General features: G+C 47.4%; 1 protein-coding gene across 2 annotated transcripts; it reads left to right on the forward strand.

The window, feature by feature from the left end:
- Nucleotides 1-10,648: 10,648 nt before the first annotated feature.
- On the forward strand, nt 10,649-100,583 carry PASD1 (PAS domain containing repressor 1). 2 transcript variants are annotated; one of them, XM_044427365.1, is made up of 19 exons: nt 10,649-10,745; nt 10,923-11,020; nt 52,197-52,292; nt 55,872-55,928; nt 56,690-56,844; nt 58,998-59,089; nt 61,074-61,163; nt 63,426-63,546; nt 65,417-65,530; nt 67,845-67,963; nt 69,229-69,311; nt 77,122-77,228; nt 79,580-79,727; nt 81,161-81,242; nt 83,478-83,601; nt 86,487-86,596; nt 88,083-88,169; nt 89,975-90,088; nt 100,532-100,583. In XM_044427365.1, the coding sequence occupies exons 4-19, from the start codon at nt 55,897-55,899 to the stop codon at nt 100,532-100,534; spliced, it is 1,581 nt and encodes a 526-aa protein (XP_044283300.1). In that variant the 5' UTR covers nt 10,649-10,745; nt 10,923-11,020; nt 52,197-52,292; nt 55,872-55,896; the 3' UTR covers nt 100,535-100,583. The 2 variants fall into 2 exon arrangements, with proteins under 2 accessions (XP_044283300.1, XP_044283301.1); XM_044427366.1 differs by lacking the exons at nt 86,487-86,596; nt 88,083-88,169; nt 100,532-100,583 and adding an exon at nt 90,991-91,110 and having other exon boundaries at nt 89,975-90,133.
- The last annotated feature ends 6,950 nt before the right edge of the window (nt 100,584-107,533 follow it).

Genomic DNA, 107,533 nt, shown 5'->3' on the forward strand with positions numbered 1-107,533 from the left:
GAAGAACCTTGGAAACCTACATGCATGAAAATAACAAAACAGAAGCAAGCCTTTCAACTTGCGTGTGCATCGGAAGCTGAAAAAATATACCGCGGGTCTGTTTACCTTGTGGTTTTTGTGTGTACAGAGAGGTTATAAGAGCATGTAATTATAGTGATGAAAATGAAACATGATCATTTTTCAACCTCAGCCCTGCCTTAATTAGCTCTGACCAACATTGCTGATCTTGAAATTCCTGTCTAGGTGGGGATACGCATAGAAAACCTTCTCAGAAATTCCCTGCAAGGTTAGGAAAGTTCATAAAAGTGTAAGACCTCGTTGTTTGCACGTCACAAAATGCACTAATTGTGGAAACGTTTTGGTGTGAATCTGCTAATTCATGTGAAAACAGTCACTTGTTGACATTAGCAGGGAAATAAATGCCGTCTGAGCATGGCAGAGAATTCCTCTGCATTCATAAATGGTTTACAACACCTTCTTTGATCACATGGCAATGGAATGCATTTTAGTGTTTGGAATGACTGCACAATCTTAACTTGTTCTCCTCCAGCTGCTCCCCCACAAAAGCCACATTTAAATATTTCAAAGTTTAAACAAAGGAGGCAAAACAGTGAATAAACTCTGTTTGCGGGGGGCAAATCAGTGGCAGAAACAATTGTTGGGAGTGCAATGCAACCCGGAGGATTTCTAGGATTTCTATAAAAAAATCCATCATGCTTCTGTTGCTGTATTTTCCAAGTGGAAGCCCATAATGCTATGTTTCTTGGGACTAAGTAGCACTTTCATTAGAGAATGTCTGCATTCACAGGACACAACAACCCACCCATTGTGGGGGGGGGGGAAGCCATGTGAACCTGGGTTGTTTCCTGCAGATTCTGCTTTCTCTTGACAGCCTGCCTTTTGACAGCTCTCAGGACAAACCAACATGGAAAACACCCCGCCCCCCCGGCAACCTCTCTGGGTCAATGCCCACAATGGCGGGTTAGTGCTGCACTGGGATGGCCCCCCACCCGCTCCCCCGACATGGCCCAGGCAAGGCATGCCAGTTCAGCCTGCGCAGCGGTGCGTGCCTGACGCATGCGTGCGTGCATGAAAAGGGGCACAGTGGGGGCCACTAACTGGTTTTAGTAGGTGTAAGAGTGGCGATGGGCAAGCGGCGAGCGGGGGGTTTGCGCAACAGCCAGCCCGTTGTGGCTTCCTGCCAGGCTGCACTGCTGCTATATGCAGATGCTCCCGAAAGCGTGAGACTGCACTGGGGCAGGTATCCCTCTCTATGCCAGGTGCCGGGGCATCTGGGCAGGAGAGTGCTTATGCACTTATGCCCTGCTAGGAGGCATCTCCCACGTGGGAGAGCCCACCACCTCTCTGGGCAGCTGGCTCCTCTGTCGCATTGCTCTGACCGTGAGGAAGCGTTTCCTGATGTCCAGCCTGAGTCCGGGTTGTTGCCGCTTGAGCTGATTACTCTGTGTCCTGCACTCCGGCATCAGCGGACCTTCCTCTTTGTGACAGCCTTTTAGAGGGATACCATGTCCCCCCTCAGTCTTCTCTTCTCAAGGCTGAACATGCCCATTTCTCTCAGCCTCTCCTCATAGGGCAGTGTTTCCAAACCATGGCTCATTTTTGTTGCCCTGCTCTGCACCCTTTCTAAGGTTTCTGCATCCTTCTTAGATCTTGGTGCTCAAAACTGGACACAGTACTCCAGGTGGCATCTCACTAGTGAGGAATATACAGGAACCGCTACTTCTTGTGATTTGGAAGTAATATTTGTGTTAATGCATCCCAGAATAGCATTTGCCCTTTTGGCAGCTGCATGGCATTGCTGGCTCATCTTTAGCCTCTTGTCTACAATAACTCCAAAACCTTTTCAGTTCTGTTGAGCCACGTATTCCCCATCTTGTATCGATGCATTTGGTTTCTTTTTCCTAGGTGGGGGAGTTGGAGCACTTGTCCCTATTGAGTCTTATTCTCTTGCTTTCAGCCCAGTGTTCAAGTTTGTCAAGATCACCCTGGAGTTTTATTCTGTCTTCTAGGGAACTTGCTATTCCACCCAGTTTTGCACCATCTGCAAATTTGATTATCTTTCCTTGTACTTCCTCATCCAAATCATTAATAAAGATGCTGAAGAGCACTGGGCCCAGGACTGAACCCTGTGGCACCCCGCTAGTTACCTCCCTCCAGACTGAGAAGGTGCCATTGATGAGCACTCATTCTGACCGATTTAGCTGCCAGCCTAATAGTTTTTCCATCTGGTCCAGTTTTTGCTAATTTGCTTATCAGAATGTTGTGTGGCACTATGTAGATTATGTCCACAGTGTTCCCTTTGTCCATTTGGGAGGTTACACAATCAAAAAGTGAGAGGAAATATACATCCATGTTGGCTTGTATTAAGCACTGCATTTTCTTCATGATGTTTGCCAACAGATTTTTTAATGATTTGTGCCATCATTTTTCCAAGGATTGATGTCTGTAGCTCCTGGGTTCATCTTTTTTTCCTGTTTTGGAAGATAGGGACATTAGTCCTTCTCCAGTTGTCTGGCATTTCTCCTGCTTTCCAAGATTTATTGAAGATAATAGCCAGCGGTACTTGTTCCATTACTTGTATATCTCACCCTTTTTTCTCATGTGAGGTACCCAAGGCAGCTTATATGGCTTTTCTCCACTCCATTTTGTCCTCACAACAACCACCCTGTGAGGGAAGTTAGACGGAGGGTACGTGACTGGTCCAAAGTCACCCAGGCGGCTGCTTTGCCAAATGGGAACTAGAACTCAGATCTCCTGCATCCCAAGTCCAGCTCTCTTACCGCCATACCCCAATGGCCCTTTGATTTTATGCTAATGGTGGTAATAGGGATACCAAGATTTTCTTTGAACAAATGGGTAAAACAAGGTATGAATTGCCATTAAAATGCTGCATAACATGCTTATGTGTCTCTCCACATTTGTGACCTACTAACAAGAAAGAAGATGACACTGCATTAAAAGGACATCTGCTAAAACGCTGTTGCACTGAAAGTATATATAGCCCCAGTCAAGCCCATTATCCAAAAACTGCACATACCAAGAAAAAGGATGGCAAGAAGATGCACATTAAGGTGTCCACAATGAAGCAAAGAAGAGAGTTTTACAAAACCAGGAAAACTTCTCTTTACCAGGCACAGAGATGGAGGGGGAGAGAGAAACAGTGATACGGAAACACCTTTAGAGACCTTACGTGGTAGGATGTCCCGGCTCAGCTGTTTTGCTTCTGCAGTGATGATGCGCTTGGTGTCAGCCAGCTTCCCCAGATCCCACCTGACAGAGATGGTCTAGCATGCAGGCTGTAGCAGCTCTGTTGCAGATTCCCTTAAATGAGCGTGCACACTTGAGCTGTGCATTAGCGGTTATTCTGAGGGCCTTCACTGAGAAGTACAATCAAAGGCACCTTTTCTTGTTGCTTCGTGTAATAAACCCCCTCCTGCTCTTGTTTATCAGTGCATAAGCTCAATTACCTGCATAGATAACACTGTACAAACAAAGCTGCTTCATAAGAAGTCAGTTGAAGCTTGAAAGCTGGACATTGAAGAGCGCAGGCAGGAAGAAAATGGATGTGTTTGAAACACGCCGCTGGAGGAAGAGCCCCTGAACCCACAGAGAGTCAGGCAAGGGGGCCCTAGATCCCGTCAATCCAGGGCTTTCCCTAGAAGCAAAAATGACACAACTGAGGCCGTCATACTTTGGGGAACTTCATGAGGGAGGCCAGGCTCCCTGGAGAAGACCATCCTGCTAGGAAACTCAAAGTCAGAAGAAGAGGAGAAGGACTAAATACAAAGCGGATGGGTTCTACAGAGGAAGCCACAGCCTAGAACGTGGGGGAGCTGGATGGCGCTGTCTCACACAGGTCACTGTGGGGGGCTTGCATGCACACGGTGGCCATAAACTGGAGAAGACTTGACGGCACGTGACAGCCTGACAACATCAGTCGCCTGGTCCATCTGTCTCCTCCAGCTGGCAGGACCAAAGTCCCTTTCCATTTGCTGCCTGAGTCTGTTGACTGGAACGCTGAGGACTCAGCCTGTTCATGCATGCAGTGCATATGCTGAACCCCTTTGCTACTGGCCCTCCTGGTCTCCTGCAAATTTCAGCTTCACTTATAATTAGAACAGGCCTACGGTGCAACTCCAGTCAGTGTTGGGCGTGTTATAACTCCCACCTCCTGTTTTCAGAACGCTTGGCAGGCGGGACACTGTGACTCTGTGTGTCTGTTGGGGAGTTAGAAACCTCCTACACTTGTTCCATAAATGGTTCGATAGTATCCCTTCGGGACTGAGCTTCCTGGAAAGGCTGCTACTGGGATAGGAAACGGCTTGCATTTGAACGTATCAGCTGAATCTGTCATTATGTATAAAACTTTTCTTCCTGAGTCCTGGTGAATCTAAGTGGCACTTCAAACTGGAACTGACTCACTGCAAGGAAGGAAAATGATTGATTTTTTCAAGGCTAGGGTTCTGCTCATTGAAGAAAAAGAAAGATTTTTGCCCCTGGAACAGAAAGAAATAAGAATTCAGTCAAGAGGATGCAGGAACAGTATTCGCCAGGTTAAATATCCCTGTGCAACATATTAAATAATTGAGAAATATTCTCTATTATGGTTGCTAACCATGTGATTAATGTGGCGCATAGTTTAACTCTTCATCAATATGCTGAATTGACTCATCCTGTAGAGGTTGACTTTTTTAGCCTAAAGGATGGGGCTCAATTAAACAAGTAAACCTTCTTTGTTTACAGTGCACAGATTTAATGTGATCTTTTCAGGGCATTGTCTCTTATTAATTGAAGGGGTGGGAGAGCAGTCATCTTCCATTTCCCTTACTTTTTATAGGCAAGATTACTCCACCGCTCCCTGCCTCTTTATTTCACCTGTCTCCCTCATTTACCTGTGAAGCAGAGTTCTTTCAGCAACAAAGGTGAGTTGTATACATGGCTCATTGCAAAGCAGAAATATGTCAGGAAGCAACTGTGTGCTTGCGGGGGAAATTATGACAGTAGGAAAAAGGAAAGAATAAACTAGGGCCCTGTGAAGAAGGAAGGAGAAAACATTAGGTTAGTGATTCATAACACTCCATGACTAATCACCTAGAACAACTTGTTTCAAGGGGTGGAATTTGTGCTGAACGTCTCGCGGACCAAGCGGAGAAGGTTATGTGACTGATGTGTGGGCTCAGCTTGGGCAAACTGGTGCCCGAGTGCCGTCAACCAGAAAAGATGCAGTTTTCCTGTTCTGGGCTGGAATAGGCCTAGGAAATCTGAGCAGGTTTTTCAGTGACAGCATGATGCAACTTGGAAAGAAACTTTCCGACCTGCAACTTTACTGCCAGAAGGGAAACAGAAAGGCTTGGAGTGTTAATGGATGGGCAATATCACCCTGTCCATGTTTACTTGGAAGTAATTCCCACTGCTTCCGTGGGGTAGGATCTACTCCGTGTGTTTGGGTGTACAGCCCAAGACTGCCATCTTTAGGTGCCCCTGCTGTGAAAAAGCTCTCTCCAAACTAGAAAGACGATGCTAGCTGTGAAATACCCTTTGCAAAACAATCCACATGATCCCTTGCAGCTTTGCTTACACATGAGCATACTATCCAGTCAAACACTGGTTTTTAACCATCCAGCTTGCCTCTCTCCCATGCTTGGGTTGGGCTGTCCACATTACAGATGTATGTTTAAAGACATCTGCAAAGTTGTGGTTAACAAATGATTCCCCTTTCCTTGCATTCCGCAACGGAGGCCTTTCACTTTCATTGGGCTTTTTGATTTCCACTCTACACAACTTCTCTGGCTGGCAGATACATCTCCATTATGGTTTGCTTAGTATGAGTGAAGGAACCTGACGGGCTTCCTTTCTTCATTGCTAGCCTGCCCCTGCTTGAAGATCCGCACTGGCGGCCCTGTGTGTGTGCCCACCAGTCCAAGCCATTAGCCTGGGGAGGTTGGAAGGACTGGGTTTTCTCTGCAGTGGCCCCCTCCATGGCTTCTGCGACTCTATCGCAGCTAAAGTCTGTGGGACTTTAGTGCTATTTGGTTTCAATTGTTATTTTTTATTTGTATATTATGTTTTTATTGCGCCTGGTGATTTTAAATCTTGCTTTAAGCTGTGGTGCTAAAAGCTTTACCCTGAAAGATGGGTTCTAAATCTAGAACTTAGTATTGATAGTTTAAATAAACAGATATGTACTCATTTCTTATCCAGGCAAAACAATGCACAAAAACAGGTTCCAAATTGCTCCAAGGTGTTGGGATGTCACAGATGCTAATTGGTACTCTCTACACAGCTGCCTTTCTCCAGATTAAAAGTGAACCGTGCTACAGAAGAGCAGAACTGGTATTATAGCTTCACCCAGGATGGGAAAAGAAGTGCTATTTCCAACCCAGTGTGGCAAAGCAGCTTTATGACCAATGCCACTTCTTTTACCATTTTACAACTGTCATCCACACCCTAAAATCAGAATTATTTCCAGCTCAAATTCAACTGGGTTGTGCCCATCAACAGCAATTCATCACACATAATCCTAATTATCCTTGCAAATGCTAGAGAGTTCAAATGGAGATTGGTTTTATTACTTTATTGTCCATTAATGGTGTAGTCCTTTTGTATCCTTACCTGGGGTAGTGAGTCATCAAATTCAATAGGCTGCTTTGCTTGTTTTCAAATAAAAAACAGCAAGATGAGAACTATTTTTCTCACTGAAGTTACCCTCTTTGGAATACATACCATATTTTTTGCTCTATAAGACACACTTTTTCCCCCTCAAAAGGGGAAATGTCTGTGCATCTTATAGAGCGAATGTGTGTGCGCCCAATGCCTGGGACGCTGCCGGCCCGCCTGCACCACGTGGCACCACCTGGCCGGCACGCGCTCGGCATGCCCTGCTCTGCCCCCCCCCCCCCGCTCCGGCGCAGGTGAGAGCTGTGCCACTCGGGGAGGCATGTGGAGGAGGAGGAGCCGTGGGCTTGAACCCGCCGGCCGCACGGAGAGACGGACTGCTCACCCCCACCGCCGAGGAAGACCACTGCCGGCACGCTGCCAGCCCGGCTGCACCACACCTGGCTGGCACGCACTTGGCGCACCTGCTCCGCCCCCCTCCTCCGGTGCAGGTGAGCGCTGTTAATCACAGGTCGGTGTGAGTTTTCAAATGGCAACCCGTCTTTTAATGAAGCCCATGGGGAAGTGATGGGGAATGTGCCTGTGATTATCAGGAAGCTTTCCATGGATCCCTCCTCTAAAAACTAGGTGCGTCTTATGGTCAAGTGCATCTTATAGAGCGAAAAATACGGTAATTACGACATTGTTATCAATGTAGCAGTTAAGTGACTGAGCATGAATCCAGGAAATTCCTTGTTCAGACCTTGCCTCTGAGAAAAGCACAGCCAGGTGGGTGACGTTTCTGGCTGTACACAGGAATGTGCATCGGTGGTGCTTTCCTGCTGAAATTGCCTGTTCTACGCGACTGCTAAAGAGGAAGCCGCCCTGTCCCATTTTGGGTCTGGCCACACTCATTTAAAATCAACCCATCATACTTAATTAATCTCACCATGTTTCCAGGGGAAAGAAGCTAGCATCTGGGAAGGTGTGAATTATGAGTTACTTTGTGCAAGGGAACAGCTCTGCCTATTAGGCATTCTTTTATGGAGCAATCCAAGAACACACTCCAGCGCTGCCTCCTTGCTTACACCACATGAAATGTTTCATTAGGGAACCTGTATGTGATTGGCATTGCACTAGCGCAGACCTGGGCATCGTACAGCCCGCGGGCCACATCCGGCCCGATGGCTGACCCCAACTGGCCCGCAGGAGGTCACTGGCAAATTAAAAGTCAATGCAAATATATATCGTAATATAGATGCTTACTATGTTAAGCGCTGGGAGATTACATATGTTGTAAATTTGCGCTATATAAGTAAAATTGAATTGAATTTATTGCTTTTCATGTAATGTTAATGTTTTGTGACTATTCATTAAATAGTGTTGTTCTGCGCTCCACATTTTCATTGTATCATTGTAATCTTTCATTTACTGTTTTTATAGAGGTATATATTGAGCAGAGCTGTAAGTGTATTGGTCCGGCCCTTAACAACTGTCAAAGTTTCTCATGTGGCCCCATAGGAAGATTAATTGCCCACCCCTGCACGAGAGTGTGCTTGCACTAATCCTACATCAATGGCATAAGTGGAGCAGAAGAGTTAAATACCTGCCCTCTGTCTTATTCCCGGGGGTAAGCCCAGTTCAGTTCAGTCAGAATTACTTTTGAGTATATATGTACAGAACTGCACTATTAAAATTACAGAAACATTGCCAGGAGTGGTGGTGGAGTCAAGGAGCAAAGAAGAATTTGTGTTTTGCCAGAACCAGCATTAAGAACAAATCTTTCAACATTTTTGTTACAAAAGGGAAAAGGTTCCACATATTATCCTAGCAGACAAAGTACCAGAAATGAACCTTTAAGTTAAGAAGAGGGGAAAGGAAAGGGAGCATTCTGAGAAGATACTTGTGTGTGCCAACTTGGACGAGAAAACATTCTCAGGTGCCTGAAAGAACTTTATTATGCTCAATGTGTTCCAGAAAGGGCTTTCCTTCTTCAGGGGCTGCTTATTTTACTCCAGATATGTTAGAAAGAAACTTTCTAATTATTTTCCTCTCTTAAAATACTCCAAAGGCAATAATTTTCTTTCTTAAAATACTCCAGATGCAAAAAGGGGCCATGCCTGGATGAAAGAGCAATTGGTTTAGAACTGGAATGTCAACACAAGAAGTTTTGGGAAAACAGATTTTTCTGTACAGTATTAAACTTCCTCTGTGTGACCTCTTTTTCCATTTTTGTTGTATTATTTGTTCTTTTTAAAGTCTTGACTGCATTGCATGCTTGCCCATGTTTTTGTTTCCAGTGTGTTTTAACTTCTGCACTTTGCAAGCCTAACATATTCTTTAAACAATAAAAATATGCTTTGGAAACACACACACACACACACAAAGCTAGAAATAATCCTGGTGCATTTGGAACTCTGTTCGCCGGCAGAGGGATTGCTCCTTGGCAGGGATGCCTGGCCACAGCTCGGGTGAAGCAGCAGCGGGCCCTCGTGCAGTGTGGCATAAGGTGCCAGGTCTGCCTCCCGCATCGCCAGGTAGGCCTGGGAAAGCCCCCTGCTCTCCACGGGCCCTTCCTGGAATGCACCCGCAGGGCCCCGAATGATCTCTGGCGCCAAGAGCCCGGGCTGTTTGGCCACAGGGGATTCGCCTCCTGCGGCTGCCCCCCGAATCTCTCCGCCTGTTTTTCCCCCTTCTGGAATCCTGTGCCCTCCTTTCCCCCGTGCACACGAGCAGGCTCCTCTACAGGCATCCACATGCACGCACGCACGCGCACGCTTCGGAACATATGCAAATCAGCGTTAGCACATTTGGGACTCGTGCGTGTGCGCCCGTCGGTGGACTGAGCTCCGGCTCCTCTCGGGACTCCGCACCGGTCCCGCAGAGCGTGTGCAGCACTAGGGGGAGTCGGGGGTCGTGGGGCAGGGGGGGGGAGGCGCCGCTTCCGCGGGACCCGAGCCGCTGGGAAAGGAGCAACCTGTGCGCTCCCCCAGGCGCGCGCGCAGGCTGCGCCGCAGCCTTGGAGCGCGCGCGCTCGCCCTCTCTCGCCTCTCCCCCCCCCCGCCCCCCGGCAGCTGCAGCCGCCGCTCGGCTCTCAGGCTGACCTACTTTCCTCGCCAGGTTCCCGGCGCGCCAACCCCAAGAGCGCGCGGCAGCGCAGGCGAAGGAGCGGAGAGCCGCGGGGCCGCACATCGCGCGCCCCCGCCTCGCTGCTTTCTCGCTCGCAGCAGCCCGCCCGCCAGGAAGGAGCCCTGCGCCCCGGCTGGCAGGTCCCCGAAAGGAAAGGCAGGGCAGGGCAGCACCACGGCGCTCCTCCTCGGCGGCCCGGATGGCTCTCCGCCTCCGCGCCCGCTGGGCAGATGGAGAGGGCCTTGGCGGCGCCTGTCCTGCCCCGTTGGTCCTCCCCAGCCCAGCCAGCACGGCGGTTTCGTTTTCCTTCAAAAGGGTCGCCACCCCCTGTTTTCCTGGGGGGGGGGTGTCTGGAGCCCCGTTGCCCCGTTTCGCCTTGGCTGGCGCCTGACAGCAGCCCTTGGAGGCGCGCCCGCCGTGGCACCCTTCTCCGGCAGCGCACCGGTCTCCCGTCCGTGAGGGCCGTCGTCCCCTCTCGCCTGGCATGGGAGCTCTCGGCGCCACGCCGCCTTCTGCTCGCCGCCTGCCATCCGTTGTATGCATCCGCCCATCCTCAGGAGCTCGCTCCCAGTTCCCCCTTGGAAATTCCCTCATCGCCGAAGGGAGCCTCGCTAGGCGCGCTCCTCCTGCTCGGGGCGCGTGCGCAGAGGCGCGGGGCCGCCTTCCCGCACGCCCCCCTACCATCGCTTCGTGCGCGCCCCCGCGGGTGTTGCCGAAGCGCGCGCCCGGCACCGTTCCCCGCCCTCCCACCGTCGCCTTTCTTTTGGATAGGAAGTCTCCGGCTGGGCAAGGCAGCCCGAGGCGCGCGCGATCCCGAGCCCCACTGACCCAGGAGGAGCGCCGCGGGCGCGTTCCCGGCGCGGGCAGGCAGGCAGGCGCGAGCACGCGGCCGGGCGATGCTGGTGATGATGCCAGGGGAGGACGGGCTAACCCCGGCCGTGTGTTGGGGAGTTACACAACCAGTCAGGGCAGATTGCGCGCCGCAAATGTGAGTTTCTCAAGTAAGCCAAAGCTCCCGTCTCTTTCTCTTCTCCCTCCCTCTTTCTAGCCAGCCCGTTCTCCTCTCTATTTTTGCCCCCCACCCGCAACGCTCCCAGAAATGCCCCCTCTTTGGCACTTTCTGGAAGCGGCTTTCCTTAATTCCTGAATTGTTATGTTTTGCTTGCATGGCTGGCAAGGCGAGGATCCAAAGATGATATGGTTCATTCTCCAGGAACCTGGCACGGAACTGAGCGCAGTGGCGGCTGGCCACGCATCGCCTTAGAAGAGAAGCCGGGTAAGTTCTTGCGCTGGGCGCTTCGGGCAGCCTTTCTTTCTTTTGCTGGTCCGCTTTGAAAAATTATTACTACTACTACTATTATTATTGGGGTTAATTTTGCTAAGGGTGCTTGTGCAGTTTTGGCAGCCAGTGGGGAAAAAAATGCTACTAGAAGAGGAGAGCAGCTTTGCCTTGTGTTTGCTGAGTGTGGACCGAAAAGTTTGGGTGGTTGTTTTGAGCCCCTGTGTGTACCTGGATCCTTGCCGCTTCTCTTGTGCATTGCTGCAGCTGCTTTCCCTTGAATAACGATTGAAGAGGGTCCTTCCGAATAGGGAGTGGAGGTGTTTGCCGTTCCTGGGTGCAAGCATCAGGTTGTTTCCTCATTACCCAAACCAAGCTCAAGGCCTCTTGGAAAACCCTTTCAGACTTCCAGTGATGTGTCTTAGCCTCAGCCTGGCTCCAAAAGGAATTTTGTTTCTTCAAGAAACAACCAAAACCAACAGCAAATGGCACTGTTAAGGCATCCAGGAGAGGTTTAGTTAAACTGGAGCAGACTAGAGATGTTTCACCAGGTGTGTGGGGTGACTGTCAGATCAGGCCTGTGGACATGAATGAAGAACCATCTTTCAGATAAAGGCATCAGGGCTCATCTGGATGTGCCGGAGTAAACTTTGCTAGGCAAAGGGCATTATTAATTCTAAATGCTGTGCAAAGTTGGAGTTGCACAGTGTCAGCAGTTGTAATGAAGTTGCTGGGGAGACTTCACCTAAGGAAGGGGCTTGTCCTCTGCCTGTCTGGGGGAAGAGGGAGTAATTTAGCTTCGGTTTGGAAGGAACACAGATATGGTTGATCTTTTCCTGATGGAAATTGGTTGCATCTGATGGGAAAGGCAAGTCATGTTCCTATGGACACGAGTTAGAAACTAGGTTAAAAAGTTACTCCTCCCAGTCTGCCTTGGCAAACTGTTTACAAACAGTTGTGGAAACATTCTGTGTTTCAAGTAAGGTCCCCCAAACTGGTTCGCAAGACCATTACACTGCCAAGACCTCGTGTTCATTGACTGAACTTGATAGATAACTGGTTTATCAACAAGCTCTTTGGGGTGTTTCATGTTAGATGTGTTTGGCTGAGCTGTGTCCAGGTGACTCAGAGGGTGTCATCACAGTCTGCTAGAATGCTTGCCTTTGTAAAATTCCATCTTTCTGACCCACCAGATTTCCAGTTTTGTGAGTCCAAGGCAGATCCATCATAAGTAGATTTAGAACAGCCGCCCTAAAGTGGATTGGAGGAGGAAGAGGAAAGGGGAATCTGAAGTTGGCATGGTTATCAGTGGGATAGTGCTCCTCAAAACATACTTAGGAATAGTGCTGCTAACCTCGGCTGAGGCTATTCAAGAACAAGCAGACAGAGTGCTGTGCCTTTAAATTAAACAAAAAAAAGGGATATTTTGTGGCAGAGGTTGTATTTTGGGGATCATGAATGAACCTCCGTAGCAAAGCTTGAAATTAGAAATTGGCATGCTCAGGTATACCGAAAAAGGCTGTAGTAGATTTATCCTAAGAATAAAGAGTTATTTTTTACACGGAGTTTATTTTGCCTTGCCCAGCGAAAGCAGTGTTGATCCAATTAATGAGACAAGATGTTCCATTTGTTCAGACTCTGAAATGTCAGGAGTCATTCTGTTTCTTAACAGTACAAACAACCACCTTTCTTCTGATTTAAGCTTTTTTTTTTTTTTTTTGCTACTAACAGGGATTTGGGACAGGGTCTGTCGCCTAATTAAATATATCTTGGTTATTAACCATATGAATTGTCCAGTCAATTAAAACTAACTGAATCTGCATGAATTTGCATATGAAGAGATTGATAATACCTGGGCAAAAGTAAGCTTTAGATGTTTTAGGTGATGCATACATGTATCCCCACAGACACTATCTTAGAAGAGATATTCTACCCTAAATGAGATAGCCAGAAGAATGCCTGTTTTACAGCAAGCTTTTAAAATGCATACATATTTTAATACAAAAATGTTCAAAATCCTTCTTTTGGGTGCCTTCCAATGAAAAGTCTTTGTATCCTAACTTTGCTGTCTAATTATTTGGGGCATATTTTGGATCAACCAAACTAAGTTTTTAAGTGTTCAATCGATTGCACCTGACATTGCAATCCTGTGCAGAATTACTCACAGGTGAGTGCCTTCCCGAGAGTAAACTCCATTGACTTAACTTTAGATCCAATGGCATGCTGCAACCCAAGCTTTGGAAGAGTACAAAACAGTTTTTTAAAAGTGCAATATTAAATTTGTTTAAAAAACATGTTTATCACAAAAAATACTAATGGGAACAAACTTCCTCTTGTGTAGAAAAGGGCGTTCATTTTATTTATCACATACACAAGCAAGAAATTGGGTGGAATAGCTAATATTCTGGAGGGCGGAAATTCAAAGTTATCTTACTAGGCTGGAGTGCTAGGCTGAAAGCAACAGAACGGAATTCATTAGGGACGAGGGCAAGGTTCTACACCTACAAAAAGAGAACCAGATGCACAGCTACAAGACTGAGTGATGGACATGGTACCACTTCACAAGTACTTGGCGGGCTGCCACAAAGAGGAAGGCAAGGAGCTTTTCTCTGTCATCCCAGAGTGTAGGGCATGGAATTACAGGCTCAAGTTGCAGAAGGCAGATTCTGGAAGAATGTCCCGACTGCTAGAGCACTATGACAGTGGAACCAATTGCCCAGGGAGCCATGGGCTCTCCCACACTGGAGTCATTTAAGAGGCATTTGGATGACCATCTGTCAGGAATGCCTTAACCTGGGGTCCTGCATCGAGCAGGGGCTCAGTGCCTGATAGCCCCCTCCAGCATTATTGTCCCATGCTTCTGTGTAGCCTCTTGACTCATTTCTGTTAAAATACCAAGGAAGAGCTTTACTGATCTATACAAGCAAGATTTCATTTCAAGGCAATGGTGTCCTGGTAGTGCCTGGTATTTACCCATGTTGAGCTATCAGCATGCAGGGGGACATTACTGCATAAGCAAACAATATATCAGGTGCCTGCCTGAAAGAGTATACAGTTGAGGAGAGGAAGGAAGGAAGGAAGGTCAAACAACCTGTATCATTTGCATTTTGCTGTAGTTGCTCATTGATGCCAGAATGCCAACTTCTGTGGTCCACAGACAAGACTCCTTAACTTGGTTGGAGAAATTCTATGACATCAGAGCAAGTTGACCAATGGCAGACAGAGCAGTACAGTTGGATGGAGGTTGAGGAGGAACTCAAAGAAGGAAAAAGGGTAACCAAGTGCCTTTGCAGACACTTTCTGCAGTTTGGCATTCAATGTAAATGGATTTGTGGCCTATCTATGAGGAAGAAAAACAAATGGCATCCATTCCATGGGGTATGGACATCCTAGTAAATTTGGATTTGCAATATGTGGCGCTGTGAAGGCTTACGGCATTACCTTTATAAGCGGAAAGCTTGCATAATGTCAGGAACTTTGCTATTAGTGGGTTGGATCCAAGATCTGGCTTATGCAAGAGGGAAGGCTCTGCTCCCAAAGGGTACTTCTGCCTGATTTTGGGGAATACTCCCAGTAATAACTGACCAAATTCAACAGGCTCTCCTAACTCGCTGTGCCGTTTTCTCAGAGAGCCAGAGGCTCTGCCATGGAAGGAAGAGGGGGCAATGCAGTTGGAGCATTGCAGTTGATCCAGTGGGAATCTGGATCCAATCCTTGATGTGCAGAGTCTTGCATGCCTTACTCCTGCCAGGAAATGGGCTGCATTGTTCATCAGAGGCTGCAGTCTCGAAATAAGCTAGACTAACCCCCCTTAAAGCACATGCCGTCCCTTTGTCGCAAAGATGATCAGAATCAGAAAGGGAGCTGTTGGGGTGGAGTTGGTGTCAGCGCCATCTTGGATCAGACTGAGGCTGGTAGGATGCAGAGGCATGGTTGGGCATCTGCCGAGGACAGGAGGCAAGCAGCCAGGTGGTAGCCATGATGAGACAGGGCAGCGGGAGGAGCAGGGGCAGCCAGTGGCCATGGCAGTGTGTGGGTAGATTTGCTGAGGGAGGGGATCCAAGGAGGGTGCTTTGCCCAAGGATCCTCAACCTCTTGGAGCCAGCATGGGATCTGATAGCAACTATGGCTGCAGAGTTCCCAGCGCCATGAGCTCCTCCATCCATTTTGACTCTCCCTGCTGAGTCATGTGTTCCTGGCAAGAGGAGGAAAGGTAGAGTAAAATGCCTAGACACAGCTTCTGATTAGCTTGTCCTTGTCCGTTCTAGTCATGGATGAAAGATACCAAGATCCCAGCTTGGGAGCAGATGCAAAAGAAGAGATACATTTGCCTAGTTTGGAATTCAGTTCTTTGTTTGTTTATATTACTCTTCATCACATAGATTTCAGGTGGTGAGCATAACATATATGATAAAGGTGTACAATAATAATAAAATGGGGCAGCAACTAAAAACATGCAGCAGGCCAGAGCATTTCTCAATTTAAAATACCTGGGATGATGTTGATCCTCATTATTATTGCACAGTCTTAAACTGGTACTGAACAGAAAGTAATATTGGTTCCAGGTTTTAGGAGGAGTATTCCAGAACCAGGGCATCACCACTGGAAAAAATAGTACATTTCCAGTGAAGAGGCACTTGGAGAAATGCTTTTGCAGCAGATATCAAAACACAGGCAAGCTGGTATGGAAAGAAATGTGCCTTCAGGTATTCAAAGGTGTTAGGGGCTTTGGGGGTAAGTAGCAGCATCTGTAACTGAGCACAGATGTGAACAGGCAGCCAGTGCAGTTCTTTGAAAAACCATGTAATATGAACAAACTACAGAATATGACATTCTGGCCCCGTATTCTGATCTAGTCGATGCTTCTAACCACTCTGAGGTTACCTGGGCATTGATTTGCCTGTGAAGAAGCAGCAGCAGCTACGTAGTGAACCAGCCAAAGCTGCCGAAAGACACTTTATGTCCCTGAAGCCACCAAGGCTTCCATTGACAAAGCTGGACCAAGGAGCAGCCCCAAAGCTGCATGCGTCAGCCTCGCTCCAAGTCTTGGAAGAATTTTACCCAGTCATTTTCTTGAAGGGGAAGTAAGGGCAGTGAGGAGGAATCCTACATGTCTGGCCCATCATATGCAAAATACACCTTTTCAAAATTTAGCAGAGAAGGTAGCAATTTTGCCATAACAACCTTAAGTCTGGACCACCTGAGGTCATTTTTCTCTTTGTAACATTCTGAGGCAAATTGATTTGAATATTTTGGGGTACAGGTGGGATTCTAGTGCATATGGAGAAGAAATGTGGAATGCTACACACAGATTTCTCTCATCTTCCCAATAGTTTTCAAGAGATGGTGGAGAGGAGTGGATGGAAATGGTTTGACCAGTTCTGTGCTAAAATGTTCTGTTTTTTCTGTGTGTAAGATTCTAATAATTTGCAGTACGGGATGCAAAACAAAGTGATTGGGAATGGTGATGTTCCTTCGCATCAGTGGTGGCATGATTATCAGCAAGTAGTATCGGTTGGCCTCTTCCTCTGCCTTGGTTGCATGTTCTGTGGAGGTGGATTGTTGCTTAGAGACAAAATGCATGCTTTGCATGCAAAAGGTTCTAGTTCACATCCCAGAATCGCTTACTAAATGGATCAGGTAGCAGGTAAGGGGACCCCAGAGAGGCTCAGCTGGTCAGGGACATTCTGGGCAGGATGCACAAAGCAGCGTTGTAAGTTCCTGCAAGTGACAGAAACACGTTGTTGGTGTAGCTGCGAATGGTTGTGCTGCGGGGAATTCCTGAAGGGTCTGGAATGCATCGCATTGTTGACCCTCTTTCTGTATGAGGGCTGGTCTTAGTTTTGGAGCAGTTCTTGGGGCTTCGTTCCAGGAATGGGCAGAGCCATGTGCAAAAGTGCGGAAGCCAAAAGCAAAAATCGGGCACTGACTGGTGGGGCAGGGAAAGTGGGGCAGGGACAGAGCACGTAGGCGCATGGACTGGGATCGCGCGTGGGCTGGGTTTGGCCTGCCTAGGGCTGCACGGCCCAGTGTGGATTACCCTCCTCCCCAACATGCTGGGATTCGATGCTGAAGTGTTTTTTCTTACGAGAAATGCAGTCTGAGATGTTAAAGTCCAGGCAGGGTTTACTCCTCCTCTATTGTGTAATGATGATAAAGCCTATCTTTTTTTCCACCTTCTCCTCTCATTTTGAGCACCACCTGACAGATGTAGGCGAATATCAAAGTGCCCTTGGACTAAAATCTTCCCCGTTTCTTACCCTACGTGTCAGTGTAATCCAGCTCCTCTGTTTTAGGTTGGCCTGTTACATCCCAGTTGCACGGCCTTTTGGGCTCCAGCACGCTGCTCGTTCACTTTGTCTAGGTGCTTCAGGGAGGAGCAGAAAGCTTGTTGACCTTCACAAAAGTTTCTGTCTCATTGATGTAAGCAACGTATGAGTTCATTCATAAGGGAGCGGATGTGCGCAGGATTCTCTCCTGGGTTCAGGGCTTGGAACTGGATTGCCTTTAGCTCTCTTCTGTCTCTAGAGCTGCACTGAAGGCGGCGCCGTTCACTTTGACAAGGTGTGCATGGGCTCGGTGCATTGGGAATGCAGGAGGCAGCCACATCTGCTTGTCCATCTGGCCTAGTTTTCTCTGCTCTGACTGTGAGTGGCTCTTCAGGGTGTCAGGAGGCGGACTTTCTTGTCACCTCTGACTGATCTCCCTGGTGGGAGATGCCAGGGACTCAAGCAAGAAAGAACACTGCATGCCAAGCACGCTCTCCAAACTCGAGCGATGGTTTCTCTGCTGTCGGTTGACTTCTTCTACCTCCACTGCACCCTTCTGATTCTCTTCAGAACTGGACTGGCATTCAGGTTGATCTCAGCGGCTTCATTTTTGGTTGGTGCAATGGCTAGTCGTTGTGTGCATGTATGTGCAGTACTGAATTGCCAGCGCAGCCTTGTGACCACAAAGATAGTAAACTCCCAAAACGTAAGATTGCTTATTAACTTACCTGCCTATATATATTTATTGCAGCATATCAGTAGCCAAGTAGATTATGGAGAGCCAGCTTTGTTCCAGTTCAGACACTCTGGGTCATTCATTCTTTTGGAGGAGATGGCTTACAAGCTGAATTCAATGAATCAACTAATTCGTTATTTTAAAGCAGTCCTACTGTGCCATTAAATTCAAAGATTTTCAAGACTCACTGAAAACCACAATTTTTCAGTTTTCTCACTGAAACCACAATTAGTAACAGAAACAAGGAGCAAATGCATTGCAGAAAGACATCCCGTAAACTAGCATCAGCAACAGCATCATTCATTAAAGGCTTAGCCTAATGAAACAGTTTTGACCCGGTGCCTACACATCAACAGAGCTGGTGATTATTTCCAAGGAGGCAATTTTGCAATCAGGGTGTCACCAAAGAAGAATCCCTGAGCTCCAGTTGCTGCCTATCTCATGTCTGACGTAAGGGACAGTCAAAGAAGAGCTTCTAAAGAACAGCTTAAGAAAAAGGCAGGCACATGAAAGCAGGGGATCCTTTGGCTGTCTGACCCTCACATAGGTCTTTGTAGGCAGCTTCTTGCGTCGTGCCTGGAACCTCTCAGGAAGCCAACAAAGAGGTCCCCATGCTCCTTGGTCATCTGAACCTCATCTGAACCCCTGGTGGACCTCTTCTGAACCCATTGCAATTTCTGTTTGCTCTTCAAAGGCATGCTAAGCCCTCCACGCCAACCCATTGCAGTAATTTTAGAGTGAGGCATTGATAACAGTGTTGATGCTGCTGCTCTCTAGGTTGAAATTGGAGTTATAATGTGCCACTTGCATTATATTCTAGTGCTATGTTGTTCTTAAAGGGGCTAGAGCTAGGGTTAGGGTTTGGGCCTGATCCATTTCGCTCCTCTTAATTTTCTTTCTGTGTGATGTGGGGAGGGCAGTCTGGGGTGCAAATGTGCCCCCAGACCTCCAGCAGTTGCCCAGCCCTGCCTTGTGCTAAAGGCCAAGTATGGTTGTGTAATGTCATATGAATGTGTATGATTTAAAAATGCTAATTGCATCATGAAGGGGTGGGGCAGCTGATAATTAATGGGATCAGAGCCTACACAGGGAAAGGGTTTTACAGTTTCCTCCTCTGCTCTGCTCAGCAAATTCACTCCTTGGAAACCAGTGTTTCCGCTGGGAAGAAACTCAGTATTGGAGCCAACCTCACAGGGCATGGAGCTTGGTGCTCTGTTTCCTGCAGACTGGCCCCGCTCCACTTATGGAGCATGAAGGATTCAAGTATGAAGCCTGTGCTAGGCTTCTTTCTGCTTTTATGCAAGAGCGATATTTAGCACCTCACTCCTTCCATCCCAGTGAATCAGTGCATATTTTCAGCCTCCCATACTGAGGCTCTAGAGGTATTTGCAGAAGTGAAAGTTGTTTCATGTGCAAACAGTTTGGGTTTGCTGAGCCTCTGGGTGTGATGCTTCCATTAGACCGAGAGGTGAACTTGTTTCTCCCTTTGCCCCCAGCATAGATTGTGTCCTAAAAGGAAAGGGCAAGGGGCAGGGCATGTAAAATATGTAAGGCATCTTGGTGTGAAGTAACAGGGAACTCTCTGCAGAGGAACAGTTTGCTTTCAGGAATTCTGCATGTTGATGATGTGCTGCCAGCTCTTTTCTGCTTAAAAAAACCCCAAGAACTACTTGTGATGGTTAGCCTGGAGCACAGATTTGACACCTGATAAACAGTCCTGGGGGAAATAGCAATGCATGCTCAGAAAGTAATAAACGATCACAGCTCATTTACTTACCTCCAGTAAGTTATCTGATATCTGGTGATCTTAGCTGATTTTGCTTCTGTTACCTGTGCAAACCGTGGGCATAGATTTCCATGTTATACCTCTCTCAGGAAGTACGATGTATGTGAGCCGCCCAGATAAACGAATGGCTGGTACGTCAGTGTTTACTCATTTGTCCAAAACATGGTAGTACAACCCTATTTATGTTTCCTCAGAATTAAGGCCTGTAGAGTTCAATGGGACCCCCCCCCCCACCGAGATACGTGAGGATATGATTGCAACCATATTTGAAGTAGGCCTTTCCCTCTTCCTGCTTTGTTTTTGGGCTGTGGGAATGTAACTGAAGCAGAGTAACCAAAAATAGCATGCATCTGTCCTCTGAGGACGGATGACTGTGTCGAACAAGGCCTGCTAAGCAAAACAGTGCTTGCTGGGAGGACCTCTCAGTTTGAGTTCTGCCGCATGCCAGCGCCACAGCATCTTATTTTGAAATATCCCATGGTTACTACCACCACCACCACCAGTACTACTGTTAGTACTGCTGTTTGCTTGTTTTGTAGGACTAGATTTATGGAAGGGGCATGTGCGCCTGTGTGCATGCTTGTGCGGACTGTCAGCTTCAAGTGTGCAAAGGGTTGCCTTTGTGGATTGCCAGAAAGGATGTGCATCATCAGGGGAGGGGTCACAAAGCACATGAATCTGAAGGAAAGTTGCATGTGCTAATCTATGCATGCTGATTGAGGGTGGAAGACTGGGCGGCCTGTGCATTTAGTCTTTTCTCCGGATCCTGCTGATGGACAGCTTCAGGGCCTGGCTCTTCTTCCTGGTGGTACTTGAGCTTTAGACCCTCAGATGGAGGAAGCCTTCAAAATAGAGGACTGCCCCCTGACAGTCCTTCAGATAATTTAGTTTTAATTTAATTTAATTAAGCATTTATATGCCGTCCTTTGCAGCACTGTGGGGCAGCTGTCGCTTGCTGCACATCCTCCAACACGATCGCAAGTCCTGTTCACTGGCCAGTGCATTCCTGCCCCTGTAATATTTTTTTTGTTGTTTCCCCCCAGAGAGCGTGCTTTCTAGTATGACAGCCACTTTTTGCAGTCTCTCAAGTAGCACATTGGAGGGACTGTCAGTATTTACTGATTTTTGTTGCTGCCACTGTTCTTTTTTGTGCTCACAGTGTGTGGAAATGTTTTCATACTTTTTATTTTTATTGTTATTTTAGTTCCGTGGGTGAGAAAATTGGAAACCATATGTCCCTGTCAAACCTCCATTTGAAAAGGGGATCTGGTTTTTGACAGCTTTCCTTTGCTAACAAAGAACCCCCGTGGCTTTGCTTTATTTTGACAGCTGTCGAGAGAAAGGGAACTAAAGAAAACTCAGAAACTGCTCTGGGTCAGATTGGTACCTGCTGCATTTTGACAGTGGCTGTTTCCCAGCCAAGTGTTCAGTCCAGCCTTCCCAGTTTGTATCTGTAGAATTGCAGAGTTCCACTGTTGCAAATAAATAAAAGCATGAAACACTTGCTCCAAAATTCACCTGAGGAAAAGAAAAGAAGAAAGGGAGGTGAAGAGAAGCTGCAACCAGTGAAATGAAGTGTATGATTAAGATCAGGCACTTTGTAGGATGTTTAGGCAAAAGCCCAACTGTTGTGGCTTATTCTGAGTAAACTGGCGTGTTGATTGCACTGCATGTTTAATTTTAGACAGTGGTATATTGTGAGGCCTGAGCTCTATAGTGCGTACAGTCAAAGAATTTGAATTAATCAATTCAAGCTAAAACCCCAAATCAGCATCGCCTTGGCATCTTTGTGTGTGGGTGTGTTGCTCTCCTGTGTGCAATACTGTAGACTAGCAGATGCAATAATGATTAGAAGGTAGAAATAAATTTGTGGAACTTTAACTGGGAAATGTATCAGAGGCAAGAATTAATTAGAATACTTTAAATTGGAATACTCTACATTGTTAGCAGATTAAATTGACAAATACATACATAATATTTTAAGCTTCACGTTCTTCCAATTTCTCTCCCGCGTATTGTTATTCTGTGAATAAAAAACAGATTTTGTTTATTAGGGGGCAAAAACATCTGCTCAAGGGATGGCTTGCTATGCTGGCATCTAATTAGAGAAGTAAAAGCTCACACCCCATGTTTAGTAATGTACAGCCAAACCTGCTGAGCTTGCCTCCCGGTATTATTGCAGTATACAAAAGATTAAAGCTGCAATCCTAAATCCAAACTAATTTGGGAGTAAGACCCATCGAATTCAATGGGATCTTTCCACCTAAACATGCATGGGGTTATCATGCAATTATCTTAGTGAGAGTTAGCATGTTTTTTCCATTATTTCCATGTGGCTTGGGAAATGCTGATGACTGGGACTTCCCAATGCACAGTGAATCACTCATCCCTATAATTTGTCACCACATTCTTCTTTAAGTGATACTGCTTCATTTCACAAAGATCATCTCGTTTTAGACATGATTGCACCTATAGTATACAGAATGCTTTAATTTTCCCCAGTTCTTCTAATGACAACTTTCCTTCTTTCCTTCCTTCCTTCCTTATATCCCACCTTTTTTCCTTGCAAGGAAATCAAGGTGACTTAAATTATTCTCTTCCTCCTCTTGATCTTATTTCCACAGCAACAACCCAGTGAGGTAGCTTGTGCTGAGAGTTTATGACTTGTCCAAAGTTTCCCACTGGCTCCATGGCTGAGTGGGGACTGGAACCAGATCTCCTGAGTCCCAGGCCCATGCTCTTCACCACTGCACCGCACTGGCTCTCACAATTTTGCCTTTCCTATCCTGGGAGATGAACCTAGGCTGCCTGGGTGAAAGCCAGGCATCCCCTTTCAGAAATAAGACAGCTCCGACATGTCATTAATTTCCGCAGGTCTAATCTGGCAGCTCGCTCACTCTGATTTGGCAATGGAAGAACAGGGGAGCTGTTGAATCTTGATCCGTATATCTGGAATGAGTGTATTTAATAGGTTATATACCATTCTCTGGTGGGGCTCCTCACTCACTCCTGCAGTTTCTTCCAATCCAAGGGAAGAAAGGGAGAAGAAAGGTTGGAAAGAGGGCTGATCTAAAGAGACAGTGCACAGTTAATTCACACTGTCCACTACCTACAACGGAGTATTCTTTAGAGAATGAGATATGACTCACAAATCCAAAAGGCAGGGTATAAATATAATAAACATAAACAAACAATCAATTGCTCACTCCTTTGCTCTATAAGATGGTTTGAGTGTACAATGTATTTCAGTTTCCACTCTTGTTGGCATTAAGCTTTTTTTAAAACTTACCATAAGATCTTGATATGTGGTGTGCAAATGTCTAAGTAAAGGGCTTTTTAAAATTCTGCATGCTAAGATAGGAAAACTTTTTCAGAAGTATGGCGCGTACGGGGAACCAGTCAGAAAATATTGTGTCACAGGTAATTTATATCTTCTGTTCTGTTCTGCTCCACCGAGTTAATTAATTCCCATTATGTAGTTTCTTGGCAGTAGGTGATAGGAGTAATTAACCTTCCCTGATATTGTATATAGAACTTCTAGGTATAAAATAACCCGCCGGTGCAGCTTCAGTCACGGCGCATTCATGTAACAGATTTTTCTTAACGGCATCAATCTATCACTAGTGTGGTTTTTCTTCAACAATGTGGAGATCCTGAAACATTAGAAGCAGATGCCAGCAACTTGTTGGGGAAACTGGGGGCTGTTTCCATGTCTGCTCCATTCTGACAACACGTGTTCACAAATAATCTGAACATGGGATGTGGCACAGACAAGCTTTGCTTCTCAGGTGCCCCTGCCTGGCTCAGCCACAAGAGCGAGTGAGCGAGTGAGCTGCCAGATCGGACCTTCAGAAATTAATGACATGTCGGAGCTGTCTTATTTCTGAAAGAGGATGCCTGGCTTTCACCCATCATCTCCTAAAGCTGCTGTTGGTTTTCCTGGAGGTGAAGTCTTTCCGTGGCTGCTGCCCTGATGGGTATCGGCAACCACCAGTCTCAGTTTTTATGCCTCTATATACCAATTTCCAGGAAACACGAGTGGGAGGTTCAGAGTGTGCTCATGACCTCCTTGTGGATTTTCTGCAGGCAACTCATCGGGGGCGTGTAAAGAGCAGGGTGGGCCAGGTAGGCCTGTGGCCGGATCGGAAGTGGGACCATGGGTGGCGCTAGCTCTGGTCCCCAAGCCTGTGGTTGGGCGCTTGCTTGTAGATAGCCGTGCTGGGTGGCACATGCTGACTCCGCCGGCGGCACCGCCTTGTGCTCACGCGAGGATGGGTCGGATGCCTTTCGGGATCGGGCATTCAGTGTCCTGCATCTTCCGTTATGCCAGCCACACGGACAGGAATGGGAGTGGTGCAAGAGCGTTGGTAGAAGGACGATGATCGCGATCTCTCAGGCTGAGTCGTGCTTGTCATTCTTTGTACAGGTTGGTGCAGTATGAGATGCATGTGGTAGTTTGAGCATCTCGAGCAGTTTCCGTCACACAGCAGGATCCATGATACACCTGCCTCTTCCTTGTTCCTGGATTCACATTTCTCTGCCGACCAGTAGCTGGTGCTCTCTGAGGGCCTTTTTACACGATCATTTGGTTGCCAGGTCTTTAGGATGCCTTGCGATGCCACGCCATCCCACACTGTAGGTGAGAAAAGCCCTTGCCATCCCTCCGTCTATTTTCGAATGTGGGAAAGGACATGCCGCCTTTGCTACTGAACACCCATCATAAGCTGAGGCTTTGCACAACTTTTCATGGCTTTGGGCAACCCCTGGCTAACTGGGGCCATCCACACAACCAGAATTCCTGCCAAAATATAGAAACATCGAAACATAGAAACAGAGCGAGTCAGAAGGGGTCTCCCGGGCCATCTAGTCTGACCTCCGGCACCAGCCGGCTCCGCTCACGACATGCCCACCATGTGGACGTCCAGTCTATCCTTGAACACCCACACTGATGGGGCCTCAACGATCTCTCGTGGAAGCCCATTCCACACCCTCGGGGTCCTGACTGTCAGGAAGTGCTTCCAGGCATCCAAATGGAACCTTGGCTCCCTGAGCTTTGCTCCATTGGAGTGTGTCCTGCCTTCCTCTGCAGGGGAGAACAGGTCTCTACCCATCTCCATGTGACATCCCCTCACATACCTGCATGTTGCCAACAGATCCCCTCTGAGTCTCCTCCAGGCTGAAGAGACCCAGTTCCCTCAGTCTCGACTCATATGGCATCCCCTGCAAACCGGCCACCAACCTTGTGGCCCTATGCTGCACTGACTCCAACCTGGCTATATCCTTTCTGTAATGAGGGGCCCAAAACTGAACACAATACTCCAATTGCGGGTGCACCAGAGTCGTGTAGAGTGGTAGTAATACCGCTCTTGATCTAAAAGCCACACTTCTGGCTATGCAACCAAGGGTGGCGTTCGCCCTCTTGACCACCGCATCACACTGCTGACTCATGGTTAGCCTGCAGTCAACCAGCACCCCGAGGTCCCTTTCACAAGTGCTGCTCTCCAGCCACTTGCCACCTAACCTGTACTTATGACAGCTATTCCTATGCCCCAAGTGCAAGACCTTGCACTTATCCACATTGAACGCCATCCTGTTGTCTCCTGCCCAATTCCATAGTCTGTCCGGATCCTTTTGGATCTGGAGTACCTGCTCCTCAGTTGTGGCCACTGCTCCAATTTTAGTGTCATCTGCGAATTTGATCAACAAACTGTTCACCCCTTCTTCCATGTTGTTAATGAAAAGATTAAACAGGATTGGCCCAGGACAGAGCCCTGGGGGACCCCGCTTGTTATTGGCCGCCATCCCGATGATTCCCTGCCAATGGTTACCTTCTGTTATATGTATGTATGTTAGCCTGCACAGAATTCTGTGTACCTGTAACCTGAACTCTTTGCCACAAGGTCAGGTTACTTTTGTGCCATGTCAACTCCCTTTATAAAAGCCTTCTGGTGACTAGGGAAATTCTGTGGCTCAGTGGTAGAGCATGAATTCTTGCATGCAAAAGCTTCCAGGCTCTCCTAGTAGGGCTAGGAAATATTTATATTACATAGACAGCTGCTTCCAGTTAGTGCAGCCAATACTAACTTAGTTGGACTGGCCAATTTTGAGAGCTCTGGGAGCCATTTTTGCCCCCTGGTGGGAGGCTGTGTTGACCATATACAGCCTGTGCTTTTGCACCAGGCCAACAGTTAGTGACTCTGCATGTACCAGTTGCTGGGGAACATGGGCGGGAGGGTGCCGTTTCACCCCTGTCCCGCTTGAGGGATCCTGTGGGTAGCTGGGTGGCCATTGTGTGAACAGAACGCTGGACTGGCTGGACTCCAGATCTGATCCAGTGGGGCTCTGCTTATGCTCTCAATTAGGGTCCTGTGAAGCACGGACTCTCCGTTTGTGAGCACGCTGAATGAAATTCTCACCATCCTTTCACTACAGCAGAGTTTTCACCAGCCCCCAAAGATCCTACTGTGAGCTGCCTTCTCGCTGGTCAGTGGCATGCACTGAAACCTTCAGGAATCTGTGGCTGCACATAGAAGTGTTGGAAATGAATTCAATTTCTGAATACTCTTGCCATTCTTCCTTAGCCCCCAGCTAGGTTGTGAAGGTTATAAGTATTTTGAGAGTAATGTATGTCTGCTCAGTTTCCATGATAAAGGCAATGCATTAATACTTAACACTATCTTGCAAAGCACACCGCTCTGAACTTTACACAGTTGTTATCCAGTGAAGGCCATAAACAAACACATACAATTTTGCGTGTGATGTTCAAAAATTAGAGCGGAGGGAGAAGAGGAGGTGCAAGTTCTAAATTAAATAGCCTTCCCTGATGCTGTGAAATCTTGCAGGAATCCGAACTCTGTACGGAAAGGTCACAGGCATTTTTAACGACTGCTTCTGGCTCTTTGCTCTGCCTATGATTGTCCGGTGTCTCACTGACCTTGACAGTCCTCTGCAGCCGTATTTTCACACAAATGAACTCTTTCCAAACCATTCCCCGGGAGAAAGCTCGAACTACAGGGAAAGGGCCATATCTCGTTGGTGGAATGTATGCGGAAGAGCAGTTTCCAGCAGCTCCGGGCAGAAGGGCTGAGAAGAACCCCAGGCTGAGTTCTTAGAGCTCCATGCCCGTATGGATTGTAAAGAAAGACCCACAAGTGGGTCCAAGGTCAAATCGAGCCTGAGCTTTCCCTGGAAGCAAAATAGTCAGCACTGAGGCTGTCATGCTTTGGACACATCACATCACTCCCTGGAGAAGACAGGGAGTTGTAGTCCAAAATATTCGGAGCACCGGAACCTACTCTCCTGTTCTAAACAGATAGTGGGAGTGATGCTGTGCTTCTCTTGTAACGTCTTGTGGGCTCTGATTCATCTGTTCAAGACCAGGAGCTTCACTAGGCTGTGATGTTATTACTGCTATATTTATATTTGTTAAATTAATACTACTTATTTTATTATGTAATTGCTGTTTTATAATCCACTTGTAACCCACTCTGAGAGGCATTCTGGCTAAGGGAGCAGGATAGCAATCCAATAAATAAATTGGGAAACTCAAAGGAAGAAGACAGAAGGGAAGGCCAAATACGAGATCAGTCGACTCCATAAAGGAAGCCACGGCATTGATTTGATTCTACAAGAGCTGATCAAGGCTGATTTCAGAGGACTTTCATTCAGGGTCACCATGAGTTGGAGATGACTTGATGGCGTATCACAACATCAATCAGCTATGGTACAAATATGCTTACAGCAGCTTTTATCCTTCCTGCAACCCTTTCATCTTTCCTACAGCCATTCCTCTTCTGCCTCCGTTCCTTGACAGCCTCAAAAGCCACTTACTTGGCTGAGCAACTTGTAGTCCTCCAGATCTTGGACTGATGGCTTCCATCAGCCCTAAGTATAGACAGTGGCAAAGGATCATAGAGCTCATAGGGCAAAACACCTGTATATTGTCCACCCCTGCCCTTGATGGATCAATGATAGGACTCACCCTAAGCCAGCCTCATTATCAGAATGATACTTTTCTTCATCATCTGTCTGGAATACACAAACACCTTCAAATGAAAGGAGCATGTGGGTGCAGGAATCCCAAGAGCTATTTTGGATCGCACAAAGATTATGATCAATCATCGTTGGCATGATTTGCCACCATCCTCCTTCCCACCCTTCCACTACCTTGTTAAGGAAATGCTGAAATATAAAAAAATGACTTGCTGCCAAAATGATGCTTAATATGCACAATTTTCTTCTCAATGGCAAGAGAGGCTGCTTTGATCTAGGGTTGCTGAGGGCTTGCAGGGCAGCCCATGGCATCCAGTGGTGGTCGGATCGAGGCAGGTAAATATCCATCTTTCAAGCACGGTCAAGTACAAGAAGGTAGGTCAAGGCACAGAAGGCAGGATCAAGGCAAAAGGAAGTCTAAGATAGCTGTAACTCGGTCCCGCTGGCTGGAGTACGTCGCCTCAGCGTGGCGTGAAAGCCAGCTGAAGCCTTGTACAGGCTAAGACCTGTGCAGCAAATCGTGTCTCTTGGAGGCTCTTACGGGATTGTTAGACGTCCCTCACCTGTTTTGGTAGGCTGAGAGTTCTGCATAGCTGGGAATGTGGCAGTTCTGCCTGCAACTCATCCTCTGACTCAGTATGATAGCAGGGCTGTGTCCTGTAGCTGAGAGGGCCCTCCGTACGGCACTGACTGGCTTCTTCCCAAGAAAGCTGCTACGTCAGGATCCTGTTGTGAACACTGGAAGGACTGAGGACCAAGGGGCATGACAGGGGTGGCAAGTGAGAGGTCCTGGCGCTGGCAGTGAAGTGCCGTACTTCTCTGTGTATTGTTTCCTTGTCGATAGCTGCAGGTTTGTATTACGAGCACACGGGTCTTCCATCTGACATCATCAATGCACAAAGATTATGCTTTAAAAATCACCTTATAAAAAAGTTAAAAGTTCTCCCCATGCTGAATCATTCTCAGTGTTAATTCTCTGGACTTATTTGACCATCTGGCCATGCAAAGCAGCCGTGGGAAGAAAGACGTGTAATTTGAATGAGACACAGCCAAGCCTGAGGTCTTTTGCTATGTTGCATTTACAACAACAGTTAGCCGTAATGAGTGGCCTTGACCATCTTTACTTTCCAAAAGGTTCACTCAAGTCAAGTTTGCAGGTAACATTAAGAAGATATTTATATATATTTGCTTGCCAGATTGCTGCTGAAAGATGAGCAGCCCATTAGAAAAAGAGGTGGCTATGGTGATCCTGCAACAAGGACTCAACGCCCTGAGCCTGTTTGGAAGAATCCGGTTGTTTTTCTCACAATCCTTTTCAGTGTTTTTTTGAGTTGCCAATTCTTTCTTTCCCATTGATGAAAACATTTGCAAGTTTTGGTACATTCTTATAAAAAGTCCCAAACTGAGCAAGATACTCATTCCTCGCATCATCATCATCACCAGTATCATCATCATCATCATCATCCCAGTTTTGTACTACCCCACAGCAAAAGGTCTCTGAGCAGTTGACAACAATCCATCAGACAGACCATAAAAAACCAGAGAAAACATTAAAAAAATTAGACCAGCAAATGCAGACAATGGCAAAGAATGTCTCTCCAAAACACCTGGGATGGGTAATTCCCACAAGTCCCTCCTTGGGCATTTTAAGTCTCTAAAGGCCCCAGGGAAGAGGGCCATTTTAATCTGGTGCTGAAATGGTGGCAAATTTGGCACCAGTTGGGCCACAGTGGGGAGGATGTTCCATAGACGGGGCCACCACAGAGAATGTCCTCCCTGTGACAAACATTGGTTCGGAAAAAGGTGTTATTACCCAGGTTTGGATGAGCACGGGGGGAAAGAAGTCATGATGACTCCTTTTCCCCACCCTGTCTGCCGGCCACAAATGGTGCCTTTGCCCTAGTGAACCTCCCAGGGCCTGTTTTCCCATGTTGTCTGAACCCAGCAAGGAGCTGGTGAGGGATGGCTCTGCAGCCAGTCCAGAACTCCGCAACAAGCCACGTGGTTTCCAAGCCACACCTGCCATGATCTTCTCCAGGCCTGGATAGCACAGGAAGTGGTATACTGAGATGGTGATTAAGGAAATCTCACAGCTCATTGTCTCTGAGACCCACAATCGTTCGTTCGTTCGTTCGTTCATTCATTCATTTCCTGCTTTTCCCACCAGATTGCATAGACAATTGCATTTCGGTAAATGCAGTCATTCAAAACATATCATTACAATGATAAATACAATCATTCAGAATATAACATGCAATATCACAAATGGCAAAGTGTTGCACAACTCTGTCATAATGACCAGGATCAATAACTGAGGGTCACAAAAAATCGTAAATCCAAAAAGTGGGCGTCCCCTCTCCACGTTCTCCAGGACTTAATCCACCTCCTTTCTGCTGGTGAAGCTGCTTCTGGCAGCCTCCTTTATTTCTTGCCTGGCGAAGACTAGCAGGCCTTGGGAATTGGCCCCACAGACAACCACTTCCGTGGCTTCAGAGAAGTTCTGGGTTTTTATCCTTCCAGGAACACCTGGCAGCTGAACTCCATTGACTGCCAGGTGAACAAGCAGATTCCAGAGGTGATGTGGAGCAAATCCAGACAGCTCTGCTGGAATTCGGCCCTTGGCAGGTGCCCAACTATCTCCCTTTGATGCCAACCCTGCCTGTATACTAAGATGTGCATTTGCTGCCGTGTTGCATCCGAGTCCCCCATAGGACAACACACACATCCAGACTTGGTGTGTGGTTTGTGGGCGGGGAAAGTTGGCTCCTTCTGGGGATGTTAGATTGTTTGGTTTGAGGCGGGCTTTGTGGGGGGTTTCTGGGTAATGCTGCATAATTTGTGGTTCCTCTGAGTATGTACTTGTTCTTGACTGCAGGTGGAATTGTTGTAGCAACAGTGTTGTAGTATGCACCACTTGAGTCCAACATTCGAAGGAGTGATATCTTTCACAAATCAATAAATAATGATGCACACAAATGGATAATCTAATCCAATTGCTTACAACCAGTCAGCAGAGAGAATAAAGCTTAATACAGAAATGAAACATAGCAGAAAAAGGCCAGACAGATCCTTATTCCTGTGCAGGCTCTTCCTGGACTGTGGGGAATCCTGAGAAAAACTCCATCTCATTTCTGCACATGCAGGTTCTGTTCAGATCTTACTGCTGAATGTGCGAAGGTTCGGAGCTGAGGCGTCGCCACTTCAGTGCAATCGTATCCCTCTTTTCCCCACATGCAGGCATGTGGAAAGAGCAGCCTCCTCTCAGGCTGTTCTCAACTTTGTAGGAGCTCTTTTCCCAGGAAGCTGAAGAACCATCATGGATGTGTTTGCACACATTCCCGCATGGGAAGCCTGGATTTGTTTCCTCCGGGATGCTCAGCAGGGAGCCGTAGCTAACCCTGGGGGTGCAACAAGTGAACCTGCAAACACAAATGCTTGTTTCGTGTTATTCCCATCTCTTTAAAAGCACCTTGCCTCTGAAAAATAAATAAGCTCATGTGTGAATCATGCTGCAGAAGACTGATTCACACGTGCATGCGCTTCAGTTGACTAGCAGTCTGAGTATCTGCCTTCATTGCACACCTTGTATCTGGGCCAGTATCAGCATTGAGAGAGCTTTCTTTAGGTAGGATGCTATCCTCAATCCTTGGTAACAGTGTTTTTATGTAGGGTGCACGCCACTGTGTGCTTTGTAATAGTGGCCTGCAATTCTTGTTGGCTCCGGGTCTTTAAGGGCTCTTGGGTGAGACAGCTCCCATGGGCCGCTTCAGTCAGTCAGCCGAACATCTCAATACCTCCAGGGGTCTTCTTCAGCTATGGCCAGATGCAGTGGTACCAGTGGAAAGAAAGGGTGCCAGTGACAGTTGGACTCTGCCATGGAGTTAGAAGGGTTTCAGCATCCTCACCTCTCCTTTGCACCATTTTGGGGCGGGTGGGCAGGAAGAGCTGCTGCTGTGAAGGTACATGGTGACTGGCGTGCAGTGCTGGTTTCACATAGCAGGCTGTTGGTTCATCTAGCCCAGTTGTGCCCACACTGACTGGCAGTGGCTCCCCAGGGTTTCTTGCCCCACCTTGAGATGCCAGGGATTGAACCTGTGACCCTCTGCATGCCAGACAGGTGTTCTGCCATGGAGCTACAATGGAAGCTTTGTCACTGAATAATTGAGGTGCACGGGCAAAATGTGCGAGAGACTACGAAAACCATTTTTGGAAAGGCAGGCTTCTGTTTTCTTGCTCCTTCAGATGGGAAGTTGCCACACCACCAGAATGTGTCCCATGCTTTCTGAGCACTGAGTTTTCCAATAATAGTGCTCCCCACTGGTCTGTAATCATGGCACTAGAAACCCACAACCCCAAAATGTTTGGGAGCTGTGGGGATGGGAGAGGGGGGAAATTGCTCATTGAGATTTAAATCGTAAGCCAAGAGGCGGCTTGATCAGATTAGTCGGGGCTGAATAAAAATAGCACTAAGCAGAATCAAGTAAATGTGCTCAGCATATTCCAGGCTGGAGCTACAGGACTTGCATCTTTGATGGGCAGCAACGCATCTGCTATTCTGGAGAGAGCCCAGCTATCACTGGGGGCCATTCATCTTCTGCCCTGCCCTTCCCTGGAATATAGGCTTCCATGAAACCATGGAACCTTTCCAGCAGCTGGATGTGATAATTCTGTCTTAGCTTGCAAAACTTGTGAATCTGTCCCATTCAAAGTTCTAAGCATGAGTTGGTCTGAGCACAGAATTGTAGAATAGTAGAGCTGGAAGGGGCCATCGGGTCCAACCCCCTGCAGTTGCGGGAAACCAAGTTACACCAACCCCCTCAGATGGCCGTCCAGTTTCTTTTTGAATGTCTCTAGTGTGGGAGAGCCCACTGCTTCTCCAGGCAGCTGGTCCCACTGCCGTATTGCTCTGACAGTGAGGAAGCTTTTCCTGATATCTAGCCTGAATCTGGGTTGTCACAACTTGAATTGATCGTTCCATGTCCTACACTCTGGTATGAATGAGAAGAGTTCTTGACCTCCTTCTTTGTGACTGCCTTTGAGGTACTTCTATAAGGATGTCATGTCCCCAGTGATATCATCTTGCTCTAAATATGCCTTGTGAATGGTGGAACATGTGTGTGCATTTTTCCAATCTGAAAGGCACAAGTCCCTATTGACTAATTTGTGCAAATTTCCTCTGAATCAGCCCTGTGTTAATCTATGTGCAAATCTCATTGATCTGTGCAAATCTCATTGATTGCTGCTTCATTGGCACAAGTTTCCGTCCATGCAGAATGATCAGTGCATGTTCTTCCATTCCAGCTGCTAATTATTTTTGCCCGGTTCTGCCTAGTCTGCTTGGCAATTTCCTGCCAGTGCCTCTGGTGCCACCGTGCCTCCACTTTCCTTGCTCTCCTTCTGCTCATTGTACACCTGAAGAGTCATTTCCCCTGCTGTGGCTGAGCAAATATGCCAAGAAAAGAGTTGGAAATAAAGCTTTGCTTCTCATGCTAAATCACTGCAGGCTTCTTCACGGAACCCAAAGCGACATGTATGGGTATGAGTGACTCCCTGGGGATGAGGGTGTTCCAACATCTGACTAAGATGTTTGAAAACTGTGCTGGAAGCAGGCAGTTAGGAGTGTTGGGGCATCTCTGCATGGCTGCCTGCTTTCACCCGGGGACTGCTTGGGCAAGACACCTGCAACTGGCCCTCTTCTCTCAGTGGGTCTGCCTTCTCACCACCACCAGTCCTTTCTCTCCTCATCCTCCCCTGCCTGTTCATGGCTGCCACTTGCTTGCTTGAGGGGCAGAGAGCTGGCGTGTAGGTAAACCTTGTTATCTCCTCCTTTGCATCACAGCCATGGTCCTCATGGGGGAGGCTGCGGTGGCGACCCTTCAGCTCCTGTGTGATCCTCTGGAGGGAGCTGTGACAACTGAACCGGCGTGAAATCAACAGCGATTTGTAGTATGGCTCAATCCCGGTTGCCTTCCATGCTTATCCTTCCTTTAGATACTGGTTCTTCCCACAGTCAGCGCTCAAGGCCATGTGCCACTATTTCTTCAGGCACATAATTGCAGAAGCACGTGGGAATGGCTTCAGAGGCTGAGGCCGCACAGAATGGAGAGCTGGTGTGCTGGCACTGTCAGGTTATCCACTCCCTTGCTCCCTCTCCCTGCCCCTTCCCTTCCCCTCCACTTCCCCGCCAGCTTTAAAATAATATTCAAGGCATCAGTGAGGTCACTGTGCCATGAATGGAAGATCAGCTGTAGAACAGATGTGAACCGGATAATTTCAGGATCCCAGAGCCAAATGAGGTTAACAAAGAATCATGAGCTGAAAGGCTCTGACTTTAACTTCTTCTGGAATGCGAAGCTCACGTCTTGTACCTGGGAGCAGAAAATACAGTGCCGGCTGCTTTTATGTCAGAGAATTGAGTGATGCAGAGCTTAAAAGGGTTGGTTGCTGTATCCCATCTTTGAGTCCTTTTGATCTTGTTTTTAACAGGCAAGCTGATAAAAATGTATGAGGGGGAGCCAAGCTTTTATGGCTTTATCACAGCTCTTTCTCAAAAGGGAAAGAGTTTGGTACACTGCCTTCTGTTTGACTTCACTTATATGGAGAGCCAGTTGTGTGCCTGCACCGAGTTGTTATTTGTGCTTATTTGCCGGACTTCCCATATGTTTTCAGATAAGCCTGAAAGTGGTGAATGACTTCCTGGTTATTAAAAATTCTAAGTATTTGAGCTGTCAGTGGGGCCTGCTTCTCAGTACCTAGGAAGCTTTGGCCATGGAGGTCAGATAACAGTAAGGAACTGGTGCTTTAGGCTTTAATCCCACACATGCTTACCCTGGAGTAAATCCTTTTGTATTCAATGGGATTTGCCCTTGAGTAGGCCTGCATGGGCTCCTGTTGTCAGTTATTCACATTTCAGAGATTACTAAGGTTTCAGAGTTTGCTTCGAAACAGGCAAACAGAATTGCATCTAGTCTTGCCCATAAAATGTAGCAAAATCAGAGGCATAAATAAAAGCTATGCTACCAAGTTACACAGAATGCTGTTTGTTTTAGTCCGGCTGTTGTTGGTTTCTGTTTGTTTTGTTTTAATGCTGTGTGTTTCTTGTTTGACGTGGCTTTAATTTTTTGTTGATGCTGTGTTTCCCTTCATACCCAGTCATATCCTCATAGCTACACTTTCAAGACAAAAAATGGGCTATTAATTGTACTCTTTGTAAATAAAGGCCATTTAACACCGATTTAAGCATATTGTTGTGAAAGAATACACAACTTTTTTTTAGTTATCTTGTTACAGTTCGTGGTTTTCATGCAGTTTTCATTTCACCTTTTACTCCAGTGCTTTCAGCCATTAGAAGCTCTGCTTTCTATTGATTGGACTGCAGGTCAAACCAAAACAGGTTTTGTTGTTGATTCATTTTTAACCGTGCTATCCTTACCATGCACACAAGAGAGTAAACCCCATTGGATTCAGTGGGGCTGCTTCTGAGTATGTAGGAAGCTTTTGTTGTTTACTCAGTCAAACTCTTGGTTCCTCCAGCCCAAGCCAACCATTGCTGACTCTGACTGACAGCTGCTCTCCAAGATTTCCAGTACGGATGAGAGCCCTCCATTGGAAGACATCCGAAGTTAGAAGGCCTCTCCAGTCAAGTCCAGCTTAGAGAAAGAACCTCAGAAGGGTTCAGGCATGAGCATTCAGACTGCAGACCCCAGCTGATCGTGCTTCCGCCCCCATTGAATAGAGTGCATTGTACTGCTGTTCCAGTTAGGGCTGGTTTGAGAGCCCCGATCCGGTAGCCGCCCAGCTCCTTGGAAGCCTATCCCTAGCTCAGTTGCTCGTACTTCCCAGCTGGACATGGTGCAGCAGGCTGAGGACTGCAGGACCTCAGACTTGGCCTCTTCCCCTTTATCATGGAGGCTCCCTTCATGTGATTAACATGTGCAGGGGGCTGACTTGTTCTTCAAAGATGACACAGGGACACATCACTCATATGGATTAACTGGAAAACTTGAGCAAGGAACAATCGTGTTATGTCGCTATAGCACGATATAAATGAAGCCACTGAAACGCAATGGAGAAGTGATGTAGACCATTCCACCCTCCGAATGCTACAAGGAGGCCCCTTGACTAGCCAAGTTCAATGACTTTCTGGACAATTTGCTCCACAGCCAGTTCTTCAATGGTGAGATCCTCCAGCTTAGTACTATTTGAAACTTGGCCTCCTGTGCAGGGCTTCCCAGTCTGAGCACTGCTCTTTTCTCCATTAGCTTCAACAGCACCAGGACGAACTCTGAACTCATACTAGTGTCATCTCCAAGGAGGCATATATTATTTCCTGAGAATGTCATAACCTCACCTGTCCCACCCTTTCTGCACTCCCTCTTGTTTTCTTTTGCCAGCACCAGGGATAAGCAAAAGAACTTCACCACACCCACGCCAGTGCTACCTGTATTTAGATATCTATGCATTGTGCAACAGATCTGGCATTATTTACTTTCTGGGGATGATGGCAAGGTCAAAGAGACAGCAAAGCCCAGTTGTAACTGTACAATTCCATCCAGTAGTAGTGGCTGAGTACCCAGCACTTGGGAAAGGGAAACAGGCCACCCAAAAATGAGGTAGTGCTTTCTACAGACTTGCAGGACACCCTTGCCATGCAGAAGCTCATACATCCGTACATGTAAAAATGCCATTCAAAGAACCATGAAACTCCCAGAACTGCTGAGTGGTGTTGGCAGTTGCTCCTACCGGATCGGTGCAGAAGAGGAAAAGAAAGGCTCTAAACTGCAGGAGCCATAGAATCGTAGAATAGTGGAGTTGGAAGGGGCCAAGAAGACCATCAGGTCCAGCCCCCTGCTGGTGCAGGACACCATGGTACACCACCCCACTCAGATGGCTGTCCAGTTTCACCTTGAATGTCTCCTGTGTGGGTAAGCAACGTGTGGCCCTCCAGATGTATTAGTCCACAGCACCCATCTGTTCTAGCCAGCATAAGCAATGGGAGTTAAAGGCTAGCTCATCTTGAGGGCCATCAATTGCTTACCCCTCATCTGAAGAAACCAGAAGCTGGGAAGACTGTGGTCCCATTCAGGGATCCTGAAAGTTGTGAACATGGAGACAAGGGATGAGGGAGTGCTTCGTCCCTGCCTTGCTGAGGGCATCTGCTACCCTTGAGTCATGGAAGGCAACTTTGTGAAGAGGAGTGCTTGTGGAGGCTCTCCACAGGATTGGAAGGCTCTGGAAAACCAGTGTCTCCAACTGTATGGAGAACCTCCCCAGACAAAGGTGGCTCCCTGCTTCATATCCCTGCCCCTCTCTAGTAGGAGGAGGAGGTCATAGCCAGTGCATGCCCACTCCGCCTGTGTTGGTTCTGCTCCCTTTGGCATGCCTGCGTAGGACTCGTGTCAGTCCACCACGTGGCTGAGAGCAGCCGGAACACAAAATGGTTGTACGTCTGTTGAGAACAGCCCCCTTGGGACTAACATGGTGGGCAGAGTAAGAGGCAGAAATGGCCTATTCAGCCCCCAGACCACTTGTTTGGACTAGTGGTGGGCCATGTCTGGGCCAGAGCACCAGGAAGGGTCCTGCTCTCATGAGGCCTAGCCAGCATCGCCAGTGGAGAGGAGTGCGTGGGTGATTGGCCAGACCTCTGGAGCGTTCCGTGTTGCCTACCTCTGGGTTATACTACAGGGGGTATCCGAAAGGGAGTAGTTACACTTTGGAGGAGGATTTCTCCCTCAGCACAACTGCCTTCCCCCCACTATCTCGGTATAAAATTCTCAGGCCTGGGAGCGACATCCAGAATAAGGGAATCCCCTGGATTGCCACTGGGAAGATATTATGCTCTCCCTCCCCATGCTTCAAGCTCTCCTCCCTCCAACAGGCGCAGACACCACGACAAGGTTCCAGACTGTCAGGAAGGACAAACAAGCACATTGGCCTTATGGGGCGGGGTGCCCCATTTTGTTGCAAAGCCCGCTGATAATGAGCGAATCTAATTCCATTAGATTCTGTGATTTTAATGTGCAAAAACATGCAAGCTGTTGCACTTTACAAGGCACAATAACAAAATGATCGCCACACATTCGGGTTGATTCGTACATGCGTTTTTGTTGCACCCCCAGAATGACCTGGCGGGAGAATCAATTACATAAATATCTATCCTGTTTCTTCATAAATACTTGCTTCGAGGTAGTTGTGCTGAGCGTTTGCTGGCAACAAGTCAATTGCATGGGTATGAAGTGGGATTGCTAACCTCAGGCTCTTGGCCAAATCCGGCACATCTGTGGTGTTTCACCCACCCAGTGGCCTCAGCCCCTTCCCCCAGCTAACAGTCATTTGGCAGTTTCCTGGTTTTAGCATGTTCTGCTCTCATTCGGAAAGACTGAAGTACCATCGTCATGGATTGGTAAGAGACAGCAAGAGCTTTCAGCTGCGATATGTTTGCCATTTTTTAATCTCATCCTTTTACCTTTTGTCCCACCCATTAATGGAATGCAGATCTCAAGAGCTTCCCTGAAATTGAATACAGCCCTTGGGTTGAAAAGGGCTCCGTAACCCTGGCATGGAGAAAGGGTTGTGCAAGGACAGAAAAGGCTTTCTGTTTCTTGCAACAGCTCTTGGGCTGTTTGCGCAAGTGCCCCGCTGCTTGTCCTGGAAAGAGAGGCAGTGTTAGGGGAGGCCCTCTAGGGCTAAAGCCCCACACCTTGCATTTGGAGTCCAGATCTCCGGGGGGGGGGCATGTCTCCCACCTCACTGCTGCATGGGACACTTGCTGAAACGCAGGGACAGGATGATCTCTGCTGCACCGATCCCCCCCACCCCCTTTACCTGCATCTGTGTCCCCTCCTGCTCCTCCCCCCACTTTTTGTCCATTTTTCCCCTGAAAACAAATATTTGCCTCTCCTCTGCCCACGAATCCCTTTTTAGAAGACTAGGTCCTTGAAAGACACAGAGCGACTTTAGACCACACATACATTAGCATATGCAGGCTTGTGCATTTTTATTTTTGTCTGGTGGGCCCGTGTGTGCCCTGGTTCTTCTCTGAGCCTGGCAGCATCCCTGCCTGGCAGGAAAACGGGAAAGCTGGGCTGAATTGAACACGGTGAGATTCCTTGGCATGCGGTGCTGCACTTGCACTCAGCTGGATTGAGCCTGGTGTGTCTGTGCCTGTACTTTTATTTTCTCTAGAGTTCTGTCTCTGCATTTGCTTTGCCACAAAGTAGGGGGAAAGAATGATTTAGTCCCTGCACTGCTGCCTTCTTGGAGTTGCTCTCCTCCAAATGCACTTTCCATTCCTTTGATTGCCTGCCTTATATTTTGGTTACTTTTTAACTTTTCATCTTTTACTGTCAAAATGCATGCCATCAACAAGTTTTAGGGCGTAATCCTATGCATGTGTAGAACAAAACTGTATTACAACTCCCAGCATCCCCTATCCAGCACATAAACACACACAGGATTCTGTTGTTAAGGCTTTTAGGTCCTTGGTCCGCTTCAATCTACCGAAGTAGCTCTTGAGCTGTTATATTTTAGAACCGCCATCCTGGCTTGTTAGAGAAAGGAAGAGGCCATTAGAGTAGAAAAGTGTCTCTTTGGAAAGTCTGCCATCCGCTGTTGGATGTATCTAGGTTAGCAGAGTAGGGTGTGTGTGTGTGTCTCTCTGTGTGTGAAGAAATGTGTTACTGGGACAAGAGAATTACTATCTGCCACTTAGCCCCAGGGTGATGGAACAAATTGGTCAAAATCGTACCTCTTCATTGCTCTTTGACATAGAGAAGTGTCAGTTTTGCCCAACCCTCAAAAGAGAGAGAAAGGGAGGGAGGGAGGGAGGGAGGGAGGGAGGGAGAGTGTTACCTTGGTTAGCTAAATGTCAATTTGGATTTGCAGCATTCTGCCAGCAGCAGGAGACAGATTTTAATGCTGCACATATAGACTGTTTAATTACTGTTTCCCTTTTTTAATGCTAAACCAGGCATACGGAAAACGGAGAGCCTGCCTGCTGTTGAAATGTCATCTATAAAAAAGTGTCATAATTGAATCAGTAGCACTTTGCTGGAAAGGTTAAATTTGCAGTCTTAAAAAAACAAAAACCCTGCAATGGCATTGTGTGTTCCGATGTTGGAGACAAGCTGGTTTTGCCCATCACCTATAGATGTGTGTGGCTGGAACAGGATAAAGGAACTGCTTCCACCTGGTTGGTTGCAGGGATATTCCTTGTGAAGGAGTTGGGTCAAGTGTGTGCCTGCCATCTCTCAGAAACCCAGAAAAACCTGTGACCAGAAAGCAAATGCTAAAAATGGGTTGTTTGAAGTAGCTCTTGGAAAGAGCCCTCTCTATTACAAGCAAAACGTCGTAAAATGCTGCCAAAATTCTGTTGATAGCAAAGAGCCATCTTATTAAAAAGACCAACAGCTCTGATCTCAAAACAACCTTTGTCCAAAGGTGTCCTGTGTGCTTTCAAGAGGTGTGTGATGAGCACATACCTGGGTGTGCGAGCCTTTTCCAGTTTGATCACGTTTGTTTTATTGGCTAGGGCAAGGTTTAGTACCTCCTTGCTTACTCAACTCTGAAAACAGCGGCCTGCGTATCATTTCTCTCCTGATTTGCATCAGAAATTGGAATGTCTCATATATTATTACTATTATTATGTGCATTTCTATACCGCCCATAGCCGAAGCTCTCTGGGCAATTATGTACACACTTGTTGATTTAGAAGATGCTTGGCAATTTGCTCCAATTTAATTTGTCCTCACAATAATTCTGTGATCCGGTTTATCTTGCAGACAGGGTGACTAAGTCTAAGGGACAGTGCCCTTTAGGGCTAGGCCAGATTTAGCCGGACTTGCATTTTTTCATGAATGTTGGCTGCTCTGGGAGCCTGGGAATTTTCTGTGATTATATCCTGCATCCCAAGCAGGGGTTGAAATCACAACTGGTTGTGGAATAGGCAAACTGGTGTTTAGCAAGAGAAGGGGAGGGGTATGCTTGGGTTCTACACAGAACTCCCACTTTTGCTGTCATTGTTCAGTTGCAAAGTTGTGCCCGACCCATCGCGACCCTATGGACAACATCCTCCACGCTCTCCTATCCTCCACCATCCCCCAAAGTACACCCAAGCCCACACCCACCGCCCCAGCGACCCCATCCAACCGCCTCGTCCCCTTCTCCTCTTGCCTTCAATCGTTCCCAGCATCAGGGTCTTCTCCAGTGAGTCCTTCTTTCTCATTAAGTGGCCAGAGTATTTGAGCTTCAGCTTTAGTACCTGACTTTCTAAAGAGCAGTCCATCTCTGCTTAAATCCACCGCTACAACCACGTTAAAATGAGGTGGTGGCTAGAGCCATCCATTCTTCTGGCAAGAGGGGAATGAGTAAATCAAGATGGTAGTATTGCTGTTGTTCCCGAGGATGGTCAGGAGAGAAGAAGCCCCTTTTGATGGAGGACCCTTGGCTGGAGCAAGCTCTCCCAGTCAGATCTGCCAGGTGCACCTGTTGGCACCAGTTTGAGACGTCCTTTATTCCCAGGCATTTGACAACTCAAGAAGGGCTCTTTTATGCATGCATTGAAGGAGTTGTGGCTATTGAAGTCCTTTGCGTATTTATGGAGTTGTGGCATTTTATTGATAACTATTTTTAGCTGTTTTGAAGATAGGACTGCCTTTTGCATATTAAGTCCTCTTTGAAGCTATTTTTAAAATGTTAATTCCTCTATCAAAATGTTTTTGTGAAGGCACTCAGTAACTTATGAAGCAGACCCAAAGACTTCCGCAGAATCTAGAAACAAGCATTGCAAGGCCGACCTCACACTGGAATCTTTTCCTCCAATCTCTTTATTGCTGTCGAGTGTCCTGTTTTTCCTTTAACTGTTTATCAACCACAGTACCTAAAAACAGTTATTTACAGTAAATAACATGGCTACACCATAATAGTGGGACAGCATGAATCAAGGGTAGCACTGGACAAAAGCCAACCAGAATTAATCTATTTAAAATACTTCTTACTCTGTCCTGCATGAACCCAGAGTTTCCTAACTATCAAAGCAGTGCCAGTAAAACATAAAAGAAAAGTATTAGGACATATTCCAAGAAAACAACAAAATTAGATAATTAAAACTTAGCCAGCTAATGGACAGAGCATTCCTGTGAAATATCCAGCAAAGCATCTACCACATCCCTGGGCCTACAAGTTGCTGTGGCCATGGTGGGAGGCAGAAACAAGCACTTTCTGCTTCATTTCCTTCACCAATGTTTCCTTGGGTTTTGTTCCTCTCCTATTGACTGCAACGGGGAGGAAACCAACTATAACTATATGCTGGAAGACAATTTCTGCCAAACATGGCCCCTCCAAGAGATTCCTGGCATGTGATGCTGACAATTTCCTCCAACAGAAGGTAGAGGAAGGAGCGAGATGATCAGCTATCCTCAAACTGATACTAACAGGGATGACCTAGTGGACAGAATAGCAGCCATGGGAACTCTGGGGGAAAGTGACCATGTGATATTCTCTCTCTCTCTCTCTCTGACTGGGTTACCTCCCAAACAGACAGAGGGAACACTGTGGACATAATTTACCTAGGCATTAGCGAAGTTTTAAGCAAAAAAGTGAACTAGATGGAAAAACTGTTAGGTGGATCCAAAATTGGCTGTTAAATCAGACACAAAGATTGCTCATCAATGGCACCTTCTCAGTCTGGAGGGAGGTAACTAGCGGGGTGCCACAGGGTTCAGTCCTGGGCCCAGTGCTCTTCAGCATCTTTATTAATGATTTGGATGAGGAAGTGCAAGAAAGATAATCAGATTTGCAGGTGATACAAAACTGGGTGGAATAGCAAACACCCTGGAAGACAAAATGAAACTCCAGGGTGATCTTGATAAACTTGAACACTGGGCTGAAAGCAAGAGAATAAGACTCAATAGGGACAAGTGCTCCAACTCCCCCACCTAGGAAAAAGAAACCAAATGCATCGATACAAGATGGGGAATACGTGGCTCAACAGAACTGAAAAGGTTTTGGAGTTATTGTAGACAAGAGGCTAAAGATGAGCCAGCAATGCCATGCAGCTGCCAAAAGGGCAAATGCTATTCTGGGATGCATTAACACAAATATTACTTCCAAATCACAAGAAGTAGCGGTTCCTGTATATTCCTCACTAGTGAGATGCCACCTGGAGTACTGTGTCCAGTTTTGAGCACCAAGATCTAAGAAGGATGCAGAAACCTTAGAAAGGGTGCAGAGCAGGGCAACAAAAATGAGCCATGGTTTGGAAACACTGCCCTATGAGGAGAGGCTGAGAGAAATGGGCATGCTCAGCCTTGAGAAGAGAAGACTGAGGGGGGACATGGTATCCCTCTAAAAGGCTGTCACAAAGAGGAAGGTCCGCTGATGCCGGAGTGCAGGACACAGAGTAATCAGCTCAAGCGGCAACAACCCAGACTCAGGCTGGACATCAGGAAACGCTTCCTCATGGTCGGAGCAATGCGACAGAGGAGCCAGCTGCCCAGAGAGGTGGTGGGCTCTCCCACGTGGGAGATGCCTCCTAGCAGGGCATAAGTGCATAAGCACTCTCCTGCCCAGATGCCCCGGCACCTGGCAGAGAGAGGGATGCCTGCCCCAGTGCAGTCTCACGCTTTCGGGAGCATCTGCATATAGCAGCAGTGCAGCCTGGCAGGAAGCCACAACGGGCTGGCTGTTGCGCAAACCCCCCGCTCGCCGCTCGCCCATCGCCACTCTTACACCTACTAAAACCAGTTAGTGGCCCCCACTGTGCCCCTTTTCATGCACGCACGCATGCGTCAGGCACGCACCGCTGCGCAGGCTGAACTGGCATGCCTTGCCTGGGCCATGTTGGGGGAGCGGGTGGGGGGCCATCCCAGTGCAGCACTAACCCGCCATTGTGGGCATTGACCCAGAGAGGTTGCCGGGGGGCGGGGTGTTTTCCATGTTGGTTTTCCCTGAGAGCTGTCAAAAGGCAGGCTGTCAAGAGACAGGGTTCAGTCCTGGGCTCAGTGCTCTTCAACATCTTCATTAATGATTTGGTTGTGCAAGCACAAGGAAAGATAATCAAATTTGCAGATGGTACAAAACTGGGTGGAATAGCAAACACCCTAGAAGACAGAATGAAGATCCAGGACAATCTTGATGGACTTGAATGTTGGGCTGAAAGCAACAGAATGAGATTCCATAATGTCAAGTCTTCCACTTAAGAAGAAGAAACCAAATACATCAATACAAGATGGGGAATACGTGGCTCAAAAGAACTGAAAAAGTTTTGGAGTTGTGTTGGACAAGAGGCTATTGTGGACAAGAGACTTTGAGTCAACAGTGCAATGCAGCAGCAAAAAGGAAAATGCTATTTTGAGATGGATTAATAGAAATACTACTTCCAAATCAAAAGAAGTAGTAGTTCCCCTATGTTCCTCAGTATCAGACCTCATCGAGAATACTGTGTCCAGTTCTGGGCACCAAGACTGAAGAAAGGTACAGAAAACTTAGAAAGGGTCCAGAGGAGGGCAACAAAAACGATCCAGGGTTTGGAAATGCTGCCCTGTGAGGAGAGGCTGAGGGAGCTGGGCATGCTCAGCCCTGAGACGAGAGGACTGAGAGGGGACATGGTGTCCCCCTAGAAGTCCCTCAAAGGCTTTTAGGGCAGGCACAGTGACACAACACTTAGGCCTGGTCCCATCGACTCTCACTTGTTGCTAAATTTGTATGCTGATTTATACACAGAAGAGCAGTTTAGAGTACTGGATATACAGTTAAAACAACCAAAGCGGAAATCAGCAGGAAGGCAGGGCTGCTTCACCATCCCTCTGGGAAAACCCAAACGTTTCCTAAGTCAGATAAAAAAAACTGACTCTTTCCTGAAAGAAAGCAGAAAGGGAACTTTCCAACAAATGGAACTCCAGCGATTTGGAAGTGCTGCTGTTGAAAGCCCCGACTGCTGAACTGTTCCAGGGAAATCCATGTGCTTTGGAAATAATTCACTTTGGTTAGCTGGTGCCCAGTTTCTTTGGTGTGTGCTACCCAGACAAATCTTTGCTAAACTTTGGAAAAATATTGTGAAACACTCTCCTTCTATACCTGCAGCCAGCTCCCAGTGAAGTAGTATCAGTGCATTTTAGGGCAGCCTTCCCCAACCTGCTGATCTTCAGCGGCATTTGGACTGCAGCTCCCAGAATTCTCATCCAGCAGGGCCATTGACTGTGGATTCTGGGTGTTGCAGTCCAAACGTATCTGGAAGGCACGAGGTTGGGGAAGGCTAGTTTAGTGCATCTTCCTATGCATGTTTAGCCCCAAAAAATCATATATCTGTAGTGCTTGGGACATGCTGAGAATTGTAGAACATTTCTGCCTAAATATGCATAGAATTGCACTACTGCAGCTCTTGAACAGGTGTAGAAGAGACATACTGATCAAGATATGTTGGCTCAAAGATCAAGATGGATTGGTTCAAAGATGCTCTTAGTACTGCAAGATTTTATGCCTAAGGTAACTTTTATTAACGTCTAATTATAACACACAAACGCATTCAGTCAGACACTGCATTTTTAACCAACAGGTAATAAAAACAAAAGTAATTAAATATCAATTTTAATCACAGATTATTAAAATTTAAATAGCAGCACCAGGTGCTGAGTAGCTTGGGCGCAGGGAGGTCTTGCACCCATCCTGCCTGAGGGTGCTGTGGGCAGCTGGTTTGCCACCTGTAGGCAGAGTGCTGGACAGAATGGACTTTGGCCTGATCCAGCTGCATTTGCCTTATGTTCTTATGCTGAGTCAACATGCCAGTGGTTTGAGTTACAGGCTTGTCATTTATGAGAAGTCAAACTTAGCTCGCTTGTTAGACCCAATTCCAACAGAAGATAGAATTGCCCAATCAGCTGCTGTTTTGCTCCTATTTCTTCAGATGCAAAGATGCCCATAAATGGCATTAGATACAATAAAGATGAGGATAATTTCATAGGCAGAATTTTATAGGCAGAAATAATTGGACTATTGCAACTTTGAACACACATCTTATGAAACTTTTCTGACGTACCTTGAATCAATGCTATTTTAAGGTCCAGCTTAAACAAGATGGTGAGCACTCAGTGTAGCCCTAAACTGTTTAATCCAGTTAAGATTATTTTGACCTTATTTGTACCATGCAGGTTAGTTCTTTTTACAGCTTGGCATTCTGCTGCATCATGTTTAAAAGTCTGGACATATTCTAACAAGCATTTTTAATACACAAAGCCCTTGTTTTCATTCCTAGACCTGTTTTCCTCTTACACTCCTGGCCAGGTATATGTTATTTCCAACTTTCTAGCTTATCTGTCTCTCTAGCTCCAAATGCATAAGGCAACACTACTGCTAATGTAAATTACACTGTGCTTGCATAGATGATGTCTCACACAATGCCGGTACTGCTTGCCAGTATGCTGGGTTTCCCCAGAAAACAGGTTGCTCTGGGGAACATTGCCAGCATAATGTGAGAGGTCTTTTGCCCTTTCTCAAAGTTCGCCCTTGGCACTGGAGATTCCCTAAATGATAATAAATGATAATAAGTAAATCATAATAAAATGATCAGAACTCTTGAAATAGGCTGTAAATTAAATGAAAATTCTTAAGGGCACCATCCAGTGAGGCTGCCCATAACCCTACAAGGCTTGGAACCTCCACACCCAATGGAATGCCTGTCCCAGCCTCAGTCTAGCGTGATGCTTTGATCCGCATCAGGATCCTTCCTCCCACTGCCACCTGACCCAGAAAGAGGCCACGAGGAGGGCCTTTTCAGTGGTGGCCTCCCGATTGTGAGATGGTCACCCTGCTGAGGCCCACCTGGTGCCACCCTTGTCATCTTTTCAGCATCAGGTTAAAACTGCCCTCTGTTCTCAGGCATTTAAGGGCATTTAGCACAATATGATGGGCTATGTCTGCTGTTTAAATCTGGTCTGGTTTTTAGTGGATTTTTTTGTTAAGCTGTTTTATATCTTTGTGTATTGGAGCTTTTAGCTGTTTCGAACTTGCCCAGTGGAATGTTATACTGTGTTTTACTCTATTTGTAGTTTATTGCATCTTTTGTATTTGATTAATTGTTGCGAACCACCCAGAGAGCTTTGGCTATTGGACAGTACAGAAATGAAGTGACAAACCCGCTGGCCTCAGAGGATTGGAGGGAGCCAGTGAAGGGCAAAAGGGGCACAGAGGCAAGCATTGCCTCAGCGCCCCTCTTGTCCTCCAAAACACTTGCATGGCCCATTTCAGGCCTCTAAGTGTTTCCCAGGGGCTCATGGGCAAAGGGGCTTGAGGCGTCGCCAGGATCCCTTGCCGGGCCATGGTGCCTCCTTTCTCCCTTCCTCAACAGCCCACAGCACTGGCTCCGCAGTCAGTCTCCAGAGCCAGCATCAAAGGAGCAGGGCCAGATGTGAAACTGAGCGGAAGGTGCTCTGAAGTCGGATTCCCAACTCTGCTCTTAGAGTGCTTTGCTGAGGTTGGAACCAGGGCTCCAGCTTTTCCTATCTGGAGAATGTCTAGAAGGCACAGGATTGTGCCCTAGATGTATGAATGCCTGCCCAACTGCAATGGGAGTTTTTTTTAATTTGCACAGAAATGCTCAACAGAACTGGGAAAGAAAAAGACCTTGGAGTGATGGTGGGCAACGGGCTAAATACGAGCTAGCAATGTAATACAGCTGCAAAAAGGGCAACTCCTATTCTGGGATGCATTAATAGAAGTATTACTTCCAAATCATGAGAATAATAGTATACTCTTCAGTAGTCAGACCTCGTCTGGAATACTGTGTCCAGTAAGCAACCCCATTGTACATGCTTGAGGTTCTGAAAAAAGGGGGAGACCCAGGAGCAGCAGGAAGGGGTAGCGATCGGAACCAGGTGGAGGAGATAAGACAGGGAGAACAGCCCGCTTATTTTAAAAGGGAATGATGGAAGGAGGGACCTCGTGCAAAGCTGGGTGCGTGTTCACAGCAGCAAAACGGTTGTGGTGCAGCTTTGTGGCTTAGTCATGACAACTCAGCCAGGCCAAATATTCCACTTCAAGGACGGCAATCCTCTCAATGCAAACCAGTTTTTGTTTATAATTCAGGGATGGCAAAATACCCAGTGACTTGCTGTGTAACTTTTATCTCAAAAACATTTCCTTCTGCATGAAGCAGAAGCATAGAAACAGAGCGAGTCAGAAGGGGTCTCCCAGGCCATCTAGTCTGACCCCGGCTCCAGCCAGCTCCACTCATGACATGCCCACCACGTGCAGGCCTCCTCCCCTTGTGAGCAGGAGGCCTGCACTGCGATGCCAATTGCTCACCGTGCTTAAACAGTCGAGCTGTTCCTGGTTCAAAGCGCTCCTGCAGCCAGGAAGCTGACCTTGCAGGGTGTTGTGAGGAGCAAGTGGTTGGGGACAGGTCCACGCCCCAAAAGCAGGCTCCAAATGCAACGGATATATGCACAGCTAACTTTCTGGCAAGCTGTTGGAATGTGCACGTCGCCTTCCCTTCTTGCGCTCTCTCGGGCGCTGTCAAGCACCCACTGTAGGCACCCAAGTGTTCCTAGGCAGTTGTTCCTGAGTGGATGACTCGGGAGGGCTCTTTGCTGGCAAGAGCTTTCTGCAAGGCTGGGCTGGGTGGAGGTTTGGCCAAGTAGGAGGTGCTCGTATGATCTGGGCCGGGTGAGAAAGGAAGCGGGCAGCCTGCCCCAGCTCGTTGTGTTCACACATCCCCCTCCTTCCTGTGCCAAAACTTTTGGGGCTGCCCAGAAGTGGCTAATGTGGCTTGGTCTATAGGGCATGGCGAGCTTCAAGGTCTATTTATTTATACCACTTTTTTCCCCACCTGACAAATTATTTCCCTGGTGGGAACTGTGCTCGTGTTCTTTTCACATATCTCCCAAGCAGTTCATACATTTTCAGCAGGTCAATGTGTGTTTCTTCCTTTCCGATCGGGGGCCTTTCATTTCAGCTGCTCAGATCCAGCAGCAAACCTCCAAGACACCGAGCCGCAAAGCTCCAAGACAGGCTCTCTGGTGTAATGGGTAGAATATGGCCCAGGGCTCAGGAGAGCCAGGGCCTAGTTCTCACTTGGCTGGGAAGCTCAGTGGGGGACTCTCCAGCTAGTCCACCTCGCAGGGGTGTTGCGAAAGTAGAATGTGGAGGTGGAGGAAACTCATAAATGCTGCCTTGGACTCCTTAAAGGAAAGGTGGGATATGACGAACAAATAAGCAAAACTGAACACCAGTAGCGGATCCAGTTTTTATAGACATCTTTTATATACATTTCTATATACAACTTATAGGGACTGCAGGTGGCGCAGTGGTTTAAACTGCTGTGCTGCTGTGCTGGTTGATTGAAAAGTCGCCAGTTTGAATCTGCACAACAGGGTGAGTTCCCATTGCTCCGTCCCAGCTCCTGCCAACCTTGCTGTTCGAAAGCATGCAAATGCAAGTAGATAAAAAGGTACCACTTCAGTGGGCAGGTAACTGCGTTCCGTGAACTTTGGTGTTTAGTCATGCCAGCCACATGACCATGGAGACTGTCTGCGGACAAACGCTGGCTCCCTCGGCCAGGAAACGGAGATGAGCACCGCCCCCTAGAGTCAGGCATGACTGGACGTAACGTCAAGGGGAAACCTTTACCTATACATCTTATATATTTAAGATTTACGTTTAATATATTCAAATAGTATCAGATTTATAGACTGGATGGATTCTTGGTGATCATTTTGCTTGTTTCTTTGGAGTACAGCCTATTTTGAATATCAACTAAAGGGATAGAGAGATTTGAGGGTTGTGGTAGAATTGATGAAAATGTGGATCCATTGTACTGCAGAAAGGCAAATTCCATGGAGGGCATAACGGAGAAAGGAACGGAATCACCATACATGTGCACAAGTGGAACCAGTGTAGTTAAGAGTGTGGGATTCGGAGGATCCGGGTTCTGGTCCCCACTCAACCATGGAACCCACTGGGTGACTTCGGGTCCATTGCAGACTCTCAGCCCAACCTACCCCACAGGGCTGTTGTTGTGGCATAAGCCTGATGGCAGGTGAAGGGGACTTTTGAGCCATTTTTAGTTCTTTGTAAGAAAAAGGGTGGAATATAATTCTAATAAATAAATAGATTCATGGTGTGAGCATACTTGTGAATACTGGGTGCAGTTCTGGCCTCTAGCTAAAAATGGGGTGTTTTTGAGATGGAAAAAGAGCAGAGGAAAGGAACTAAAACAATCAAAAGGTTGGCGCACCCTGCAGAGGAGTGGCTGCTCTTTAGCTTAGGAAAGAGGCAAGAAAGCAGAAGCATAGCAGAGGTGTACAGACTCAGACATGATTTAGAGGAGTGGATAGGGAGACATTTAGGACCTTCTCCCATAATATTACTCTTGTGGTCCTCCCATGAAGCGGCTTGGTGGGAGATTCAGGACAGATGAAGGGAGATACTTCTTCACTCAGTGCAAGCTGAAACCGCGGCGTTCACTGCCACTCAGTGTAGTGACGGCTAGCAATGTGCATGAAGGAGCCTGGACAAATTCTGGAAGGCCATCAGCAGCTAGTCGTCCTGATGCCTCGGACAGTGTCACAGGCAGCGCCCCATGCACACGGCTGCAGGAGAACGTCGGTGGGAAAGTGCGGTTGCGCTCACGTTCTTCTTCCGGGTTTCTGTGGACAGCCGGCTGTCTGCTGGACTCAGTGGGCCCTTGGCCACAAGGGCTGTTCTTGCATTGTTATGGAATAATGTGCATGAAATCCAGTGGAGCTTCCTCCCAGGTAAGTTGCTAGAGGGCTGCAGCCCCAGTCGTACCGTGGTTCTCCTGCCTCCCACGTCTTTGACAGGAGAAGAAAAATGCCTGCACTTCATAATATTAATGCATTTCTGCCACTTCTGCTTGTGGGTGTTCCCGATACAGTGAATGTGACAAAATCAGCTAATTAAACAAGACTGATATGATGGTATGGACTCTAGATGAGCAATAAAATAATTTTGTACCCACAAAGGAACCTCAGGAACTGAAATAATTAAAACGTTGATGGAAGTTCTAAAGGATTATCATCAGCATAAAGAGCAATAGCAAACCAGCAGAGATAAATAGCTAATATTCTGTAATACTCTGACAGTGCAGTGCTATGCATGTGTATGCAGAAGGCTTGCATAGGGGGAGTGTGCGTGGGAATGCAGCCGCTGAACAAAATTCCATATAAACCCTGCTTGGAGTAGACTCTTCAATATGAGTAAGACTTCAGGTAGGCTGATTCCCCGAGAAGTATTGCAGTGCTGAGAGGGGCTTCTTCCCAGTTAAGTGTGAATTGGAGGCCAGCATTTATATGCATTTAGCTCTGTTTGAGAGATCGGTGCAGCACTTCAGTGTATATTGCCCAGTGGCTGAAAATCATGACAACTGAACAGATGTATCATAAAATAGATTTTGAGGATGCAAAAGGGAGAGAGCCTTTTTGGTGGCAGTCCCCACCCGCTGACTGTGAATGGCCATGCAGGGCAGGGATGATGTAAGTTGTAGTCCAGCACATCTGGAGAGGGCACCAGTTTGGAGAAGGCAAGCTTAGGACAGAGGTGTACAAAGATAAGTTTCCCTACATATGTACCCCCATATGCTTCGAGGTTCACCAAGAAAGATCCTGGTCTTCTGGTGATCATGGTCAGTGCTGCAGGGCCTTTTCCATGGTTGCTCCTTCACTGCGGCCTGGCCAGGCTTTTAGGAAGGAAGCCAGTTGCCTGGACTTTTCAAGCAGCTGCTCTGCATGTATACTTATTGGAATGAGCATCATTTGGAGAACTGGCTTCAACAAAATATGTTTATGCTTGTGCACTATTGTATTAGGATATACGTTCGAATATGCTTATCTCTATAATGGCTGGGGAAAATGGGTTATACATTTTTAAACAGATAAAATTTGAAAACCATAAAGATAGTGGGCTTGAATTTGGCTTTCTTTTAAGCCGTCTCAGACATTGCAGAACAACTGCGCACACAGACGGCGTGTTTGCAAGAGGAAAGCTCAGCCAGTCCCGCCCTTCGGATGAGGATCCCTTTGTGATGCACAGGCGTCCAGCTTTGGCACTTGTCCCTGGCATTTCTCATTCTGGTGCTGGGTTCACCTAAATACCTCCCCATCACCTGTGAAGGGCTGCCTCAAGAACACCCACGAATCACCTCTTGGTTTTGTTCTGCATCTGTAGAATCGCCCTTAGAGACAATTGCCTGCTTTGGAGAACATCTAAAGGAAATTGCCGGAAAAGTGGATGCTCTTCCCTGCATCCACATTATCCCATTTTAATGGGATGCTTTCCCACCTGCATGGGCGTTTGTCATTGCAGAGGCACCTCCTGACACTGTGGCTGTGACCTCTGAGTACCATAAGGGTCGTCTAAAACTTGACATTCTGTTTCTTTCAGGGTTCATTTCTTCTCCATCTTTATTTTCATGGTGTTAATAAGACGTGCTTATCACAGCCTGATATCCCGGACTGATGAATCTAAAGGATAGAACAGGTAATTCTTCATGTGAATATTATTGTTTTCACTGACTCAAGCAGCTTCCATGTAGCCTGAAGTGCATGATCCTGCCTACTCTTGGAAGCTAAGCAGGGTCAGGCGTGGGCAGAAGTGGGATGGGTGACCTGAGTGTATGATTCTATGAGTATTGCTGTCAACTGCCTAGAGAGCTTTGGCTATGGGCAGTATAAAAATGTAATAATAATAATAATCTGATGCCCTCCCTCTTCTCGTTCTCTTCGCTCTTCTCTCTCATTTGTTAAGCAGTTTTATCAGTAGAAATGGAAGGCGTTGCTTGTCCCCTTATGCATGCCCAGATTTTGTAGTTTGTTGTTTGCTTTGAATCCACAGAAGAAAGTTTTAGGACTATGTTTGCATGTAGCTTCTTAAGTCCTGGAACTAATACCCATTTTGGTTATTTTGACAGGGCTTTCCTTCATTGTCATGTTTTAACTATTTCATTTTTTGTTTAGTTTTGTTTTAAACTGTTAGTCATTTGAAGTGATCTTATGGTATCGTAAGGTATTTTACTGTCTTTTTAATGAACTATTGTGAAGCATCCAGAGAGTGTCAGCTCTTGAGTGGCACAGAAATGAATCAGCTACAGTAACGATAAGTGTACCAACAGCCAACTCAGTTTCCAGGTGCTGATTTTTATGTAGACAAGATGATCCAACCTATGCAGAATAGAGAAAGTATCAGCAAGACTGGAAAGTCTGCAGAACTGCTAGAACATATTGAGGGATGAAAGTGAACCTAAGTGAGGAGAAGGACCCCCAGCAGCTCAATACTACTGAGCATACGCAAGGGGCACAGAATGCCGGCTGAACCAGCAGTGGTGGTGACAGAAAACTGGGGAGGCAGGGGAATGGAATGGGAACAGGGAATGAACCCTGTTAGGGCTTGGCTGGCTAGAATCCCGAGCGGGGGCACTGTACAGCACAAGGTTTTGTTGCATGCCCCCGCTTGTCTTGCTGGGGGTACAGTTCCACTGGAACTTAACTTGTGCAAATTTTCAGAATCTGCATTAGTTTTTAGTAAAATTTCAAAGTCCATCATCTGAAGCCGGGCGCAACGCAGGGGCTTCCAAGGCCAAATGTACACTCAGTCTTTCTGAGGTATCCCTGAACAAGTACCGAGCCCATAAATATATTTCTGGTAAAAGGATTAAGCCAACAGCGACCTCTCGTTCACTCACTCATTCACTCACTCCTCACTCACAATACAGGCTCCTGGCTTTCCTTTAAACTTTCTGCTTCTACTTTGCCCAATTTTACTAGTTCTAAGCTCAGAATATCTTTAGAACGCAGAACTGGGAACATTTTAAAAGGAGCACTGTAGCTCATCTACATATTATGCTAGGAGTTTACACATCAGACCTCCGGTGAGCAAAGTATCTGTGCATAATGGCAGTTGGCAATCCAGGTCCTTGCACCAGGAGAGACTTAAGTGCGTGGTTGTGCAATGTGTTCTTTCCAGATTTGTTTTTATTTTAACACAGAAAACATGGAGGAAAATATGTATTTACACATGTCTTTACATACCCATTATATGCACCTATGGAAAATCATATTTTACTTGTCACTCTTGGCTTGAAAAAACGTGTGAGTTCCACCCATGCCTTTTTCTGCACTTGTAATGTGGAACACAGCCAAGGTGTGTTTTACATGGCAGTGCTTCTTTGTGGCTGAGAGCACAGTGTGATACGCAGCAGTTATGTCTGGGGTATCAAATGTGGCCTTGATCCAATGGATTAAAGAGCCGAAGTCTTTTGAAGCAGGGCTGGTGGCAATTTTCTAACTCCATTGCAAAGTCTTTGAAACGGCTCTGTACCCCCATGAAGAGGCTTATGATGGGTGCCTTTTTGGCCAAGAATGCTAAGTACACGGGCAAGGGTTTTGGAAGGGTGTTGATAGGTGCAATCTGGGAGCTATATGTATTTGGTGTTGTTCCATTCTGTGGCATACATGTAGCTCTTGCCGTGCAGTGAAAAATATTTGGTTACACCCACCTAATAAATGTTCCTGGGGCACAGGGTGCGGCGCTGTGGAAGCACCAGCAAAAGTGCTATTGAACTCATGGGATTCCGGTTGATTTGTGAGAGTCAACAGCAGAGGAGGTTTCCAATGGAAATGTTATGATTAGCCCTGGATTTTTCCCGTAGTGGGAGGGTCCTTCATAGCAACCTGGACACTGGTGAAATGCAGAGGGTGTGGGACCTCAGCGTGCCTTAGTTCTTGGGCCCAGCCCATCTGGCAAAGCTGGAACGTGATTTCACATCATTAATCTCATCTGGTGAACCTCACGTAAATCACCAGTGGAGAAATAATTTATTTTCTAGCCACGCCGAGTGTTTTTGATTAGCGCACTCCAGCTGAGGCTCTACCATGTTTCATCCTCCTTTCTCTGCTGCTTTGACACTGAGCACACAATCCTGTGCGTGTTTAGGCAGAAAAATGCCCCACGGCTCCCCAGGCCTTCTGCAGCAAGCCATTCCAGGAAGCGGCAGGACTCCTTCCTGTCTAAACTTGCATCAAATTGCACCTTTAAAGGCCATGTTAAGATTTTGTGATAGAAAAAGGGGGACCTCTTCTCATCTGACATTATGTCTTTCCAGACAATGTTCCAGTCAGGATTTTTATCCTGCCCTTAAAAAAAAAATGCTTCCTTTTCTCCAGGTCAGGTCCGTACATAATCCTTTGAATCCCAAGTTTCCGGCACCAACAGAAACCCATTTTGAAGCAATCCTTGCTGCTAATTTCTTTTATTTTTTGAAGTGGTGGGGGCATGGGCACCATGAACAATGCTGAGAGGAGCATCAAGGGGCACCATGCTGCCTGTCCATCTTCTAGATAGAGTCTCTTTCATTTACAACGCATCCTCGAGTTGCTGGTTTGCAAGTCTGGCTGCCTGAACTCTTTTCAGTCCTCCTGTGCAAAAGGTCTGGCACCAAAGCTCTCACGGAGAGGGGATGCTAAATAGCCCATCAGCTATGAAAAGCTCACTTCCTAAGGCTACTGAAAAATACGGGACAGCTGCATCTGAAGGCTCCAGAGCCTTTGCAAAAACACATAGATCTTCAAAGAGCACACTCTAGACTGTGAAACACCAGGCACCGTCCCCTCCTGGAGCTTTACCTGTGCCAAGAGACTAGCAGGCAGGGTAAGGATGATCATCCTGTTCTTGCCACTGCTTTAAAAGGATTTCCTACCCAGTGGGCAGCTTAGTCACCTACCTGCAGACACGACATTGGGACATATCCAATATTAGCACCACTGAGAATAGAGCCATTGGAATGCATTGGACTTCAGTTAAACTAACATTGGATATAACCAATAGTTAATGGACTAGTTATCAACAACTACAGTCCAACCATCTAAACAATTGGTTTCATTTTTTTAAGGGAACTGTTTTGCCTATTTTATGGATTTTTTAAACCCACCCTGAGCCAGGGACAGCTCAATAGACAGCCAACAAAACCACCAACGAGTATGTGATCAAGTGCTGGTTTCATAGTATGAAGCAGTGTTCTCGCATGTCTCCAACAATATAACCATTCATCTTCTTGCATCCCAGAACTCTGCATTGTGTAAACGAGCTGATGGAGGAAGATGAGAAGGACAGGGCAAAGAGGTATGAATAATGGGCTTGCAGCGTCCCAAGTAGAGCTAAGAGCCGTTATGTTAACGATCTGAAAACCCAGCACAGGTAACTGTGCATAAGCATGTCCTACAGGATTGCCATGTCCGGCCAACCAAAGTCAGAGCTACAAATGAAGAGACTTCTCTTTTCTTGTTTCCTGTGCTGCAGGAGAGCAGGTTTCAGAGCTCATAAAATTATGTTCATTTTTATCATGCATACAGCCTCTGATTCCCGGGGAACAGAAATTAAGGGCTGAAGAAGCAGATAAATTGTATAATTGAGGAACCCACACCTTTCACTAGAATTTGGGGTGGGGGTGTTTGTAGCAAGCCCTTCTGCCAAAAATGTTACTGTTTTGCTACATCAGGCCAAGTGGGATTGTCTGGCATTTTATTTGCTTTTTAAAGGTACAATGCATGTGAACAGGAGGAGTTGGGGTGCTCTCAGTTGCAGGTTTGATTGCAGCTCCTCTCTGCCTCATTTGCAGAAGCTTTATGGGCTTTTGCCTTCCTCTCCTAACCCCCCCCCCCATGTTTTCCTACCACTTCTTCCATGATTATACTTACTGCAGAAAACTCATTAAGGAAAAAACGGCACACCCATGCATTGCCTCCCAGCTCATGGCGCTACAGCCCCTGCATCTGGAAGTGCCCTTTATTTATCTGTCATGGATAAGTGGTCTGGACCTGTTCAACAGCTGGTCCACCTTCCCCTCCTTATTTTCAACACACTTCCGTATTTTGCTCGGCTAGGGCATCGCGCAACAAGTCAGAGAAGAAAAGGAGAGACCAGTTCAATGTCCTTATTAAGGAGCTCTGCACCATGCTCCAAGGCCACGGCCATCCGCTCAAGATGGACAAGTCCACGATACTGCAGAGGACCATCGACTTCCTACAGAAACAGAAAGGTATGTGAACCACATGCAGGCTCCATCATGCCGCATCCCTTCCCAGAGGGAGCATCATCATCATGTTTGCTGCTATGTATTGCTCTTGTATTGCAAGGGTGAAAAGAAACCCGCTAGTGTTCCCCTCCAGACCAGTTTGCTTCCTCTAAGAAAGGCAGGCAGGCAGGCAGGCAGATGGACATACTGTAATTCTGCAGCAGGATAGAATGTATGTATTTCAGAGAGAAAGATACCTTAAACTAAGAAGTAGTTCTTGAAATTGGTATAAGGGAAAAGATAGCCCAGTACTTTCCAAAGAACCCCTTTGAAAGGGCCACAGGACTATTTACGGGGAGGCATCAGGGCCACTTGCTGGCCCTTTGGAAGTGGGGCCTCCTGCCCTCGTGGCCCCACATCTTGTCCACATGGTCCTCAGGAGGGGCTCCTGCCTCCGGACTCTGCAGAAACGAGCATCCTCTGGCTTGCTCTGTGCTCCTCCCTGCTTCGTTGCCTCGAGGAAGCAAGAGCCTGCAGGAGACACTGCTGGTCCTTGCGTCGCCGGAGGCAGCATGAGGAGGGGCAGAGTTTCTGGAGGGACTCTCCTGGCCTGGCCCGGCCCGAGTAGCAAAGCCAGCCTGTGTCTCCCAGGCACTGTGGACTCTCTTGTCAGTTACCTAGCTGTAGGATCACTGACCAAGGTCCTGAAACTGAGCCACAGTTTCAGAGCGACCCTGCACTTCCTTGCCTGAGCCCTGGGACTGGATAGGTTTCTGGGCAAGCGTGGGCGGGGGCTCCACAGCCCCTCTGCAGCACCCAAAGAGTTTAATTCTGCTGGGGAGAGAGCCAGTGTGGGGCAGTGTTAATAGCCTGGGATTGGGGCTCAGGTGACCCGGGTTCTAGTACTCTCGCAGCCATGGAGCCAACTGGGATACTTGGGGCCAGCCCCAGACTCTCAGCCCAGCCTACCTTTCAGGGTTGTTGTTGTGAGGATAAGATGGAAGCAGCAGGAAGAGATTGGTGCAAGTTCCTTGGAAGTAAGGCAGGCAGGAAGCAAATGAATAAATGTGAGCCCCATCATGCTCTGTACTGCCAGGCTGCTGCCAAACTGTGAAGGCAAATGGGCGATTTTGGCTTTTGGGGTGCACCCCATGGGCTACTCCCTGCAGGGCAATGGCTCCTGTGCCTCTGAAAGTCTCCCACCTCTGCTTTGCCAACGGCCACCTGCTCTGACTGGCAGAGGCTCTGCTGAGTCCCCAGCAGAGGTCTTTGCTGTGACCACAGAGGCTGGACTGCCAGCAGGGCCTTCTGCATTATGCTCCTTTAGGAGTGCTTTGGAAAGCATTTGGACCTGGGGAAGGAAGCGGGAAAAGCCGCATCTCCAGCAATGGCTGTGCGGCAAAAGGGCTGCGCAGCCTTCCATGCTGGACTGGGAACTGTGCAAGCAGCAGGTTCCAGTCTGCATGGCTGGAAAAGGGGGCGCATTGAAATGCGCTCCCTTGCTGAAACTGTTTTGCGACCCAACGGCCCTTCATGTACTTGTCACCAGAACTGGACTCCTCTGCCACCTCCTGCTCCCTTCCCACACCTGTTAGTTTGGCAATTAATTCTGGTGGATTAACTTCATAAGAACATAAGAAGTGCTGTTCTGGATCAGGCCTTAAGGCCCATCTGGTCCAGCCTTCTGATTTCATTTCATTTCTATACCACCCAATTGGCAAAGGCCTCTGGGCAGGTCATGAAAACTCCAAAGCAGAAACAGTACACAGGAAGGTTCCAAAATGATTTAAAATGGCTACAAAAGCCAGGATCCGATAAAACAAAAATTTTAGACTCTAAAATCTCATTGTGTGTGATTTGATGCCTGGGAATAGGGGGCAGTCTTAGCCTGGCACCAAACATGGTAGGCAAAGTTCAGCAGGCAGTTCATTCTGCAGTCAGGGGCCACCCCTGAGAAGGCAGTGCTGTCTTTTCTGTGGTTGTGCTCACTGCCCAGGGAAAACTACTTATAAGTAGTGAGGTCTTCAGTTGCCAACGGCAGGCAAAACAGAGCAGTTGCCCCTTGCAGCAGTGCTCTCCTTGTCTGCATTTACATGCATGTGGTTGAATACGGACACACCATTCAGAGACAACCTGTGTTCATGGAGTGGTTCTCTGCTTGCTCTTTTCCCTTCCAGAAATCACAGCACAGACTGAGGCTTGCGAGATCAGGCAAGACTGGAAGCCTTCATTTCTTAGCAATGAGGAGTTCACCCAGTTGATGTTAGAGGTAACTTGTTCCCCTGGATTGCACAAACTCAAAAGGGAGGTGAGGGGATGACATGCCCAATGCTGTGTGGATGATGGACCCAGGATTTGGTCGGCCCTTGGGCAAGGCAGAATCAGTGCTTCTCTCTCTCTTCATGAGCTGATATTTTGGTCAGTGTTGGCAGATGTTCAGCTCTTCTTCCCCAACTAGGCTGCCCTTTGTATGCTTGGACTGAGCAAGGAGGCCCTGGGACTGGCCCCTGCTGGCTTTTCACTGCCCCTGTGGCCTGTGCCAGGGTGAGGGGCTGGGGCATCAGCAGGCTGTACTGGTGAAAAGGTGGAGCAGGTCCAGGAGGGTCTTGTTCATGGGCCCCCAGCTGCAGTGTGGGCTCTTGCAGGATTCCCTCTTGCTGTTGCCTTGACCGCTGGACACAAGGTGTTGCATCCTTTTGGAAGGAGAGATAAGAGCTCCTCTGGCTCGAAGCAGACAGTCCTGGGAGCAGCTTCATGTTTAAGGCACTCTGGTGTCAGTTTCCTGCTTCAGTCTTCTGCCGAAATGGACAGGAATCCATATGGGTAGTGCCCAGCTTTGCTGAATACTTCAGCGATGCAATTTGGGGCCCAGATACTCCGTCTTATTCCCAACGCTTTATTCCCAGCCATCGCAGTGGTGCCTGAAGAGTTACACAGCTCTGCTTTGCATCCGTGTGCTTGAGCTCCAAGGCTGGCCCAAGATACTTCCTTGCTGAAGACAAGGTGGTCCTCTTTCAGTTCCCACCAGACTCGCAGATTAATCTGTCTTCAACATTATGATAACAGCGCCCTCTTTTTGCACCTGGAGGCAGCAGGATACCTTGGGGAAGAGCCCTGACACGCTGGTCCCTTCCGCAAGACCGCGTCCCCTCTCAATTTCTGTCAATTCTTCACCATGCCTAATGGCAGGACCAGATTTCTCACCATCCCTAAGTCAGAGCTATTTTTGAGTCCGCCCACATGCTTTTTGACATATGCTTTGAATCCTCCTTTGCCATGGTCTAAGGGGGAAAGACATTTTCTGTAAATTTTGATGGAAGAATGGGCATCCATTGCGTTTTTCTTCGCGTCCTTGTTTCTTTGCTTCTGCCTTCACCACCAGAGTTTGAGGGTGTGCGCTGGCCTAGAATTGCAGCATCTTGATTATTTCCTTCTCCTAGAGATGCGATGACTCACCTTCTTTGGAAAAATCTCTCTGTTTATCTCTATCCACAAAAGCCTCTTGTTTATCTCTATCCACAAAAGCAAGTCAATCCATTGCAATTTAATCAAAGCAGGCTCCAGCCTTTGAGGAGACTTCAGGTACAGATGACTACTTCACAAAACATCCCTCCTGATCCTCCTGGACATTCTATTTTTAATGTTCTTTTAATGAGCCCCTTGTCTGACTTGATGGGCAAAGAATATGAGTGTACAGAAACCCTTGAAGACTGGAAAGAAGGGATGCTGAATGCCATGTCACTGTCTTGCCTCTCTCTCATGTTGGCTCCTTCCTGGCCTGCAAGAAAACTACACAGTTCACAACCTGAGAAGGCATTGCTATCCCTCCCTCTGTGCCCTGCGAGAGGAGAATGGGAAAGATCTATAGCCCCCGGGATGCCTCCCAGAAGCTGTATCAATTGCAGCTGTTGTGTACTCTGAAAACAAAGCGGTCTCCAGAAATATAATAGCTTGACATGTATTTTAAAGCATTTTAAATGTTTTTCAAAGAGTTTGTTTTTTGAGCACTACAATATGCACATCACATTGCATCACCCACCTGTTGCCTGATTGAATTATTTCTATGCATATTTGTTGCTGAATGCACTGTGATAAACATGCATCGGATTAGGCTATATAAACTGTAAACTTGAACAGTCTTGCCAGCTTTCACTGAAGATGTAATTTTCGTGTGTGTGTGAAAGAGAGGCGGGGGGGAGAGAGAGGGAGAGAGAGAATCTCCACATGTCTAAATTATTATTTCTCCCCCTCAGGCACTGGATGGATTTCTCATTGCACTTACCACTGATGGGATTATTATTTATGTATCTGATAGTGTCTCTTCTCTTCTTGGACATTTACCGGTAAGTTCTAACAACATCATGCCTGAAAGCCACTTGTCCTCTGTTAGAATGTCAGTATGGAGATAATGCATAAGCAATTTTCAGACAAAAGATTTTCAGAGTCTCAAATGAAACTGCATTGATCTATTTTTGCTCAGAGCTTGAGAAAGGTAATAAATAGAAAGAAATGCGATGAAATGCATTGCGAGGGGTTGCTCCAACCCACTGTGCTTTTTAGAAGCATTACCCGTCTCTGCAGACCCTTTTTGCACAGTGCAGCAGAGCAGGTGGGAAAAACAACAGTGTCTTCACCAGGATTAAGAATGGCCTTGCATACTGCCTTCAAGGGTGCAGCAAAGCTATCAGCCCAGTGGTGGACTGAAATTTATTTCTGTGTGTGTCAGTGTGAGTGCCAGGGCTCCAGTTCCTGCTCATCCATGAAGCTCTCTGGGTGACTTGGGACCAGTCACAGACTTCAGCCAGCCTACCCCACAGGGCTCTTGTGAGGACAACTGAGAGAAAAGGAGGACTATGGAAACTGTCTTGGGTTCCTTGAAAAAGGGAAAAAGGCAGGATAGGACTGGCCTGGCCTAGAACAGTAATCCCGGAGGAGCAACAGTTTGCTGTTGGCAAGACGCCCCACTCTGCTGCAAGGGGGCTGGGACTCGGGTCTTAGTCCACATGAAGTCCAAGCACTACCACAACCGGCAGTAATCCACTCCATGGAACAGCTCTGGCTCACTCACAAATTACGATGCTTCTGCAAAGACACTCCCCAGGTAGAAAGCCTTCCTCCACAGGCTGACCTCTGGTCTTTTTGGATTTTACCTTCCATGAATCCCTGGCCATTGCTCGGGGATTCTGGGAATTGCGTTCTAAGTGTCTGGAGGACACCAGATTGGAGAAGGAGGTGCTAGATGCCCTCCACATATGATTCCCAGTGCTCAAGAACCCCCATCCCCGTATGTGTTAGAAGTCAGTAATCATAACTTTGCTGATGGCGTGTGTGTGCTGTTCCTCTCGTCTGAGCGTATGGAAGATATTTCTCTAATTAACTGTGCTCGGGAACAAGTGTTTTTCCAAAAGAGGTTTAGATGGCTTGACTGCCTTTTGTGGCTGAGCAAAACTATCTGTTTTCTAAGGATGCTTTTTAAAGTCGCCACATTCTTTTTTCAAGTACAGCTAGAAGCTCACATTTTTTGTTGATGATATTCAGTTGAGCCCTACTTTGCCTTCTTATTCTGCATGCCTTCCTTTGAACAGATTTCCCTAGTTATTGGCAGAGTGACAGAGTGTAGCATCAAAGCAGCCGGCACTTTCAATCTTGCCTTCGATTTCTGTCTATCCACTTGCATGGTGATTTTTTCCTCCATTTTAATTAGTGGCAAAGCATTTTCTTCTGTAGTCTAGTAAAGGGAATGTTGACCTGGAGATCTGGGTTGCCCTGAACTTGTTAATTCTTAAGCCATAGTCCTATTCGTGTTTAGGAAGAAAAATAGTCATACAGGAATGTTTGGAAGTGTACAGAAAACTAGGATGCAAAGGAGGAGGCTAGGCTAAATCTACTTGTGATGATTATGGGAATAAGGAACGTGTGCGAGCCTTCCTGAAGTCATCAGGGTTTATCAGCACATAGGTTTGGAGCTTTGCCTCCATTTTAGGCAATGGCAAGTGAGGTGGCGCCCCACTTATGGAATACGCCCCCCCCAGAGAGGTCCGCCTGGCGCCGTTGTTATTTGTTTTTTGGTGCCAGGCAAAGACCTTTTTATTTAAAACTTTTTTAATTGTTAATTTATTATGTATTTATAGGTTTTAAATTTTTTAAGCCGAGATGTTACCGGGTTTTTTAAATTTTTAATTGTATTAATTTGTTATTTATATGTTTTAATTTTGTGAGACGCCCCGAGACTTTGTTGCGATAGGGGCAGCATAGAAATGTTTTAAATAAATAAATAAATATTAGACAATGAAAATGCTTAGCACTAGTGCTGCTTTGCTAAAGCCTTCAGAAAGTGTGTCTGCATAGCTTGCTTTGAGGCGGTTCAGTGCAGTATTGAATGGTGTCTTGCACAGGTGAGCTTGGATCACAGATCTGAAGCACCAACAGACCATTCAGCAATGGATGTTGTTAAACAGAGACAATTTCACACACCTGGCTGAGGGTCTGCAAGTCCTGAGTGATCAAGCAATGCGGGACTAAAATACGCATGTTTGTGAGCTGTGTGTGTTGTGGTTGTTGTAATAATCTGCCATTGAACATGACAAAGCATTCTTTTGCATCAGTCAGATTTGGTGGACCAAAATATATTAAACTTTCTGCCCGAGCGTGAGCAGAGCAACGTGTACAAGCAGCTTTCTCCACACATGTGCATGACTAACCCTGTGGCAACAGATTTTCTGAACAGTAAGTACCGTTTTGTTTGTTTTGGTTTTTACGGGAAGGAGAAGATCTGCACAGGCAAAACAAGGCTTCTGCAGCTTGCTCTAGAATGTATGCATAGGAACAATCATTTTGAGAATGTGAGTACACAAAAGGAGTCCTGCTGAGTGGAAGCAAATGTCCATGCAGCCCAGCATCCTGCTTCTCCCTTGGGGATGTCCACAAGCAGGACAAGGAGGCCAAGAGGCCTCACCTGCTGATGTGAGTTGACAACTGTCTCTACACAAGGAGTTTAGGTACTTGAGGAATAGAGAAGTCCTTTTTTGAATCTGCCTGAATCTCCCAGCAGAGGTGACCTACTTCTAGAAGAAAGGGAGAAAAGCCTATCTCCCTGTGTAGCATGCACAGTTTTATAAACTCATACCATGTCCCCCTTTGCTTGCCTTTCCTTCCTGTTCTAAAAAGCCCCAAACACTGTAAGCATGCCTGGTAGGGAAGCTGCTCCAGCAGCCCCCTCCTCATTTGGTTGCCTTCTATTCCAGGTCTGTGATGTCCCCTTTTGAAGTGTAACAACCAGGACTCCACATCCCACATTTTTAGAAACCTTTTCCAAGAACACAGCAGTCCCTTATATGGGGTTCCTATATTACCCTACTGATGGGGAAGCTGCAGTTGCACCCTTTTTCCCATGCGACCGAGGTACCATGAGAGCTGCCCTCGAAGTCACAGCATATGGGAAAGCCTACGATGCAGATTTGTCCCCTCACCAGCCCAGCCCAGTTTCCACAAGAGCATCCCTCTATGGGTGCGTTTCTCTCACATGACCTGGGGTTGGTCGTGTTACCCCCGCCATGTGCAAAGGAGTAGTGTCATTGTTTAAATATTTTTAAATATGTCATTTAATAATATAAAATACACTACTAAAAGGCAACGCTATAAATATAAAAATATATCAGAAAGAAACATCATAAAGGGAAAAAAGAACAACACAAAATACGAAAAAAGGAGTAGTGTCGTTGCTTTTCACACCACCAAGGTACCACTTTTAGGCGCTCATCTTCTTCTTGCCAGATAAGCTCAGCCTCTGACAAGGGAGACTGTCTGCAGCTTATTGCTCATATAATTACTGATTAAGCCTGCAGAACTGCCCCTCACTAGGCCTTAAATGGTACCCAGGGCCTGTTTGGGCTTGGGCTTCTTGTCCTCCATTTCCACCTCAAACAAGGTTGTATAACCTGCAGACTGAGCGACACTGAGTTAAGCTAGAATTCTTACTGAAGACCTAGCAGAGATGCTTATGGACTGCAACGATCCCTGGATAAGGCACTAGCCAGTGCAGCCTATAGTCTTCCTTTCACCACAACATTTAATCCTTTTTCATGGAAATTGGAGGTGAAACTGAAAGAGCTGTGGAACAGCGGAACCCTGTTGAGTTCCCTCCGAGGGACAACAGCTCCAAGCCTCAGAGGCATCCCAGGATTCTGTGTCCTGGCAGGCTGGTGGGAACACCCCTGTTTGACCCCTGCAAGGTTGTCCGTGGGAGCTTTTGCTGAAAGTGCCTGTGAGGGAGCAGGGGAAGGGATCAGAAGCAAGATTCCCTTCCCAAGCTCATGCCGCTATCCACAGCTTTGGAAAGGGAATACTAAAAATGCATGGTCCTTGGAATATGTATTGTATTTAAAACATTTCTGTACCAGCAAGATTGGTTTCAGGGAGGTTAACACAAATAACACTTGTCAAGAAGAAACAGGTCTCTTAGTTTGCACGTTTGTCATTTTGGGGGTGTGATTCACTTTTCTAGATAGGTAGGTAGGAGTGGAAATCTGGAAGGGTTAGGTACAGAACTATGCATAAATTCCCTTAAAACTGATTTTTTGTTATTCCTCTTTTTCAGCTGAAAAGCAAATAGAATTTTGCTGTCACTTAGCCCGAGGAAATCTAGACCCAAATGAACCCATTACATATGAATATGTGAAATTTGTAGTGGATTTCAAATATTTTACTCATGGTAAGCTGTTCTATTCTCATTCTCCCTCCCTCCCTCCCTCCCTCCCTCTCTCTCTCTCTCTCTCTCTCTCTCTCTCTCTCTCTCACACACACACACACACACACACACACACATGTTCATAAGTGTTAAAAAATCCCTTACCTTTTCAAGGCTATCTTTAAGAAAGCAGTAATAAAAACTGTTCTGGACACACCTGTTTCTCTGCAGGGAACATCTGCCTTCCTTCTTCCCTATTGCTGCAGAATCAAGAAAGGAAAAAAAATAAGACATTTGCATTTCATCTGTCGATCCTCTGCAGGAGATGGTCCACGTGTAATAGCTCATTGCAGGCTTAGATGAAACTTCATGAAGTCCTCGTATAGGTTCCTGAGGCTGTTCACAGATGCTTTGAGAGAATTGTGGGGTCGGGTCACTCTGCCGCTCCCAGTGGAAGGGAATAGGTGTCTTTTGCCCATCCATTTCTCCTCCTTCAGCCGCCGGAAGTCCCCACCAGAGGGGTGAGGGATTCGCCAGAGCAGTTCTTCAGATGGCATAAGCAGCTGTGCAAGAAGGACGAGCATTTGGCAAACAGGAGATTCCCCTCCTGGACTTAACACTTCCCTAGTTAACATAAGCAGCCCTTCCAGAACATGAAGCATGCGGCCAGCCCATCATTGCCTGTGACAGACATGGCTTCTAAAACATGCTTGACCAGAGATTATAACATGGGCAGCCACCTTCAAGACCCTTGATAGTTTTGCTATCCTTGGCTGTGCTCTGAATATAGAATAACTCATTCCTTGTATAATGAGGCTGTGAATATAAGATAGAGAATCAACACATCTTGTTATTCCCATGACAGCTGTAGGTATTATAAATAATCTTCTCTGAAGCCTCTCAGGTTAACTACCTGTCCACCAGTAGCACTGTGGAATGAAAGCTGAAAGGTAAACCCCCAATCCCAGACTGGGAGGGGGTTATTACGCAGATATTTTTTTTACTGGAATAACCTCTAATATTCACTGATCCCCACACTCTTTTAAAGCATTTAAATGCTTCATGGAAATTAAAAGACAGCACAATTGGTTCTCCACTCCCTTTTGGCAGCTAAAATACTGACATGGCAGCAATGGAAGGATAGACACTCACTTCCTATAATGCAATGGACTGAGGACTTTTCTTGATTCCTACACATAATGGCTAGAAAACTGGATGCATTTTGTTCAAATCCATGTATGTGTCTTAGAAGCTGGGGGAAAATCTGGCACCCATTGAAGGTCTCTTTGTGTGCACTCGGAGGTGCCCACACAGGCTGCCTTGAGGACTTCGGGTCCACTTGCCATTAGTCTTTTTCTGAAGGAAGGATATTAATGATGCTTTCAATTTAGGCTTTTGTGCTTTATTCATGGAATTTTGGGGTTTTCCAAACAACAGTGTCTTCCTCTCATAATCTTCCTGTGTTTTCCTCTAGTGGTTCTGTACCTTATGTAGAAAAGATTTTTTTATATAATTCTTTTAATTGACATTGCACTGTCTTCTGGCTGCTTCTGTCCTGGAGCAACTATGATGCAGTCCAGACAAAAAAGTTCAAGTTTGACTAGATGGCTGCCATCTGCATGTGAAATTAGAGTTGTGCACATCTATTGCTTGCACATTTTTAAATTTAGAGAAAGAAATTAGGATGTTGTAAAATTTTGCAGTGAAATGAATGCAAAAGGAAATAAAATAGTTAATTTTGCTGGAACAAGCACCATTCATGTAAAAATATGCAAGCTTTGAAGTTACACAGAACTCTTCTGTCAGATGCAGCTTGCCTCAACAAACGCCTTGAACCTCTGGAATTTCATATTTGTATGTATGGGTCAGCAGTGGTTCTAACATGCAGTATGTATACTATGGAATGAAGTCAGCCAAGCATTCAACACAGCGGAGAAATTGCATTCAAGCCCCTTTTTTCTCCTCCTTTTCTTCTGTTCTCCACTTGGCAATATTAACAGCATTCAAAAGTTGTTTTTTCCTCCTTTCACCCACAATTCACTGCGACCTCTTCATGGCCTATTTCAGAATATCTCCCACAATAACAATGCTGCACCAAACATTTCTGAAATAATCTCTCCTATAAAAGAGCTGTTGTTGTGCTGGATGTTTTAAAAGAGAAGCTTTTACTGGCTTGCTTGTACTGGCACTGGGCCTGCAATGCTGTCTTCCAGAAAGGATGATGGATTTACAACCAAAATAGACAGGAAGGTTTTAGAAATGTTGTCTTTGCAAAAAGGAGGGAGGGGGCCATCACCTGGTTTCATGTGAATCCTTATTTTGCTATTTTTGTCTTTAGTGCCTGCATCTTCCTATAATGGCTTTGAGTCTGCCATTGCCCGGGTGTTCCGATCAGCCAGTGAAGAGCAGATCTGTCTAGTGGCAACGGTTCGCCTCGTCACCCCACAGTTCTTGAAGGTGCCAGTCTCTCTGATCAATATAGCAATGACATCACAACCTGACGGGCTCGGCCACGGGCGAGCGAGCCGACGCTGTGCTGGGTGTGCTCTAGCATTCAGCAAAACATCCAGGAGCAGGGGTGTTGAGGGGGGCTTGAGAAAGCTGGTCTTTGGTGGGGTTGATTTCCCATAAACAAAGCAAACAGCAACTCCTTGCGCAGGGAAGATCAGCATGCCGGGGAGGAAGGTTTGGCTAGAACCCCTTCTCTCTAATATGTTGACTTTAGGCACAGTTTTTTAAAAATAAAACCAAGATCTTAAAAGGAAGGGAGCAGCATTCCAAAATGTGTTCCCTTAGCTACAGGAATGGTGCTATCCCAAGGTACTGCATGGGAGATTTGGACCTATTTCGCACAAACAGTAGACAAGTGGTACTTCTCCATATTATCAGTGGGGCCGTGCATTATTGAATGGGATGCTCATCCACCAATAAAAAGAACAAATATTTAAAATGTCCCTGTGAAAAGAAAGCTACCATATCTGGGAGAGGGGTTCTAGAAGAGCCATGTCCCTGACATACTAGTGTGGTGAGAGCCAGTGTGGTGCAGTGGTTAAGAGCGTGGGACTGGGACTCAGAGGATCTGGGTTCTAGTCCCCGCTCGGCCATGGAGCCAACTGGGTGACTTTGGACCAGTCACAGACTCTCAGCCCAACCTACCTCACAGGGTTGCTGTTGTGGGGATAAGATGGAGGAGGAGAATGATGTAAGCTGCCTTGAGCCCTTTGCAGGAAAAAGGCAGGATATAAATTGCAGTATAAATAAATACATACGTACATACTAGATTTCTAGTTCAGAAACTCCCCTTCTCTCCGCCACCCTTATCTCAGCCAGAGCAAGAGCGGCTCCTGGGGCTTCCAGCAGTGGACCCTGGGCAAATGCCCAACCATCCCTACCTGCAGCACCACCTCTGATCACAAGGCTTACTGGAGCAAGATTTTCTGCAGCTGATTCATGGCGGCACTGGGTCCCTGGGTTATAATCACACCTGTAATACAGAGTCCCTCCATGGTTAAGGTGACTCAGCCCTTCTAACAGGGCCTCTAGAATCAAAATAGGTTCACCTTTGGGGAATGCAGTTTGGAGGGATCACATCAAAGCAAATTCAGTTGAACAACTCTTTGTTTTCCAAGAGTTGCATTTAAAAAGGGGGAAAAGAAGAGAAGGGAGGGAGGATGGAAGGGATGAAGGCGGAAATAACCCCACCTTGTCATCTGTTTCTGCAGGAACTTTGTAATGTCGAAGAACCCTGTGAAGAATTTACATCAAGACATAGCCTGGAATGGAAATTTTTATTTCTAGACCACAGGTGAGATGGATGTGTTGTTACTGAGCAATCCGTTTTGAAGTGGGGTATGTGGGAGATACCCTGGGATTAAGAGAAGTATACAGATAGAGGAGTTAATGAGGGACAAGCTTGTCTTCTTAACTCCCTGCCATGGGCTGGATTAATCATTAGGTTAAGTAAGCTACAGAGCATTAAGATTGCCACGTTGAGTCAAGCAAATATTTATCTAATTCTGCGATCTCTCTTTTCGCAACTTGTGTGGTTAATCTCCAAGATTGGAGAGCCAGAGGTTAAGGGTTGGAGTTTAGGTGACCTTCTGCTGGTGGCAGTGTCCCTTATATTGGCACAAAGGGCTTCTCTTCAGATCACCATTACTCTGAGCTTAGTCAGAAACACTAAGCTAAGTTTTCTCAGCTTCCTGTGGCCATGAGGCTCCTAGAGTAATTGTTCTCTTTCTTTCCTGTGATGTTGAACTTGTCCAGAGCCACTCCCAAAGCGTTACCCTGAAATTTTATCATTTGGATGGAGGAAGCAAAAGGGAATGCTTCCCCACAATTTCTCATGACCTGGAATCATATAAAATGCCAACATGCTCTCTGTTGGTTTGGGGGGAAGGTTGATTAAAAAGAGTGCTTTCCGAGCTGAATAATTTCGTAGCATAAGAGGCAGTGTGCATGCTATTCAAGCAATGAGGTTAATGCACCTGCCAGATAGTTTCTCATACTGCTCCAGTGACAGATTTAATGGGAAACCACATCGTGTATGCTTCCTTGTGCTATCCCATGGAAAGATTTTGGCTGTTGCTTCTGAAAATCCATTAGCAAGTAGCTTTTCATTCTAAGTCAATTGTGGTTCTTAAAAATAAAAAAGCAAAATACTAAAACTTGTTAGTTTCACTTTGGAAACACTGGCAAATGAGAACAGAGCAATCCCAATTCATGTTGAAATTGCTAGTCTGCTTTTGAGATTGTCCAGTACATAGAAATGTAGAAAAACCCTGCTGGAATAGGCCAATGGGCCATGTAGTCCAGCATTCCATACCCGCAGTGCCAACTGACTGCCCACAGGAGCGCTCAGGAAGGATGAGTGCAGGGCCTTTATCTGCCGGGCTGTTGGCATTTCACCCTGCGCTTCACATGCGCTGCGTACCAGATCTGAGAAAGCAAACATGGGCAGCACTCACATTGCCGACTGGGTTTTGTCTCAGAGGAAAATAGTTTAAAACTTCCGGCTGGCACCCTCAGGGTTCTTTTCCATGCCTGGTGCAAATAGGATGTCACATGCATTTCCCATAACATTTCCGGTATTAAACGAATCTACTGTGATTCTAAGAACTGGTTTTCACAAAATACTTCACATGCTACTTGGGACGCATGGGCTGCCGTAGAATCATCAGCCATGACGAGAAACCACCTTGAGCAAGTTTACCTGATGCAAATAGTCATGCGGGTAGTTAGGCCAGTCCTTCCAGCATGCAATCAGCATGCACAGTGGGGGAAATTTGGCGCTGTGGCTTATTTTCCCAACCAGGATCATCCAGACTGAGTCAACAAATGTGTGAAACAGGAATAAGCTATGTCTGGTATAGTTGTTCAACTGAATCAGATTGGTTTTTATTTATTTATTTTATTTATTTTTCGATTTATATCCTGCCTTTTTTCTACAAAGGGCTCAAGGCAGTTTTCATCATTTCCCTCCTCCATCTCATCCCCACAACAACCACCTTGTGAGGTAGGTTGAGCTGAGAGTCTGTGGCTGGCCCAAAGTCACCCAGTTGGCTCCATGGCCGAGCGGGGACTAGAACCCAGGTCGTCTGAGTCCCAGTCCCATGCTCTTCACCACTGCACCACAGCAACAGCCTTTGCAGGGTAGTGGTTAGAGTGCTGGACCTGGGACTCAGGAGATCCGGGTTCTAGTTCCCACTCAGCCACAAAGTTTGGTCTGGCTACAGACTCTCAGTCCTCACTACCTTTACAGGATTGTTGTGAGGATAAAGCTGAACTGTTGTATCAAACACAGCTCATCCTGGCTTGTTTAGGAGTGCCAGGAATCTTGGCATCGTGTGGGCAAGAAGGCTACAGTTCTTGTGTGAGTGTGTGTTTGCTCATCCTCTTTTTTTCTGGTCCCTTTGTACCGTGTGTCCATTTGTTCCATTTTTTCCAGCAGCACAAGAACACATTACCATTTCTGTATGAGTGGTGCCTGCAATTTAGTTGAGCTCTTTCATACCACGCTGAGTCACCAGTTTCCTATTTGGAAATCCTAGCAAGAACATCCAATCCCAAGCAGGACAGGAAGTTACAAATATCCTGAACAATGAACATGCTGAAGGGCCACGCTTTTCAGGTTGCATGGCTAATATGCCCGTGCATTATTAAATCTTGGTTTGGTAACATTTCTTTCTCTTTTTTCACTTGAAGGATATGGTCCCTTTCAACAGTGCAGACAATTGTGAAGCACTTCCCTGCTTCTCCCAACATCTTTCTTTCAGGAATACTTTAGCAATATGATTCCGATTTGTATAGTGCCTGAAAAAAGGCAGTTTTTCTTATTTAGAGAAGTCGGGCGTTTTGGAAGGATAATTCTGGCAAAATGTTTGCAGGTGTCAGCTGAAAAACATTTGCAGTGCATTTACTGAGAAGGCCCACCGAGTTCAGTGGGACTCATACCCTAATAAGTGCATTCAGGACTACAGTGTACCTTCTGATGGCAAACATTTGTTGTGGATCAGAGCAGTGGAAAGATCCAAGAAGCTGGATAACCTGTCGACCAATGTAGGCAAGCACTGAATGACGGACAGCCATCTGAGGAGGACAGTTTAACCTGGAGTAGTGCCCTGAGCAGGGGTCAGATCCAATGGCCCTTTGGCCCCTTCCTACTCTACAATTCTATGATTCTGTGCGGCTCCTCGAAGTGTTAGGTAGACCTTTTCACCTGCTTTCTTACCTGAGAAGCTTTCTCCTAGTTTCTGCTTTAATGGAGCATGTGGTTCCTTTCCATGAGGGGACAGCACATGGTTTGGACTGTTGCTAGCTTCTTCTTTTTACACAGTGTAGTAACACTGCACTTCACACACAACCTTGGGTAAGAAACAGAAGCCACTTTTCCCTGGTCGTTCAGAGTGGTTGGATCAGTCACTCTGCCAAGTAATTTTCACCTTACTGTTGCAGTTACTCATTTTTTACCTTTACACCATTCCTTGTTGGGTTTGCAGATCAAATTGCTGTTCAAGAAGCAGCAGCAAGTCAGACTGTGACTTTCTTAGCTGGGAACTGTGTTTATGGTGGTTTCATGTAAGATCTGAAACATGAAAGTGCATTTTTATAATCGATGTAACAGGTCCACCAGCTGATGTCCCTCTCAAACACGTGGTTTATGACTAAGCACTTAGGGTTGTAACGTTACACCCACTTTCCTCTGAGTGAGCCTCCTTGACCTACTTTGCAATTGCAAAGTAACTCAACTATCTCAAATGCATTTATTTGGGAGCAACTACCCTTGGATTTTAATGGCGCTTTTTTCTGAGCACGTTATCATGATATGGCAGTGTTAGAGGGCTGGTCACTGAAACAACTGGCTGATAAGCAAGCAGTCAATGATTGGGTTCAGAGCGTATGACAGCACATACTCATGGGCTGCGTGTGGGTTGCTGCTGAAGCATGGGGAATTGCCCTGTCCGAACCTAGCCAAGATAAGAAAGCACGGTGAACAGCCCGTAATTCACAACCCAGCAACAAACCACGAGTGCTCTTCATCAGTTGTTCATGATTAAAAAGCCATGGCTGGTTAGTGCAGCTGGTGAATGATAACCCACGGTTTGACAACAACCCACACTCAACCCATACTCAGTCCCTGCATGGTGGTTGTCCAATTGTCCTTACCCAGTAATGGTGTTGGTCTAGCTCAGCATCCTGCTTTCTCCGGCGGCCAATCAGAGGCCTGCCAGCAGACTGTGGAGGTAAGTAGCTGGTCTTTGGTGGGATGTTGCCTCTCAGCTTTCATTCAGCCAACCTGTAGACCAGCCAGGAGGAAGGTATGACCCTCCAGATTTTGCTGGACTGCCGCTGTCATTATCCTCAGCCATTGGGAGCTGCAGTCCAACCCTGATTCAGCCTGGAATGCAAACTGCAGGATGAATTAGCACAGGAATGGCATTGTCCTCTTGGACCACGTGTCCTGCATCACTGCCGTATGCAGACAGCAATCGAGAACTTTCTAAGCTCCTTGCAAGGTAAAAAGGCCAGGATAGCCATGCAGTGTATACAGGCAATACAGCGCCAGCTATGCCCAAGAGGAAGGTGTTGACAGGCTTGGGGGGGCCAAGGTTGGCAGATGAGGCAGAGAACTTTAGAAACGGGACCCCACAAATGGTCCCAGCAGGCCGAGTCCTGGCTAAGTGTGGGAGGGCACAACGGCGTATCCTGGGAAAAGGCATGGCTGACTGGAACACTGCACCGGACAGCACCACACCTGTGACAGCCTCTCGCCCTTGATAGTCCGGTCTTCGACAGGAGAGGGTGCTTCCAGGCACAGTGCCCCACGGACGAGGAGCTGCAGGCCCAGAGTCCTGTTCCAGCGAAGGCAGCCACATCCGCAGCCCAGGGCCCCACCCACCGCCCTGCCTGCGATCGCCCATCAGTGCATGGTTTCTCCTCCCCACTGCCCACATTCGAAATGTCCTAAGGCTTGGTGAGGGGTCACGCACTGTTAGCATTTCTGTCTCCTTTTGGCCCCAGTCCCTTTGCTTTCGGCCTTGGCCTCTACTGGAATGCAACCCCCCAACAGAATGTAGCCCCTGGACGGAGAGAGACTCTGCACCCCGTCTTACAGTGGTAAGTTCATCATGGCCACGAAGGATGAGCTTTGCGGTCCTGGCCTCAGACATGTATCCCTCTGTGAAATCTTTACAGGTGGTAGGCAGGCCTGCACCTAAGAAACAGCCTCAGTCACTCTGCTGTTGTTCACATCAGTCTTTCTTGTTGGAAAGTTACGTACTCTGGCTGCATCCATTATCCTGACACATCAATAGCACACATTGCCTTTTCCTAAGCTGAATTCCAAAAGGGGGAAAACCAGATGCATTCCTCATATCTGTAACCCATCACTAAAAGCACAGTGAGGGACGATTGAAAGGAAGGAGCCACGAGAAAGATGTTCTTCCATTATGCGATATTGCCTCCAGCTTGTTCTTATGAGTGCTGTAATTTGAAGAACACTAGCCGTTTCCTCAGTGCAGCCTTCGTGTTGTTCCCTTGCGTCCCAAGAATTGAAAGCAAATTATTTGTGAGATGAAAAGCAGGACCAAAGTGGCTCCCTTCGAAGGGTACGAGCCTGAACCAACAGTTCCGTCCATGATTACCTGAGAGTAAGACTCGTTCAGTTTCTATGTAAACAGGATTAGAGGCACCGCACTTGCATACCACCACTGAGCAGCACCTTCTGCAGACACAGGGCAACTCTGCATGCTGCTTAAATTGCCCTGCTCCCCGTGTCATCTGAACCATCAAGCAAAGGCCATGGCAAAGGTTGTCCTTGCTGCTTTCCAGAGCTTGATAATAACTGAACGACAATAGCAGTCTTGGCTTAATAACAGTCTTTTCCTCTGGAATGGCTGTGCTCACCTGTGTGCAAATATACACCCAAGTTAAATGTCTGGAGCCGTGCAGACATTTGCATGCAAATCCATTGTCACGGCATCTGCTGATGGACATCTTTCATGGCTGTAGAAGGATGGTGGAGATATTGATGGAGGTGGCTTCATGGAAGCTCTGCCAGTGCCATCTTAAGCATGCTTACTCCAATGGAGGTCCCATGGTGCTTGGGTGGGGGCCTTGCAGCCACGTAGAATTGCAGCTGGAGGGCCACCGTGAGAGAGGGGTCTTTCTGGCCTGCTTGTGGGCTTCCCAGAAGCATTGGGGTGGCTGCTGTGGAAACAAGAGGGACGAATGGGACAGTTTTCTTATTCAATAGTCACCAGTATATTTGGATCCCAGGTGCCTCTTTGCCCCAGATGTACGTTTGGGGATCCGCTTCTCCATCATGTTGCTCTATGCTGCTTTGGGCTGCTGGGGTGACCCATCTTCACGTGGCCTGTGGCACAATCACAGCTTCAGGCCCAATGTTTGAAGACCAGTGAAGGCATAGCTTCACTGCCATGCGGGAGGCGGCCACTGCGAGGCCAGATCCAGGAGGCAATCTGCACTAATAGCAGGTGGACAAAATGAAACATGAATTCAGTTCACCTCATTGCCTGCCGGGAGGGGCGACTGCCCCCTCTCCACCAGAGAGGCTGAGATCTGGGCCTGAGCCAGTAGAATCCGCGCCTTCAGGCAGTGCTGGCTTCCCATGGACTGCCTCACCATAGCCATGGTCCAGCCCAGAGCCAATTCCAGTACCAAAGGGGCCTGCAGTGAGTTGTCCAGGGCTGGACAGAGCAAGTCCGTGCATAACTGCTCAGGAGTAGCACCCACTGAGTCGAAAAGCCCTGACTTCCCCGCATGTGTGGGAAGCGCACATAGCTGAGCCTGGCTGGCATGGCTCAAGGTCAGGAACTGGTGCGTTGCTTTCTGAAGCATCTGGAGGGTTCCCACTTCTTGCTCATGTGCAAGAAGGCAGCCTTAAATTAATTGACAAAGGGCACGGCTGTATAGAGATGAGTAGAAACCTTTGAATGTGGGGCTCACAGTGATCCTGCACAGAGTGGGAGGAGCAGCGGAGCAGCGGAGGGAACCTTCCTCCCATTCTGCATTCTCACGAGATAACTCCGTTTCAGTTCTCCAAAGTACGCAGAAATATTGTCATGCAGGATCCTCCTGCTCTCATTTTGAAATAAACGTAAAGGCAAAAAAGAAGAGCGTACACAGGAGTTGAACAAGATTGCCAAAGAAATGGTACTAATTGTAATTCTTAGTATGTCTTCGAATGTGTTAGTAGAATAGCCGGAGTAAACTTTACTATCTAATCAAAGAATGTAAACATAATTATATAGATATATACGGAGCGCGCGCATGCATGTATTAGTCAGAAAGGTATGTTTTCCTTAATTTGCATATTTTCCTGCAAGATGCCTTTATTTTGCTTATGAGGGAAGGAAAGGGGGCTAGAAAGGGCTTCCAACCCTGTAGCTTTCAGGAATATCCGTTCGGGAGGGATGGGAACGTGGCGCTTGGTTTCAGTGAAAATGCCAAGAGTCTGTGAGAGCACTCTCTGAAAACACGGCAGGTGTACACAGGCGACGTAGCCCTGAGCATTGCCTGTTCTATAGTTAGTTAGGTACATGGACTATTAGCATGCCTGTGAAGCTCTGAATCTCTCGGGCATGTCTAAAGAATGATTCACTTCCTTCCCTTTGCTGCCAAGATGCCTGGGCTGAAGGAACTATGTGAGCATTCCTTGCCCAGACCCAGACCCAGACCCTTCCCCACCTGGCCTTCTCTGCTTGCCCTCCAGGGTCTTAGGCAGAGCTCTTTAGCAACACCCTCCATGCACTTAAGCCTCACAATCAGAAGCACGCATGGAGGGTTCCCCCATCTCCAAGGCTGACTCTTTTCATGCCAGCTGGGTGGGGGGGGGGGGTGGCCATGCCGTCCAGCCTGAGCACCCAGGCTAGAGGACCCCAGTGCCGGGATGCTGAAGAATCCCTCCTGCCAGAAAGCGTTACTTCTTTGTCTGACCTGGGCAAGCTGTTTCTCCAGACTTCCTTGTAAGAACAGATAACCTTGTACATATGAGAATGATGTATTTGGTGCTTTCGTCTCTTTTACTGGCCAAAAGACCTCTCCGAATGACATCCTGCCAGCCTTTGTACTCACACTTTTTTCTCTGTTTCCAGAGCCCCACCAATTATAGGATATTTACCCTTTGAGGTGCTTGGGACATCAGGTTACGACTATTACCACGCCGATGACCTCGAGCTTCTTGCTCGGTGCCACGAGCAGTGTAAGTAGTTTTGGCTCCTTGCTGGCACTGGATTGTCAAGTACATACATATCAATTGTTCCTTTCCCACTTTTCAGGGGCTCAGTGCCAGTGAGCACAGACATTCAGAAAGCACTCGATGCGCAGAATGGCACATTGCTCTCATGCGGCGGGGTCTGTTTTCATCACATGGCCAAAGCAGATGTTTAAACATGGAGATTTGGGATCCAAACCAGGATCTAATTCCTGCTGCTGCTGCTGCTGCAGTCTGATTTCTTCTCTGCAAGTGGCGTTTGCTCTTAGAGGAAAGCCTCCACGGGCACCACGAAAGGATTCCCCAGACCAGAACAAGGGAGGAAAGGGTTGAAGCCCCTCTCTGTATTTAGAACCGCTCCATTCATTATCAGCCTTCCTTCCCACAGCCCTTGCACACAATGTGCTTTGCACCTGAACATGCCAAGACATCCATCACCCTCAGCTATGAATTCACTTTATGGCTCAAAGAGGTTTGTGCGACTCAGAGGTTTGCTCTTTTGTCAACACACTGGGAATAGAAGAGCGGCAGTGCTGGATCAGGGCAAATGCTTATCTAATCTGACATTGTCATACTGGAGGGTTCTGTAGCCATCATAACTATCAGCCATCGACAGTCTTCTCTTCCGTGTGTTTTTAAAAGCTGCGTATCATCTTGCAATTCCTGGGACAGACTTAATGCAATGCTGTTACTTGTGCTTCCCTTTCATGGCCCTCCCATGTCACCACCCAGAGAACTTCAGCCATTAGGTGGTATAATGATGTAATAAAATCCTTGAATCAATCTGGCCCCTGTCTCCCTGGAAGTGGGAAGAGATCCCACCCCAATACTAATATTTCCAATGCAAATATAACCAGGGAATTCTCAGCAGCGCTGCAGCAGGGTAGAAAAGAGAGACCCTCTGTGATCTTCCCTGCTTCAATCATTATAAGTAGCCCCTGACCTCAACAACTTCTATTTGCATTTTTATTAGCTCATTTAAAGCCACTCCCCCCCCCACTCAAAACACATACATTTAACTTCAAATCCAGTTTGATGCTACATTCTTCTGGTATCTTTCTCCCACCTGTGATTCTTGAAACAGTTCAGGACAGGTATCATTAATATTACTCCTACTACTACTACTACTAATAATAGTAGAATAAGGTAAACAGGTTGCATTTTTACTTCCTGCAGGGTACCTAGCTCTATGCTGTGCAGTGATAAACCTTCCTTCTTTAGATATGCCCTGAAGTTATGCAAGAGAGCCGCCTCTCTGACCTGGAAACTAGAGACCGAATCAAACTCTGTGTGTTCATGCATGTGTGTGTAATTTGCACATGAAAACCACAGTGTGGCAACGGATGCCTTTTGCTGCAGGCTTGAAGTAACAAGAATTAAACTGATCTCTGCCGCAGACCTCGCCCTCTCTCCTGGCAGTGTCTGAATTGCATGACCTGTTACGGGTTGTGCTGGATGTTCTCATTAACCAGATTAAGAGGCATATTTAACTCACTGCCAAGTTCTGTTTTTCATTTCTCTTTTAGTCCTCACCGGGCCTGTCCGTAGCCCGTCTGTCTCTCCGACTGCAGTGCAGCTGGGCTGCTTTGGGATAGGGTGGCCACTGTTTTTGTGGGCACTGCTCCTGCAGCTGGAACAGAAGCCTAATGTACATGCCTTTAGCAGGTGAAACCAGATGCCAGGGAAAGGGTCTGTCCGCTTAACTTGTGTATATCAGGCTGCTGCTGTTGGTGCAGGGGGAGGGTCGGATCATAAGGTAGCATTGTAACGTTGGAAGGACTGTCCTAGAATGGCATGAAAGGGCTGCATTGTGATATTTGGCATGACTTCCTTAAAGTTTTTTGGGGGGGTCTTTTTTAGCATTGCAGTTTCGAGCAGCTTCAAATGGTTGCTTCTTCCGCAGATCTTTTCTTCTGCCAGTGTGTTGTCTCTGTTAGGGGACAACCAGGAGGTTTGTGCGTCAACTTTAAAACTCAGGCATGGGCCAGAAAATGGAATCGAAGGGGGGAGAGAGAGAGAAAGAGCATGACTGCCTCTCAGCAAGTGTGCAAAATAATTTTTAATAAAATCAGTAGTTTTTACAGCAGGTCTCTGGCATTGCTGACCCAGCTGTTTCTGACTTTGCCAGGTTTTTGAAAACCCCTTCTGTTTTGTATGTGCAGTCGCAGGTCGAAATCAATAAAATATGAGTCTTATTGAGATTCCGGTGGGCTGATCAGCAGTCAAAAGGGCCAAAGCAACTTGCCAGTCTTCAGTCTGGGAGCTGCACCATTTTGACGAGTTGACGTTGACGAGACCGGAATGGTTGTGTTACCAAAATGATTTTTCCCTCCACACAGTGATGCAGTTTGGGAAAGGCAAGTCTTGCTACTACAGATTCTTGACCAAAGGCCAGCAGTGGATTTGGTTGCAAACGCACTATTACATCACCTACCACCAGTGGAACTCCAAGCCTGAGTTTATTGTGTGCACCCACACGGTCGTCAGGTAAGAAGATGCTATCTGTTCAGCTGTTTGGCCATGTGGGACATCTGGCTCAGTAAGGCACTCCCTTCCGTGCACCGATCATGGTTCAGAATTGGCGTGGGGCCATGCTGGTGTCTATTTGTTGCTCGCTTCTTCTGCAGCATTGGCTGCGAATGTGAACCTGCCCCTTTTCTTCCCCTGCCCATTTCTCCATAGCAATTTCACGAATAGACTAAAAGGTGGCAGCATAAGCAGTGAGGTTTCCAGCAAAACATGCTTTTAAATGACTGCGTGTGATGCTTTCTATCTGCATTCTCACATCGTGCTAAATCATGTTTTCGCGTCACAACATTGAGCCAAAGGACTCTGCAAATCTGACTCTCCTCTTTCTTCCTCTGGCTCAACCCTGACAAGGAATTTGGAAGCTTTCGGTTCTTTTATAGATCCAGTGCAGTGTGTAGTGATGTGTGAACTTGAACATACTGCAGTTAGCCTTACACATGGTGAGTGGAAACAAGCCAGCTTGAAACCATGGCTTATTAAGCTGGTTTGTTTCTACCAACCCACCACTGAGAATGAGAATGACATTCATTTTGTGGGGAGCTCTCAGAGATAATGTTCCAGGAGTGAGAAGGACCAAAGTCAAACAAAGGCAGGACCAAATTGCAAAATATATCAGCACAGTTTGACTTTAAAGCATTTCCTGCAGGAAACTAAACCTTTGAGTGGAGTGGGGAGGGGTGCATTTCTATCTTTAGAAGCACAACCACCAGGAAACCATCAAATGATTAGCAGCCACCAAGGTGGTCCCCAAGGTGGTGGAGGTCCAAAGTGGCCCAGATATGGCTCTTAACCTTTGCACTAACCAAAAAGAAGCTTAACCAAAGTTTAGGGTCCAGATGGAATCCCAAACCCTGGTTAATCTAACATGGATGCTGAAGCTGCTTGTTCTGACTTTTCCATTCACTGCCCAATATTGCCATTGCAAGTTTAAACGTAGGACAAGGCTGACCATTCCCAGCATGCAGCCTGTTACAGTACAGGACCAGATTGGTCGGTGGTCTAAACTGATGCAGTTACTGTCATATCTTCTGCCCCAAAGCCAGTGTTTGCCCCAGGAAAGGGCTGGCATAGATGGAGCACCACAAGGCAGGATTTGGGTTGAGACCTTGGACATCTTTCCAGTGAGAAAACTGGGAAGGGCACTCAGTTCTCTGCAGTGGCTTCCCCACTACCGATCTCCTACCAAAATGTGGTGTTGCAGGGGACAGTTAGATGTGCTTGAGGTCAGTCCTGATTTCAATAATAGTATGCTTTCCATAGGAAAATATCCATTATCTTCAAAGACAAAGTACAATTTTGGGGGGGATGCAATACAAATGGAGAACAAAATTAATTGACTGCTTATGGACTTAATGCTTTTTTTTTTTTTTTTTTTTGCTGCTAATTTATAGCTATGCTGAGGTTCGAGCTGAAAGAAGACGAGATCTTGGCCTTGAGGAGTCATCCATTGAACTAGCATCTTCCTCCTTTAAGGTACGAGGAAGAGCAAATGAGAGGTTTAGGGTTCCATGGAGTTTGGAGAGTTTGTAGCTGTGACAAACTGGCATGTTTTGGAGTGGGGGAGAATGTGGAGTCCAGGTTGAGGGACCCATCTTGGTTTTGGTTTCTTTGTGCTCCTTTAAGCCTTCAAGGATTTTAATACCAAGGGTTTTCAGGTGTAGAGGAGGGATTTTGGTAACAAAGCTGGCCTTGAAAAAGCTCACATATAACAATATTTATACTGACAGATCCATTTTCACTGGGGGGGTGTGAGCACCTCATAGACACTGTTAGGGGCTGACACGAAGCATCAATTTGAGAAAGAAGCTGCATGCACAAGTGCACAGTTTTCAGGATCGAGAAAAAAGCTTGTAAGTTTCCTCCCAAATAGAGGGGCATGCATCATGTTCCAGTTTCATGTCTGTGCAGATCTTCTCTGTGAGCATTTGTGGGTAAGCCTTTGCCAGTCAAATGTAACTGACAGAATTTGGCAGCTGCCATGTCACCATCCTCTTTCTCCATGCTCCTAAAGAATTCCCACTTTGCTGACATTCCAATAAGATGCTCAGAAAGTCTCTGAAGCAGGTATGGGGAATGTGTGGCCATATTTTCATGGGTTGCATCCCCCATAACCCTAACCAACATAACCGGTGCTGATTTGCAATCCATCAACTGGAGGTCCGTGCACTACCCATTTTTGCCGTACAGCTTTGTGAGCATTCAGTGGAAATGCTCACAAAAACTTTGAGGCTGCTCCCAGAGAGCCTTCTCTTGCAGCCTTCTCCAAGGTCCAGAAATTCACTCGCCCTCTTGAAATGGGGTGTGAGCATTCAAACGGGGGAACTGGGTATTGCAAGCCCCCAGCTAGAATGCTTCTGACCCCTTCTGATCATGCCAGACAGGACAACGCGCTCAGAACGAGTGCTGCACCCGGTGTGCGCAAAGGCCCGTCTCCTTTTGCAGAAGAGGGAGCTGCAAGCTTTCCCAGTGTCAGGCCCTCAGATCTGGGCAGACTACAATTCCTATCACCCCCAACCAGCATAGTCCATTGTGGGGGTGAGGGGAGTTAGACAGGGTTTCGGCTGCTGAGCTGTGAGCTCCCTAGACTATGTGCATCTGTGCCACCCATAGCTGCGATGAAACGCCTGGAGCCCGGCCCCATAGCTGGCTGCACCCCATACAGCTGCATCTCCAGGGCTTCCATGCTGACTCACCTATTCTGTCCAGACAAAGACTGGAAGTGAAGGAAAGATTTATTGATCTGATTTTTCTCTGGATCAGTGCTGTGTTTTAAAGGCAGAGCATGATGCTACCCTGAGCAGGGGCAGGGCTGTGACCAGAACAACACTTTCCATTGCTTTTTTAAATAATCAATTTGGCATCGTCATGCCTGCTCCATTAATAGGGTCAACTCAGTTAACATTTTAAAAATAAACCTTTGCCAGTGGTGCCAGACTAACTTCAAGCTGAGCTTTCTGTGGCTTCTTTAAACTGATCATTCCCCAGCAATGTTAAAGGGAGGACCTGTCCATCACTAGATCTAGCAGTGCCCCATTTTATGTCAGTTTGCAACCCTCATGCTGGATTCCAAGGATGGTCTCCCTCCCCTCCCCTCCCCTCCCCTCCCGCCCAGCCCATCCACTTGAAGCTGGGTTGTCTGAAGGGAGCCATGGCAGGGCAGACAGGGACCGCCAGGTTATCAGAAAAGACTTCTTCTTGCAGCTTCTTCCCTCCTTGGTGCTATGGATGCTGCTGTTGTGAGCTGGCCCCTTCCCCACTTCCCTCTGTTTCCAGAACTCCAACAGTCTTTCGAAAATGCAGTTCTTTTATTGAGACTCCACAGAAAACAGAACCTTTTTTGCTCTGAATAGCCCTCTGCCAAAGCTGAAAAGAGAAGCCTCTGCTCATGGAAAGAGTGGAATCCAAGCTGGAGACTTCCCCATAGTCCCTCCCTTTCAGTAAAGCTTCTGGCTCCCTGTTCAGGGAGCTTATCACCAGCAAAAGAACTGAGGATCCTCTCATTCCTTGTGAAAGCTGAACACAGACATCTTGCAAAGTGGCTTAATTTCAATTCCTAGAATACAAGATCTTCAAATCATTCAGTCCAAAGGAAAGTGACCAGTCTTTTGGGTCAGAAGAATGGCGTTTGGGTGTTTCTGTTGCTTCTTTTTTTAAGCGTCAGTTGATTTTTACTGCTAACAAGATAATATGGGGTTTACCTCTTTCCAGAGTCATGGAAGTTACATCAATATCCAGCAATGTGTAGCAAACCAAGAAGCCAGTCGTGAGAGGCTCTCTGTCTCTTCTCACAGTTCCCGCCGATCTTCACATACAGCGCTTTCCGACTCTGCATGTACGTATCCCCTCCAGCAACAACCACAGTGGTACCATGGGGGTATTCTCACCTCTGGGGGCATCTCTGCGCAGTAGGAGATGGGAGGTGAAATTTGGAGGTGGGAACAGGTGGACCAGGGCCTGGTGTTGCTCCTCAGCTACTTCAGACGGTCCCCTTGGCAAGGCAATGTGCCCTTCTCTTTGCTGCTCCGACAACCCCCAAGCGTCTGCTTTGTGTTCTCATGTGCTGCAAAGTCTGTGTACAAAATCTGTGAGTGCCAAGTTCATTAATGGCTACTAGTTCCACTTTCTGCTCAGATGGCGTGCAGGTGAATGTCAGGTACTGAGATGTACGTCAGGGAAGAACTTTTTACTTCCTGTCTTCCTTGCTGATTTTCTTGAGGCGTTTTCTGTCCTTCACTGAAAGTTAACAGACCATCCGTCCAGTCCAGGGAGGCTCCTCGTACGCTCTCTCTTTCATACAGTGAAGTTGCAGTAATCTATTTTGTGCTGAGGTGCCTAATCACAGCATCATGGGGCTAGTTCAATAAATAAAAATCCAGCACCTTGGGCCGTCTGCAACTGCCTGCCACAAAGCTGCCTCAGCTTCCTCATACAGTCCCTGCCCCCGAAATGCATCCTCTTGTCTGAGGTCCCTCCATAGCCTGGTTGATTGATCCCGGCACTGCATGAACAAAATGAAAACGTGTATTATGGGATTTATAACCACAAGGGAATAGAGTGTTGTTTTCCAGATCCTAGGATGGGAGTGCTTAAATGAACTTAAACAGCATTCATTACCATTCTTAATCAGTCCTGCAAAGAAGCTCTGGAGAGCTTTCCGCCCAGCACCAATTCCCCCAAGTCCCCTACCCAGGCCGATCCCTCAGTCCTCCTCTGCCTCTGGCACTTCTGGTTGCCCCCTGCTTCTTGAGCGTTTCAAGGGCTTTGGGCGTCTTTGAGAGATTCAGCAGCTCTCATTCAATCCTGCATTTAATCAGTGCATGGTTCCCACCTGAAAGCCAAGGCGGTTCACCCCTCTTATGACCTGCGATCTTTAAAGCAGCCCATCAGAAGAAAGGACACTGTCAAAACTGTACTGTCAGCTCTCCAAAATAGAGGACTGTCTCCCAGGAAGTAGGTCATGTGGCTTCCCTAGCACTGAGCACCAAAGCCCGCAACTTTTTCTACATAATACAGTGATGAAGAGCACTGCAGTTGTGTTCATCAATGTTCCTTTAAATCTCTAAACCACCTCTCGCGTGCGCGTGTGTGTGTGTGTGTGTGTTCTTTGGTGGGGAAGCATCACTTTGACCTGCAAAAAAGGGAACAATTGCTTTACATGTGTGACTGTGTACATGACATGAAAGAAGCATGCAAAATTATATATAATGTGCAGAAACTGGGGAGGTATACATATATATTCTCTCCCGCTCTCTCATAACACTAGAGCCTGGGGTTATCCCTTGGAACTGATTGGTGGGAGATGCAGGACAGATAAAAAGAAAGACTTCTTCACAGAGGACACAATTAAATGATGGAACCCACATCCACAAGTTTTGGTGGTGTCCACCAATCTGGATAGTTTCCAAAGGGAATTGAGTAGATTCAGGGAGGTGAAGGCTAGTAGTCCTGATGGCCATGTGTTACCTCCAGGCTGTGTGTCCATGTACACCAGTTGCTGGGGAACATGGGTGGGAGGGTGCTGCTGCACTCGTGTGCATTGCAGAGGGTCACTATTAGTGGGGAACCATTGGGATGGTGGCCGGTGATGAGCAGGGTCCCCCAGGGCTCAGTTCTGGAACTGATCCTGTTCAATCAGTGATAAGTACAGGTTAGGGGACAAGTGGCTGGAGAGCAGCACTTGTGAAAGGGATCTTGGGGTGCTGGTTGACTGCAGGCTAAACATGAGCCAGCAGTGTGGCACAGCAGTCAAGAGGGCGAACGCCACCCTTGGTTGCATAGCCAGAAGTGTGGCTTCTAGATCGAGTGAGGTATTACTACCACTATGTACAACTCTGGTGCGCCCGCTACTGGAGTATTGTGTTCGGTTCTGGGTCCCACATTACAGGAAGGATATAGCCAGGTTGGAGTCAGTGCAACGCAGGGTCACAAAGATCAATTTGCAAAGAAAGCTGTATGAGGAGAGTCTGAGGGAACTGGGCCTTTTCAGCCTGGAAAAGAGGAGACTCCAAGGGGGATCTGTTGGCCACATACAGGTATGTGAGGGGGTGTCACACAGAGGTGGGTAGAGACCTGTTCTCCCCTGCAAAAGAGGGCAGGACGGGCTCCAATGGAGCAAAGCTCAGGGAACCAAGGTTCAGTTTGGATGCCAGGAAGTACTTCCTGACAGGACCCCGAGGGTATGGAGTGGGCTTCCACGGGAGGTGGTTGAGGCCCCATCAGTGAGGGTGTTCAAAGATAAGCTAGACATGCACATGGTAGGCATGTCATGAGCAGAGGCATCTAGAGCTGGGGGTCAGACTAGATGGCCCGGTAGACCCCTTCTGCCTCGTTCTGTTTCCATGTTTGCTCCATGTAGATTTCCCTTTGGCAGTTGGTTGTTCATGGTGTGAACAGGATTCTGCACTCCATGGGCCCTTGATCTGATCCAGCAGGCCTCTTCTGGTGTTCTGATGTGTACATGGGAGGAAAACATGTTCGTGTGTGCCTGGAAAGCACCTCAGAAGCTGCAGATACATGGCAAACCTCCCATTTATCAGATTCTGCTCCCTGGACCATAATTAGGGATCGTTTCTCATAAAGATTTCACCTAGCCTGGAAGGAGCTGCTCTTTCTTCATTCCTGACGAAATGGAGATATTGCAGCTTTGGGCATTAGTGGTGATGTGCTTTTCAGATTCCCACGGTCAACTCCTCCATAAAGTATGATTCTCTTTGGCAGCCACCTCATCCATACGGCACACGGATGCCAGCACCCCGACCAGACAATCATTACCAATGGGGCAGTCAGACAAAGCACCTCTCAGGCTTCCTTCAAGCAGCAGCACACAGGTAAATAAAGGGAGGCTGGCTAGAAACCCCAGCAACACAAACTGGAAGAGATGTGCTGACAGACTGGAAAGGGTTCAGAAGAGGGTAGCAAGAATGATTCAAGGGCCTGGAAAGAAAGCCCTGTGAGGAGAGATGGAAAGAACTGGGCATGCTTAGCCTTGAGAAGAGAAGGCTAAGAGCAGATACAATAGCCCCCTTCAAGTACTTGAAAGGCTGTCAGAGAGAGGAAGGGCAGGATCTCTTCTCAGTCATCCCAGAGTGCAGGACATGGAATATCAAGCTGAAGTTACATGGAGCCGGATATCGGGAAGAACTTCCTGACTACTCAGGCAGTAGGACATTGAAAGCAGTGACCCAGGGAAGTTGTGGGCTCTCCCGCATTGTAGGCATTCAAGACCTAGTTGGAAAGCCACCTGAGAAGGAGGGTTTAACTGGAGTCCTGCACTGAGCAAGGGCTTGGACTCAGTGGACTAGTAGGCCCCTTCCAGCTGCCTTCTTCTATGATTCTGTGTTTCTAGGAGAAAGCTGGTCTTCTGAAGGGGAGCAAAAGCACCTGTGCTTTGGCACTCACCAGTTGTGATTCCCTGAACTCCATGGGACCTGTTTCCAGTAGGCATGCACAGGAGAGGACTGATAATGTTTTTATGGGCTACCTTGTCTGAGAGAGCAAACAAGCTACTGCAGGAGCATCTTGCAGTTCACACTGGTGCTGGAAGAATGAATGACCTGGGCTGCTGCTATGCTTTTAACAGCAGCTCAACTTGCAGAGTTGGTCAGGTGCTGCTATTTATAGCATGCAGATGACCTGTCTGTATCTGCAGGCTTGGTTGCTGTTAAAAGCACGAAGGTTGGGGCTGCTAGAACAATATTGGCCAGTCAACCAGACGGATCCCACTCAAGGCAGTCTTGCAAGGTACATGGTAAGATATGTCTTGAGTTTGGGGCAGTTCTCTGGGCTTCTAGAGGGTTCGAACTCTAGATGCTGGACTAAGGCTTTTCTGGTAGACTGGGAAGGAGACCCCGTAGGCACCCCCTTCGTAGCTGCAGACTGGGGCTCCTGCGGCAAAGCTTGTCGGGTGTGCTGGGGCCACTGAGCAGTGCTCTGCTGCCCAGGAATGACTGAGCACCAGTAGCCAGGCTTTTGCCAGTAGGCCAAGTGCTGTGAAAATCTTTCCCAGGAGAAGGAACCTTAGCCAGCAATCCGTCCCCTGCGCACAGACAGCTAGCATGTCAGGAAGACGCCTAGCCCTCGAACACCTTTGCCTGACAAGCTATGCATTTATTTATCCTTTCAGTGGAAGGAAGATTCCAGTTAGGTGAGCCTTCCTTCCATGTCTTCTGCAGGCAGAAATGGGGAAGCTTTGCCATCTCAGCAAGAATCTTGTTCACAAGGGTGTCTCCTGATGAGTATTGCCGCGAGAAAGATATGTGCATTCTTCCTTGCCCTGGATCCATCCAGTGGACTGTTTTTCTCTCTCTTCCGCAGGGTATAATAACTCCTCAGACCCCCACTGAGCATCTCCCACAGCATCACATGGCGCAGCCCACAGTCCCTGCACAGCAAGCGGTCATGGTACGTCCTCAGCAATGCCCAGTCAGTCCTGGTTGTGCTTTGTATAGCAGCCCCGCATAAAGATCACTGAGAACTTAACTTGGCATTGGAGGAGCCTCAGGTCTGCCATCTTCTTTCTGGTTATGGCTAAACTTTCAGCCCGTGTGACGTGCCCGCAGGTGCTGGCTAATGCCGCTCACTTCCCATGCTGTGCAGAGAGAGATCTGACCAGGAAGAGAAGGGGAAATGCACCGAGCAGTGGTGTTTGGCTAAAAAGCCCTGAGATCGGGGTGGGCAAGTTGTGATCCTCCAGATGTTTTGGCCTCCCATCCCCATCATGCCTCACCAATGGCTGTGCTAGCTTGGGCTAATGGAAGTGGTAGTCCAAAATGTCCAGAAGTCTGCAGGTTACCCACACTGCCTTAAATCGCTCTCTTGTGAATTTGTGAGAGGCTGTTTTGATAGCGTCAATGGATTTTTTATTTGATGATTTTTTTTGGTATTATAACCATACCATCTTGTTCATTGCTTTTGCAGGGGGAGGGGAGGGTGTGTGTGTGTGTGTGTGTGTATTTAGATCTGTAATATGATCAGGATAAACATTAATAAATAAGAGCCCAGTGAATGGTTTGGGGTCATCTGAGGCTGTAACTTTACCGAAGCTTTGCAGTTACAGTTGTGATGAGTCACTCAGAGAAGAGGCTGCTGGGAGCCTTGCGGGCTAATTCTGCATGTATAAGAGCAGAAGAAGAGCCGTACCAGATCAGACTAAGGGTCCATCTCACCTAGCACCCTCTGCTTCTGTTCAGTGGCCCGCTCACTACCTGTCAGACACCAACAAGCAGGACCAAAATGCATTAGCACCCTTCCAGCAACAGGCATGCGACCTCCAAGAGCAGGTAGCCCTAATGGCTGGAAGTCGCAGTTGGCCTTATCCTCCATGCGTTTGTCTAATCCCCTTTGAAAGCCGTTGCCGTCCCCTTGCAACCATCACTTTACCCTGTGCTGTGGAATTCCAGACATCAGCTATAGCAAGCTTTTTTAGGTGGGATGCCTCAAATGCACTGGTGTAAGATGAGGAGTGCAGAAACCGGCAGCAGTGCATGGAAGGACTCTTGGGATTATAAGAAAAAGCCTGAATATGTGAAGTGTTAACAAAAAAAGCTAGGAGATGCCAAACCAACCAATAATGAACAAACCACAGTTCACAACTCATCTACAAACAGCGGGTTCCCTTCATGAGTGGTTTCTGGCCAACGAGACATGCCTTGTTAGTGCAGCTGGGTTAAAAGTGGGGTTGCAACAATCCCATGGGATCTGGCTTGCTTCTGCTCATCAGGCTTCTTCCTCATGCCTGGCTCTGGCTCAAGTCTGAATCGTGTGTGTGGACGAAGGGGCTGCTCACACAGGCTGCCATGCAAATGCTCGGGGCACTTGGTGCTGCACTGGACTTCGGACTGCAAGAAGCCAGGATCCAGCCACCCAAGCCAAGGGAATTCGATGGATTCCCGCTGCAGAGCAGGCCCCTCACACACCCCTGGTTTGGGCTACACAACCTGCCATTCAGTGACATCACAACTCTTCAGTGTAGGTTCTTGCGTGGTGTGGACCGGGTCATTGCAACAGCTGCATATACTGAGGGCGCAATCCCATGCCTGTTTACACAGAAACAAGTCCTATGCAGCTGTGGGACTTTTCTCTCCCCAGACATGCACCCTAATATCTTGTGCATGGAGACGCTGCTTCTCCAGAGTCAGTTATGGGCAAAATGTTCAGCTTAGTGATGCTTCTCCCTCCCTCCCTCCCTCTCTTTCATGCGCTCGTAGCCTATGTATCACTTCCCAACCCAGATGGGGATGATGCACCAGCTGAAGGAACAACTGGAAGAGCGGACACGCATCCTGCAGGCAGACATCAAGACGCAGCAGGAAGAACTCCATGTGATAAAGGAGCAGCTCCAGCTCGTGCAAGACTCCAACCTGCAGGTCTCTCTCTCGGAGCAAAGCACCCTTCCAAAGCGGACCACGCCGCATGCCGCTTCTCTTTGCTCTGCCTTGGAAGCAAAGCTGGGCCTCTCCAGCCTCTTTGCATTTTGCCCGGGTGCAGCGATCTGGGCTGCTGTGCGGGAGGGTGGGGGCAGCTGCGCACCTTTCCCCAGCGTACTCTACTCCCGGCTGCTTTTAACCTGCAGGGAAAAGATGCACAGAGTTTCGTCTTGCCTAGTTTGACCCTAAGATCAAGCCAAGTTTTTTGGCTCATAGAGAGAAGCAAATTCTTTGAACGAAAGGAAGTGGTTTTGTTAAAAATGAAAATGCTGCACTATTTTGCTATAAAATGGTACTATGAACTACTCAGTTTAAATCGTGGGATGGTTAATGTGACACTATGTTCAAAGGTTGGGTGACACCTAGTGGCTACTTTGTCTGGCTGATTTCACAAATTACACACACTCCTTATACTTCGCAATAGCTCCTGCCCGTACTACAAAATTGCTCCCCTGTGCATTTTGATCGTTCGCAGTCAGAAACGTAATTATGATTTGTACTGTTGCTTTGCTGGGGATTTTTAAGGGAAATTTTACGTCTTGAAGACTGTATGTATGCTACCTTAAGTCCTTCTTTTAAGAGAAAGGTGGCTAAGAAATGGTAATGATGATAATAGGGATGATGATGGCAGAAGACCTCCTTCTGGGAGCCCCCTAAACAATAGGTTTGTCTATTGATCAGCTTCTGCAGCCCTCGTTTTGTTTCGAGCTTTCGGGCCACCCTCTGCAGCCGCCTCGCCAATGCCCTCGCAAACCCCAGCCGTCCGCGTCACTTCCCTGCCTCTTCTGCCTCCGCAGATGTTGATGCACCAGCCCATGCCTGTGGCCTTCAATAGCGCGCAGCATCAGAGCCCCCGGAGGCTGTCCCAGGCGCCAGTCCCCGCAGCAGGGAGCAGGCCAGCCCCGTCCAAGAAGTCCCAGCAGCCAGACCTGATGGGATCCAAGCATTTCTGCGGCACGCACTTGGCCTCGCCCCAGCAATTCCTCAGGGAACCTTGTGTCACTTCAACGCAGGTCAGAACCGCGGTTTCCGTGGAGTCGGGATGCTTTGCTAGGTTGCCAGCCGTACCGCCTGACCGTTGGTTGCACCCAATCCAGACTGCGAGGCTGCTTCAGATGTCCTGCTTGCTCTTCCCTTATCAGGGCGCCGCAGGCGGCCAACGAATCGTCACCTGACACACTCCCTCATCCTGTCCATTGTGGTAAAGTGCCATCAGCACAGGGCAGCCATATAAATAAAACCCTCCAGAACGCTCTGTCTGTGACAGCCCTGCTCAGCTCTTCTAAATTCAAGGCCGTGACTCGCTTTTGCAATCCATCCATCTCATTGGTTATCTTTTCAAAAATTTAGCCTCCCAGTGCGTTATTCTGTAGCTGCTTTATTTGGATTGTTGCCTTAGGTTGTATTTTCATGGCATGCTCCTCTATTGCAAAGGACCATCATTCCTTTCTGGGTGTGCTATCCTGTCCCCCGTTTTCTGTCCCTGCAAAATCATGCAAGCTTTCTGATTCTCCAGAGCACATCAGCCCACCCGCGTTCTGGAACCGGTGTGTGCTTGCTCCTTGCTGGGCTCTCTGGGGTGCGGCCTCTCATGGGTTCTTTGTATTTCTGCTGGGGTTTCCCTAAGCCTTCTTGGACCTTGCGCATGCAAGCTGCTGTCTTGGCCACACAAGCCTGTACACTCAGAGAACGAGCTGCTACATTCCAGATGTGGCAGGGCACTGTAAGGGTATTGTTTAGGGGGGAATGCCGTCCTATCAACTTCTGCTTGGGTCAGCTCCACTGAGTTCAGTGGGGCTAGCCTCCATTGAGTGGCATCGGTCCCGCCCCACACATCCCGTGGCTGGGGCAAAGTGCAGGGGACACTTGGTTCTGGCTGCCTCCATTAAGCACCGGGGGTGGCGAGGGAAAGCAGGTTGGTTGGTTACAGGTAGGACTTGGCGCAGCTAGCCGGCCCCAGCTCCACCTCTCCCTGTGCCGGCACACCCCCGTTCCCTTCTCTCCAGGCTGTATTTCTGCTCTTGCAGAGGCATCCGCTGTGGTTCTTACTGCACTGGCTGTGAGGTGGGATCTCGGTTGTCCAAGTCCATGGACTGAGGTCAGAGGGCCTGCTTGCTGGAACACCAAAAAATCCTATGGCACTCCCAGACAAATGTCGGAAGGCCACAGGATTGTGTCCTTAGTGTATTATTCTCTGAAGAGGCCCCCTGACTTTGGGACAGCCTGCCAGGGGGGACACCCTTGGCCCTTCCTTTGTCATCTTTTCAGTGTGGGCTAAAAATGTTTTAAGATATTTTAAATATCAAATGTTTACTTGAACGGTTTTGTTTTCTGTCTAGTCGAATAGTTTCATGCCTCTTCTCATTGTTGTTCCATATTTCCTTTTAACAATTTCTTATTGATTCCTTTTATGTACACCACCCTAGGCTCCCTTGTGGATGAAGAGTAGTTATAGTTGTTTTACAAAAATAGATCACTGTGCCATACCAGCCCACGCCAACCAGCTGTCACGTGGCGCCTCGATGCCAGCATGCTTGTTCTGGCATAAACTTGTTGACTGTAGCTGCTTTATCAGATGTGTCCATTGGCCTGTGAAAGGTTGTCTTGGGGTGCCACAAAACCCTGGTTTTTGCTGCTGTCGACCACCTTGGAAAGGGTCAGCTTGGTAACCAAGGGATGTGCCTTTCTCGGCCAGGTGCAGCACCAGCAGCAGCAGCAGCAGGTCATGAGAGCAGCTCCGGTCCAGCAGCCCTGCCTTCCTTTGCAGATGAACATTTCAGTGCCCCTCTACAACAGCCCCGTGGTGTTTCCTCAGACACACCCGATCACGGTGCCTGCTCCGATGCCAACGGAAATCGGCGAGAGGCCGCCACCTAATTACAGCCAAAATCGGAGTTTAAGGTACGAATGCAATTATTGTCTGAGGGGTACCTGGAGAGGTACCACACTACCACGTCCACAGAGTGTAACACCTTTCTTAGGAAGTCTCCTTAGATGGAGTCAGATCCTTGGTCCCCCGGCCCAGGGTGGTCAACACACACTTTCATGCAGGATTCGGCCAGCCCTTCCTGGAAATGCCAAGGAGCCAACCAGGGACTGTCTGCATGCAAAGTGAGGGCTTTGTCAGTGAGCCATGGCCAGCTTTTTAAATTGTTACTGCATTTCTTCACCGCCCATCAGATCACAGGTTCCTGGAAGGTTTACTTTCTCATTGTTGTGAATTTCCGAGTCATAATAAAGGTATTGCACTCTGTGGATTTTAATTCTTTTTACTGCTGAAACAGCTTCCTTGATTTTCTTTCTGTAGGTTACCCTTCTTTTTAGAGGTGTATGCATTTATAGCTCCAGCCTTTTGCTTTACCCAGGCTGGTTTGAATGGTGGGCATGTCATGAGTGGAGCCAGCTGGAGCTGGGGGGTCAGCCTAGATGACCCGGGAGGCCCCTTCTGACTTGTTCTGTTTCGGTGTTTCTGTTTGTCTGTCTGAATCAGGTGGTGTTTCACATAACAGGATTCCAAGCTGCCTTTGGTCCTCTAGTGTAAACCTTCCCTTGCCAAACTACAACCAAATTAGCCGTGATGCTAAATTCTTTGCGTTCCATATGCAGTTCATATGCTGAGGCTGTTAGTGCCCAGGCGACTAGCGATGGCTGGGACAGCAGCTGGCCCGAGTAAGGGATTTAGTCCCATCATCCCCTCCCGTGGCTCTAAGAAAACCTCTCCTCCGTAGGAGCTTTTTGGCAGGGACTCCCCTCACTGCTGTGGGGCAGCTTTGCCATTTCTCCGACAGGATGCTGCTAGATCAGTCCGTGCAGGCCTGCATGTCCCATGGGCATGAGGGCAATCGTCCCGCTCAGCACAGCACTGGCAGATGGCAGGCGAAGCCAACCCCACCCCCCCAGCGTGCTCCCACCGCTTCGTCAAGCTGCCAGTCCTTGGACCTTCCTTGCAGGATCTTAAGGGACCCCCCCACAAAAAAAAAGAAAGAGTTCTTTCAGGGCTTGACTGCACAGCATGTAGCAGCCAAACACAAACATGGTCCGCCAGACAAGGATTCTGGCCCTTGAGGCGCTTCGCACAGGCTGATGTTTCCGCAGTTCCAGAAAGTTGGACCGATGGCAGGCTGACGGAGCCAGAGTCCCCCCCCCCCCCGGTGGGGGGTCTTAGGTGCTTGCTGTGCACTTGGCACTGACGGGTCGTGCAAGTTATGCCAGCTTCCGGGAGAGCAATCGTCCGCAGCCTTCACAGTCACTTCTCACCCTGAGCTCTAACACTGAACCTATTTCTAAGTGAAAAACTTATGTAACTGTGTTTTTCCTTTGGGATTGGAAAGAAGACAGAGCACATTTTAAAAGATGCATGGGGCAATTTTTTTTTGTCAGTGCAGCTTGTCTTGCAGAGGTGAAAAGGAAAATGCCCTTACCAAAATCCCTTGTTATAAAATGACTTTAAAATGAAGGAGCATTGCTTCGTGTGAACAGAGCACCTGCGCCCCTCTTGCGTCCTCTCATGCGATGCTGAGCGAAGCATCTACCTGCCCGGGGCCAGCACCACGCCTCCTGGTTCCCCCAAGGCACTTGGAACATCAGTCAGAAATCCTTTCCTCTGCTCTGCAGGTTCTCGCAAGAGCAGCCAGGGCTGCCGCCTACAGTCCAGGTGCAGCCAATCACCAGTGCCACCCTCCACGCCCCCCCCCCGTCCCCGGTGTTCACCCCTTCCGTGATGATGCCGCACACCAGCGTCATGGCGCAGCAGAGCCGTCCTCCCAGCGCCCTCCCCCAGTGGCAGCCGCAGCAGCTTCAGCAGCACCAGCTCTACCTTCAGGTAATCCGTGTCCGCCACCCTGTCACTGGGAAGGGTGTCGGAAGCTGGGAGCCGGGAGGGAGGAAAGGTTTGTGGCTCACTGGTGGAAGAGATGCCCAAGGGCCTGCGTTCCACTATGGGCATCTCCGGATGGGGCTGGGAAGGCCCCTTTTCTGGAATCTTGGATTGCTGCCACCCACCCCCATAAATCATAGCAAGCTATTAGGGTGCTACCTTCCATATAAGGTAGCACCCTGATTGCAAATCAAGCCAGAGCTTTTCCTAGCAGCAAAAATGACAGTGTTGAGGGTGTCCTACCCTGGGCACATTGTGAGGAGACAAGCCTTCCCGGAGAAGACAGTTGTGCTGGGGAAAGTCGAGGGCAGAAACAGGGAAGGAAGTTGGCTTGACTCCACCATGGAAGCCGCAGCCTGGCCTGTGCAAGGGCAGAGCGGGCTGTCACGGACTGTGCCTTTGGGAGGCCCTTCGCCCGCAGGGCTGCCGTACGTCGGAGCGGACTTGGTGGCCCATTGCAGCAGCGGCACCCAGCGTTCTTCTTGGGTGCCGTGGGCTGGAGCGTAGGGGTGCGCCCCGTGCTGAAGGTGCCTGGGTCCATCACCGGCATTTTGGAGAGCAGGGCTGAACCAGTCCTGCTGGGACCCGTGGAGATTCCCTTCCAGACAGCACAGACGGCCCTGGGAGAGAAGACCTAATGGTCCAGTGACCCGGTATGAGGCAGGCTCTTCTGTGTTCCGTGGGTTAGAACCACGAGTTGTCAGACTTCGTCAGAAGACTTGTTGAAAGCAGTGAGGCTTCAGTTGACCACATCTAACCAGAAGCTCCATCGGTTTCAATGTTTCTGTGTTAAGTAAGATGAACTCTTACTTGAACAGAAGAATTACATGAATTCATGAAGGGTGGGTCCAGATGGTCATTGGCCAAATGAAACCTCCAGATTCAAGGGCTCCTAAAACTAGGTGCTGTGGCCCCCAACAGGGCTAAGCAGCAAGGCCTCCTGATGGCAGCAATACAAGCCCAGCAAGGTATTTCTGAATGGCAGCCTTTTCTCCGGAAAGCTGCCCCGAGGTCAGGCGCATGAGCCTGGCTCTGAAGTAGGCTGTCCCATTGTTCTGCAGATGCAAGGTGCGGCTGAGCCAGGCCAGAACCCCCAGCTCTTCCAGCCGCCTCACCTGCTGCAGCAGAATGCCACTATGAGCTATTTCCAGCATCCGCAGGCCCAGAACCGCCACCTGCCAGGCCAACCTGAAATGCAACTACCTTGAGGACTGTGGCTGGTGAAGGCAGTGGCACCCGGAGGCGAGGGGATGGGGCGCGAGCATGGCACGGGCACCCGGAGGGTGAGGCTCCCACTGAGGCGAAACGTGGTGGAGCCCAGGAAGGCCCTGGCAGGGGTGAAGAGCAGCCCTACGGCACTTGTACTCCAGCAGGGAAGCATCGTCGAGTGCGCGAACCGTGCGCCACTGGAACGCCTCGAGATCCTGTCCAGAGAAGGCGGTATTTGTGGGAGTGAATGGAGCTGGAAGCAAGGCTGCACAGAGGCTCCTGCCAGCCAGGATATTCACTGGCAGGTTCGATTCTGTGCTTGCCTGAAGTACAGATCAAAACTTCCTTGGCCCACGCGGGGAATGAATCATTTCCAGGAGAGCGCAGCCTTTGCTGCAAAGCCATAGAGAGGATATGGTTGGTGGATTTCCAGCTTGCAGGCGTGTGTCCTTTTTCGAGTCATCTGATTCCGACGCTGAAGACTTCTGCAAGCGTGTGGGCGGGTAGGAAGCAGGGGACTCCCCGCTGCTCCGCTTTGCTGAAATTCACTGTGAACACAGCCTGAACTACTACCATCAGCAGGGTACTATTTGGACTTTTCTAGTGTGCATGTGTGTGCGTGAGATGTATATCGATTTTATTTTGATAACGTGGTTCACATGTGGATGACTGCACACCCCCTCCCACCTTCCCTCCACCCACCGTTGATCCTATTTCTCAATCCCCTTTTTATCCTTTTCGGATAATTGGGTAATGCTGCTACTGTTAATGGTACCACTTTTGCCTGGACTACTTTATGCACCAGCTCCTTTCACAGTTAGAATTACGATGTGTACAAAAGGCTTGTCCTATTTTTGTTATGAAGTGCAGATTTCTAAACCCATCTACTTTTATTCCCAATTTAGCATGAATATACATGAAATGCAGGATCCCTCCCTTTTTCTCTGTCCAATTAACCTTTCTGTGGGGTTATGAGACATCCAAAGACAAAAGCAAACTTTCTGGTTTTGCTATCTGGCATGCTAGAATTTGGCAAAGTGAAGATTTCTACTTAACGAGGACACCTGCTGGGGTGCAAGTCAGTAGCATTAGCAATAAATTGTATTTTTGTAAATTGTCACTTTAACTGTGTTTATATATTTATGAACTTTTTATTTTGGGAGAAGAGTTGTATTCCTCAGTGGGTGTGTATACCAAAGCGCCCCCTACTGTTTTTTTGTGTTTCCAAAGGAAAATGAATACTTATAACTGCTAGGGGTACTATTTGCTTTGTTTTTGCAAAACTTTTAGATCTTAGGCTCAGAAAGCGATGCTTGCTATTATTTCTTTTAATGGAAAGAAGAAAAGGGTTGCACTTAGGGGCCTGGTTTACAAAACCTTTTCTGGCTGTTAGGAAAAGACTCTTTGGCTCTTCGGTTCTCAGTCTAGCATCAGTGCAGGTTTCTTCAGCAACATCCAACGAAAATCGAAAGCAGCGCCACAATCATTCAAAAGTCATTCTGTTTGCAGAAGGTTCTCAGGCAGCAGATCAAACACTGTGCTCAAGGGTTTGTTTCTCCCCTTACCAGTATTGTGATTCTGTGATGTGTGTGTGCATGCGTGTGCCTACACACTGTTACATGTTCTCTTAGAAAAACAGTCACAGGTGTGTTTTGCTTGCTCTGATTGTAAGTTATGAGGTTTTTCACGGCACATGACAACCATCGTCTGTTGTTGAATCATGGACTGTGGGGCTGTGTGAACCCAGCTGTGCTAACAAACCATGGTTTGCTGACTACAAGCAAGCTACAGAGAGAACCCATGATTTGTTACTGGGTTGTGAACCCTAGGTTGTCCATGGTTAATTAGCATGGCTGTGTTCAAACACATAACCCACATTGAACTGTGGGTTCTTGCTGAAGAGAAAGATCATATTCTAGGGGGTTGACTCAGGTAAACCAGGTCAGTATGTCCATACCTGCAGAAAGCCTGAAGGGAGCAGCCTTCTCAGCTCTTCCTGTTGTCCTTTAAAAGGAGAATGTAACCACTGGAGGAGAAAGGGGTTGTGTTGCTTTGACACAAGGCAAAATACAAACCCCAGCTGTGCATTAAGAAGGACTGACTGGGTAGAGAGCTGAGCTATCCCCAGTTCCCTTTTTCACATTAGTCCAGAGAAGCAGTTTCGAGGAAACGCAAAGCCATGGCAGGACTTGGGTAGAGCAGATATTAATGGGAAACTTCTGTGAATGTCCAAATGAACGAACGACCGACCGACCGAACGAAGCACCCAGTTCCTTGAGTCCCTTCCTCCATCCTCACCAAGAAAATGAGATGCATGCACATGAAACTTGGATGCAGGTGCTCTGTTTGGTCCTCTGCATGGCAGGCACCAAGCCCCACATGCCAACTTTAAAGTCAGCATTTCAAAGAATGCAGAACACAGCTTTGTCCCTGGAGGGCATGCAAGGAGGTGTGGCACTACCAGGCACCGCCTCGTTTCAAAGCACTCCACCCCCATCCCCACAGAGCAAAGCCGGTGAGGTCTCGGAGAATGACCAGCTATAAAATACTTGTTTCACAGACCCCAGTTGTGATTCAGCTTGACAAAGGCACCATTAAGCAATGGCTGGCTTTGCACACAATGCTAACTCATGGTATGGGCTATTGGATTCCACTTTGTCTTGTGTGAATCCATCTACACTTACAAGCCATGGTTTGTTAGCTACCAGTAGTTCAGAAAAAGAACCCATGGTCTGCTGTTGTGAATTCTGGGTTGCTTAAACTATGGCTTATTGTTACATGTAAACCCCGTTCAGCCAGGTTAGATAGGCAGTGGCAAAGGTGGTCAACAACTGAGGTAGCTACATGGCCCTGGCCCATTCGTGTATTTTGGGTTCTCAACAAAATACACTTCGTAAATGTCCAACTCGGCAAGGCCAGCTCAGGACAAGGGTCTCACCGCATCCCGAACACACGCACCTTCTTAGGAAGCCGAAAATGCTCAGGTCACTTAAAGCAGAGGCTGCCCTTTGGTAAAAGACTATTTTTAAAAAAAAAAAAGACGTTGTGGGGAGAAAATTACAAGACCTAGAAACTACTCAAGTTCTGGGTCAGGATATAGAGCCACAACTATTTTTAAAGATGCACATTCACCGTGCATCCAACTTCACAGTCTTCAAGCCCACACAAGGCTCTTGGTCCCACCAGCCCATCTTGTTTCAGCAGGAGAGATTCAGTGCAGCAACGCAGAGCATCAACCTTCACTGTGAGCAAAGGTGCCTACCCTGCCATGCTAAATGCCCAGTTTGACATGCTACCCTGTCCCAGTTTGACACTGAACTGGACTGACTGGGAAAGGATGGCCACACAAGCACAGCCTCTCCCTGAGTCATTCCTTCTTGTCCTAGTTTCATGCACTTTAAAGCACTTCCGGTGCCAATATTTCCAAAGCAAGCCCTCAGCAGCGCATCCGTCCCCACTTCGTTATTGGCACGAGACACTCGGAGAAAGAGCTTTGGAGAAAATGCAGCCTGCATGCACAACCCTCACCCACTTACCTTTGTGATCGCTTATTGCAGCTGCACCCTCCGCTTCTGAGATGTCGCACCAGGCCTGGTCCTCCTTCCCCTCAATACACTTGGGAGCTTTAGAGACAGGATTAACATTCTCTGTGCACATGTCTGCAACTCCAGACCTAGCAGAAGACATTTAAACTTGTCTGGCCTTATTTTAGCAGGCTGCCAACGGCAGATTCTTGACCCACTTTTCCTGAAAGCAGATCCTTCAGATGGCTCACAAAATTAATTTTAGAAATATCCCTCTCAAACATACATGATGTGGTTACCATGTCTGCAGGGAATAATTTGGAGATTCCATAAAGTCTGATTTTTCACATACTTGGGTATCCTTCATGATGTTATCCTACAGTGACGCACTGCAGCTGAGTACCTTTTGTTTAAAACCTGGGTTGAGGTAGCTGAGGTGGTCCACCTTGCCAAGACCACTGACCAGCTTTGGTTTGGTTCTTACAGCCACCAGCTTGCTAGGAATGGCTGCCCCAGATGCAGCTTCAAAAGCCAGGTCCTTACAAGGGCAGGAAGCTGCATCCAAAGAAGGTGCAATGACAAAATTGTTCCTTGAGAGTGGGAATGGGTATTTTTAAAAGCACCTCTTCAGAGCCCACACTGATAATGTATCTGTACATGTACTGGCCTTTCTGAAAACATGCACTTTATTGGGAAGGAATTGCTTCCGTGCGTTTATTCTCACACAAGTGATGCCCCAAACTCCAGGTTTAAGGAAGGACAAAGCCATTTACCAAAAGGCATGTTCTGTCTCCTGCTGAGGTGAGAATCGGTTCACTTCACTTCTCATGACAGCCATGATTGGAGACCAACATCTGGAAACCTTCCCCATAGCTTTTCTGCAGCTGCTTACTCCGGCAATGACCTGGGTTAACCCTGCACTGGCACAGTGGGCCATAGACCTCCTCACCCCTTGCAAACCTATTTCCTTCTCCCCCTCGTCACCTCAGAATGAAAACGTTATCAGGTGAATTACCCCTGCATTAACTACACTGTGCTTTTAGGGCAAAACATTTGGAATTTCATGTGTGGGAAGGGCAGGCAACCGGCTGCCCTTTGGGTGTTTTGGGCTCTAGCTCCCATCAGTCCCATTCTGCAAGGCTAAAATCAAGAACTGGGGGCGCTACAGTCCAAACACCTGGGTGCCTAGAGATAATTAGCCTGGATAGTGTGTGTGTGTGTGGCGGGGGTGATTCTGGTAATAAGGGATCGGGGTATTTTGGAAGAGGTGGCCCACAGTGTTTCTGCCCTGATGTTCTTTGCACGGTGTGATTAAAATAGGGAAAAGCTACTACAGCATCAAGCGTCAAATGGACGACACAATTCCAGGCTTCATGAAATATGGGCACCTTTTTAAAGTGCACTTTTGATGAATTGTGTGTGTGTGTGTGTGTGTGCGTGCGTGCGCGTGCGCACGCGCATATAAGCTAGAGGCTGGCTGGTTGATCTGGCCAGGTTGGTTTGACAAGTCACACAGTCCAACCTAAGTTGTACATATTGTGACTTATGAACAATGTACAAAGAAGGAAGACAGAAAAAAGCGACCAGGGCTTTAGAACTGAATATTTAGTTTATTTTCTATGATGTCAAATATAGATACATTTATAAATGTTCCTATTCATAAAGTATTTTGTACAATGGCTGGTGAGGATGCGAGGGAAGGGATTGTCTTATGGAGACTGATTTTAAAAATTCTTGCTCGGAATGTTCACACCCTTGTGATGCTCCATTGGACAGGAAGCAGTGTGTCTCCGTGTGCTTTAACAGATTTGTACATAGTATTTTGAAATAAAAATAAAATGGTACTTTTAAGAACTCCTACTGGGTGGCTACCCATTTTTTTGTTTTTGTTTTTAAAATGCTTGGTTATATGCACACGAATGGCCCCGCTGGTGAGCATGAAGTGGCAGGCTGGCCCCAGAAACAGAGAAGTCAAAGCTATGACAGATATAGGAATTCAGTATATTATTACCAACATATTCTTAGTTTAATGGAGTAATATATAAAGAAAGGGCTGGATCCAAATTTATGCTGGATCAACTGGGCTGGTGGAATGAGAGTCCCTACCTCATGCATCTTTCCTTGAAAACGCTAAGCGGAATGGCAGGAGGCCCTGCTGAATGGAATCGGCTGTACTTGTAGGGGCGGAAATCTCCCGAAACTGGGCCGAAGGACTTTCGAAGAACCACCTTTCATGAATCCAGCCGTTCATGGATCCAAACCTTATGTTTCTTTGCCCTGGTGAAATTAATAGGGCCCAGTTTCAACTATTTAAGGCAGCAATTCTGGAGAATAAACCCCACTAAAATTGGTGGGGCTTATTTCAAAGTAGACATGTGTAAGATTGCACTGCTAGTCCAAAACTACTTCTCAATGACCCTCACATATTTCTGCTTACCAGAAGCCCAGCTTTTTGGTGAAAACATTGGTTCAGTCTCTCTTCTATCAGACTTAAAATCAAGTCTAAGGATGTGGCATAGTGTTTATAGTCCTGGCATATTATTAATGCCTGGTCTTTCCTCCCCCTTTGTTTCCATGCATGACAGACATTTGTGTATTATATCAATCAACATTTTTAGCTTATGAATAGGATTGATATTATTAGAATTATTGTATTTATATCATGGCCTTTCTCTTAGCAATGGAAGTGTCCAGTCAGGCATACATCAATGCAGACAACAGTTAACAAAAACACAGCAATGGATACTCCTTCAAACCAAAACTATCACAGGCCTAAAAAAAAAAAAATCCCAAGGAAAATAAAATCAGGCATTGACCAAGCCAATCCTGATGTGAGAAAAAAGTATCAAGTGGGAGCACAAAGGATCTCAGGCCAGAGTCTACAAGAAAGAAGGTTGTCTCACAGTCTTTGGATGTTACGAGCATTGGGCTTGGATTATTCAACGACCTGATTCACACATAATGGTGACTTACGGGTTATTTAAACCATGAATTGTCAGAATTGGACAAAGCGTGTTGCCTTCTGCCTGCTCGCTGCATCCATTTCTGCGTTTCTGAACAAGCCAGAACTTGTGGTGTGCTGCTGGGCTCAAATTGTCCCCCTCAACAGCCAAGCTCTACAAGTCACCAGGAACAACTTGTGAGCAGGGCATGGAAGGGAAATGGGTGTTCCTGGGTTGTTTGCCAAACTGGTCACAAAGAAGGCATGGGAAGTACTGCACTCAGAGCCACTGTGAACTACGAGTTGTTTAACCCAGAGTGCGTTGTGATGCGTTACCCAGGTAACTATATCGACCTCATAAGTACAAACAGCTGTGATACATTTAGCCCTCTATAAAAGTTGGCACTCCACGTATGTCTGCATGGTATACAGAATTCCCACCTAGCATACCCGGAACCCATAGCTAAGCCCAGAACAGGCTGTGGGACAGAGCTGCTATTTTTATTTTTATTTTTTATTTTTGTGCTCGTGAACCCAGTCTCTGTTGGTTCATCCCAAGATGTGTTGCATTCAGGAGGGGAGGCATGGCTGGCGGGAGGGTGGGCTGCCCTAAAAGTGGCTGTCCTTGACTAGATCCTAACCAACAGGGAAGACCTGGTGGACAAAGCAGCAGCTACAGGAAGTCTGGGGGAAGTGACAATGCCATCTGTGTATTCTTGATTCTAAAAGAAGCCAGAGCCAAGTGTAGCCAAACATTCCCTGGATTTCAAGAAAGCCCATTTTAATACACTCAGAACAAGGATAGGTAAAGTCCCGTGGCAAGTGACTCTAATGAGAAAAGGAGTCCAAGATGGGTGGGATTTTTTTTTAAAAGGAAATTCTAATGGCACATTTACAAACAATTCCAGCAAGGGAAAGGGGTAGAAGACCACAAAGGAAGCCCATGTGGCTTCACAGAAGGCTTAGAGATGACCTGAAAACCAAAAAGGAAATGAATAGGAAATGGAAGGAAGGCCGGGCTACAAAGGAAGAATACAGGCAGGTGGCATGGAATTGCAGGGGAGGCGTCAGGAATGGACTGAAGCTAGTGAGAGATGCTAAAAGCAACACGAAAGCCTTCTTCAGATATGTCCAAAGCAAAAGACCGAGGAAAGAAATGGGGGTTCAGCTACTCAGTGTGGATGGCAAAATGATAACAGATGACAAAGGGAAGGCAGAAGTGCTCAATTCCTATTTTGGCTCCGTCTTCTCCCAAAAGAAGATCTATGACCTTCCTGATGAAGGGGAAGCACAAGCTGATGGAGCAGGATGGCAGTTCGAAGTTGATAAGCAAATGGTCAAGAATCATCTAATTGGGTTGAATGAGTCCAACTCTCCAGGGCTTGAGTCATAAAGGAGCTGGCGGAAGAACTCTCAGAACCAGACCAGTGTCTACTATCTGAGAAATGGTGGAGGAAGTGCCTGAGGACTAGAGAAGGGCAAATACGGTCCCTACCTTCAAGAAAGAAAAAAAAGAACCTGGAAACTACAGACCAGTCAGCCTGCCATCAACCCCTAGGAAAAATCTGGAGCAGAATACAAAGTAGGCCATCTGCCAGCACCTTGAAAAAATGCCATGATTACTAGAAGCCAACATGGACTTCTGTCCAGAACAAATCCTGCCGGACTAATCTGATTTCATTTTTTGATTGGATAACCTCCTTGATGGACTGTAGGAGAGCTGTGGACATACTCTATCTAGACTTTTAGCAATGGCTTTGACAAAGTGCCCCATGATCTCCCGATAAGCAAACTAGCAAAAAGTGGGCTAGACGGAACAACTGGCAGGTGAATCCACAGTTGGCTACAGAAGCAGACCCAGAGTGCTCATCAGTGGCACCTTCTCAAACTGGGGAAGGGTAACAAGGGTTCAGTCAAGTAACTGCAGGGTTCAGACCTGGGCCCAGAGCTCTTCAAGATTTTCATGAATGATCTGGATGAGGAAGTGCAAGGAACAATATTAGATTTGTAGATGACACAAAACTGGGTGAGGCAGCTAATAGCCTGGAAGACAGACATTTCAAGGCGATCTTGATAGGCTGGAGCACTGGGCTGAAACAAGAGAATGACATTTAACTGGGACAGATGTCAAGTTCAGCACCTATGAAAATGAAACCAAATGCATAGTTACAAAATGCAGAATACTTGGCTCAACAATACTGTGAATGAGAAGGATCTTGGGATTGTTGTAGATCACAATCTCTACAACAATGTGATGCGGCTGCAAAAAGGGCAGGTGCTATTTTGGGCTGTGTTAACAGAAGCATCACTTCCAAATCCGGGCAGGTACTAGTTCCCCTTTACTCAGCACTGCTTAGGCTTCATCTGGAGTGCTGTGTCTAGTTCTGGGTGCCACAGTTTAAGGAAGATGCAGACAAGTTAGAAAGGTTTCAGGAGGGCAGCCAGGATGATCCAGGGACTGGAAGGAAAGCCCTACGAGGAGAGATTGGAAGACATGGGCATGTTTAGCCTTGAGAAGACTGAGGGGAGAGGTGCATGCATTCTACAAGAACAGGAAAGGCTGTCACAAAGAGGAAGGACAGGATCTCTTCCCAATCATCCCAGAGTGTGGGACATGGAATAATGGGCTCATGCTACAGGAAGCCAGATTCTGGCCCCTTAACAGAAAAAAAAAATTCCTGACCGTTAGAGCAGTGTGACAATGGAACTGCTGACCTAGGGATGCTGTGGGCTCTCCCACGCTGGAGGCATTCAAGATGCAGCCGGACAGCCATCTGGGAGGGATGGTTTGACTTGGAGTCCTGCACTGAGCAGGGGGTTGGACCCGATGACCTTCTGGCCCCTTGCAACTCCACTGCCCTGTGATTCTATGACAAGCACATGTGTCACGTTCTCTTCATCCCAGCAGCACAAGTATATTGATCACTTCCCATTAAGAATACCATGCAAATGATTTAGCAATAAACAAGATGCCAGCACATGAACATTTACTTTCGCAGTAGCAGAAACAAGAAAATTATCCAGTTCCTGTGGGAAGCATGCCATAATAATCCTATTTATGAAATTTTCCCTCAAGGCAAACAGTAATTATATACATATGTGTGCATATAAAATAACCTTAATATTTCTTTATATGTTGTTTATAGGGTAACTTGATAATGGACTTTACATTGGCCAGAGACAGATCTTTTAACTTGGTGTTTCCTACATAAGAATTAGTATTGCTCCATTGGCAAACTGTGTAATATAAATCAAAACTCATGAGGCACTGGCTCAAAGAAGGATCACTCAAGCCAATTGGTACAGAAATTATTGCACGACTAAAGATGGCCTGACATTTCCCTTCTCTCTGCTCTTTTGTAAAACCCCAGTGGAGTAAGGTCCTATTAAAAAGCTTTTCCTTCCGACCATGTAACGTCAAGTGTTATCTTTCAAGGACTGCCCACACGGAGGCCACAATTGGTTGTGTGGGGTGCGGAATTACCCTGTAGGAGGAAAAAAGTGGCTTGTTTATTTAGCTCAGGACTTCCTGAATTTTTGTTCACAGTCCTTTCCCAGATGTTACTAAAGAATTCATACATTGGACAGTTTTGTGCCCAGTAACCTGTGCTGAATACTGACCAACAGCTGATAAGCTTCTGTACTTCAACACATACACTCACTTGTACACTTATTGGATCTAAACTGGATGGTTCTGTTTCTCTGCCCCTTGGTTACAAACTACCTGAGGAGGCGAAGAAGCCCAGTAACTGCGGTGAGGGGTCTCAGCAACACCTCAACCATCTTGTCAGGGAGATGCTCTGAACTGTGGGGAAAAGCACAGCACAACTGAAGCGAAGCGTGCAAAAGAGCCTCCCGACCAATGCGCATCCCACCATCCAAAACACAAACATGGGTAGCACAACTTCTGCACAAACTCATGCCAAGGCATTTACAAGCATACAATCCCCACAAGAGGTTGGGGGAAACCCTAGCAAACTGAAGGAACTACTCTCTTCACGAAGTCTATTGTTTCCAATATCTAACTTTCTCTTGCCAGGGGAGTGCTCGAATGGTCTGACCCAACACACAGGTTGCTCTTTAGATATAATGAGGTGGAGAGAGAGGAGACTCATGCAATGCACATTTCCCACTGGTTGGCCTTCTTGAGGCCACAATAAGGACCCAGAGATCCTGCATAGAAAAAGCACGTGAGCTTTGGTGTGACTGACTGTTGTGACAGACAGACTGCTCCCACTTCAGAAGCAGAGGCTGGCCAGTTCTTCTTTTTAATGGCTTCTCATGCTCTTTTAAAAGGAAGGCAGGGCTTAGAAGCCTTCAGTGGTATAGGAACTCTAAGAATGGAAGCACTGCCAAAAGGAGACCTCCCAGCTGGGGCAGCACATGTCCACCTTCCCACCATGCTCTGCTGCATGTGAGAACCCCCACCTCTTGACGCAACACCCCTTGTGAGGGTAACTGGAAAGTAAGCCTGTTGCAATCCCATGTGATTTCAGGTTACTCTTCCTATGGCAGAGCAATCGGACTGAAGGCTTTGCTTCACATACCCAAGAAAAGCAATTTGACTGGGTGACTCAGTTGAAGTAACAGAGGCCTCCTTGGGACAAAGGGGCACAAACAGGAGCATCTGATAAAAAGTGGGCTCAGGCTGCTGGACTGAAGTTACCTTGAACTGAACAACCACTTGGAAAAATAGGTTCAGACACAAATTAGGGCAAAGGATTGTTCTGTCCTAATAGGAGAAGAGGAAATAGCACAGTGCCCACAGTGTGAATCCTTGAACTTCAATT

The sequence above is a fragment of the Varanus komodoensis genome, unplaced genomic scaffold (assembly GCF_004798865.1).
Source record: "Varanus komodoensis strain SLA01 unplaced genomic scaffold, ASM479886v1 scaffold18_3, whole genome shotgun sequence".
Classification (NCBI taxonomy): domain Eukaryota; kingdom Metazoa; phylum Chordata; class Lepidosauria; order Squamata; family Varanidae; genus Varanus; species Varanus komodoensis.

What these genes read in the sequence shown, in the direction of transcription:
- PASD1 (XM_044427365.1), top strand. Translation starts at nt 55,897, where the DNA reads ATGGAGGAAGATGAGAAGGACAGGGCAAAGAG. An exon ending in TTTCAAATATTTTACTCATG is followed by an intron (nt 65,531 to 67,844) that starts GTAAGCTGTTCT and finishes TTTTGTCTTTAG; the next exon opens with TGCCTGCATCTTCCTATAAT. An exon ending in CTGCACAGCAAGCGGTCATG is followed by an intron (nt 88,170 to 89,974) that starts GTACGTCCTCAG and finishes ATGCGCTCGTAG; the next exon opens with CCTATGTATCACTTCCCAAC.